Source organism: Camelus ferus, chromosome 8 (assembly GCF_009834535.1).
Source record: "Camelus ferus isolate YT-003-E chromosome 8, BCGSAC_Cfer_1.0, whole genome shotgun sequence".
In the NCBI taxonomy this organism is placed as follows: Eukaryota; Metazoa; Chordata; class Mammalia; order Artiodactyla; family Camelidae; genus Camelus; species Camelus ferus.
Window position 1 is genome coordinate 43021506 of NC_045703.1, and position 121896 is coordinate 43143401.

General features: G+C 36.4%; 3 protein-coding genes across 11 annotated transcripts; 2 read left to right on the top strand and 1 right to left on the bottom strand.

Moving 5' to 3' along the window:
• The first annotated feature begins 22042 nt into the window (after positions 1-22042).
• RNF146 (ring finger protein 146) lies at positions 22043-41064 on the top strand. 3 transcript variants are annotated; one of them, XM_032484846.1, is made up of 3 exons: positions 22043-22176; positions 30554-30658; positions 39296-41064. In XM_032484846.1, coding segments are annotated over exons 2-3 (1080 nt in total). In that variant the 5' UTR covers positions 22043-22176; positions 30554-30656; the 3' UTR covers positions 40374-41064. The 3 variants fall into 3 exon arrangements, with proteins under 3 accessions (XP_032340737.1, XP_032340736.1, XP_006192731.1); XM_032484845.1 differs by lacking the exon at positions 22043-22176 and adding an exon at positions 22226-22356; XM_006192669.3 differs by lacking the exon at positions 22043-22176 and adding an exon at positions 22413-22722.
• Positions 41065-41553: 489 nt separating this feature from the next.
• Positions 41554-90311, bottom strand: ECHDC1 (ethylmalonyl-CoA decarboxylase 1). Of its 3 annotated transcripts, none has more exons than XM_006192668.3 (6): positions 80495-80614; positions 72874-73095; positions 69972-70114; positions 63477-63529; positions 61020-61100; positions 41554-42896 (listed from the first exon to the last, which is right to left on the bottom strand). In XM_006192668.3, exons 2-6 carry the CDS (start codon positions 73091-73093, stop codon positions 42488-42490), a joined length of 906 nt encoding a protein of 301 aa, XP_006192730.1. In that variant the 5' UTR covers positions 73094-73095; positions 80495-80614; the 3' UTR covers positions 41554-42487. The 3 variants fall into 3 exon arrangements, with proteins under 3 accessions (XP_006192730.1, XP_014421491.1, XP_032340738.1); XM_014566005.2 differs by lacking the exon at positions 80495-80614 and adding an exon at positions 80073-80415; XM_032484847.1 differs by lacking the exon at positions 80495-80614 and adding an exon at positions 90163-90311 and having other exon boundaries at positions 41558-42896.
• LOC116665386 (sex comb on midleg-like protein 1) lies at positions 55617-120167 on the top strand. 5 transcript variants are annotated; one of them, XM_032484844.1, is made up of 4 exons: positions 55695-55710; positions 77989-78096; positions 81421-81446; positions 83644-87750. In XM_032484844.1, the coding sequence occupies exon 4, from the start codon at positions 83778-83780 to the stop codon at positions 84588-84590; it is 813 nt and encodes a 270-aa protein (XP_032340735.1). In that variant the 5' UTR covers positions 55695-55710; positions 77989-78096; positions 81421-81446; positions 83644-83777; the 3' UTR covers positions 84591-87750. The 5 variants fall into 5 exon arrangements, 3 of the variants coding, with proteins under 3 accessions (XP_032340734.1, XP_032340735.1, XP_032340733.1); XR_004321987.1 differs by lacking the exons at positions 55695-55710; positions 81421-81446; positions 83644-87750 and adding exons at positions 112658-112759; positions 119820-119915; positions 120043-120167; XR_004321986.1 differs by lacking the exons at positions 55695-55710; positions 77989-78096; positions 81421-81446; positions 83644-87750 and adding exons at positions 88676-89155; positions 112658-112759; positions 119820-119915; positions 120043-120167.
• Positions 120168-121896: the final 1729 nt, after the last annotated feature.

Consider the following 121896-nt stretch of genomic DNA (forward strand, 5'->3'; position numbering starts at 1 on the left):
TTAGAAGTATTGTTCATTCTATTGTAAATTTGATTTGACCCGTGTCTGATTTGACTAACTACCTATTTGCTAATCTGTTCATCAACATGAAAATTTAGAAGATATTATTGTTAATGGGAAATAAAAGATTTAAAAGTGACCTTTTTATGGCTGTAATAACTGCTTTGTGTTATTTCTTAACTATTCTTAGTATACTTAAAAGTAATACACTTGAAAAATGCACATAGTACCACAAAATAAAGTTCCCAATAGGTTAGTTGTCTTCTAGCATAGAAGAGAATTTATTTATTCACTTATTTATTTTATTTATTTATTTTTATTGAAGTATAAGTTACAATGTGTTAATTTCTGGTGTACAGCATAATACTTCAGTCATACATAGACATACAAATATTTCTTTTCATATTCTTTTTATTACAGGTTACTACAAGATACTGAGTATAGTTCCCTGTACTATACAGAAGACTTTTTTTTTTAATCTATTTTATATATAGAAGTTAATATTTGCAAGTCTCAAATTCCTACCCCTTTCCGCCCGGTAACCATAAGTTTGTTTACTATGTCTGTGAGTCTATTTTGTAGATGAGTTCATTAGTGTCTTCCTTTTTCTTTTAGATTCCACACATGAGTGATATCATACGGTATTTTTCTTTCTCTTTCTGGCTTACTAGAAGAGAATTTAAAATAGGTCCCCACATATATTTTATAGGTTCCCTTAGTCTAGCATTCTCCATTTTTAAATTTCCAGAATCTGATCACCAGGTCATAACATGTTACTTGTTTCCTCTCCTCTGTACACTCCAGTTAGACTTAATGTCTCCCTCACCCTCCCTTGTTTTTAAGGGGGTATGCTGTGGGGCTTTTTTAGGAACTATTTTAACATCTTTATTTGATGCTTTATTTAAAGTTGTTTGTGTTTATGCCAGCTTTCCCCACTTGACTATGAACACACGAAAGAGAGAAGACTCTGAATCTATGTTCAAAATACAAACTGAAATACAAGACTTCATACATAAAAGTTACTTAATAAAAGGATTAAATTTGTTAATGCACACACATAAACCAATCATGTACTTCATTAACCAACCAAAACCAGATAATATAAAAATTAAAACTACCTTTTATAGCAACAGAAATATTTTTTGTGAGCTATTTAAACACATTTCCTAACAACAGGTTTATACCGTATAGCACAGGGAACTATATTCAATATCTTATAGTAACTTATGGTTAAAAGAATATGAAAATGAATATATGTATGTTCCTATATAGCTGAAGTATTGTTCTGTACACCAAAAACTGACACAACATTGTAAACTGACTGTACTTCAATAAAAATATGTTTAAAAATAAAAATAAAAATAAAATAAAAGCCTTTGCAGAAGTAAATAAAGAAACAAACACATTTCTTTTTGGAATATTTCTGACTAGTTTTAATCCAAAAATATATCACCTAGTGTCTTGAAACAGAATTGCAATGAGCATAATCTCTAGAGTTCAGACTACCCCTACTCCAAGTGCAGTCTAAGGACCAACAATAGCATGATCACCCCAGAACTCGTCAGAAATGCAGCTTACCTGGATTCTGAATCTCTGGATCCAGGAATTAGGAATCTGTGTTTTTACAAGCTCACTGGGTGATTCTGATGCGTGCTAAAGTTGAGAGATACTGTTCTAAATATTTACTTGAAAACTCTAAACTAGAAAATAATGTGTCTTTTAGTCTAGCCCTTTACTTCTTTATTGGATGAGAAACTGAGGCCAAGAAGTGGCCTTACCTAAATGGCAGAACGAAGATGACAATCAGAACTTTTTATTCCAGATCAGTGTTTTGTTTTGTTTTTTTCACTTAAACTCCCCTAAAAATCATTTTCCCTTAAAATAAAATGAAACAAAATGGCTTCAGACTAATACTGGGTGGAATTTGATTAAGGGTAGGTAGAACTGGGGATCCAAAATACAGTTATCACTTGTTACAATTTGTCAAGCTAACCAAAAGTTATTAAATAAAAAGAAGTATGGAAAGGCTGTATTCTTTGGCAGCTGAGAAGGAGTTGTGTGGTGTATGACCTTTCTGTTCATTCTATCACTGAGCAATAAACACTTCAGCACTTGTATGTACACACACTCACTCCAGGTATGCAGTTCCGTCGTGATGCAGCTCTTCCTCCCAGTGATGGGTTTAGGAAGGACTGATGTTTATGTCTTGTTTCTGACCTTAGAGGGAAAACATTTTTTTTTTCACCATTGAGTATTATGTCAGCTGTAGGTTTTTACAGGTTTCCTTTTTTCAGGTTGTGGGAGTACGTTCGTATTCTTTCTTTGCTGAGTATTTTTATCAGAAATAAATGTAGAATTTTATCAAGTTCTTTTTCTGTTTGTTGTGATGTTTTCAATGTGATTTTCCTTTCTTAGCTTGTAATTTAGTGAGTACATTGATTTATTCTTTGTTAAACCAGCCTTATATTCCTGGGATAAAGCCCACTTGGTTATGCTGTATTATCCATTTAATATATTTGAAGGCTCAATTTGCTAAAATTTTATTTGGAATTTTTGTGTAGATGCTTATGCAACATATTGATCAGTAGTTTTTCTTATTTGTTTTGTTTTGTTTCTTGGAATGCCTTTGCCTGCTTTTGGTATTGCTTTAATGGTAGCTGTCTGGTTTTCTGTAACTTGATTATGCTTGCTTCCTGTGATTTTTATTGAGCTTCTTGGATTAGTGGGTTTATTGTTTTCATCAAATTTGGAAAATGTTTACTCATTATTTCTTCATATTTTTTGACACCCCCTCAACCTCATCCCTTTCCTCTGTAATTTCGATTACACATATATTAGACTACTAGATATTGTCCTACTGGACCATGATTCTTTGTTTTTTTTAATCAATTTTTTCCCTCTCTGCTTCATTGTGGATAGTTTATGTTGCTATGTCTTCAACTTCACTGATCTTTTCTTCTGCTGTGTCTAGTCTGTTCTTCATTCCATACAGTGCATTTTTCATCTCTGATATTGTATTTTTCATCTCTAGAAGTTCCATGTGGGATGCTTTTATATCTTCTACATATAAGAATATTTTCTTTTCATCATTTCATGTTTTGCTCTACCTTCTTCAACATGAGGGTTGTACTTATAAGAGACATTTATACCTCATTGCTGATTTCATCACCTCTGTTATTTCTGGCTTAATTTTTATGATTGAGTTTTCTAGCAGTTATGGGTCATATTTTTCTACTCATTTGCTGAAAAATTTTAATTTTAATATTGTTAATGGACATTGTGAATTTTGTGGTATCAGTTGCTATATTTTGTTATATTCCTTTAAATTGTGTTGAATTTTGTTCTGGTATATTAGTTGTAACATGTAAGTTACATAACAGTTAAGTTATTTATAATTAGATTACTTTGGGCCTTCTTTTAAACTTTATTATGATGTGTCTATAGTGTAAAAACTAAAATTTCAAGTGTTGCCTTAATATCTTTGAGCCTCTCAGGGCCTCAAAATCATAACTCTGGGTTCCCTGGCTCTCATCAGGTTCATCCTCCACCCACTGGGAAAGGCCACACATCTGGTTAGTTTTCTTATCATCTGGACCAGATACACTATTCAACCTAACATGCTTTACCTCATAAGATCATTCAGACAAGCCAATTACAACAGCTCATAAAAAGCAACGGATACCTCTTGTTACTACAAAGCCTGCTTCTCCTGGCCTTTTGGGGTTATTTTGCCCCCAAGTACAGCCCCCATGTGGCTTTGCATGGCATATGGCATCCACTCCCAAACTGTGAGTATATGTAGCAAATAGACCTCTGCCGTCTCCTCTGTCCATTATTGAGTGCCATATGTTTGGTCATCTCATACTATTTAGGGATGGGGACACCTTCCTTCATCAACAGGTTGAATAGGAGGTCATCAGAACAGTGTTGTGTCTGAAGCATCCTTCAGTCTAGGGCTAATGTGGTCCCACTAAGGTGATACTCTTCTGAGCATTCTATCTGATGAACTTTGTATTGTATGGTCTTTACACATTTGCTGGTAAGAACATGAACAATTCCCATCCCTGTGTGATTTTGAAGAATTATTCTGCCTACTCCTTCATGGTGGTTCTTTCTATGACCCTCAGGTAGTTTTTCTCTTATTTATATGTAGATTACTCCTAAGCTAAAGACTCAAAAGAAAGATCCCTTAAAAAAATCTCTGGAACTTTTTGTGCAGTTTCTTTTTTCTTTTCTTTTTTTTTCCCTTTCTCTCTAGTAATCTCACCAGCAAATTCTAGCCAGCTCAGCCTCCCCAAACAATGACTTTTTTTCTCTTCAATTTTGCAAGATTCTTGGTCTGTTGGGGTTCCTATAACTGTAGTGCAGCATGCAAACTGTCTCTAGGCAGTAAACTGGTAAAATCATATGTCTTGCACTGTTTATTTCCTTCTCTCAGGGGTCATAGTCCTGTGTTGTCTGCTATCCAGTATCTGAAAACTATTATTTCCCAAGTGTCTCTTTTTGTAGTTTTTTAAGACATTGGGTGTGGGTAAAATCTGGTCCCTATTAGTTCATCTTGACTGGAAGAGAAAGTTCTAGTTAAAAATTTTAAAGTATATTTTAAAAAAATTATGTGCTTATAAATTTTTTAAAATATAAATAAAAGCTAATTTTCCCTTTTAAATTTCTGAGAATTTATAGATATGTGAAGGACTTAATTTTTAAAGATTTAATTTGAAACTCTGTAAACTGCTGATTTTCATATTTTCACCAAGATGTATGTGTTATTCCTTGGCAGTGTTCCCCATTTTTTCCTCAATTCTGCCTTGCAGATCTGTTGTCATACAACTCTAGATTAAAATAAACTCAGATCTCTTGCCCATCAGCGCCAAATAGATTGTTCTCTACCACTATCTTTGCCATATTATCTTGCTCAAAACTGAAAGGTATCCTTCTAATGCTTATATAATTAAATTAAAACTTTTGAAATTTGAACTGCCTTATAAACTATACTACAAAACAAATGTTATTAATAGAACTATGTTCTGCCTAAATTTTAAAACCCTAACTTATTTCCACTAATAGTATGAATCACAGACTCAAAGGTATTAAACTGGAGTATATTTAGTTTCCTTTTTTTTTTTTTAATTTGTCAGTATTTGCTCTAGGAATAATTTTTCTCATTTTTTGATCTAACAGTTATTGCATGTTCACTATTTTCCAAGTGCTGTATTATATATTTTGATACATACATAGATAAAAGACAAGTAATATAAGGTTATATAATACAGTGGCTAAACACTTTACATATAATGTAGTGTTTAAATTTAATATAACTCTATAAAGTAGGTTCTACAAGTATCTTCATTTTACAGTGAGGAAAAAGACAAAGAGACACACAGTGAGTGTACCACAGATCTGAGATGTATATATGGTCTCTGTTTTCAGAACTGATTAACCTATATAAATACATATCATCTTATACAAACCACATATATAAATAAACAATGTAGAAAATATAAAGAACGAAAATTTTATTTATTTATGAAATTTTGAATGAACAAATTACAATTCGAACAAAAAATTATAAATAGGAAGTGATATATAGAGATAAAAAGTAAGTCACAATGGCTATTTAATAGCCACTGCAACTTTATATACTACTGCATCTTTTACATATCACACCACATTTTAAACTAATTTATTTAACTACCATTTGAATAAATACCAATTTTCTAGTTACCATTAAATATAACACAAAATAGTTAAATAAAAAATTTTCACAAGCACAAAAGGAGCAAATAAATGCACCATGTCATCCTCAGTCATGAATGGTCAAATAAATTAAAAAATTATAAATACATGGTATAACTGAATAATCTCATGAATAAGAATTTATAATGGCTATGTATCAACTCAATTCTGCAGAAATTAAGCAGGAAAAACAGAAAAAAAATTTTGATCAAAAAGTTTTGCACATGTAAACCTCAATAAATTTTTAAAATCAGATACAGAAGAACAAAGAACAATGCTACAAATACAAACTAAGAAAATGATATTCAATACATATTACCTCTCCTTAAAGAATTCTTCATAGAGAAATCAATAGTCTTGAGTGCTTTTACAAAATTAGTATAAAATAATGACAAGAAAATAAAGGGTCAAATCCAAGAGATTAGAAAAAAGAATATAGTAGACAAAAATAACAAAGACATAGATAAAAGGAATTAATAAACCTGAAAGTTGGAGTTTTTATCTTAGTTAAAATAAATTAATGGCAGAATTGGAAAATGGCAGAAGAGCATGAGAAACATGGCAAATTGAGCTGGTATACATGGCTCCCCTCTGACTGTAAAGAAGATTCTGAATGAAATATTTTTCAAATGGCTTAGTACAACTATCAGCTTGAGAGGAAGGCAGGAAAACTCCAGCATAAACCTAGAAATAAAGAAATAATAGAGAGGGAAGGTGAAACTGCATCTTGGCCCACAGTTTTCAACCAGCTATATCAGCAGGGGCTGGGATTCAAAGGCAAAGAGGAAGACTGAAGTGTGACAAAGTAGCTACACAGTGGAAAATTTTAACCCACTTCTCTCAGAAACTGACAGTTAATGCATAGTTACTGATAGTTAAGGTTAAAAAAAATTTTTTTTAATGGGAGCAACAAAATTAATAATTTAGAGAACAGTTAGGGAAAGCACATTCTTTTCAAGCTCAAATGAGACAGTTTCAAAAGTTGATTAGGTTCTGGACAACGAAGTGTTCTCAACAAATGCCCAAAAATGAATAACATGTACCACATTCAGTAACTTCGCTGCTACAAAATGAAAAACCAATAATGCATAGCCTAAAAAATAAACAAATAAATCAAAATCATAGTAACAAATGTCTGGACACTTAAAGAGCACAGTTCTGGATAAGTCATAAGTGAAAGATGATATCACAATGGGTAGTGTTTATTATTATATATTAAGTTATAAATTACAAGCAGACTCCCAGATAGCAAAACTTGTGGATTGCAATCGACACAGTTTTCAGAGGAAAAAGTATAGGCTTAAAATACATATATTACAAAACAAGAAAAACAGAATTTATGAGTCAGTCATCCATCCAAGAACTTAGAAAAATAGTAACAGGGTAAATCCTAGAAATAGACAAGGAGAATCATAATACTAAGATCAAATATCTGTTAATATAAGAAACAAAGATACAAGCCAGAGAATCAAATAAACCAAAAAAGTGTTTTTTTGAAAAAAAACTAATAAAGTAGGAAAACATATAACAAGATAGATGGAAGAGAGAGAAGATGAGAGGGAAAAAGGGGGAGAAGTGGGAAGGGAAAGAGAGAGAGAGAGAGGGAGTTAGGCTGGCAAATAGCTCTCTCTAGGGTGGAGGTAAGTCCCAGTTTGTAAGATTTCTGATTTCCGTAGTGTAAACATTCCCACTATTGCTGATTTTAATCTACCAACATGATGCTCTGCACACATATTGGGAAGAGATGCAGAGTTGGCTCTGGGCAGCTGGAACAAGCCAGCTCCAGCACATCACTAGAGAGAAGTCACAAACAGTAAGTTAGAATTGAAAAACAGAGCACAATCACTAAAGATTTAAAACATTATAAGAGAATATCCTGAATAATTTGTCAACACAAGTGAAAACGTGGACTATTTCTTAGAGAGCTTTAACTTACCAAATCTACCCAACAGGAAGGTAGACTAGAACTAGGTCATTAAGGTAGTGAATTAATAGTTTCAAATTCACCCATTAAACAAACAACTCGACCCATCAGATCTTACAAAGGAATTTTACAAAGTGTTTAAAATAGTAGTTCTTAAGGTTGAGCCCTTCAAACAAAAGCATCAGCATCACCTGGAAACTTGTTGGAACTGCACATTCTCAAGTTCCACTTCATATTTACTAAATTAGAAATTCGGGGTGTGGGGCCAATGAATCTGTATATGATGCATGCTGGAGTTTGAGAATTTCCTTTCAAGGAAAAGATCAACCTAAAATTATACAAACTATTTTAGAGGATAGTGAAAACAGAAATTCCTTTCCAGTGATTTCATTTTATAAAGCCAATAAAGCCTTCACTCCAAAATCAGACATAAATACTACAGGAAAGAAAAATTATGAGCTAATGTCACATGAGACAAAAACCTTCTAAACAAAACATGAAAAAATGGAATTCACCAAGGCTTGTGTGTGTTTGTCTCTGGGTGTGCCATGACTTAAGCTGCGACTACCAGGAAATCTGTTACTGTATTTACCACATTAACAAATTAAAAGGGAAAAGCCATATGATGATCTCTATAGGTACAAAAAGTATTTTTGAAAAGTGTAAATACCCATTCATGAAAATAATAATTAACCCTCAGTGAACTATAAATAGAAAAATTTTAATTTGATCAGAATTATCTATTGAAAACCTTCAATAAACATAACAGTTTGATAAAATTATTGTTTTTTGACTTAGGAAAAGACTAAGATACCTGTTATTACCACTTCTGTTCAGCGTTGTATTGGAGAGCCTATCTGTGCAGTAAAATAAGAAAAGAAATAAAAGGATATGGATTAGAAGGAGAGAACACTCATTCTTTTTAGTGATGTTATTCTAAATACAAAAATTCAAGCTGCTTTGTAGACAAAGTATTTAATAAAATTTAACAAGGCTGCTAAATATGAGATCACTATACAAAAATTGATAGGATTCCTCTGCAATAACAAGTTTTCTCATTTACTTAAAAATTTTTAAGTCGCTTAGGAATAAATCTAACAAAATCAGCAAGATATGCAACCTAATGATTTTATGATATAAATACTAAATGTCTGGAGAGGATAGAGTGTTTGTGAATAGAATGACAATATTTTAAATATGTCATTTCTTCCAAATTAGATTGCCAGAATTATTGAATAAAAACAGAAAATACTCAGTTAAACTTCAATTTTAAATAAATAATAAAACAACTTTTTTGTGTAACTATGTCCCAAATATTGTATGAGATACATTTATACTAAAAAATTATTGCATATATATGTGTATATATATATATGTTGTTTATTTCAAATTCAATTTTAACTTGGATTTTATTGGGTAACCCTATGCTAAATTTATCTATTGATCCAGCAGAATCCAAAATAATCCCAACAGGAATTACAGAATTTAGAAATAATCCTAAAAATCATGTGTAAGAGTAAAGCATGCAATATCTAAATATGAAAATGGCTTTTCCAAAAATGGGCAGTGTAAGGAAAACCTATACTAGTCCTATGTTTCTCCTTTCCTCTCTCACTACTGCCTCTCAATACTTCTGACACCAGATATGTGGGGGGTTTCCACACACCAAGCAATTCTGTGACACCAGCTGGATGTACTACAATTTTAACTCAATTCGGACACTATCGACTAGGAGATAGCATCATATCCCATGGGTTAAGGGCTGAGTCTCACAAGACTGCCCCTCATCCTCGAATGCCAGTAGCAAATCCAGGGTCAAGGTTGTTAACTATCAGCTACAAATCAGAGTTTCTATAACCTCCTCCTGGTTTCAGTTAATTTTCTAGAGCAGCTCATGGAACTTAGGAAAACAATTTACTTACTGTTTACCAGTTTATTATAAAAGAATATGGCAAAGAATACAGATGAACAACCAGATGGAGGAGATGCATAAGGAGAGTTATGTGGGCAGGAGAGTGGAGCCTCCAAGCTCTCTCCAGGCACACGACTTTCCCAGCACCTCCACTTTGTCCAGCAACCCAGAAGCTCCCTGAAACTGGTACAGTTGGGATTTTACAGAAGCTTCCGTGTAGGCATGATCATCACTGACTCGATTCCAGCACCTCTCCCCTTCCTGGAAGATAGGGGACGGGACTGAAAGTTCCAAGCTGCTAGTCATTTCTTAATCTTTCCAGTGACCAGCCCCTTCCCAGGAGCCCACCAAGAGTCACCTCATTAGAATAAAAGACACTGCTATCACCTAGGAAATTCCAAAGGATTTAGGAACTCTGTGTCAGGAACAGGGGTCAAACACCAAATATCAGAACAAAAGATGCTCCCAGTGCTCTTATCACTTAGGACATTTCAAGGATTTTAGGAGCTTTGTGCCAGGAACCCACGGCAGAGACAAGTTTTTTTTTTTCTTTTTTCTATTATCTGATTTTTGCTTTAGACCTGTGTTTAAAGAGATTTTAAAAATACATAAAGATACACTTTTTAAGAAGTCTGACACAAAACAAGAGAGTGTCTTTCCCAAAGATAAACTCAGTTTTTCATCCAGAACTCATAAAGCTTAGCCCTTATTATACCTGCATTAGCCTATTCATTTCTGCCAGGTGGCAATGACAACGAAAAGGAGATCCTCCACATCACTGGTCATTACTTTTATTCATTTTCTTCCCTTTCCATCAGAGACTCAAAAAGTTATTTTGATTTGAGGCAATAAAAAGCAAATATCAAAGTTCTGAGACAGGACAGAAGGGGGCAGGGCACAGCCACTCAAGGAATGAAAGCAATTTAACACCAAAATGGTAGAAGATTCAACTCCCATTTGGCCTTGAGGATTAAGTTGGTGGGAGGTTTGACTTCTAGTAGACCTTGAGCTTCATTATATGCTCATTGTAACAGCGTGATAAATAACATGCCCGCAGGCACCATGACAGCCCCAAGGCTAACAGCAAAAGGCCAAAGAATGGGCGGTGGGGAATCCCAGCCCCTTCCCCAGGGCAGTTGGAATGGTCCCACTTGTAGGCATGGGAAGCTACTGAGCCCACAAAAAATGGCAACACCACACCTAGCAGCCTTTTTTGTTCCCTCCTCTTTGGAGACGGCCAGCACTGTCTATGGAGTGTGTACCTACTTTTACTTTAACCTGAGCAACCAATTCCCACACCTCTTTCCTTGTCTTTCTCTTGCCTTACCTTCTATGCAGTGTGTATCTCTCTAAATTAAACTACCTTTACTCAACTGTAGCTTTCACTTGAATTTTTTCCTGCACAAAGCCAAGGACCCACATTTGGCAGGGCACGTCCCAGGGGCTCAGCAGAGACCTGGGACACAGCCCTCCTCATGCCCCACATCTGTTCTCCTGCATCAGTACTATAATTTGAGTCATGACAGTCGTTTTACCTTAATAACCACATTCCAGTAGTGATCTGATCTTAGCCTCAGCCTGTGGATACATTCAGCATCTCAACAGAGAAGTAGACCAGATGGGCAAAGGGTATTGATAAGATCAATGTAGAATTCTATCCTGGTAGATAAATGCAACTAAGTAACAGGAAACTTAAAGGGGAAAAAAAAAAAAGCGTACTTACATAAAAACACAACCATGAGTAGAATTTGTATCACTTACAATTCTTTGGGTACAAGAAACAAAAATCAACCCAGCCTAACAAGCAAAGAGGAGCATATTGGAGGATTGAAGAATATGGGACATCTTTATACAATCTCAGAATCAGTCTTGGAAAAGTCAAAAGCCAGAGTTTCTATGGGGAAAATAAAAAGGAATGGATAGTCACAGCCAGATGGAAATGATCCACTCCAACTGCTTTTTCCACCTTTTACCACATTCCACATGAGTTTCAAATTCCAAGGAGAGGAAAGGATCAGATTGGTATAGCTTGGGTCACATGTCCATCTCTTGGCCAGGGGAAATGGGGACATCTTCACTGATAGTTCCATGATTGCATCCAATAGTGAAGGAGTAGTTTTCCCAATGTAAATTCAGGGCACCATTTCAAAGGAAGGGGAAATGGATTTTTGGCAGCCTTAAATAACAGATGTCCAGTGCATGACTGAATAACCCAGATTTTGGGAATTGTACCAATGTAAAACAACATTGTGATTGCAAGTTGAACCTTGGTGCAAAACCATGATTTTTTTTTTTTTTTTAATAACAGAAAGGATATTCTCAAGATCAGACATTCTGGGAAGTGGTTAATACTAGAGTAGGAAATGAGATAAGCCTCCCTAGGAGAGGAAGGGTGTTTCTTCACTGCTTGGAGCTGGAGGCATTATGCTGACACCAAGATGTCATCCTAGAACGATTCCTGCTTGTGGTGGGGTGGCTGCTAGAAATTTCTGTTTGCTGTGTGACGTGCAACAGAAACAACAATGAGGAAAGATAAGCTCCTTTCTGGAGCTTCTTGTGTCCATGACAGAGGTTGTGGAATCCTTCCATGCCATGGAAAGTACCTCTCAGTGAGTAGTGGGAAATCCGGTGCATGGCGAAAAAACCAAAACAAACCAAACACAGGACAACCCCAGCCCCTAACAGCCCCCTCCAACAACAAAACAAAATAAAACAAAACACACCAGTCATCTGAACTGTAGGAGTTTTTTATTTGCTTAAGATCACGATAAGGTTTCCTCAGTGGTGACCAGTAGACAGTCTGTGGCCAGCAGGGTAACACTCAAGAGAATCAGCAGCAGTGAAGTAGCATAGAAGCCAGATGAGAATGCTGGAGTGAAAGAAATTGCTTAGTCCAAAGCAAGCATTTAGTGGAAAATCCATGTAACCATTCTTGTAAATGAGATACATTTAAAAAGACAAAGGGGAAAATAGAAACACACACACATATATAGATACAATCCATAAATGTGTACATTTATGTATATGTATATATAATAAACAGAACACATATTTCACTTAGGAAGTAATTGCTACTAATATTTTTAACAGTTTTTCACTCCCTTTTTAATTTAAGGTATTTTTGATATACAGAAGTTTGCCATTTTTATGCCACCAAACATTGTCCTTCTCTTCTTCTTCTTTTTTTTTTTTTTTTTTTTTTTTTTGTCCTTCTCTTCTGTAATTTCTTCCATTTCTTTTATGCTTGGAAAGTGCTTTCCTGCAAAAGACCAGGGTTGTGGTGTCTATAACTCACTGTAAAGAACCTGAGTATAGACAGTATACTATTATGTATGTGTTACTTGGCTAGAGCTACTAGTTATGTGTAGCTATTTGCCCTAGTTAGAATTTCCCATCCAAATACTGACCAGATAACACTCAGAAAGGCCACGCTCCAAAGACTCAGAGTGCTTCAGCTAGCTTGTCTCTGATCACCACCAGAACCTTTGCTGATTACTGTATGAATGGTAGAAAAGGATTCTGTTGGTAAGATGGGTTCTTATTAGTGAAATTAATGGCATTTGAGATATGCACATTGTATAAAAAGTTTCAGACATTCCTTCCCTTGCTTAAACAGTATATAGGAATTTAGGGAGCCCTATATCCTGTCCACTTAGGGATGACACCAAGACTTAATCCCTAATGAGATGTTTGCCTGCTTTCTGATAAAAACCGGATAAATGGTTGCTTATAGGGAAGAATCTGGTCTGAGAACTGCTTTCTCTATAATCTGATAGAGAGTTTGTGAGGAAGTAGTTAATCTTCAACCACCTCTAACCCTTGGAGGCTACAATTCATTAACAAAAATAACCTAAGAGCTGGATCAATTCACAAGAACCAGTTAAATATCCACCTGTGTTTTCTTCTAATTTATTTCGTGGTTTTATCTTTCATGTCAAACTCTTGGTCCATCTGGAGTTTTCAATCTTAAATGGCTACAGGACTGGAGCCACTCATAAATGCGTGAAGCAAGCTGGCATAAAACAGGAGGCAGGTAGAACTGTGCCAAACTACAGAGCACCAGGGGGCCGCCACTCCTCTGTTCATGCCAATTGCCACCATCTGCGAACGTGGGTCCAGTATTGCTGTATCTTCCAATTTACTTTTTCTTCCCAAGCTTTTTTTTTTTTTTTGAACATTTCTATTTTGATGAGAAATTTTCTGATTTTTAAAAATACAATGCAACAAACAGTATATACGTGTGGCCCATTTATGGCACAAGTGTGGTCAGTTTGCTTTACAGAATAAGAGGTAGATATAAGATTTTTTTTCTCCTGGTAGGCAATTTTCCCTGAAACTGTTGGAAATACAGCCTTTCTTGTTAAATCTTATTCTTTGTTAATCAAACATTACCCTCATTCACTAGTAGCTACCTATTATTTCCTGCAGCTTTGGGTCGATTTAAAAATAACTTGTCCATCTCCAACAACATCCTTTCAGATTTTAATTTGAAATTTTAATTTCAAAGTAAATCCTTATTAATTCAAAAATTTAAAAATCACTAAAATATTTAATAAACAATACTTACTTTACTATTTTAATGAAAATATTAAGGTTTTAAAATATTTCTTTTGTATCTAAATATTTGACTTGAGTTTTTTCTAGTTCTAAGAAGTTTACAACTTATTCTTTTGGGTTTTCTAAATGTATACCTGAATGAGTGATCATCATTTTCTGGGCTGGCAGACATTTTATATAACATGGAGAGGTTCTATTTGTTGAAAGCCTTAAAGGGCTCAACAGTAAAACTGTCATTCCTTGGAACTATTTTTTGAACTAATTCCATGATTATGGGGTATATGTTTGTGATTTTAGTCATTTTTATTTTCCTAAAAAATTATATTATTTATTTAAGACTTTTATTGATACCAACTGTATGCCTTTGGTCTGTAAGCTTTGAACAGTAAAGACATACATGGCTTCAAGTAACTTACATTCTCAGAAGCAAAATTAGATAATAAACCAAGAAATATATATTTTTTTAAAATATCAAATAATGCAAAATGCTTTGGTGTAATTAAGGATGTGATATGACAGGGAATGACAGGCTGAGGGATGCTGGAGAATTATGAGTAGTCAGAAAAAAACTTCCCTGAAGAAGTGACATTTCAGGCTGAAACATCACTGACAAGAAGGAACCACCAAAGATCCAGGGAAAGAAATTTGTCTTAGTGTATTTGGGCTGCTGTACCAAAATGCCACAAACTGCGTGGCTTACAAACAATGGAAACTTATTACTCACAGTTCTAGAGGCTGTTAAGTCCAAGGTCAAGGCCAACATGGTTGGGTGAGAGCCCTCTTCCAGGTTGTAGCCTTGTGATATGGAAGGGCTAGGGAGCTCTGAGGATATCTTTTATAAGAGCACTAATCCCATTCATAAGGACTTCACCCTCATAATCTAATCTCCTCCCAAAAACCCCACCTACTAATATTATCACCTTTGTGAATTTAGGATTTCAACAAGAATTTTGGGGGGATATAAACATTCAGAGCACAGCAAGATTTTATGCAACAGGCACAGTTAACACAAGAAGAAGGGAAAATTTCTGTGTGTACAAATAAGATAGGTACATTCCAAGTTACTCATGTCACTAGAATTTTCAAATTTATTAGTATAGTGTTATCCAGTAATGTTAACTTCCTCCATTATATATAGCCTTTTTTCTTGCTTATTCTTAGTAACACTGCTTATTTGTATTTTACATCTTAGTAAAATTTGCCCAAGATTTATCTATTATATTGTGCATTTATTTTTAAATCAAACAAAACTTTTAGATTACTGATCCTACTTTGATTTTTATATTTAGGATTTTGTTCCTGTATTCTTATGTCCTTTTAAAAATTATTGCCTTTGTTCTCTGTTTTTAGTAATAAAAAATTATATGACTCTAGAATTTTCTGAGGCTAGTCTTGCCCGTGTCCAAAAAAATGCTAATACATGTGTTCTTGTTATTCTTGTTTTAAAACTGTCTCAGATTATATTTATTTTATTGTTGGTCCAAGATTTAGAGGCTTCACCTCAAACTTTGAAATGATACAGAATTTTTTCTCATTTAATACTTTATTGTTAATAGCCAGGTCAGTTACCTTGTCATCAGAAAAATATGACCTGATGAATTTTTGATTTGAGAAATTCATTGAAATATTCTTTGTAGTCTAAGGATGTGAGTTTCCTTTTTTTCCCCTCCTCTTTCCCTGTTTGGTAATTATTACATGGACATTTAAATGTAAGTTATATATTCTCTTGTAGATACAAAGTGCATTGTGCATCCATAGATTCAGCCTTAAAATCTCATTCAATTTCTCCTTGTCATTATCATTTTTTAATCTATGTACTCTACGGAAGGTTGAGAGATGTATCAGTTGCGCAGAACAGTTTTTTTTTTCACATTTGCCTTATACTTCTTACAGTTTAGAAGGACTGTAAAAGTGTGAAAGCAAAAAAGAAGAAAGTTTGTAGCTAGAGTATGAGAATCATATAATGTATCAGGTTGTTTCTTGTTGCAAATACTACAGGAAAAGCAAACTCAAACTGACAAACAACATAGGGGCTATATATGAGCTCATACAGTTGTGAAGTTCAGAGAAAAGACAGCCTTTCAACGCGCTTCAATGAGGCGAGGCCCCTGCCATCCTCTCAGTCGGGCTGTCCTTCATCTATCAGTGTCATCTTCAGGCTGGATTTCCTCATGGTAATGATATGGAGGAGGCAGTTCGAGGGGTGACATCTGCAGTTGGTGCCATCCAAGGGAGGATCTGTCTGGATCCCAACACTTTCTGTAAAAATCCCAGAATTTCACATGATAGCACTGTCTGGCGTCAAGTGACCACATCTTACAGTCATTAGGTTGGGGTTGGTATGTACTCATTAACTTCATCCAGTTTCCATGCTCTGCTTACAGGCTAGAGTAGCATCTCCCCGAACCTCATGGAGCCCCTCTGGATATCAGGGACTGTGGGGAAGGACAAAAGGGGAAACTCATCTCTAGTCAGCAGCAAATTCCTTGTCTGCTGATGCTCGGCCTCACACTGGCACTTTTATACTCTGCTTTATATCTAAGGGAGCTGGAAAGGCCATTTTCCAGAATCCACTGACTACCAGTTTCCTGTGTTGTTCTACCAACGGAAGGCACTTATATGCAAATAGAAAGAGGGAGGGAGAACGTGATTCTTTTCCTGTTCCTGCCTTTGGCAGCTGTGGAGTATGTGACTGCTGGTGGCCATGAGTTTCTTGGTTCCTGCAGACTCAGGGAGCATACGGGGTCCTGCCTTCCTACTGTAGTCCATACAGAAGTGCTCCAGCAGCCTTGCGGAGCAGGTGAATATGCTCCTGAGAACATCAATAAACCCTCTGCTCCTCCATCCTTAGGAGAATTAGGGAGTTTCTGCAGTTACTGATTTCAGGGTATCCTGATCTTTTTTTGGGTCCTCCAGTTTTATAATACCTTTGCAGCCAATTCACTGCATTAAATTCCCTTTGTTTGAAATGCCTAAGCTGGTTTTTATTTTCCAAACTCGACCCTAACTGATACACCACTGTGAAAAATATCTCGTTTTTAGGATATAATTGTATTAAACTGATCATTGATATGCACATAAGTCCATAAATAAATAAATAAAGATTGAAATATGCATGATTATAAAACCATTTAATGTTGATTTCCTAAACCCTAACCATTTTGAGGAAAATGTGGCATTGCAAAACATATTTGCTGCCCGTATAACTGTAAGCTACTTCCTTTCCATAATAGGGTGCACTGCGTGTCAGTTTTACTAAAACAATAATCTAGCTTTAAAATAATAAACGATTCTGTCAATAAATAAAATAGAACATTTCTTCTTATCTTTTAATACTATGCTCAATGAGGTCATGTCTAATGAAACAAGCATGGTCTTTGGACATACTATAATAGCTAATATTGTCAATTGAAGACATCTAAAAATCAATACTCACATCATATACATGCACAATCAGGGTTAGGAAAGGCATGCTTGCCTTTATAGTCCAACTATAAAATCCTACTCAGTGACTATTTTGTATTGGGCCATTTCCCAGGCATACAACTTTCATAATTCAGTTGCAACTTCTGGGGCTGCAGGAGAAATACTAAGAACCAGTCACAGAGAACATTGACTATCACATTAGGTAAAGAAAAAACTTAAACAAAACTGTCTACTCTACTATTATTTATAACGGAATCCTGCTAGAAAAGTATATATTATTTGATTACTGTAAGTAGAACAACAGCAAATGGTAGGACAAAGACCAAGCTATGTATCAGCAACTGGAGCAAAATCTTCAACTGAAATGGAAAAGTTGAAGTTCTAAAACTTTCCCTTGGCTTTGTTTCTATTCATCTGCTAGCTATAATGTCGGGTGCATTCCTGAATCTGGTTTGTTCTGCTTCCAGACACATGAGAAAGTTGTGTGCACAGTTATCAGATGATTGCTGGCATGTGGGAAGAAATCTAGCTTAGGGCTGGTGCACGAAATACTCCCAGACTATTCTAGACTAAGCTGGAAATAATGTTCTCAAACTTTTTGGCCTCGGGATCCCTCTATACTCTTAAAAACTATAGCAGGCTCAAAAGAACTGTTGTTTATATATGTTAATCTATCAATACTTACCAAACTAAAACTGAGAACTGTTTAAAATATTTATTAATTCATTAAATTCACTAAAACAAATTCAATAATTAAAATCAATTTATTAAAAACAATAAGCCCATTAATGTTAACATAAGTACATAATTATTTTCTAAAAAATAACTATATACCCCAAAACAAAGTTAACTTAGTGTGAAGAGCAGTATTATTTTATGTTTCGCAAGTCTAATGCTTGGCCTAATTAATACAGCCAAATTCTAATATCCGCTTCTACATTCAATCTGTTGGTACATTATACATCATATAGCCTCTGGAAAACTCCACTGTACAAAAGAGAAAAAGGGAGAAAAAAGTGATAGAGAACGAGAAAGAGAGAGAAACAAGGCAGCTAGATTCTTTGTATGTATTATTGTCCAAGTAACTTTCATCTCTGGGACCCTCTGAAAGGATGTCAAGGACCCCCAGAGAACCCTAGAAAACACTTTGAAAACCACTGCCCTAGACTGGCTACATCCATGGTTTTCAACACATTTTTCACTATAACACGTGATTTTTCTCAAGCAGGTTTTCGTGGACATCTTCAGATACTAACTAAACAGAAAGAATATTTTGACCAGCAAATAACACCAAACATTTTCATGTGTTGGGAGGGCAGTATGGGGAGGAGTGGGTGCCTGGAGGAGATGTGGGGTATTCATGAACACATTTTATATACTGTGGGAAATAGAAGGATATGAAGAATGAGCAACCGCTAGCAGTCTTTCGCAACTCTCTTATCTTTGATTCAATGAAGCAAAATAGAATACCAATGATAATAACATTATTATAGAGATACCTTGAATCTGTTATGCTCTGGTTTATTTCTTTAAGTAAACCACTGGAAAGTTTAGGCATTTTAACAATGACTGGAAACCAATTATGTTTCAAACAATTCTGACAATATTGAGAGGTGCTGTCCTGTATTACTTAGAGATAGATACTCATATTATCTTTTAGGTGGCTGGTGGAGGTGACTGCATACTATTCCATACATTCAATTTTCTTCTCTATATACTATCGCTGATAAATAACAAGTTTTTATTCATTTCTATTTTATTTAGTATATAAATGTGTGCACACATATTCGCTCAATCATTCAACATATATTTACAGAGAGCCTCTCTGAATGTGTCAGGTACTATTCTTGGAAGTTGGAATATAAAATAGAACACCAATTCTTGACCTTGAGAGACACATGTTCCAGTGTGGAGAAACACAATAAATATAAATAAGCAAACTAAGTCATCCCTTACATTGTGGGAAGTATCAGAGAGAAATGGGGAGAGGAATAATAAATATTGGGAGTGGGAGAATGTCACAATTTAAAATGGGGTGGCAAGCAGAGGCCTGACTGAAAAGACAACATCTGAGCCCAGACAGAGGGAGGACGCCACTCGGGGAAAGAGCATTCCAAGGAGAGGAGACAGCAACTGCAGAGACTGAGGCTGAGAGATTGCATAGAGTGTTTTTGGACCACAAAGCTAAGCAAGCAGTTTGTGAGGTCAGGGAGTTAATGAGGGGAGAGTCTTAGTGCCATTGTTAAGGACTTTGGTTTTTACTTTGTTTTGGGAAGCCATGGGGAGACTCTGAACGGAGATGTGGTATGATCTGACTTCCTTTTTAATAAGTTTACTTTTGTCTCTGTGTTGAAAATAGACTCAAAGGAAAGCAAGGACAGAAGCAAGAAAATCAGTTCCTGGGCTACTGCAATAATCCAAACAGGAGACAGTAGGAGCAGTCAGTAGTTGGATTCTGAATGTGCTTCCTAGGAAGAGCCAACAGATTATTTGCAAATGGATATGGGACATAAGAGAAAGAGAGAAATCAAAGTTAGGTTTGGCCAAGGAAAGATGGAACTATTCACTGAATGACTAACATTATGGGTGTGGGTGAGAGACAGAGTCTGAGGCCTGGAAGGGCATTTAAGTGGGATTCCTGTTAACTGACTCTTGTTTTGCAGACAGATGTATAGATAGACAGATATAAATTCTAATATTCATTAGAAAACTTGTTCTAAGTATACGCCTAGAACAACTGAAGAGCTGTAAATTACTTTTCCTAAATTAAAAACATTGATGGATCAGGAAACACCTGTGTTCTGATTCCTGGCTTTATCTGGAACAAGAAAGTCTCTTAGCAAGTCATTTAACCATGTTACGTCTATTTCTTAATTGATAAAATGAAGAACTGTACTAGGTGAACTCTTACAGTCCCTGCCTGTTTCTGTAAAATGGGAATAACAATAGTACCTACCTCATAGTTTATTATAAGCTAATAAACGCACAGCACTTAGAACAATGTCTTGCAAAATGTAGTTAATGTTAGTATATCTTCAAGTTGGAATGAAGTATATACACATTTTTGCTATTATCTGTTCTTAGACTGTATAGGATTGAGGGGTAAAACTGGAAGGCTATGAGAGCATAAAGATAGGGGATTAAATTTAAATCTGTAGAACATACATCTCAGTATCACTACTTTTACAAAAGTTAGAAACAATTATATTGTTTTTGCTTATAGGAGTAAGCATCGTTGAGCTAGATGGCACTGTTCAAGATTGGTTACATATCCATATCTATGAATAAGGACATTAAAATAAATTGTCTACAGAGGAATAAAAGAAAATGCACATATTTCTATACATATAAAAACACTTAAAAATTTCCCACCTTGAATAAACAGTTTATGAGAGCTCAAAATGCCACAGCATCGCAAGTAAGATAATACTGGCAAGACAGAAACAGACTCAGACATAGGATACAAACTTGTGGCCAAGGCGAGGGGGGTTGGGGGGGTGGTGGGAAGGGACAGACTGGGAGTTCAAAATTTGTAGATATTGGCAGGCATATGTAGAATAGATAAACAAGATTATACGGTATAGCAAAGGGAAATATATACAAAATCCTGTGGTAACTCACGGAGGAAAAAAAGTGTGACAATGAATATATGTATGTTCATGTGTAACTGAAAAATTGTGCTCTACACTGGAATTTGACACAACATTGTAAAATGACTATAACTCAATAAAAGATGTTTAAAAAAAAAAAGAAAATACTGGCAAGGAATGTTAAAATATAAACTCTTTTAAAGACAAAAAGCATGCTCTTCCACTTCTTTATTTTACTACAAAATATGAAAATATAATCAGTTCCAAAAGTACAATGCAAGCACTGAAATGAAATGGAGGATATTGCCAGAATTTTGATGTTTAAAACCACACGCATTTAACCAAATCAAGCCATATCTTTAGTTTCAGATTGTTATGCTGATTAATCTCTTCCTCTAGCTTCCTACGCCCTAGTTAAAGTCTAAGAAAAATGGGCCCAAAAGGGAAGTAAGCAGCATTTTTTCCCGATTAAATTGCTCAATCATTCAGAAAGTGAATAAACTGGAACTGCCTAGTGGACTTTCTTTTCTTTTCTCTTCTTTTTGAAAAAGAACAAGCAGTTTTGCCAAGGGCTCTTCTCTCCAAAATCCAGCTAGGCACCCAAGGGCTTCCTCTGGGTCTCGAAGCTGGATTTCTGAGCAGCACCACCTACTGGTCATACAATCGTCTTACTTCTTCGGCCCCAAAACTCTCTCTGATGGACCTGCATTCTTTCAGAATTCTTCGGCACATAATTATAAGTAAGGCAAAATGTAAAGCAGTTAGAAGCACCCAAACAGCGAAACTGCACGTCCGCAAAGGTAGGAGAAGGCGGGTATCCAGCGGCGGGCTTCAAGGGCGGGGCCTGAGGAAGGAGGGCGGGCCAGCGCTGGACCAAGCTCCTGAGTGCGCGGCGCTGCTTCCGCCCCGCGCGGCCCCGCCCCCCGCGACGCGACCGGCGGTCACGTGACGGCCGCGCGCGTCCTCGGCCGCTGCGGGCTCCGAGGCCGAAGAGAAAAGACTGCGAGGCGGCCGAGACTGTGGCCGGAGAGGTGGGAGTCGGGGCGAAGCCCTGGCGGGGGGGCAGGGTGAAAGGCAGCCACTCTGGGGGCTCTAACTCGGGGAGACGAGTGATGGCCCGCGGTGTCACCTCCAGCCGCGACGCGCCCCGGGTCGGCCCTGGGCTCCGGGCCTGAGAGGGGCGGCGGCGGCGGCGGCGGGGTCAGGGGCCGGTACGTAGGTGGACGCCCTTGGGCCGGCGCTGCCGCGGCTGTCGCGCCCGGGCGGGATGGGATGGCTCAGCCCTTCCCGCCACCCCCAGCTTGGCTGCTGTTACGGGCAAGGAGACTGTGACTGTGACGGGCTCTGCGTTGCCCGCGGCCGCCGCAGCCCCTGCCCTGGGCGACGGCCTGGAGCTGGTCACGGTCGGGGTGCGAGAGGCGGAGCAGCGGCCATTACTGCGCAGCCTCTTCCGCCGGGGTCCTCGTCGCTGCTTTTGGTGGCAATCAGGTCCCTCTTTTCTCCTCTCAGCAGTGGTGCCAGATCTCTACCCGGAGACTTTATGGCCCCAAGATTTAGGGGCGGCGATGGCTTGAGAGGTATCCCACTGCCCATTTCCCGTGTGGAGGCCTCTAGGCGGACCTTGGGTCAGGGCGTACAGCTGCTGCATTTTGTCTTTTTCCGGAGTGTCTTTGGTTTCTTTCTCTTCCCTCTTTCCCTCTTCCTACTCCTGCTTAGTGTCTGGGTCTTGCCTGATAACGACGAGGAGCCCCTCGCCTTGTCCTCGTTAAGCCCAGCACTGTTATTAAAGCATCAGAACAATTAAGAGGTCTCTCCATACCCATTGAGCCTCCAAAACCTCAGTGCATCTTAGAAGCCGAGGCTGTTGCTTTGTTCTTCTGGGTGCGGAGTTCTCTCCCTAGCCCTCCATCCCGTCTGAAAGAGTACAGGTCTTCCATTGTCGCTGTTTTATTTACCGTGGTCGTCTAGAAGAAGACTGAAAAATTGTTTCAAGTTTACATACACATTTGTCAACTGGATCTTTTTTTCCTTGACATCTCTTTTAGTATATTTTTATTTCTTTTCCCTAAGTGCCATTTTAGTGAGCACTTATTTCTCAAGTTCTAAAGTATGTACATTTTGTTTGTTAAGTAGTATTTTTGTAATTTTTAAACTGTGGGGCTAAAGAGAGAAGAAAGCTAAGAAATGATAAAAAAAAAAAAACAACTCTTTATCTTTGTATGATTGACATTTCAGGTTCTGGGGCGCACTCCTCCCCTCCAAAGTGTGTATTTTAAAAATAGGATGTGAAAGTATGACCTTAGCATTGAAAGCAATGTATATCCACAGAAACTGGAAGACTTACACTTTTTTTAGTAACTGAATCTATATTTAGAGTTTTAGAAGACTGTTATATAGGATATAGGAAGAAAATGACCGGCACAAATAACAGGATTTATGATACTGACTTTGCTGTTTTTGTGACCAGCAAATACTGTTTGCGTTGAGTGTCTGGGTGCTCTAAAGACACATGAAAATAGGTCAAGTAAATCTAATTTTAAAGAGAAAACTGTAAGAGTGAAATCCACTTTAGAAGTAGATTTTGGATGTGTTTGCTTTAGCTTGTACATCTCAAATTGGAGCATTTTGTTAAGCCTGATATTTGATTTGGAACTTAAGTTTCAAATGGGCCAGTGGAAGTTGTGGGCAAAATGAAAATAATGGTTAACATTTGTAGGATTTTGTTATTTATTGATTCTTAAAAACCTGGTAGAATTATAGTCATCAGGAAAACTATTTTTCCAAATAGCTGGTCATTAGACAAGAGGAAGAAAAAAAAATGATGTTTTTTCTTTTAGAAGACATGTGTCAACTGGTAAAGTATTTTGTTTCATTTTCCATCAACTCTAAATGTCAGAAGGACGGGGCAGATTTTTTTTAAGAATCTAAAAATGATTTGCTGATTTAGTAGAAGAAAAAGATAGTATATTAAATCTTCTTTTCACAATATTGATATGGTTAGAGAATATTATTTTATATATTAGCAGTTTACTAGTATGAAACGCCTGGCACACTGTTAGTTGGGTGTTTGAATCCTTTTTTCGCCGCAGTGTTAGTAATAGAAGCTGCTGAAACTTTTCCATTCTCTTACCTGGTGCCTGTGCCTAAGGAACCTGAATTTGTGCAACTAGCTGGATTAGGAACAATCTTTGTGGGTATGGAATACATCTTATTTACATTCTCCTACAACCACCTTTGCTTATTTATGGACTGCTTAGTGTTCATGGCTTATTACCTTTTGGGTTAATTAAAACAAAACCTGTTGTTAAATGCCTGTTAAAAACTATTTGGAATTATGAAAGTGTAAGGGTGAAATAACTAAGACATGGGAGTTATGACTTGACCAAGGTCACACATAATTAGCAGTAGAGCCTTATTTACAAAATGGTTGCAGGATATGCAGTTCTTCTGTTTGATACAATTAAAAGACAGTATTTGTTCACATTCACATTTAATGTTTTGTTAAAATAAAATGCAAAGCCCTCATTTTAAGGAGGAAAATATAAAGGTTTAATGCTTGAGTATGAAGATTATGAAGCCCAGAGATTACCATACAGTTAAGTGTTTTATGGAAAGTATTAGGCAGTGGTGGAAATAAGCCTTTAAAATAGAGTAGTGTCAAGTATTGGACCCCATTTAGTTGAAATGAGTTCTGACTAAAGACTTGTTTCCCAGTATGGCCTGTGCTTTTTGTAAGCTGAGTTTTAACAGGAGATGAGAGAGAAAGCTAAAAATGGAAACATTAGGGCATTCAGTTAATCTCTCAGTTTAGGACTCTTTCTTAAGAAATATTAAGATCTGGCTGCTAAATTACACCCGATCTCTCTTTCCCTTCTTTTACTGGTCCTTTTTTTTTTTTTTTCTCCCCTTTTTTGACTTTGTATACCAAAGTTATAAAGTTTGTAGTATTTTTCCTTTCTGTCACTGGTATCTTTCATATAGAACATTTCCTGTTTTGTGTATCTTGAATAAAGGGTAAGAACTATTTTATTAAACATTTAATATTGGTAATTGGAAAAATACAGGAAATCTTTGAATCTTTATAATTTGATACTTTAACTGTTACATGCTTTATCTTTTTATTTAATTAGTTCTTTTAAAATGGTAATCATTTATTTGAATCTATTATCTGAGAAAAAGAACTTTTTTTTGACCCTGTGACTGACTTGAAAAGTGGAATTATAGTTAATCCTAGATATTTTCAGAGAAAATAACAGTAAAAGCAAATAATAGGGGTGTGAATTTGTTGAGTGGTCACAAGTTATAAATAGTACAATATTCATTTTCAGTTAAACTTGCTGGTTGAATGGGTAAATGATTTAAATTCACTGATAATCTCTAAATTCTTTTATATATTTTTAAATTTATTCTGCCACTTTTTTTTGTTTGTTTAGAATTGTTAAGGGACAGAAATATCTAATTTAGTTTCAAATCTTTTCTCTTTTTATGTTACTTTCTTAATAGTTCATTTCTGTATAAATTCGTACCCTAAGAAGGAACCTTATTTAACCCACTAACTAATTGCTATTTCCACGTCAAGACACTGTAAATTTTACTGTAATAATTCATAAATTGTATTGAATTTGGTGTATAATTTACAAATTTGTATAACTTACAAATCATTCATTGCAGCAAGAATTATGTATGTTTTAATTATTTATGTTTGCCAAATTAATTCTGGCCTGTAGTTAGAATTAACACTAGTGTGTCTTTTATCTTTGTTTGAAAGTAAAAGTCTCCCCCTCCCTCCATTAAAAAAAAAATCTTTGGTTTCAAGTATAGAAGTTTTCTGAGGGCTACTTCACATGACTCTTCTGCCCAATTGTTGTTATAATTCTCAGAGGCTATGGTTGATGGATCTGTTTGGTAGAATTAGGACTACCTAAACCAGTCAGTTTTGATCACAGTAGAATATGCAATTTTCTTGCTCACCTGTGCCAGCAAAGGTGTGAGTAAAGTAACATGGAGTTCATTTTCTTTATTTGCTGATTCTTATAGTAAATTGCTGGGTTTGTGTTGAAAAAAAAAACTGTTGGTATGCTAGACATTCTAAACCTGCATTGCCCAATATAGTAGCCACTAGCCACATGGAGCTATTGAGCAAGCTTATGTGGCTAGTCTGAATTGAGTTGTACTATAAATAAAATACACCAAATTTCAAGAAGTGTACACACGAGTGTAAAATATCACATTAGTTACATTAAATATGTGTGGAAGTAGTAATGTTTTGAATATACTGGGTTAAGTAAAATATATTCTTTAAATTTACCTATTTCTTTTTATTGTCATTAATGTGGCTAATAGAAAATTTGACATTACATATGTGGCTTGCATCATATTTCTCTTAGATAATGCTATTCTAGACTTTTTTTTTTTGAGATACAGCATATTGAGGAAAATACTATTTTAAAGATATACTTGAGTTTGAATTTCATCTCCCAATATTGATAGCTTTGTTAAATTCTTGAATTTCTTCACTTATAAAATGGGTATAGATGTATTTTATAGGGTTCTTTTGAGGAGTCAGGGATATAATGGGTCTGCTAGTGCTATCTGAACTTTAATATGCATACCTGGAGAAATACCTGGAGATCTGATTCTGTTGGTAGGGAGTGGGACTTCAGATATTTTGTTTGTAAGGAACTCCCAGGTAATGGTGATACAGCTCCTATGTAACTCCCATATAACAGTCGTTTGGTACCACAGTTATCATAGATAGGATCTAGATTACTACATAGATTTTAGTTCATTTTCCTTTCCCCAACTGTTACTATCCATTTAGAGTCAGCTTTGACATTTTCCATGGGATATAGGAATTGGAAAAGTTACCATAGCTTGCAAGGTTTACTGAAATTGGTTTTATTCTTGGATTTTTATCTGCATTGTGGAAACTCATTGCCAGTGACTAATAGCTGGCTAAATGATGTGCTTGTCAAAAGATACAAAGATGGCATGAATCTTACGTTTGTGAATGTAGTAACTCCCTCTGTTAGATTTTAAGTTATATAAAGAAAGGATTATAACTTAGATATCTTTATATCTTTTGTGGCTGGGTGCCTCTTCATAATTAGAAGTCAAATGTTTTGTTATGTGAGTAAATAAATTTAGTATTTCAGTATTTTATTTCTCTCTACAGTTATTTTAGGTTAGTTTTTCATTCATCCAAGAAATATCAGTTCAAGTCAGCAACAACAGAATGGCAGTTTACTAGCCACTTAAAGATACAAAGAGTCCTTATCTTCAGAGGTCTCATGGTTTACCAGAAGAGTCAGAAGCAAATAGATAATTGCAGTGCATATGATATATTCAGTATTAGAAGAATTACAAAATATAGCGAAGGGAACAATGTTTTGGAGGTAATCAGAGAAAGGTGGTAGCATTCATATGCTTTAAAAGAGAGAGACTGTACCAGGCAGGAGGAAATACAGAACTACAAAGAGAAGTTTGGAAAACTGAGTAATTTGATGTAACTAGAGTATTAATCTGTGAGAGTGGTTGTGGGAGATAAGCAAGGCTAGAGAATTACTTAGGTTTCAGGTTGTTAAGGCTTTTGAGTGTTGTCCTAAGGAGCTTTGCCTTTATTGTATAGGCTGGAGAGCTTTGTTTATGGAAGGTTCATTTTGCTTTTTAAGTATATCACTCAGAGACTTAGTGAATAAATTTAAGGGGTGATACTGAAGCAAGATAATCAGACTGTGAACAGTAATCCAGGAGAGAGAGGATATAAATCTAAACTAGGGCACTAGCAATGGCGGGAGAGTGGAGGATAGATTTCATAGGTGTTAGGGATAAAAGTTGACAGAATTTGGTATTGTGGGTTGGGAGGGGAGTAAGAAAAATAATTTTGTTTTTCTCTGTAAGCACTCATTGTTTAAGGCATGGAAGCTGAGATGTCGCATTGTGAGATACATGCCGAGGTGAGGGTGTGTAGAGTGTATGTAGATGAGGGACAGAGAGATGAAAGAGCCAAGCATTCTGTTAAGAAGTTAAAATGGTTGGGCTCCAGATTGGGCAGGAAAGGAAATGAGATCAGTAATGGGAATAAAGGAAAGGAGACGATCAGGAGACTGAAGTGCCGTGTGAAATTAAAAGAGTGGGTATGGGAATGAATGAGGAAGTGAGCTGGAAGGACCAGAGCTTGTGATCTGAGACTGAGATTAAGATTTTAGAGGGCAGCAGTTTTAGGTGGCATCTAGTTCCAAATGTGACCATCATATTTTGTTGGGGGAGTGGTGATGTTCATTGAATTTAGGATTTTAGGAATTGAAAAATGAGGACAGTGTTTCTCAGATTGTATTTGATGGACTACCTGCATCAGCATCACTTGAGGTGAGATTCCTGGGCTGAAACCTGTGTCTACTGCCGTACAGTATCTCACGTTACGGCCTGAGAATGTGAATTTTTAACAAGCAACCTCTGTGGAGCAAGTTTGAGAACCTCTGAGTTAGGTATTGGATGGTTTATTCTCAAGGATTTTTAAACAGATTTATAGTGATGTGTTGAGAGTTAAGATGAATAGGATGACCAGTAGTGAGTAGATTAAGTCAATATCTTAAGGGTTCAGAGAACAGCTATAGGGGATTATAGCCAATGGTAGAGACTTAAAAGAGTAAGGGGGGGCAGTTTGTTTGTTCTTAAGAGTAATGATGTTAGAATAGTAAGAGTATTTCCTACTGTCATGTGTGTGGAAAGGGACAGTTTCTGTTTTGAGTAGGCTGCAGGAGGGAGGTGAATGATGGAGTCTTCTTTCGTGTTATTGAAGTTGTAGGCACTTAGACGGTAAAGTGAAAGAGTTGTGGCGGAAAGTCAGGACAGTGGAGTCCTTACCATGCAAAGACTAAGTTCTAAAGTCAGAGTAAAGCAGTCAAGCTATGTAGAAACCCTTTCTAGTCAGTTATTTTTGAAAATTCTCCAGTTTTGAAACAGATTTTTATTGTTTGGTCTATTAAACATTTGGTAGGATAGGCTGGTTTATATTTAAAGACCATATATCATCTTAAATACCTGTAAACACTAAAATTCCAAATTTGTTAGGGAGATAGATTCCCACACTATGAGAGGCACATTAAACTGAAAAAATATTCAAGTCTATTATCTTGTGGTTACCGTGAAGCCTGTCATCTCTTTAGTTTTCAAGTATGCTTTATTCTAAGTTCTGTATAGTAGTATGTGCCTTGTGCAGTGGGCCTCGTGAAGTGGAAGGAGGAAATACTAAATGAGAAGAGAGGATTAATGGTTGAGATGATGTTTTGGTTGGTGGCTCTGGATTTCCTGGACAGTGGGCGTCTTGAGAGAAAGTTGGCTTAATGGTTATAAAATTGGACATAACGTATAAAACAGCAGTAGGTCCTAGTTAACGTGATGACATTGCCTTCCGACACACTACCTCCTTGTGTGACTGCTATGTTCTGTATGGGCTATTTTATCCATTTAGAACTTGTTTTACTTAAAAAAATTATTTTATTGTGGTAAAATATAATTAATTGGCCATAGATGTATGAGTTTATTTCTAGACTCACTTCTTTTGATCTATTTGTCTATCCTTATGCCAGTACCACATTGTCTTGATTACTGTAACTTTGTAGTAAGTTTTGAAATTGAGAATTTTGAGTTCACCAACTTTGTTCTTCTTTTTCAGGATTATCTGGGGCCTCTCACAATTCCTTATGAATTTAAGGATTGATTTCATTATTTCTGCAAAAAAGGCTGTTTGGGATTTTGATAAGAATTATGTTGAATCTGTAGATTAGTTTAGAGAGTACTGTCATCTTCATAGTCTTCCAGTCCATGAACACCAGTTGTCTTTCCATTATTTAGTTCTTTAATTTTTTTCAGCAGTGTTTTATAATTTTCAATGTACAAATTTTTCACCTCCTTGGTTAAATAGATTTTCAGGTATTTTATTTTTGTAGATGCTATTATTATAAATGGTATTGCTTCCTTGGTTTCCTGTTTGGGTTGTTGACTGCTAGATATAGAAAGAAAACTGACTTTTTTTTTTTGGTATATTGAACTTGTAACCTCCAACTTTGCTGAATTTATTAGCTTTAGTAGCTTTCTTGGGGATTCTTTGGTATTTTCTATATAAAGAATAGAGATATTTTTACTATCTCTGCAAATATATCTGTTTTTACTTCTTTACCAATTTGAATGCCTTTCATATCTTTTTCTAGACTAATTGCTTTGGCTAGAACTTTCAATAAAGTGTTGAATAGCGGTGATGAAAGCAGGCATTTTTGTCTTGAAAATTTTTTCCCATTTAAAATAAAATTTGCTACTGAGTTTTGTTAAATGAAAGAATCATACATAGTTTCCTAATTCTGTTAGTTAGTCTGTAGAGAAGTTAATGTTGAATTTTTTCTTTTGCAGCACAAGATGATCCAGCAATGGAAAAGAGAATACTGCAAACTGGCTGATTGCTGGTGAAGATGTTTTACTTTTGTGACAGACATCTGTAGGATCTGTAACAGAAATGTAAGTATGGCATCATGGTTTTTCCAAAGCTTTAGTAAATTAAGTAGACTGATATAAATGTAATAAATCAAGTATCTGTCTAATTGTATTGACTTTTAGCTCTAATTGAGCTAGCAGTTTTATTCACATTAAATTATTGTTAATGTAGATTTCCAAAAATCTCTTCATGGGGAGAGTCTCTATTAAAAGTGAAACTGAAGATAGAGGAAATTTGCTCATAGAAGTCTGAAAAACTGGAAGTCTCCTGGTCTTCTAGGCTCTACTTTGTCTTTACATAGTAACTTACTTAAATAATTAAGCTAAGCAGACAGTATCAGCTTTTATAAATAAGAGAGACTTATGGGTTATAAAACACTAGTTATTAAAAAGTTGTTTCACTAAATTAAATTGATTTTTTTAATTACTTGATTTTTTAAAATTTAGTACATTATTGAATTTTAATTCATACTGAATTCACTCTAGTCCCTATGTTTAACTAGTACTGTTTTCCTGTCAGTTAGTCTTTGTGAAATAGGCTTTAAAATGTTAACAGTTCCTTGACTTGCCCATATTGGATTTCCTTCTGTGATTGATGAAACTTTTTTACATTATAGACATCATATTTCCATCTTCCAAATTGATATGAACACTGCCCAGCTTGACATCATTCATGAAAAATGCAGTGAACATTTATTTTACGTTTACAGTCTTGGTGATACAGTGTTTAAAATACTTGACCAAAGATGACCCTTGTAGATACTATTTCACATATTCTCCCATTTTGACACATGACTGTTTGTTACCTACTGTTGCAATATGATGCTTTGATTATATACTCCCATTAAAAGTGTGACTGTATCATTCTTAGTCAATGTTGAGAATTTGACAGAAGAGTGAAACTGGTAAGCACTTTTCTTTCAAATCAGGGCAAATATGTATTTAACTTAATCCTATTCATATGTTACCAGTCTGTCTATATTTATATTTTATCTATCTATATACACATATATTTATTTTTTAATCCCAAAGGTCAGATAATCTAGGTGTTGGCCATCAAGGAACTAGACTATGATCTAGTAAGTAAGACACATATGTAATTAATAATTATATAGTGGAAGAAATACTATATGGAGGTAACAATAAAATGCTTTTGGAACTGAGAAGGTTTATTCTATCTGAAGGGTTCAGAGTGAACAGGAGAACTTTTGGTTTAGTCTTAAAGAATGAATAGACTTTTAACCATCTGAGAAAATTAGTAATTATTTTTCAAGCCAAGAGAATGGGGAGGGGCACAGCTTCCTCAATATTAAAGCATCTTAGAGGAATCAGGGAGCAGTCCTTCGTGGGAAAGCAGGTGGGATAAGGAGACTTCCAAGTTAGTAAAGAGAAAGAGTGTTTGTTTAGTGCCTGCTATGTTGCCATGTGCTTACTGGGTATTTCACTTGGATTAATGAATTTAATCACTATAAAATTTATTCACAAGATAATAGTAGCCTTATTCACTGATGAAGAAACAAAATTAAAGAAATGAAGTCACTTCTCCTGGGTCAGTGTTAACCAAATTTCTTTGAGAATAATCTACTAGGGCACTTGTTAAAAACAGATTTTTAGACTCTAACTCAGATGTGTCCAGATTTCCAGGGGAAAGCACACCAGCTAATTCTTGTCTTTAGAGAAGTCTGGGAAACACTGTTCTAGGTCAACATAGAATAAATGTTGGAGCCAAGAGTTTAACTAAGTTTGTTTTACTCTAAAGGCTATGTCAGTGTACTTGAAAGCCAATGCTTAGGAATTTGGATGAGATTGTGTAGGCAATAGAAAGCTTTTGAGTGGAGAGAAGACTAAATTAGACATGATTGAAGTGAGAAAAGATGAGAAGAAACTGCTCAAGTCAGAAGGGCCACTTGGGAGGTCAGTATTTTGTATAAGAATGTGTCCAAGAGACCAGAGTTAAGGTCCCAGGCTTTTGGAACCAAGGGTGCACATTCTAAAGAAGTTTCTGTTGCAGAAAAGCAAAGTGACCGAGAAATAGGGGAGCACTGAGGAAGTCTCCAAATTTTAGCCAAGATAGAGACCAGAGGAAGAGGTTGCAGGTTTAGGGGAGGAGATAATTTTGGTTTTAGTCATGTTTGATGTCAGGTGACTGGAGAATATTGAGGTAGACTTTTTGAATACAGAATTGGAAACACAGGTCTTACATATTCAGAACGGTCCTGGATATTAGATTTGGGAGTCATGGAGGGTGTGTGTGTGTGTGTGTGTGTATTTGTTTGGAATATTTAGTAGGTTTTCTAGGCATAGAATATAGTATGAAAATAGCCCTTATGAGGAATTCTGGTATTTAAGGGAAGCTAGAGAAGATAGAAAAAGTGAAACAGAAAGAATTGGGAGAGAGTACTCATGGAAATGAAGAACATAAAGGTGTAGAAAAAGAGTCAGTGGTTAATAATATCATTCAGTGCAATGGGATCAAATAATTAGACTGAAAGAGGTCATTAGGCTTCGCATGTTAGTTGATCTTGAAATGTAGGGATAGAGAATGTTGATCAAAATCTTGGAGGAATTGGGATGGTACTGGCACCAGAAATTGAGGGGTTAGCTTTGAAAAAACTAGCAGTACCCCATCCTGAGCCAAGAGGAATGATGAAAGGGTACAGATAAATTTTGAGTCATCATATGTTAATTTTTAATGATAAAGGAGTCTAGGACATCTCTTAACTAAGAGGTTGGAGAAGTTCTGTAATAGTCTTTGGGGGAATAGGGAAAGAAAGATGTCTTGGCTGAGTAAAAAGTAGTTGATAGTGGGCTTGATGGGTTGTGGGAAATCAAAACAGCTAATCAGTGTATGGTGCTCACAACTTTTGTACCTTGTATTTCACTACAAATGTGGAAATTTTCATGAGTTGAAAAGTAACTATTATAAGTTTTCTCCTTACTGGATTCTTCTTTTTTGCAAGTATCTCTCCTTGTGGCTTTTTGAGAGGGTAGTCTAACTTTACTTCCCATTCCTCTCTGACCATTCCTCCCATCCTTTGCAGGCTGTTTTGCCTCACTTAGAAATGTTGGAGTAATCCAGGGTTCTGTGGTAGGCCGTTTTGTATGCTCTCGCCACAGGTTTAATTTGAGCATTCATCCATTTCATGTCCCCAAGAACCGTGTATGTGTTGGTGACTCATCAGACTTCTTTCTGCTTTAATTTTTTTTTCAGAGTACTAATGTAGTAAACTCAACTGTCACATACCTATCTTCATCTGAAGACCTTATAAATATCTCAAAGTCATGATGTCAGAACTCGCCTCAGATTCTGAATCATGATGAATATGCCATCATCCATCAGTAACCAAATGCTTTCATTTCTGTTTCCTTAGTCTTTCTTATAATCACTGTTGGAACCTTACATCTGCTGCCTCCCTCCTATTATCATATCTGGATTACTATGAATTCTTTGTGCCTTTTGGCTCATGTCAGCAAATCTTCCTCCAGACTACTGTCCAAATGATCTTGAAAAACTATTAAACTGACTGTCACTTCCTAACATAAAACCTTTCAGTGAATTCCTGTTGCCTTGTTATGGGTTCATATATGAGATCCTTGAACCCCTTGAAGTATATGTAAGATTTAATTAAGTTCTTAATAAGGCTGTGACCTAAAAATGTTTAAGAACCATTTGCATTTTAAATTAGTGTTTAAACTTAGTAAGATAGTACAGTGTACAAGATCTTTGCAGAACTTCTTGCAAAGTACATTTCATCCATTCAGAATGTATCTGTCCCCTCCCTGCTGGTTACCCTTCCTTCCTTTATGATCCCTGGTATCTGTGGTATCTGTTACACTTATCATAAAACCAGTAAGTAATGCAGTGTATATTAACTTAACTTCAATGGCGAGTGTTATTATGTATTTCCCTCCTAGTGCCATGGGCATGGTAGATGCTCAGATACTTTCCCTCTTCAAAACTGAATGGGAATAAAGGGAAATACTGAAAATGACAGACAGCCCTTGAGGCAGGTGATACAAATTCCATTCCTTTTATCCATTTGTGAAATTTCTTAGTAACTTATTGAAGTCTTAATCTTTCCTAGAATTATTGATGGTGATTCTGTATCTGGATAGCCATAGGTATTTTAGAGGCAGTCTGCAGCAGATAAGAGTACAGACTCTGAAGTTAGATCACCTGGATCTGAAACCTAGATTTGAGGCTGACTCAGTCACTTATGAATGTCTGTGGCTTTGGGCATATCACCTGAGCTTTCTGTACCTCAGTTTCCTCATCTGTAAAATAAGGAAAGCAATAGACTTACTTGAAGGGGTGATATGGGGATTAGATATAAAGTACTTCACAAAATGTCTGGCACATATTATGTGATGAATAAATGTTAGTTCTTATATTTTAATGTGATAAAAATTTATATCAAGACACCCAGCAGAGATTATAAACACCCACCAGTTACAAGACACTGTACAATATGAAAAGTTAAGAATTTTGTCTTAAAGACTTAGGAATTGTGTTAAAATTTAAATTTTAAAGTTAAATTTTTAACTTATATTAAACTTCAAACTTTATATATTCCAGCAGAACTAAAGTTTTGAAGAATTTTTTTCTTTTAAAATACAGTTTTGAGAAGGAAGATGACATTCTTTTTTGATAGGTCTGTACTTATTAAAAGGTGATATGGTACCTTATTCTTTGTTCCCTTTTCTATGTTTGTAATTATATTCCAGACTCTTAAAAATCTGATTTTTAATATTTGTAATTTTTGTTGCTGGCAAAAAAGTTCTTCAGTACTGTGTAAGCTAAAGATCTTTTTGATTTTTGGTAATTTCACCTTTCTTTTGACTAGATGTCTTTAAGAAGATTAAGCAAAGCCTCAATACTTGGAAATTTCCGTTAAATCTGCCCATATCCTTCTATACTTTGTTTCTTGAAGAGAAGGCTTACTAGCATTAATAGGCATTTATTTGTCTTCCAGAAATATTTTACATAGTTTATCTATGAGTAGAAGAATGGGATTTATGCTTAAAAGTTATAATATCACATTAAGAATTCAGTTAGTGAAAAAGTCTTTGAAAATGAGTGATATATTTATTACTTTCTTTTTATACAGTATTTTATAAAAAAAAATTTGGGGGTATAATTAGGTTTATTTATTTATTTACTTTTAGAGGAGGTACTGGGAATTGAACGTAGGACCTTGTGTATGCTAAGCATGTACTCTACCACATGAGCTATACCCTCCCCCCATTATGTTCTTCAGCAGAGTTGGACTAACTTCACTTCAAATTTCTACATACTAAATTATTCTTGATTTAGCAACCAGGAAATAAATTCTCAGTTTCATAACGATCTCTGGAGTTTCCTAAGACATTTATTAGGGAATACTTCTCCTTGATTAGCGTTGTCTTTATCCAATCTTTGCTCTACAAAAAGGGAAGAAAAAAAAACATTTCTGATTTACATACTGACATGATCCTCTGCACACATTTAAGTCTCCAGCCTAGTTGAAGATCACTGAAACTATGGAAAAAGAACCTATTTTGTAGGATAGATTAAAATGGTAATAAAAATAACTTTGAAGTGTGTCTTATAGGCAGGCTAGTGGTTTGGGTTGCTTTGTCTTTATCTTGTTATATATCTTAGTGGTATCTATTCACTGTATGTGCCTCATCCAGAATTATGTAAGAAGTATTTACTAAGTTTTTCTCCCCATATCTTAGTTGGTGATAGACTAAGAGTATACATGGTGGACTAAACAGAATCAGAATTTGAAATTTGCTATGGCAAGTTGATGGTTGAAAGTGCTTCAGGTAAAATAACCAAGCTTTAACTATCTAGTGTCTTTTTTTGATGAAGTTTATTCAACTTTACTTCATTCTAATGAGTGATTAAATTCTAAATATTCTACATTTAAAATGGTAGAGTCAGCTAGTACAGAGGCTGCTACTCATTTTAAGCAGCAGTTAATTAATGGTTTCCAATCTCTGAGATCTTCACCTACATTTTTTAGTCTTTACTTATCACTGGTCTACTTCCTCTATCATTTTCTCCTCCTTTAAAATATCTGTGGTTTCATATTACTATGGGGTAAAACCAAATCAGAATTTTCTTTAGCAGGGCACAAGGCTTTCATGATTTGGCATTTGGTTACCGTTTTCAGCTTTATCTCCTGCTGTTCCATTACTTATATGATTCAGCACTTTGCACATATCTCTGCCTTGAATTTCCTCTACTCCCCAGCCTCCTCTGCACTGCAGATTTTCTAACTTTATATCCAGATTCTCATCTCTTTTCTCATTGTTACTTTTAATAAGTATCCTAACACGTTTCAATTATTGCAGGAATCAGGTCACATTGTGCTTATCTGCTTGCTTGTGTGTATGTTTCCTTATTTAATAAAGTAGGTACATATCTTATTCATCCTTACATCCATAAATACTCAGCATTGTATATGTAGTAGTAAGTTTAATGTTTATCTGAATCATAAGGCAGAAGATCCAAATTTATGCCAGGGTTTAAGCTCCATACATCCAGTTTGACAAGTCTTGTCTTTTTTCCCTCTCTCCTTCCTCTTCAGGGCATCTTCAGCCAGTATTCATGTCATTTTCTCCCTTCTTATGTGATTGTAACATTTTTTGAGCTTTAGTGATTACAAAACTTTTTTGAGGAGGTGAGGGGAGAGGTTGGCTATTCCCACCTTAGTTTTATTAACTCTGATTTGCAGGTAAGGTAATTTAGACTAAAGGTTTAACTGAGTGCCTAAGACTACATAAGTAAAAAGTGAGACTAAGACTCAGGTTTTTGGATCTCTTGTCTAGGACTGATTTCATTGTTTAACAGCTGTCTTAGTTCAGTTTGCTCTCCCTTGGCCATCTGCAGTTTGTCGTCAAGTAGTCTTCAGTATATGCTTCAGGGCTGATCGTTAGGTACACTGACAGAATTCTTAGGTACTCCCAAGGTATGTACAAGTAATTGCTCAAAAAATTATTTATCAGGCTAGTTTAACTTGATATTACTTAAAATAAAGCCCAAAAAGTCTATTTTATAATGTGATGTATTCATATTCTTCTTTGAAAAATCATATTCATTTTCTTAGCAAACATGTGAGTGTTCTCTATTTGCCAGGTCCTGTATAGGAATATAGAGATGAGCCAAAAGTAACCTATTCCTGCCCTTATAAAGCCTGTTTATGAGGAAGACTGATACTAACAAAATAATCACACAAATAAGTATAACTACGATTCTGATAAGTGCTTGGAATGAGAAGTGCATGGTAGTAAGAAGATGGGGAGAAGAAAGGGATGATTTAACCTAGTCATGGAGGCTTTCTCAAGAGCTTTGAGATGGGTAGGAGTTTGCCCATGGGGTGCGTGGGAAGCAGCAAGTGAAGAAATGTTCCGTGTAGAGAAAGCCTGTTATTGGAGGGAGTAGTCAGTGTGGCTGGAAGCCTGATCAATGGGAAGTTTGGTGTGAGATGAGGCTGGCATGGGAGGTGAGGTCCAGACTATGCAGGGCATATAGATCCTGGTCTTTAACCTAAAATCAACTTTTTAAGCAAGGGGTAAGACTGGACCAATTAAAAGGTATGTACAGTAATTTAATAAACAGTGTTTAGTTGGTAACTAGGGAAGGGTAGAGATGGAGAGTAGATGGATTCAAGGGATATTTAGAAGATAAATTTTTAAGACTTACTTATGTTTTGGTTGGGGAGGGTTTAGGAGAAGAAGTTTCAGTAATGGATTTCTGGCTTGAAAAAGATGAATGGTGGTGTCTCCAGGGGGGCATTTAGGGAGTAAATAAGGAGGAAACAGATCATGAATTCAGTTTTGTGCCTGCAAGACATTCAAGAAGAGATCTAAAATATGCAGTTAGATGTATAGGTCTAGGGCTGAGAGGAGAGAGCTGGGCTGGTCTGTAGGTAACAACTGAAGCCGTAAGTATAGATGAAGTCGTCTTGAAGAGTACAGCAAGAAGAGCATACATGTGGCTTAGGAAAAGGCAGCAATAGCAACAAAAGAGGCTATTAGAAGAGAGTGTTTCAAAGAGGGGGAATGAAATGAGTAGTTTAACCAGTGTTTTTAGATTATACAGAAGGGAAAGGGAACTTCTAGGATTTCAACTTGAGTCTTGATTTTATATGGTCTACTTGTCAAGTAATGTATCAAAAGAACATTCATACATGGCAGTATTTACAGAATTGCTCTTAGTAATATCCTAAAAGGCTACAAAATTTGTCACTTTCTGCAGTTGTAATCTGAATTACTTTTAGCCAGTTTCTGTTTCTCTACTTTCCAAACTGATTGTAAAAGTCAGTCTAGATAGATTGTACGTTTAAAAATTTTTGCATTTAGTTCAGTAAGTTCTGTGAATGAATAGAAATGGTATATTTATTTCAAATCAACACTTTGGTTGTATCTTTTTATTTTTGGATTAACATTTGTGTGCCTCACTGCCCCCCCCCCGAGTAAAAATTAATACAAATCAAAAATATTTTTCTACACAGGTTAGTTTTTTCTCTACTTTCAGTTTTGTATCCCCATTGTCTTGGATGTGGCTTGCATAGAATAGGTGCTTAGTAGGTGTTTTTTGAATTGTTGAATTAAAATAAGGAAAGAGTTAAAGTCAGATTTTAATATTATGTGTATTTTCTCTCATTTTCTCAGGATGGCTGGCTGTGGTGAAATTGATCACTCAATAAACATGCTTCCTACGAACAGGAAAGCAAATGAGTCCTGTTCTAATACTGCACCTTCTCTAACTGTCCCTGAATGTGCCATTTGTCTGCAAACGTGTGTTCACCCAGTCAGTCTGCCTTGTAAGCATGTTTTCTGCTATCTGTGTGTGAAGGGAGCGTCGTGGCTTGGAAAGCGATGTGCCCTCTGTCGACAAGAAATTCCCGAGGATTTCCTTGATAAGCCAACCTTATTGTCACCAGAAGAACTCAAGGCAGCAAGTAGAGGAAATGGTGAATATGCGTGGTATTATGAAGGAAGAAATGGGTGGTGGCAGTATGATGAGCGCACTAGTAGAGAGTTGGAAGATGCTTTTTCCAAAGGTAAAAAGAGCACTGAAATGTTAATTGCTGGGTTTCTGTATGTTGCCGATCTTGAAAATATGGTTCAATATAGGAGAAATGAACATGGACGTCGCAGGAAGATTAAGCGGGATATAATAGATATACCAAAGAAGGGAGTGGCCGGACTTAGGCTGGACTGTGATGCTAATACCGTAAACCTAGCAAGAGAGAGCTCTGCTGACGGAGCGGACAGTGTATCAGCACAGAGTGGAGCTTCTGTTCAGCCTCTAGTGTCTTCTGTAAGGCCCCTGACGTCAGTAGATGGTCAGTTAACAAGCCCTGCAACACCATCCCCTGATGCAAGCACTTCTCTGGAAGACTCTTTTGCTCATTTACAACTCAGTGGAGACAGCATAGCTGAAAGGAGTCATAGGGGGGAAGGAGAAGAAGATCATGAATCACCATCTTCAGGCAGGGTACCAGCACCAGACACTTCCATTGAGGAAACCGAGTCAGATGCGAGTAGTGATAGTGAGGATGTATCTGCGCTTGTTGCACAACACTCCTTGACTCAGCAGAGACTTTTGGTTCCTAATGCAAACCAGACAGTATCTGATCGATCTGATCGATCAGCTCCTGATCGATCAGTGGCAGGGGGTGGGACAGTGAGTGTCAGTGTCAGATCTAGAAGGCCTGATGGACAGTGCACAGTAACTGAAGTTTAAATAAAACAGTCTTCAGATCCATGCTCAAGGTTAAAATGGTTATCTGTAAATTTCTGCCCACGTAACATTATACTCATCCCTAGTAGTGCATTTTGGGAGTTGGGGTGGGAAGGGGTTTGGGAAGAATAGACCTGTAATTAAAATGTCTAACATGTCTCTGTTGAGAAATTTATTTAATATAAGGAACTTGGGTGTTAATAGTTGAGAGCTGTTCAGTAATAACCCAGTTTTCTTGAGATCTGTTTATTTTATAGTTTTTTTTAAAACATCTTCAGTTCTTTTGGCCAGCCTGTGTGTATTATCTGTGCATTAACAGTCCTCATCCAACTCTTCTTTCATTGTGTCATATTTTTCTGCATGGATTGACATAAAACCATTACTAAAAATTGGCACCGATGAGATGTCCAGTATCAGTATGAACAGGAAGCTGAATTAATGTGAGAATAGATGTGAATTTGGGATTTTTAAATAGATGAATAACAACTATTTAATAGTAAAGTTACTGAAATGGAAATGTAAAAAAAGAAAAACAGCTTATAACTTATGTTTGAGAATCTTGTCTGTAACACACTTCATGGCATTCCCATAGGCTTTGCTGTCTAGTCCTTGTAGTTTGAGATTTCTCTTGATCCACATTTTTCTTTTTGATTACAGACTTTATAATTTAATAAATACTAGAGTTTATCAAAAATAGTCTGTCTCTTGTTTGAGTCTGGAAGGGGATGGAAACATTTTGACGTCTGTGGCCAAAAGGTCACTAAATAGGTGATTGTTTGAATTGGTATATTCAGCTTAAGTAGTTACCTGCTTAGAAAACTTTGATTTCTTCATAGAGAATATTTAAACAAGAGTCTGCAGGCAATGTGCATGGAATAAATATGTATAGAAATAAGCCTAAAGCCAGTGAGACTTAAATTTCTTAAATAACTGATGGTAGAGACCATATATATTTTAGATTTTCCTTGCCAGTCTTCATTAATGGCCTAACACTAATCTGAATTAAATGTTAGGCTTATTTCTAAACAGCATTAGTAGGCACAAATTGACTTGACACAAAATGGTGTAGAATCTATGACAAGGTAGGAAGTGTTGGGTTAACTTGGTAATACAGAATTTGGTTCTGAAGAAAAGTAATATGAGTTTGTCTTACTATATTTTCCCAAGTCAGGACAGGATCATGTTGATGAAGCATATGCAAATTATTTTTAATATGATTTTCAAATCTGAATTGTTACAATAGCAAAAGCTTTCTACTTTAAAAATTAATTTTTTACTTCTTGTGATACATTAGAAGTAGGACTTAATTCTTTGACTTACTTTTATAAAGCCTGTATTACTGAGGTGATCATAAAAGTTTCAGTTGTGTATTTTTATTAAATTTACTTTTAAAAGATAGCTAGTTACAAAAGAAGAAAAGTTAGCTAGTTTTCCAGAAACAAAAGTAGAAATTTGGTATAAAATGCAAAAGTATATTAGTTTGGGAATTCTGGAGTACACAAAGGGACTGGCCAATTTTGTAGAGTTAGTAGACTTTCCATATGGCGGCTTTCATTGTTTAGTAGATAATTTAAAGTAAGGTTGAAATTTGTCGGGGAGTGAGGTCAAGAGCATCTTTATTTAAAAGAAGAGCCAATTCCCCATGACTTCTTTACTCCAAGTGTTTGGAGCAGAAGAAAAGGATTGCTGATACCTTTGCATATCTTCCTGTCCCCTGACCTCTCCACTTGTGTTCTGTAAGTTTCATTAAGTTATTTTTGTAAATTATCTCCTAAGACAAAAACAGAGACTTTATGATAAGTAACACCAGAAATAGTAGTTTTTCCTTTCAAAAATCGGTCTTTGGTTAGAGCCTAAGGGCTATTTTGGGAATCTGGGAATTGATTATAATTTTCAAGCCAAAAGTGGTGTATATTTTAGCCACATGTTCCAGATTACTTGATAAATACCCAGATATACTGAAAACTAGACCAGTGAGTGCAGGTACTCACTTATTAAAATACAAACCCAAATACAAACAGCCTTCAAAGTACTTCTGACATTGATATTTAGTATCATTTAACTTTTGTACATATTAATCTGGGAGTTTTACTTGTAGTACATCATTTTTTAAAAAGCTATTTATTAAATTTTTCTTTCCTAGCAATAGCCTCTAAATTTGCAGGTCCACCCCAAACTGTTCCTAAGAGATCTCTTTCAGTCTGTAATGCCTCCTTGAAACAAAGCTCTTTGACTGAAGAAACAGATTTTTTCAAAGCTCTGATTACTTCTGGTGGCCCGTTGGTAAACTGCTGTAGCCATTCTCGTGCCTCTTTGAGACATTCAGTTTCATCTGAAGACTGCAAGATCTCTTCAACCATTCCTATGTGTAAAGCTTTTTTTGAATCCAGTTTAAGGGCCCCACTTAACACTCTGAGAGCCTGTCTACTGCCGATTATTTCAACCAGCCGGGTTGCACCGCCCCAGCTTGGTATTATACCCATCTCCTTGTGGACAAATCTGATCTCACTCTGTGCAGTCATTAACCTGCAAAAGAGAAAAGAAACTTCTGAAACAACATATGCTTTAGTCATAAAGTACTACCTATTCATAATCTGATCTGACATCTCTATTATAGATAGGTATATGTTCTATTAAAAACTGAACGTTCAAAAAATCTAAGTGTAGAATTCAGTTTACCACACAGTACTTAGCACCTCCCTTTGAAAACAAGGTTAACATTTTTGTTGTGCTTGCTTATCTTTTACTTTGCATATAAGAGTCTAGTCTGTATTTTATGTTTTTGTTTACTTCTAAAAGCCCAAAGTATATCTTTCTAAAATGAGTTGTAGCCTAATGAGAAAATCTGGATTAAAGTGAAATGTGAGAGTAGGAAATGTTAGGCGCATACCATGAAAAAAAATGCATAGTAAGTTAAGGTCAGTAGTCCTTAGCCAGGGGGGGAGTGGCAGTTTTTTTTAACTCAGGATAGATTGGTCCAGTCTTCCAACAGACAGTTATTAAGCACTACCAATGCCAGGTGGTCTAGGTGTGGGACTACAGGAATGACCAAAATAAAATCCCTCCCTCAGTTTACATGCCGGTTAGGACAGAAAGACACTAAACAATATAATGTCAGTGGTGATAAATGCTATAAAGAAAATGGGGCAAGGGACTAGAGAATGAGGGTATGTGTGTTGGGGGTGTGCTATTTTAGATGCAGAAGGCTTCTGTGTATTTGAGCAGCTACCCAAGTGAATGATGCAAAAAACTGAAGGAATTCCAGGAAGAGGGAATTACAAGTGCAAAAGCCTTGAAGTACAACTGCTTAGTATCTCTGGGGAACAGGCTAATGTAGCTGGAATATAGTCAGCAGAGAGTGATGGGAGATGAAATCAGAGGTCAGCTAACAGGTCCTTAGGAGGTGGATTTCATTTTTTAAGTGTGAAGCTTTTCAGGAGGAGTTTGATCAAAGCCCATGTTGCTGTGTTAAGACTTTAGCATTTAATAGCACACCAACTGTTCAACTGTGAACTTTATGTTAAATAATCATCAGAACAACTATATGAGGTGCAGTAACACGCTCATTTCACAGAGGGGGAATCCGAGGCAAAAGAGATTAAATAGCTCACCCAAAGGCCGTGCAGCTATAGCAGGGCCAGAATTTTAAACCCAGGCAAGTTAGCTTCATTATGTGTGCTCTTCACCTTATGGTAAACGTCAGCAGTCAGCTAGACACAGGGATACCATTAAGAAAGTTGATAATGGCTTGGGTTGGACTTGAAAGGATTAATTTCCTATAGCAGGGATTCATTTCCCCAAATCTTAGGACTTTTATGAGTAGGGTGATTAATAAGCAAAGGGGAACAATAAAAGGGAATAAACACAGATTAGTGGGCACCGCAATCACATCTGCCAATTAAATACGTGTATACTATTAACACACTGCATAAAGCTATACTGTTTAGGAAACACAACCTGAATTGTGTTTTGACTGCATGCTTCAAATGAAAAGCATTCACTATGTTAAAACCTCTCATTTAGACCAAAGTTCGTATCTGAATTTTAATTTTTAAGAGATGTTATTGCTTTGAAACTTATTACAAAAATGAAGACATTACGTTCAGTATTCCAAAGTGTTCAATGCTCAGCTGCAGGTGGTTTGGTTGCTTTAGAACCAAGAACAACAGACTCTCAGTCTTTGACCCTTAAATCAAGAGAAGTATTCCAATAGAGAATTCTCACAAAAGCCTATTTATTAACCCACTGGGAAAGAGAACTTTCTCTTCACAGCTGTGAATTTTTGTAAGGGAAAAAATCTGCCTCAATTATGGACAACTGCTTTTAAAAGCAAATAGCCATGAAAATAGTAGTTTTCAATAAATAATTTTTAAATGGTAGGGAAGAAAGAACAAGTGTTTTAAGAATCTGAATCTAGCCTCAAATTGGAGGAGTATTGCCTTGTTATAATAAACAGGGTCAGAAATTAGGAACGTAACAGAGATTACAGTAAACTCTAATAGATTAGAAATAGGAATATTTATATTGAACACAATCCTTTTCACAGAATAAATTAAATGTGTTACCATTCCTACTTATATCCTGGAATTGACACTGATGTTGGCTATGCCTACAATACAGAAAAGAATTATGTCAGGAAAAAACTCATTTAAAATAAGCTGAACATAAAAACTGGTTAAAGTCCTAGATGCTGGGATAATGTAGATGAGCTTATGACACAAAAGTCATCTATGTAATAAGCACATTTTATTTGGAATTATTTTCTTCTAAAGAAGAATGTTTAATACCATCTTTATACCGTGTGTTTTTTTCCCCTTTGCCATATTTTATAAGGTGAGGTATGACTTCTTGAATCATATTTTACAACTCTTAACAAAATCCTGAGGTAATCTTTGTAAAAATATCTGTTGTGATCAAACTCTAACATCCAATCTTTATATGTCACATGCCCCGGGTGTCTTGTGTACTCATATACATATTACATCAGTAAATATGACCCCAAAAGTTAATAGTGACAAAAGAACACCAGGTAGTTTAAAATGAGAGAAATATGAAACATTCAGATGGTACCCTTTCACAGGACTCTTTGTTAATCTAAAGGCTAAAGTTTAAATATAAAATTTTCAGTAGTGATAGCCAGAATTTATGAAGAAAATAACGTATCAGTAAGATATATCCAAAAATAGAAACTGCTTCCTGATAAGCCTTACAGGATTACACACTAGTTACTGAGAGTTTAGATACAGTTAACTGTGATGTAATTTATTGCGAGGTATAATCTATTAATCTATGTAGAAAACAAGATTCTTAATCCTTATATGCAGACTCATTTATAAAACCATATTAAATTCTCTTATTTTAACAAGTAAAAGAATTATAAGTATATTCTGACTGTTAATTAGTGTAATTATTATTGGCAAGGTTTAAAATTTCCTGTGACACCTTGGGAGAGGGGAGATGAGGAAATTAATCAGATGTGGATACACTTATCATCATAGTACACATGCATCAATGTTACAGGAAAAACTACCCATACCTTGGGGAAGAGGATCACCTTTGAAGGTGATGCAAAGTCAATGCTGATACCTGAGAGGATTGTTCACTGTGCTACTGCTCTTTGGTGAGTTAGCTATAAGTTGCAGGACTTTGAACAAATGTACTCAAGAAAATTAATTTTAAGACAATTACGAAATTTCACTAAAATAGGAAGTTTAGTAAAAGGTATGAAAGAAAAAGGTTTTTTTAAACATTTATTATTAGAAGTACTTTTAATGGACTCTGGTAAAGATAGAAACAAATAATTGCATTGGGAAGAGTGCAGCTTTGATGTCAAGTACACAGTCATATACCAGACTGCCTAGCTTGGCCATCAGACTGGTTGCATGTAGCACCTTGTAAAATATAGCAAAGAAAAAAAGACACATGGTATAAAGAGGATGAAGAGTAAATTATTTAACATCTCTGGGCCTCAGCATGCTTGTTTATAAAATAGATACAACAGTAGTACTTATGCCATAGAGTTATCACGAGTATTGAATGAGTTAATATATGAAACTCACTTGGAACACACACACACACACACACACACACACACACACACATATATATATATATATATACATGCACTATAATTCTTTTAAACAGAATCTTAGAGGAATTGTGTTTATGGAAAAAATCAGTGTGAAATCTGCCTCAGCCACATCTACAGAGCACAGTATTATTTATACTTCTCTTTGGCATATAAAAGTTGTATGTATTTTGTAGCCTCACACTGCCTGACACATATTAAACTCTGTGTGTACTGGCATCTATTATTACCAAGTTGGCTGCATTAGCAGGTAAGTCACTACAAATAACAGTAGTGTTTCTCCTAGAAAGGCATTATAAAGTTGTTCCCTGGGCTAAAGTCACTCAGTCCCTAAAACTGAATGTAAAAGAGCTACGCTCACACTGAAAACCCAGCAAATAATAGTATACCATCCTTCCTCAATATCTGTTAATGGTGACTACAAAATATATACAATTTTAGGTTTCCACATAAAGGTAGAAATAATACTGTGTTCTGTTATTGACACGGCTGAAGAAGATTCCAAATTGATTGAAAAAAAAAAAGACCACATATATCTAAGACTAACTTAAGAAATATTGTGCAATATAAGTAAAAGCATAAATATTTAAAAAAATTTTAAAGCAAGCATTCCTGTTACAAAATTAAATAACATGATGTGATAAATTTTAAGTCTAGCCATTGGTTAAGTAAACTTTAGGGCCAGAAATTGCTGGTCCTTTTGCATGGCATATTAAGAGCAAACCAAACACAGTAACGCAAACTATGGTGACATAGGGAAGCACATTACATAAAATTATATAATAGCAACAGCCATCTCTGACCACAAACAGTACTTTAAAATCATGCCTTCAACATAAGCACTTATTTGTTTGCACATGCGCCTTCCTGCTGCTCTCTATCTGCCGCCATCACAAGATGATTATGGAAAATGGAAGGAAAGAACCCAAAGATTCTCCCCATATTTCACCTTTCTCATTTCCTACTCTAAGATGATTACCCTCATGAGACTCCATGTATTTTATGCAAAGAAACTGCCTGAGTAAGAGAGTAGGCGGCTGAATGAGTGTGTGTGTGTGTGTGTGTGTGTGTGGTAGTGGTGGTACAGTGAGGGGGAAACAGACAGGAAAACGTTTGGGGAATATCAAGTCTGATTATAACATTCAGTTAGTAATCCTAGCATGCTCAGAGGTGGATTTTCTTGATATCAAAGTAAGAATTTCCAGATAATACAGTGATTACTACAAAACAGAGCAACATGGGCAACGTGACTGCTTCCTGAGGTGGACATATATTCAGAGTACAGGCACTGACACAGCAAAAATGGAATTTGTTTTTTAATGACTCTGGGATTTGTTGGTTGGGGGGGTGTGTGTGTGTGTGTGTGCACGCGCACACATGAGCACATATGTCTATTATGTCTATATATTTTGTGTTTTATTCATTAAGTTAGTATTTTAGAAAAGGGCTCCCCTCCGTGCTCCCTTGGGACAGCATGTCTCCAGCTCCCTTTCTTTGTAATATACTTTGCACTAACGGGTAGCAGCTGGAAATGCTAATACCTTTGGCTGGGGTTATTTATATTCATGAAAACAATGTTAGAGATTGGAGACAAATTAGATGGGCAGGCTCTAAATTGCATAGTTGAGAATTTTATTTCTCTAGAGAGAGGGGAATAAAATGTGTTTTTCATTCAGTGTATAAACAGCTAAAATCTTGATACTCCAAAGAAAAACAAAAAGAAAATGTAGACAATTCACACACACACATCAATGAATGTACGAAAATTTATGCCTCACTAAAAACCTTTAAAAATGCAAATTAAAATTTAATTTTTGATTATCAAAATTAGAAAAGATCTTTTTAAGAGTATAATCATTATAAGAAAGGATGCTCTCAAACAGACACTCAAATGCTGCTAGTGGTAGTATAAATTGGCAGAATCTTTCCTGGAGGGTAACTTGGCACTATATATCAAAAACCTTGAAAATTTTCATATCCTTTGATTAAGTACTGAATTATATAATTAGTACTAGGATTTATTCTAAGCTAATAATCCAAAAGGACAAAGCCTATGTATAAGGTAGTTATCACAGCATTAATCATAATAGAGAAAAATTAGAAACAAAGGATATTTTAGTACATCCATACTGATAGAATATTTTAAGCTTACTAAATTCGTGTTTTCCAAGTACACTTAAGGATATGGAAACACTGTCATTATAAACTATATGATATATAATCTTAATTTTTTTAAAATAAAAAGTTATATATATGTCTTTTTATAAAGACATGAAGAAAGCACACCATAATGCTAATGCTAGCTATCTTTTGATGGTAGCAACTTTTTTACTCTATACCTAACTGTATATTTTTTTATTCTTTTTTTAATTGAAGTATAGTCAGTTTACAATGTTGTGTCAATTTCTGGTGTACCGTGTTACGTCTGAGTCACACATATACATACATATATTCCTTTTCATATTCTTTTCCATTATAGGTTACTACAAGATATTGAATATAGTTCTCTGTGCTATACAGTAGAAACTTGTTGTTTATCTATTTTATATACAGTCTAACTGTATATTTTAAAATTTTTGTTAATAAAAACAGATACCTAGACATAATTTATTATTCTTGGATCACCCAATAAGGGATTTAAAAAATTTTTTTAATATGCAGTAAGGTATATTGTACTTCCAAAATACTTAAAATATTTTTAAAATCAGTATTTTCAAAATAATCATTATTCAGTGTGTGGTCTGTGGACTAGCAACCTTGGCATTACCTCAGTCCTCACCCCAGATCTATGAAATTAGAACTGTATTTTAATAAAATCCCCAGGTGATTCATATTCACCAGAATGAGCACATAGCTTTTTATAATCAGAAAGCACAATAAACATTTAAAAAATATTATGACCTGTACTATTTGCTATTAATTCTATAACCCAAATTTAGTGGCTTAGAAAACATTCACTCTGAACGTCAGAAGTCTGGGTACACCCTGGCTCAGCCAGGCCCTCTGCTTAGTCTCCCTAGGCTGAATCAGGGTGGTGGCAGCACTGCCTTCCTCTCTGGAGTCCCTGGAATGAATGCACTTCCACTCATTCAGGTTGTCAGCAGACCTGAGTTTCACGCAACTTGAGGACTGAGGTCCCTGTCTGTTTGCTGGCTTTCAGCTAGGGATTGTTTTTCTCTAGAGGCCAGCTGCGGTCCTGGCTCGTGGTCCCCTTCTCCATCTTCAAGCCTTCCCATGCTTCTCATCTCTCAGACTTCCCATTCTGCCTCATGTCTTTATTTTTAAAGGTTCATGTGAATTGGCTCCATCTGGATAATCCAGGATAATCTCCGTTTTAAAATCCAGAACCTTAATTGCACTGGCAATGTCCCTTCTGCCAAATGTTAATAACAAGTTCTGGGGAGTAACAGAGTGTGGGCAGGCATCTTTGGGGGCCACTACTCTGTCTGGGTGGTGGAAGCACTTAAGCCTGATTTCCCTTCCATTCTGTTGTGCTGTTAACTTTCCTGCCCTCACACATTCCTCCCACGGCACCACCACAACTAGCGCCCACCACCACCATCACCCCTTCTCATCTTTCACCTTCTGGAAAACTTAACTATTCAAGGATTCTTTTTGTTCCATTCCTTTAGTTGTTAGTGTAAAGACTCAGTGGGGAAAACAATCTCCATTAAAAAGAAAAAAAAAAACAAGGATTTGCTGGACCTATAACATGTTACTTTTAGGTGAATGTTAAAAGCGCTGTAACACTCGTTGAGGAATGCAGATTTCCTAAGTGTGGACACCAGACCTGCGCAATTTCCGAAGCCCAAACAAGATTCTTTTTTTCCTCCAATATTAACTTAGTAAAATCAGAATATAAAAGCATGATTGGTCCCCTGCTGGCACTTTAAAGAACACTGAGGGCTAGAAATCTAATTAAGGTCTGACTGAAGGTGGAAAACCGGGTATGTATCACACATAGTTAGTAGAATTAATGTATGCTATTAAGAACTTTTTCTAATTACAAAATATTTCAAAAATACAAAAATAATAACATATTCATGTACTCATCACTCAGATGTTACAGATACGAACTTTTTGCCACATTTATTTCTGAGCTCTATTCTCATCTCTTTCCCTTCTTTTTCCCACTTCCTTCTCTCTCCACTGGCAACAAATATCCTGAAGTTGGTGAGAGTCATTTCCATGCATGTTTTAACTTTTACCAAATATTCTACTTACTAACCAAATGGTAAACGTCTGCATGAATTCTAGAAAAGAGATCGCTAAGTAATAGTATTTCAGTGTTATGCCCAGCATCTCAAAAGACAGTGTACCCTGACCAGCCAGCATTGGTCCTAAGTTGGTCAATATTAAGTTAGCAGGTTATTTCTACATTGGAAGTGAATGCATCAGACTATCATCGTTTGATGACATGAGCCATTAAAATCATTCAACTAACTTTGTCTACTCTGATTTATCCCTCCCACTGTTGATGGACATTTAGGGTTGTTTCCAGTCTTTAGCTAATATGAATGGTGCTGCTATGAATATTGTAGGACATATCTTTAGGTGACCATTTGTATGCATTTCTCCTGGATTTATACTGTCTTACTTTTCTACTGCTGCTGTAACAAATTACTGTAACTTTGGTGGCTTGAAACAACACAACTTTATTATCTTATAGATCTATAGGTTAAAAGTCCAACATGAGTCTCACTGGTTTAAAAATCAAGATTTTGGTAGGGATGCATTCTTTTCTACAGGCTCCAAGGGAGAGTCCATTTCTTTGCCTTTTCTAGCTTCTAGAGGCTGTCCACATTTCTAACCGCATTCCTCCATCTTCAAAGCCTGCAGAGGTGGGTTGAGTCCTCACACTGCATTCCTCTTACCTTGCACCTGTTACTGTACTTCCTTTTCTGACCCTAAACTCTTCAGCCTCCCTCCTCCACTTCAACAACACTTGTAATCACACTAGGCCCACCCACCAGGAGAATCTCTACTTTAAATTCAGCAGATAAGCAACCTTCTTTCCAACTGCAACCTAATTGCCCTTTCCTATATATCATAACATAGTCATTGGCTCCAGGGTTAAGCTAAAGACATTTTTGGAAGACCATTATTCTACCCACTGCATATACCTAGGAGTAAAATGACTGTGTCACGGGGCATATGGCATTATTCAACTTTAGTAGATACTGGCCTTTTCCAAAATTTTGTACCAATTTACACTCCCATCAGTAGTTTGTGAGAGTTGCACTTGCTCCACACCCTACTAACACTCGATCTATTCCGTCTTTTTCATCTCAGGTAGTTCTTCTGGTGGGTACAGAGTAGAAAGGAACTGTCATTTTAATTTGCATTTCCTTAATAACTAATGAGTACTTTTTAACCTACCTTTTGGCCATTCAGATATCCTCTGTGGAAAGTCAGTTCAAGTTGTCTGCCCACTTGTTTTAATTGGGTTGCCTATCTTATAGCTTTGAAGGAGTTCTTTATATATTCTAGATATGTCTTTTATGGATTCAAAATACTGAGATAACCGTCTCTTACTCTGTGGGTTGCATTTTTATTCTTCTAGTTTTGTTTCTGATAGAAATGATTAATCTTAACAATCTAATTTATCAATGTTTTTCTTTATGGTTAGTGATTATTGTGTCCTATTTAAGAAATCTTTGACCACTTCAAGATCACGGAGATATTGTCCTGCTTTCTTTCAAAAAGTTTACTGTTTTACCTTTCACTTTTAGATTTGCAATTCATCTGGAATTGATTTTTACACATACACATGCATTTACTAAAGAGACCATCCTTTCCCCACTGCACTACAGTGTCATGTCTGTCTTAAATGACCATACCATTTGGATCTGTTTCTGGATCTCTACTGGCCAGATTTTCTATCTTTGTGCAAAGAGCACACTGTTCTAAATTACTACAGTTTTATAATAGGCTTCCTATATGTAATACAGACCTTCCAATTCTGTTCTTCATAATTACCTTATTTTTTCTTGGTACCCTGCATTTTCATATGAATTTTAGAGACTCAGTTCACACACACACACACACACACACACACACACACACACACAGAAACTTGCTGGATTGTTACTGCGATTACATGAAATCTGGAGATTATTTTGGAGGAGAAGTGAATTTTTGTAATATTGAGTCTTTTATTCCTCAGATGTGGTATATTTCATTATTTATTTAGGTCTTCCTTAATTTCTTTTAGTAATGTTTTCTAGTTTTCAGTGTAGAAGTCAGATGCTTCTTGTTAGATTTGTTTCTAGGTTTTTTTTTTTTTAATGCTACTGTAAATGTTATTGTTTTTAAAATTTTTGTTGTCTGCTGCTGGCATACAGAATGCTACTGATTTTTATTGGCCTCACAGCCAACAAACTTATAAAATTAACTTATTCTAGTAGATTAGTTATATATTCTCTTGGGTATATATTCTTTTGGGTAATATATAGTTACATATTCTTTCTATATACACAATCATATCATTTGTGAATAATAAGGTTTTATTTCTTATAATCCAATCCTTATAACTTCTTTAATCTTGCCTCACTGAACTGTTTGGGATTTCTAGCACAATGATGACCAGAAGTGGTGACAGTACCCACTTTGTTCCTGATGTCAGAGGGAAAGCTTTCAATATTTTTATCATTATGAGATGTCTGCTGTAAGATTTTTATAAATGTTCTTTATTAGACTAAGAAAGTTCTTTCCTAGTTTGCTAAGAGTTTTTATCATGAATAGATGTTGAATTTTGTCAAATGCTTTTTCTGCATCTATCAAGATTGTAATATGATTTTTCTCCGTTTTTTTGTTAATGTGGTATATTATACCAATTCATTTTGTAATGTTAAACCAACCTTGCATTTCTGGAATAAGACACTCTTGGTCATGATGTATTATCCTTTTTATCATTAGATTTAATTTATTAATATCTTGTTAAGGATCTTTACATTTATGTTCATGAGAGTGATTGGTCTATAGTTTTCTTTCTTATAATGTCATTTTTAGGTTTGGGAATAAATATTATACTCATTAAAAGAGCTGGAAGTATAACTTCTTTTTCTATTCAATGAAAGGGTGTTACTGTAAGATTGCAATGAATGTGAGGATGTAATGTAAGATTGGTGTTACTTCTTCTTAAATGTTTGGAAAATTTCACTGATAAATCTACTGTATTTGTAAAAAGTAAAATTTCAGGGGTTGGTCTCAAAATAATGACTCCTGATTAATTCCTAACATCCCCACACAACCTCCCCAAAGTTAAAAAATTAGCAATGAGCAAAAGAAAGCCAGACATGATCCATACCCACAAGACTATGCAGAGGCAGAGAATACTACATCTTTAAAATGATTTGTAAGTAGAGGAATGAACACCAAATTAAAAAAAAAAAGATTTCACTTTTGAAAATGAGTAAGGCTGAAAGTTACAGTTTTAAGTAAGCACCATTTCTGAAGCAGACCCAGGTAAGTAGAAAAGGGGTGGTTTCCTTGGAGAAATACAAGAGAAAAAACGTAAGAGGGGGGAAAAATAAGGATTCTGTAAAAACAAGAGATACAAAAGTCATGCCAGCTCCTCTCCCATTTCCACTGTTATCACCATTACCAATGTCATCCATCCAAAAACTAAACTGTTAGATGATGGCATTCTCAACCAAGGAATCCTAGCCACAAAATACTTAGGAATAGAAAACATCAAGCCAGTTCTATAAAAAAAAAAACTACTGTAAGAATAAAGCAAAACATGTAAAATTCAAACATTTCATTTGATGAAAAGTGCCTCCCTTCCCAAGCAGAAAAATGTGAAATTAAAGAAAAAAACTGTAATGATCACTCCAAACTGAAAAATATCTTCAAATAGCATAGTTATATGGAAAAAGAAAATTCCTGAATCAGAATTTTTTAAATCAGGGATAGAAATGTACAAAAAAAAAAAAAGTGTAGTGGGTGGAGACATAAAATGAGTAAGAGCTGACTGACTCAAGAAATAGAAGAAAAAAGACAAGAACAGGTTTGAATAAAAATTGAGGAAGGGTCACTGAAGACAAAGAGGGAAACAACCAAGAGACTAAGAACTGGCTAAAAAAAGAAAACAGAAACAGACAAAGAACATGTAATATATGTAAATATATGTACAACTAAAACAACTGAAACAACAGTGACAAGCTGGGCAAACACATAAAAATATATCATTGAGAATAACAAATGTCCCTAATATTTAAAGAATTTATAAAAACTAAGGGAAATAAGCCAAATATCCTATAGAGAAATAACCAAAACATGAATAGATAATTCACAAAAAAGGTACAAAAATTGTTCTTAACCATATGAAAATGTGATCAATTTCACTTACTTAAAGGAAAATGCACATTAAAACTATGCTGAAATACTATTTCTCACTTATCAGATTGGCAAAAAAAAAAGTTTAAGTTAAGTAGCCTTTTTTGGCAAAGGAAAGTGAAACAGACTAGAGAAAATGGAAGAATGGTCTATTCCCTAGAGAATTTAGCAAAATCTAATAAAACTAAATATCCATTTAACCTGTGATTCAGCAATCTTATTTGTAGAATTTAACCTTACGAGATAACATTAATACTATCAAAAAAGTCCACACACACAGTTACTCACTGGAACAGTGTACATATTCAAAACATAAAATTCAATTAACAAGAATGGGAGGAAAGAAAAATTAAAACTGAATACAAAAACTAACTGAACCAAAGTATTTCAAATAAATAATACACTGAAGACAGAAAAATTACCTTTGACTATTTACCCTTGGTCTGGGAGAAAAACAAACCTGCAAAACTTGAACTCTTTTTAATAGTTTCACTTTTCATAATGATATAGGGACAATAATTTTAAAATTACCTTATATGCTTTGTAAGATTAAGTAAATGAATAAATATGCTGGTGTTATTGGGAGCTGGGGTCATGGCTGTTGCAGGAGATACAATAAGAAATGGGAAAAGACAAGAACAAACTTTGTAGGAACAGACTGGGCTTGGAGATATCAATATAAACTCATGACCTCTAATTAATTAATGCATGATCTAGCTTTGTTTGCTCAGAGTCTAGAAACAAAGATGCCAGGAGCAATGAGAACACCCAGCATCTAGATCTTGGTTTTTAAATATTACCCACCTCCCCTCTGCCTTAAAGGAACTAGTGCTCCCATGAGAAATGCCAGAGACCAGGGCCAAGAAGAGGAAGACATAAGATGAGTCTGGACTATCTTATTATACTCAGAAAGTAAGTAAGTGCTCAAATGAATGAATGGATGAATGAATGGTGGAGCATTTCAAAAAAGACACAGGAGCCAGATTGAAAGGCTTCCCATTGGCCAAATCTGGGACAATTTATGCATCAAAATAATCAAGGATAGTAATGAACCATAAACCACTAAAAAATAAGAATCCATTAGTTCACACTGATGATAAATACACACATGCACACATACACACACAAGAAACAGGTAAAGGAGGGCTTGTCGTCAGAGCAGAATGACAACTGATATACATGCAGGAAATGGTGAAGTTAGAGAAATAAAAATTTGCGATCATCTTAGCAAAGATGGTTTGGGCAATAATAATCAGGAATGCTCAACACAGTGGAGAAAGTTCGGCAAAAAGAAGAATATTACTAGTTGCAAGGAGGAAAAAAGCAACCACAGTGGAGAAACCAAACACTTCGACAGGGTGATCAAATTTAGCATCACCAATGACAGGCGGAAAGACATTGTGTGTGTTCAGATGTGATACTCTTTGACAATACAATATCCCTTTTGTAGGGGTATTATCCAGAGATACATAACCTGAATGAAATCATCAGAAGACACCAAAGCGATGAACAATCTATTGAAAAACAAAAAACAAAACATGGCCTGTTTTCTTTAAAAATGTCAAGTCATGAAAGACAAGGGTTGGCCGAAGAATCCTTTCAGACTAAAAGAGAGAAAAGGGCTCTGACAACTAAGTGCAGTACACAGTCCTGCAGTGGAGGGAAACACTGCTATACTGGGAGTTAGTGCCGAGCTGACACACCTGGAATATGGACAGTATATTAGATAAAAGCACTGCATTAATGTAAAGCTTCCTACATTCAACAATTGTGCTGGGACTATGTAAGAGAATATTCTAGTTCTTAAAAAAGAATATACATATTTGTGTGTATGTATTTAAAGGAGTAAAAGAGCAAGATGTTTGCAACCTACTCCTAAATTTCTCAGGAAAAATTATTATATGTATTATACATAAAAAAATACACACACACACACGAAGTGAAAAACAAAACCAAAACAGCAAAATGTTAAAAACTAGTGAGTCTAAGTGAGTAGGGAAACTCTGTCCATTCCAAGATTGGTTCCAGACCCTCTGCAGATACCAAATCCTCGGATGCTCAATTCCCTTATGTAAAATGGTGCAGTATTTGTATATAACTCACTCACATCCTCCCATATACTTTAAGTCATCTCTGGATCACTTATAATACCTAATACAATGTAAATGCTATGTACATAGTTGCCAGCACCTAGCAAATTCAAGTTCTGAATATTTAAATATTTTGAAACTTTCTGGAAAATTTTTTCCCAACTATTTTCCATCCTTGGTTGGTTGAATCCTCAGATGTGGAATCCACAGACACAGAGGGCCTATATTTCCAAACAAAAAATACAATTCCAATTTCTCTCTTATACCAAATTCAGTGGCAAAAAAAATTCAGACATGTAATTAAACTGTTTTTGTGCTTTTGATTGCCAAAAATTGATGCTGAAAAGTCAAGCAGGCTGAGTTTGTCATTTTCTATTTTCATGGGTAGTTTTGAGATATTTTTATCAGTGAACCTTTATAAATTTGGTGTATACAGGAACTTTGACTAATGTTTTCTAAAAGGTATCTAAACAAAAATTTAAAAAGATACAGTTTATGAGGGTAACAGAATAACAAAGTCACCAGTTTTCACTGGTGATCAGAAAGGAATATAAAAGTTAGCAAAAAAATCTGGCAACTGTATTCTCTATGCCAAGCCCATATGTTGTAGGTAGAATGGCCCCACAAAGATGTCCATGCCCTAATTCCTGGAGTTGTGCGTATGTTACTTCACACAGCAAAAGGGACTGCACAGATGTAATTAAGGTTACATATAGCAAAATAGGGGGATTATCCTGGATTACCTGAGTGGGCCCACGTGAGCTCTTAAAAGCAGGAAACTTTCTCCAGCTACAGTCAGAGCTGCAGCAGAAGGGTAAATGAGAAAGGTTCAGTATGTGAAAGGAACTTAACTGACCATTGCTGAAGGAGGCCCACATGGAAAACAGGAGCAGGAATGCAGGCATCCTTTAGGGGCAAAACTGGCCTCTGGCGGATAGTCAGCAAGAAAAATAGGGACCTCAGTCCTACTTGTGCATGGGGCTCAATTCTGCCAGCTGTAACCTGGGTGAGCCTGGAAGCAGATGCTCCCTCAGAGTCCTCAGAACCCAATCCAGCCAACATGCAGATGTGCCCTTATGTGGCCAAGTCTGCAGAAACCAGCTGGGTCCCATCAGACTTCAGTACCTACCTATCTGTGAGATAATTAAACTGATGCTGTTTTAAGTCACCAAATTTGTGGTAATCTGTTATGGCTGCAGCAAGAAACTAATACTCAAATAAATATTTTCTTAATTTATATTTCATTCTAGATATTTTAATTAATCAAGACAAATTTTAAAAATTAGAGGCAAATTTATTTTATCACAGTTCTAGATTTTTATTTTCTCATCCATTTGTCACTAAAGGGAAACATAATGTTGGAGTGACTAGATTCTGAGCACTATGGAATGCCACTTTTCAATTCATAGGTTAATGTTTCGTTTTAGAAAATGTTTTTAAAAAGCCATTTTCTATAAGAATGTTTCACATGAAATTTATGACTCAGTTGAAAGCAGTTTAGTATGAAGGTCTGTATTTGCCAAGTAGTCCTGAGTGTTTCTAACATATTCATTCATTACATGTATAATCAGCTGGTGCTTAAAGGGTTTGGGAACAGGGAGAGGGGCAATGCCAGAATGTTGTATGAATTCACTTCTTTGGAATATTTGTATTAAGAATATCTCACATCTTCTGAAATAGTTTCCATTTGTAATAAAAGAACAGCAGGAATGAAAGTGTCAGTTGAGTGGATTCCAGGCATTCTCTAAGTTAGAAAGTCAAACAAGCTAAAAAGAACCAAAATATATGCCTAAGGAAAGAACTTACCTTTTTAGCAGAATGCTATGAAATCTTTTGGTGTTTTTTTTTTTTTTGGAACAAGCAGATCTTTTTAGAATACAGCTAAAGCAGTTTGTCGCAGAAGATAACTGACACGGTGTTGATAAAGTTGGGAGGGGGTGGAATCAGCTAGAGAACTTGTATTGATTTATTGCTTCCTTGCAGCTGTGACTAGGAATATAGTTTGGTATATAATCTTCTCTGTTAGCCTTTAAGTTTTAAGAACTTTTGCATTTAGTGTGTCAATTTAAAAGGGCCAAACAATTCTAGGACTGTGCTTTTCACACTTTTGTTATGAAGGATCAGTTTCTATTTTTTTAGTTTCATGTCAGTGGACCAATAATTTTATAAGATGTAATAAAACTATATTACAAGAATAATTAAACAAAAACCAAGACATAAAAGTTTCTTGAATGGCAGTTCCTAGCATAAATGGGTGCTAAACACATGTTTAATGAATCTACTGAACTCAATTTAATATGAGTGTCCTGTATATGCCAAATAGTTGGCCCACAAATGAATATGTCTTCATTGGAAAAATGAATGTATCTGGTATGTTACTGAATATGCCTGATGAGGGCAGTACCCTCAGACACCTCCTGACCAAAAAAATAAATATTTCATGAGGTTCTAGGACACATGATACTTCCTTCATTTAGAGGAGAACAACACAGCAAGGTAAATTAGCAGTGGCAAAGGAGTAAACAATCTCTGATTATTTTTCCCTGTGATTTTGCCTTTTGCCTTAAACCCTAACTACACCCAAACATAGATCAGGAATAAATATAAACGTTGATGCAAAAGTCTAATAAATACTTAAAGATGAACACCAGACTCTATTTTAGAGGGTATACTTTCTCCAAAGTACACCTGTAAAGTTTTAATTTGCACTTACTTTTATGTAGGTGATTTTTAAGTGTAGTAATGTACTTTCACACATGGCTTAGAATTCTTTAAATATATTAAATTATGTATTTAACTATATACTTTATATGTTATATGTTATATAATTATACATTTATATTATATATTCTATAAGTATCTGTATTTCAGGGTGAAGTGAGAAAAGCATTTAATCCTTTTTCACACAGAGCATTTTATGTTTAGCCCCACATTGTCTCACAGAACGAAATGTAGCATCCTGATGCACTCTACGTTGATGACAGCAGAGGGCACTGTCATGAAATGGCCATTTTCATCATGTACAAGAATCCTTTCCAATTAGGAAGTATTAGTTTTCAAAGAGGCTGAGATCTTTGTAAATTGTCTTACATACCAAAACTATTTTAAAGTCTCTATTTATGTGAATACAAAGTGATATATTTCAACTTATAAATTGAAAACCGAGTCATAGATTTAAAAAAGAAGAAAAATTAATATAAAATGTTACTACTCTGCATGAATTAGCTTACTGAATCTTTCCTCATAGTCTTTCTATTAGTATATGTTGCCATTTATATAACGTTAAAAAAGAAAAAATAGACTCTATTGGTTACAGAATAGTTAGCATACAAAACTATAAAAGAAAGTAAGAAAGTAACTATCATGAAACTCAAGGTAAGTTTCCTGTAGATAGAAATGAGGGGGATAAGACTTAGGAGGGGCATGTGGGGGTGGGGGGGTTGGAGTGCTGGTAATGTTCCAATTCTTGACCTACAACATGGTTACATAGGTTCTCACTTTGTAGCAAGTCATTAAAGTCTACATTTATGTTTTATACACACAAAACCAAAACAAAAAAGACCTTACCAAAATTGCATCATTCCTATAAAGTACTGCAATTTAATACTGCAGTAAAATTGAAGGTTTGTTGGTCCCAAATAACCTTCTCTAAGTTTATTCCCTAATCAGCCCCAAATCACAAAGTTACTACAAATCACAGTAAAGATAGCAAATGGATTTCAGAAAACTTTTTATTAATAAGGAGACAACTACAGCAGACTTTTTCTCCATTCTCTTTTTTTCCTTTAGATTTTTTTTGGGGGGGGGGAAGGGTTCTTTTCTTTGTATAATTCTTTTAAATCTTAAAGTTTCATATATTTCCTTGGTTTCCCTCTCCAGGGACTTTGCTAATACGGATTTGATTAAAACATTTTGTTTTGTTAACTGCTTGAAATGCATAGTAACAAAGTAATGATGGAGTTATATTAGACTGACCAAAATTATCTCCTCTAACGATTGGCAAAAAGGAAATATCTGCTAATTGATTATCCTGTGTAAGAATATATACACTATTTATATTCAGGCAAAAAAATAAATTTGAGCATGTGTTAGTTACATTTATGCCAAGAGTAATACAATTTTTAATCCTACCTGAAATCACATGCTGTAGTAAGTTCTGCTCCTCCGCCCAATGCCCGACCTTGAACAAGTGCAACACTTATTAAAGGAAGTCTGTATATTGGAGGAAAAAGGAAAAATGGATGTTACTATTTTAAATTTCAATATTAATTTATAAATGTTATTAAAAATTTTAAGATGCAGTAGAAACAAAATTACTGAACTACATTTATAATAATAAACACACCTCAAAGGACAGTAGAACCACATGCTTGTATATCATAAGCAGCAAATCCAGTGTAATACTGAAGATACAACAATTCATACTACAGTGGTGCCTGCAAATGTAACTGACTTGCTACAATCTCATTATAAAACTTCAACAGATGAGGAGCTGTTTCTTATGGATGAACAAAGAAAATGGTTTCTTGAAATGGAATTTACTCCTGGTAAAGATGCTGTGAATATTGTTAAAATAACAACAAAGGATTTAAAATATTCCATAAAACTTATTTGATAAATCAGGCAAGGTTTGAGAGGATTGACTCCAATTTTGAATGACCTTCTACCATGGGTAAAATGCTACTGCAGACAAATTGTTTGTGAAAGAAAGTCAGTCAATGCAGCAAACTTCATAGTCTTATTTTAAGAAATAGCCACAGCCACCCCAATGTTCAGCAATGACCACCCTGATCAGTCAGCAGCCTTCAGCTTCGAGGTAAGATTCTCCACCAGCAAAAGATTACAATTCGCTGATGGCTCTGATGATGGTTAGCATTTTTAAGCAACAAAGTAGTATTTAATTAAGGTATATACATTGCTTTTTTTAGATATAATGTTATTGCATACTTAATAGACTAAAGTATAGTGTAAACATAACTTTTATATGCACCGGGAAGCCAAAAAATTTGTGTGACTTGCTCTATTTTGATACTGCTTTATGGGGGCAATCTGGAATCCAACCCACAATATCTGCCCTGTATACAGCTCCTGGAACCTCTCTGCAACTGCAAATCAGAATATTTCAATGTAATATTGCCTTAGTCCATTTTACTGATATCAGGTAATAAATGGGAAATTTGAGGCTGTATCCAAAGGGAAGAAATGTGATATAGAAGACTGAGCTCCAAAACCGTGTTATTATGAAGGTTCCTATCAAAAATTTGTTCATTACTCAACTGAAGTGATCCAGAGACTGATCCTGTATAAATCTGGTTCTGTAGTCATGGTTCTGAAGTAAAAACATACCTTCACCTTTCTTGTTTGTAAAGACCCACTTTGCAGAGGAGGTGCGTGAATATTAAAAGATAAATCTGAAATGTTTCGAAGTATAGAATTTTTTGTAGGTTCTCACCAAAATGAAAAGGTGCAGGTCTAAAGTAATTAAAAATTTCTTAACACACACTGCTTCCAAATAAAAGGGATTTTTTAAATCAAAAACTTAAGATTTATTTAGGAAAAAGTCAAATGTAATAGGGAGAGGTAGGTGAACAGGAGCTAAGACAATGAAAAAGTATTTTAGAATAGTAATGTTGATTCCATTTTTCTTTCTAGACTCTTACATACAGAGAATACCAAAAAAAAAAAAAAAAAAGAAAGAAAGAAAGAAAAGAAAAAGAAAAAAAAACAGTGATGTATAATTAACAAGTATATTAAATAAATATGAATTTCTTTATTTTTCACAATGTTTAAATTGTTTACATTCAGAATATGGAAGTAGAAAGCTAATCGGCCCTGTAACCTCAAATGCATCATGACAGGCCAAGAAGAATATCCTCCTTTTCTTCCTCATCTAGGTGCAAGGTGAATTCATCTTCCTTGGAAATCTGTAAAAGGCTTTCCAATTGGTAATTCTTTTCCTCTCTCCTTGAGATAGAGACCACTTCACTACATATTCCACTAAATTTGAATGTAGGTCATCTTTAGATGTCATCTCTTGACCAGTGTCTATTCTGCTCTAATACCAGTATTTAACTTTCCCATGTCTATAAATATAGCTGGTAATATAAAGCTCTTTAGAGGAAAGTACTATGTCTTAAATTCTTTTTATCTCTCATGTCTCTTACTTTCTAAATACTTGTGTGTACTTCACTAACATTTAATTAAATGACTACCCTTGATGGCACAAATAGATATTTTATCACTAGAATAAATATAATTAGAAAATCAATGACTATTTTTTAACTATTGCAAAACACAGAATAATAAACAGCTATTTCTGGATTTTTGGAAATTGTTTTTATTTTTATTTGTGTGTGTGTTTTTCTTTCTTCTTTTTTTTAACTTTTTTATTGAGGTATAGCTGACTTACAACGTTGTATAAGTTTCAGATATACAGCGAAGTGATTCAGTTATACATATATATACATTATTTTTCAGGTTCTTTTCCATTATAGGTTATTACAAGATGTTGAGTATAGTTTCCTGTGCTATATGGTAGGTCCTTGTTGGTTAGAAATTGTATTTAAAAAAAAAAAAAAGATACATTACCTCACAAATCTTGTTAAGGTGTTTTGCATGAACATGCATAAGGCCATTCCATCCTTTAAATAAGAATAAACACAAAGGTATAACACAAACGTATTATAGAAGAAAATTTTTAAAAACATTTTCACATTTTCAGTATTTAGAAAGTAATAAAAACAAAAATATACCAAACTTTTTAAAATGAGATTTTCATTTAAAACTCTTTGATGCTATCTGACATGCAAATGATGCAGTGTTCGACTGTGTTGATCTTCTAGGGTTCCTTGGTCTCAGCCTTGCATGCTACTGCAAAGACTTAGCAAAGACTTAGCTGTGACGGTCAGATCACACACTCCAGAAAAGTGTAGAGATCTACTCAGGGAAATTAGGGGGGAAGAGGCATAAGACATACCCACCTATTATCCCAAACTCTGATCCCTTAAGAATATAAATATGTAAAAAACAATTTTCTTAACTGTAGTGTAACTTCACTGCCTCTTTTTTTTTTCCTCATATACTTTCTTCAACCTGGTATAATCTGGGCTTCAGCCTTCTCTCAAAAGACTCTCCTCAAAAGTTTCTAATAATCTCCTATTTGTTAAATTAGGCTTTAAATTAAATAAAGACTTTTCCTTATTATCATCTTCCTCTGTCTCTCCAGAGACCAAACATATATATCTTGCCTTGACCAGTTTCTTCACTTTGATATTCTGAGTTTCCAGCCACATTTTCCACTCCTGATCCTCTTCCTATGTCTTTGATTGCTCTTTTCTAGTTTTCCTCTTTGTCTCTCCTTATTCAGCTAACTGCTGTATTACCAAAAATCCAATCCATGATTCTCTTTCTCTCCTTTACCTACAATTTCTTCCTTCGAAGTCTCAGCCATTCCCATTGCTTCAACTGTTGTTTTCATGTAGAATCCCCAAACCTGCTAGAAATTTCACATTCTGCCAATACTTAAAGTTCAGCATAGCAAAACCAATTGGGAGTGAAAAAGCTGTTTTAATCCTAATGTTACCTCTTAATAAGAAAATAAACTTGAGCAAGTCACAACTATACTTCAGTTTCCTCATCCACAAGGAAGGAATGAAGAATAAAAAATACCTGTTATATCTGACTTAAAGCATAGCTGAGAAGATGAAAATGTACCTAAACATTCTGTAAAAGACCACAGAGAGAGTTTTGAGTTAGCAGAAAAAAGTTTTGTGGTCAAACAAGGCTCAGAATTTTGGTATTATCTCTGACTCTTCCATTTCACAGTTTTCCCACACTCAGTTGGTTACCAAGCACATCCCCTCAGTTCTTCCTTTGAATATTTCCAATGTAAATCCCTTTTCTATTCTCACTGCCTCTACACCAGTTCAGACTTGTGTTACTCATCCTTAGATTATTACAACAGCCTTGATTCCGAACAGGTCTCTCTGCATTTAATTTCTTATTCCTTTGTAATATATCTTTAATACAGCCATCTGATAAACCTTCCTAAACGATGATAACTTCATATTACCAATAGAAAAAAGTCTAAATTCCTTGGGAAAGACTGATCCCAAACCATTTTACCAACTGTATTGACCCCCTCATCCAAGAACCCTAACTTCTGCCACATCAAACTGTGTGCCATTCCTTTCATGCTTTACACTTATTGTTGTTCCTGTGTCTCTGCTCATACCATTCCCACTATTTGGAACAGGCTGTCCTTTTCTCTACCTGTTTCAAGGAATGCTCAGATGAAATATTTTTTTATCAAGATTTACTAAATCCCACACTAACAGCTTTCTCCTTTGTGTTTCTGCAGTATTTTTATGTTTGTAATTTAATTACAGAATTTATAGATTGTCTTGTATGCATTGTGTTTGGATTTATTATCAGACACATCACCTACACAAGATAAGGTAAGGGCACAGAATCAGTAGAATGTGGTCCCAGCTCCCAGTCCTCAAAAATCTTATGAGGCATAGAGAAATGCAACATGCGTCAAGGCATAGGATGATAAGTAATTTAAGAAACGCCTTAACAAGCCGATAACAGTAGCCAGCATGAAATTCATTTCAACTGGGTTGCAGTAGTTGAAAAGGCTTTACAGAGGAGAAAGGCAGAAGGCATTTGCTAGGCCTAGACAATAAGGTCTTTGAGGCTGACAAAATGCCTTCTTTACCCTCAAAAGCTAGTATAATGTTTTGCATACAGTACATGCTTGTTGAAGTTAACTGAATCAGATGAATTTTAGATGGAGAATTATGTTGAATAATAAAACAAAGGCAGTTAAAGTTGTAAAGACCAAAATAATACAAATTTCCTAATTGAAAGCCTTTATCAGGAAGGTCAGTCTATACTATAAACTGATGAGAAAATTAATACAAGAACAAAAAGTGAGAAGGTTTAAAACTAGACCGATTTATATTATTTTAAAAACTTGTCCTGTAAAGTCTGTTAAATTATCTCAGTAAATCATTTCAATAGGCCTATTTTCTATTCCTAGATTTTAGAGTACTTAAAATACTGATGGAAATATCTAGAATTGGCAAAAATTAAAGTGAAGCGGGTATTAAGCTATATACTATAATTTGCATTCAAAAGATAAAAAGCCACATTAAAATATATGAAAGCAGTATGGAATGATGATTAACAACACAGACTCAAGCTAAACTGCCTAGGTTTGACTCTGGGTTCTACCACCTACTAGCTGGTTTGAATTTGGGCAAGATATTTAACCTCTCTGTGCCTCAGTCCCCTTACCTGTAAAATGGTGCTAGTAATAGTACCTGTATCTCATTAGGGGAGTTAGTAATAAATAAGTTATAGCATGGAAGAGGTTAGAACAGTGCCTGATGTATAGTAATAGAACAATGTTATCTATCATTGCTATCACTAGTATGTGTTAATTGCACTGGCAATCAGATAATAAGTATGTTTTGGCTTTAAATGTATCATAAAGCGGAGATTACTTTGTACCAACCAACATGATCTAGGAAGAAGAAAGATTTAATTTATTAAATTTGTTTTCCAAAGCCACTTAGCCAACAATGGTTAACTGCTCAGGTCTCTTCCTGGGCTACAGGGCGAAAATGAGTCAGTGACAGAGAAACCTTCACTTGTGATAGAATGACCTGAGGGAAGGGAACCAGTGAAAATCTAGACCTACTCTGATGAATGAAAGCTGGGAGCTGGGAAGTCCTTTAAAAGGGTTTGCGAGTTGCTGCAGATGGGGATACTTCCACCTTATGTGGTGCTACCCTGACACCCATGCTGCCTCCTCCAGCTCCCCCTAGTGCAGCAGAGATGAGATGCCCAGTGCCCAGCCCCAGCACCAAAGGGAGCTGTCAATATCACATTTACTCTAAGCCACATTTATCCTGAGTGGGAAAACGCCCAGCCTGTGACAGTCTCTTATCCTAGAATCACAAATGGGCCTCTATTTTTTTTTTTTTTTAGCTAAGTGCTTGTTGTATGGATTTATTAATTTCCTCAAAATACATAGAAAGGTTTAGAGAAAATTATAATCGCTTGTCTATAAATTCATACAGTTAAAATGGAACTACACAATAGTAGTAGAAAAAGGCAAAGAAGTTAAACAAGAACTTTGAGGTTACCGTGGAAATTCAGGCGACAGAGAAACTGGGGGCAAGAGATTCGCAGAAAAGTTACAGGGGAGGCCACGGGACAAAGAAGGAGGTTATCTTCAAGCTAGATTAAGAATATAAAGGTTTCTAAAATGCCAGACTTTTCCTTGAGGCATTAAACACATTCAATACAGAACAGGCGGGTTTTTATTTCCCCGTATCTTGAAGCTTATAAGCGGATTTTTATCATTTCTGCCCTCCGAGAAAAGACTTCTTGTCTACAGAACATCTGTGGCATCCAGCCTGAATCTTACAAATCTTACAAAAAAAAAAAAAACAAAACTAGATTTGTTTCCCTATTTTATTCTTTCTTCTGTCCTATAACTTCTCAGGGTTAATGCTTGTGTTACGCTAATTCATCTCCCTCCCTGGACCTTCTCAGCCAAAGATTAACTGCCTAATAGGAACAGTTGGAGCTCTTTTCCTGCTCATTAAACAAACGACACCAAAATCAAACCAACCTCTTAAGAGACCAGACGCAGAAAGAAAAAAAAACAGTGGAATGATGGATAACCAAATATGATGTTGATGTTTGTTGATACTATGAGTACCTGAAGTTTACCGTATTAGTCTCTCTACTTTTGATTATATTTGGTCATTTTCATTAGTAAAATATTTTTTAAAACTTTGAAAAAATAGTGGCAAAAACATCAACATAATTATCTTTTTTTTTTTTTAAAAAGCACCATTTGATAGTCACTTTCAAGTATCTTATTATTATCAGAAAGGAATGTAATCCGATTAGTAAAAACACCGACTATTCTAGTTATCTCATCATCCTCAGAAAAGCAAATTCACCAAATAAGCAGGTGCTATGAGGTATCTGCAACAACGAACAGTGAGTATATTAGATAAAGAAGAGCCTCATTGAGAGAAAGGCTGTTTATAACTTAAAGTCATGATAAGTGTCTCCAAATAGCTCAGCTGTGAGGGACAGATGTGCTTTTCGTGCAGCTATGACTCATACACATGTATGAGCCTCCGAAGTCCTGAGGCCATTTTAAATTTCAGTTTTAGGCACACGTATAGCTATTTCTCAGGCATACAGGAATATGCTCTATATGCGAAATGGAAATAGTTTTCAGGAGCTTTCTGTTAACTATTTCTAGTTCTTGTTAATTTTAAAATCATCATATGACAAACATACCCCATACTTTATACATATTACTGTGTTTCTTACTAGTATCCATGAAGAGAATTTACTCAAATTGTTTATTGCTATGCTATATGTTTCCTATACTATGTCTAGGGAGGTTTCTTAAAAGTACAATAAAGAATTCATCTACCCAGGAAAGCGTTTTAAATAAAATAAGGTATTTTAAGTACCAGTCTGGGTTCTAAACACACACTCCGTAAGCAGAATCACAACTTTTGATTTTTTTTAATGAGACTGGCAGATGTGCATAACTACAAGTGATGGACGCCTGCAGTGCTGTTTAAGCATTGGGACCACACCATCTGAGTTATCAGGTGGTGATCAAAAGTCAGTCTTACTCTCCTGCAGTCATTCAACACAGCAGATTACTTGGTGAATGTCCATTCTGGAAAGAATAAACTTAATTAAGTGACCCCTTATCTGAAGTCTGAATAAAAATGACATGTATTTTCCTACATGATTTGCGTCAGACCCATAATATACATAAGAAACAATGAACATGTTTCCACTTCTAGCTTCTACTTATATAGGGGGAAAAGTTATGGGCACATAATCTAAAGAGACAGAAACAACCTTCTAACTAGAAGAAAGTAAAATAACCTTTCACATTTTTAGGGATGGTTTCCTACCTGACTTCTGGCAGACCCACAATAATCTATTATCTCATACTATCTTTACAGTGTCTTTTGTGAACAAAGTAAGATACCAAGCAATACATCATTTTAGAGACGAAAAAAAATTATCATCAAATGACTTGCAGGTCATGCAATTAATAGTAAAGCTTGGGCAAGAATTTGTATGTTCTAATCTCCGACTTACTACTCGAACCATTCAGATTCATTACAAACTCAAGTCCAGTGGTGCCACAAATTATGATCATCATAGACAATGTTTATTAATATCAAGATCTTTGAAAGAAAAATAACAGCTACCTTTTTCAGACACCATGCTAGTACGAACTTTATGTCATCTTGAATCCTCACAACAGCTCTGTGAAATGTACAATTCTTATTTATAAATTAGGAAAATAAGACTTAAAAAGAATAAGTGATTTGTCCAATCCCTTAGCCAGAAGATGTTGAAACTAGAATTCAAATACAAATCTATCAAAATTACCAAAAAAGAGGTCTTTCCTCATATATTCTACAAATAGAGATCAAATTATTTTATAGAGTGGTATAACATTAAAACATGACTCCCTACCTACAGCCCACATCTATAATTAAATGGCAACAAATACTTTTTTTTTTTTTTTCACTTTTTTTCTTTCTCTTCCCCCCTTCCCAGAGGCTGTTGGTGGAGGGCTGAGTTCAAGAAAAACAGGTTCCTTGGAGGAATGATAATAATGGAAGATGATTAGGATTTCTTTTCTATCATCAAAATCCAGAGGCAAAGTCTTTGACTGTTACCATTTATTGAAGTCTGCTATGTGCCTAAGCTCTGCCGGGCACGTTACACATGTACCGCATTTTTTCCTTATCATGAGATTCTTAGGGACTTCCACTTAGAAAATTCAGATTCTTGCTGACTTTGGTCATTGCTATTCTTCTCCCTGTCCTTCATTTTTCTCCCAATTACTTCACACTATTGCAAACTAATCTTAGCAAAACAAAAACTCTGGTCCTTGTAAAGCTATTAAAGAATAGCTGTCCTCATAATAACCATGTAAGTAGAATGTAAGTATCTCAGTCACAGATGTCTGATAAACATGTAGAGTCTATTGATTACTCATGCAGTACTTGCCTCTGGAGTTCCCAGTGCTTTCACAGCATTTAGATCAGATCCTGAGGAGAAAGTATTTTTTGCCCCGCGGACAATGAGACCTTTCCCCTCTGTCCAATTTTCCAATTCAATCACTTTTTCCAAAAGTTGTAGCATCATAACGCCTGCCAGAGACAGGAGGGGAAAATTACAAACACAGAAAATACCAGAAAAATAGAAATAATTTAGAAACCATAAGGTATCAAACAGGACTCTTAAATCATAAATTTTACAAATATGTTCTGAATGTCTATCAAACGCCTATCATGTTCGGACTGAGGAGTACATACAAGAGAGGTACCCATGACAACCTCTGCTTTAAAAACTTACAATTTGTTAGTGATCTCTCTCTCTCTTTCTCTCTCTTAATTAAGAAATCACATAAATAGATGGCTAGGTAGAAAAAATGAGAATATATCATGAGTATCCTAGGACTAGGAAACTTGGAATGAATAATACGGGATATGATGGTAAGAAAAAATTATCCCCTAGGGTAAAAATGAAATGTAGACCTGACCTCATAGCCATACACTTTAAGTGTCTTAGTCAACAAGCTCAGAATAAGAGTTATGCCTGTATTCCTAACTCAAATACAGCACTGTCTCCCAGAATACTATGAGATCTTATGATACATTGGGCACATGGCATACAAAACAAAGGTGAAATTCCTACCCTACTCACTTCAGACCTATTGTAACAGGATGTTAGTTCAAGAAAGTACCAGTAAATATCATTTTGTTCCACGGTTAATAAACTGTGTTCTAGGAAGCCCAAGGCATACTATGGGACAGCTTCACAGGCTGCCACTTAGATGTCTACCAACCACCAATTCTGTGATTTATAGATTAGACTGTTACCTTAATATCATAACAAAATTCTACTGGGGCTTCTCTATAATGGGCTAATTTAACATGGAAACAGCAAAGACTATCATTCTTTCAGATGCATTTATCTGAGTGACCTTCCAAGTTCATAATGCTCTCAGTATGATTAACTGTACTCTTTCTTCTGCTTAAGAAAATGCTTTAGAAGCCAACATAAAGATCATAACAGAAGATTAAAACTGGCAAAGAATCTGTACCATGAGGTTCCAAAATGTACTATTTAGGCCCTATGAAACTATGTACACTTATTTGGAATATAAACTCCATGATGCCAAGAACTATTCTTTTCTTTGCCATCGTCTGAGCTAATTAGTAGTGAAGTGGTTCCACAATAAAAGTTAAAATTAATGTTATTAATTCACAAATGACTAATGCAGCTATTCTTTCTAATTGCTAATTATGACTTTGTTAAAACAGCAGCCCTTCCCAAGGACATCCTAGATGCTTTAGAAATCTGGTTCTTGCTCTCAAAAGATTCACAGTCTAGTAGTTTTTGACCAAAAACCCCACTCATTTAGGGTAAGAATACATCTATGTAGATAAATATGAACCTTCAATCATCCCTAATATTTAAGCTACTAAAAAAATAATGCTGGCCTTGAGTATGAGAAATCTATACCAATAGTTAATCTTAAACTAATCTTTTTGTAAAATAAATGCAAGAGTTGAAATGGACCTTAAAGAGTATCTGGTGGGGCCTTGGGGGCTGTGTGTTGTGGGGCTCACTCATCTCCTCTGAACCCAACCAAACACCATTACCCAAATCAAGCAGCTCTGCTTGTATTAGCTTCAAAAATTAGGCATCAGAATTAATATTTGTTCCCACTTGAATAAAAAGTTTTACTAATAAATTATAAATTATAGCTCTTCAGTAGCAAGTTAAAACCAGTATTAACCTAGTCAAAGCCTCTAGAGCAGTCTTACCTTTCTAATTTTATTTTTCCTAGGCTAACATAAAAACTGGCTTTTACTCTCTGAACCAACTGCAAGTATGGGGCTGCTCTGACAGAGCAGCCACCACCCACGTGTCGCTACTGAGCACTTGAGACAGGGCCAGTCCAAATCGCGACGCGTGTTAGTGCAAAATACACACCAGGTTTCAAAGACATGGCCAATACCTCAGTAACTCTGTATGTGCCACATGTTGAAATATTTTGAATATATTGGGTTAAATAAAAATTTATTTAAAAATTTATTTTACGTTTCTTTTTAAAAAAAATATGTCTACTAGAAAATTTTAAATATGTATGGCTGACACACTTGTGTCTTGCTTTTTTTTTTTTACTGACAAACAGAATGCCAAAATCACCTCGAAACACAAGTGCTGGGTAGTCAGCAAGGTTACTCATTAACTCTTGTCTAAAATCATGGTAGCATAATTCAAATTTGAGCTTTGGTAAAAAATTACAAATTATCACATGTCCTAGACCTTGAGATCTCTTAAATATAAAATTCTTATATGCCAATGTGCTGTCTAGCAAATAGAAGGTATTTACCTGTATCTAAGAATTAGAAAAGGAGCAAATAGGCAAATGAGTGTCTTCACTGATTATTGGAACTGCATGGTTAAAATGACAGTCTTAGCTCAGTTCATAAAAAAAACATTTAAGCTGAATAAATTTTTTTTTCATTTTAGGCTTTTGTCTTTAGTTTTTAAAATCTCTGAAACATCCAATTGTCTCCCAATGACATTAGCTGAACACAAAGTTATTAAGCAGTTAAAATTTCAGTAGAAAAAATAATCAAGATTAATCTGATGGTTTCCTTTTTATCAACATCTAAATTCATGGATTAAAAAAAAACATTAAAATATTCATAATTAGGAAAGAAAAATGTTCCTGGTGCACGTGATAGTTGGTTGTTTAGTTTTGTTTTTTTCATGTTCTACAGAGAGTACCATGACTTTCAAGAATTCTGTCAACAGACTAAGGATAAAAATCAAGTGATAGCAGGTTAGATTCAGTGCCATTCTTCAACTAGCAAAAGGAGGATCTCTATACCTGAGAAGGCATTCATTTTACTTGGGTTGTTCAGAGTAAGAATGCCAATGCCATTGTCTTCCTTCTGAAGGTCAACGGATCCACCACTAAACTGCTGAAGTTTTTTTTTCACCTCTTCCTCATTGAAGCCATGAGAGGTATTATAAAGTGACAATCCTACATGATGTAGCAATTTTGTCCTTACAGGCATAGGTGGTGTCTTCAAGAGACTTTGTGCCATTTCTGGAAAAGAGAGACAAGTATTCAGTAGTCCAGATGAACAGACGTTTTTCTAATATTATACATGAATACACTGTAGTGAGAGACCTTTCTGTTTAACTGCGAGTACCTCCCTCCCCACTTTCAAATGCACTCTTGAGAAGATGCTCAGTATGGAATTCCTTCCCTTTCCCCTCTTCTCAAACCACGTAATTCACAAATTATATCATTTCAGTATATCATTGTGAGATGATGATGTGGTTACAGTGCACTTACTGAGAGATCCAACACACTAGGAGGGTTTAGAAAAATGTTGCTGTTCTGCAGTTAGCACCATCTCCTGCCTTCAGGTAGTCTCCTCATGACAGTAGTTCTTCCTCCAGCTCTAAATCTAAGAATAAATTCAGTCCAAAGGTCCCCTTGGAAACAGTCTCTAAGCAGAAATGCTACAGAGAGGTCCTACTCTCTAAAAGAAAGTTCTTAGCATTATCCTTACCTTATGCAATGCTTTCATAGAAAAAGCAGGAAGGGGCCAGAAGAAAACAATGAAAGAAATAGGAACAAAGTCTGTGTTCCCCAAAGTTCTGTCACTCTTCTCTTTTCACTTTATTTTTTTTTTAATTTTTTTGGGAGGGGAGAGATAATTCAGTTTGTATATTTGTTTGTTTTTAATGGAAGTACTAGGGATTGAACCCAAGACCTTGTGCATGCTAAGCATGAACTCTACTACTGAGCTACACCCTCCCCCATCTTCTCACTTTATATATCTCATCTCTGGGTAATCTCCTCTCTGCCCATATGCTTTTTTGCCCTATGTAAATATTTTTGTTGACATAAAACCTACATTCAGACAAATATACAAATCATAAGTTACAGTTTATATAAATCATAAGTTACAGTTCAATGAATTTTCAAAAGGTAAATCATTTAAAATAGTACCTAGATCAAGAAACACAACACGAACCCTAGAAGGCCCACCTTTCACTGTGTTACTTTTCAGTCATGATTCCAAATAAGGATAACAATTATCTTGACTTCTAATACACAAGATTAGTTTGCCTGCAATTGAACTTTATATAAATTGAAAAATATACATTCTTTTTTGTCTGGTTTCAACTATGTTTGTAGCACCCATTACTATTAATGTGTAATTGGATTCTAAATAGTCCATTCCTTATTGTTGTATTTTATTATCTGACTATATTACAATTCATATTCTAATATAAATAGATATTTGGGTTGTTTCTGGTTTTTACCATCCATTACAAGTAGAGTTGCTGTGAACATTTTAGTATGTGTCTTATGCACCGACATGTATGCATTTCTGTTGGCTATGTCTAGAAATGGAATTACTAGGTTGGGCAGCAGCTGTCTAGTTACTGACAAACATTGAAGGATTTTGCAAGTTGGTTTTTTAAACCATTTGTAGCTTGAAATTAACCATGGTGAAAGGATTAGCAAACTACATATCAATCTCTCTCCTTCTTTCCTCTCTCTTCTCTCTCTTTCTCGCACACACACACACACACATAGCCATTTTCCAAGTATACTGCTGGTGATAATGATCCCATCTGTTCATTTGTTCAACTTTAAAAGATACTGTCAAAGAGTTTTCTAGAATGGTTGTACCAATATAAACTAGTACTTCTACAGCTAGTGAATGTTCCAGTTGCCACCACCCTTGTTATCACTTGTTAGTGTCTTTTTTCCTTTCTTTCCATTTTAGGCATTCTAGAAAGTCCTATTACTTTGCATTTCTGTCAGGTCTAATGAAGTCAAGCTACATTTTCATATGCTTAGTTGTCATTTGCATACCATCTTTTATAAAGTTCCTATTCAAGTTTTTTGCCCATTTTTTTCTATTTATTTGCTTTTTTAGTTGGAGTTCTTTTATTCGTTTGCATGTAGTTTTAATTAAAATCTGTAAGACAACAAATCCTACATTTCCATCTTCAGCTGAGACCTTATGCCTGTGTACTTGTAACTCAAAACAAAAATCTACTTCCTTATTCTAAAAATTAAAGAAGAAAACATATGGGCAAAATGGAAAGGATGCCAAGTTCTCCCAGATGCACAGTGCAAGTGGACAAGTGTTTGTTTATAACAGAACATGTCCATCCTTCTCTCTCCTTTCCTCCCCATAAAAGAGTCACCAATGGCCTATAGCAATGGTCACTGAGCTTATCCATCAGTAAAGAATATAAGCACCAGGGACCAACCTATGGGCTGTAATTAATACTGGCTGGGTCGGAGTGATAAACAGAACTAATGAGCAACCAAGGAAATGAGTCAAATGTTAAAAGCTGCAAAATAAAATATCTTTGTAATTTGTTACCTTTAATATCTTCATCCAATGCCAATTCCATACCCCTTTTCTAAAACTCATGGAGTGTCCTTACTTGTATACCATAATCCAATTAGAAGATAGAGATGTATAATGACACAGTAAAGGCAGAACAAATTTACATTACAGGTGTTCCCATCCCTTAAATTAGTGCAATGAAAGGTACCTTATAAAATTATTGGGCAGATGGGAGAATTATAAGATACTGTGAAACTGAACAATAAGAGGGAATCTCTAAATGTCAATAATTATTACCACCTACATGAGTAATAAACTATTTAATTTAAAACAAATGAATCATTTGAAGTAAATAATTTTCCTGCAAATTCTACTGCATATTATTTCCCATATTTATCTTATTTCTTTCCCTTGCATAGCCCCAGTTCTCAAAATATCACCCTGGTTCAAAGATGTAGTTCCCTGCTTTCCCAGAGGAGAGTCAAAGGTCTGTCTATGGGAAGGAAGCATTTCTGAGATTATGATCATATGATATCTAGCATCACTAGAAAATGAGCTATTCTCATCAAATAAACTACCTCTAACTGAAACCAAATTGTCCTGGACAAGGACAAATCCTTTGGTTGAAAGTTTTCTTGCTCTCAAGCACACAGAACTATAAAGTTAAATATTTCAATTAAATTTAAGATATTTCAATTAATTTTTAGATATGGCACATTCCTAACCATACATCTCAAATATATGCCCCTAGAAGTACAAATCTGCATACACATTTTCAAAGTTGAAAAGACTTAAAATAAGGTGGCTTCTCAGGACTTAAGCATGAACCTAAAAAATGGACCTGAAGAAGAAATAAAGTGATAAAGGTAGAAAATTTAGGTCTATGGGAAATGGAAGGGGGAGAAATCTTCAATATAAAACGTTTTTACTACTTAAGAAGTATGAAATGGTTATAGAAAAAAACACAAGGATTTTGGAGGTTTCCTCAATTATCAATCAAATGTAAACATCAAGTTGCCTCAAGATTCTCTTAGCTAGCAGGGGAAACCTACACTAATTTCAGCAGTTACTGAGAAATGGTAAGAAATGGGGCTAGAAACAAATTAAATCAGCAAACAAAACCTATAGTCTCATGACAAGATGTATATATGTTCATAAGCTCCAGCCATGTGCATAAGAAACCCTCTAATCCTCAGCCACTGTTCTGTTCCACCTCCCCTTTCACTATCCCTAGACCCAGGTTCAGTGATCAAAGTCTGTGGGGAAAATAAAGAAATATATCAAAATATGTCATTGAAAATGAGTGCAGAGCCTTCTTTTCTTTTTTAAAGACAAGTTTTGAGAAATATAATGACTAGATTAGCAATGAAGATAAAAATTTTAAAACAGGACAGTATTCTTCATTGGATTATTTAAAGTAAATAAGAGCTGCACTCTCAAAATAAAAAATGGTTGAATAGTTCCTTTGCATAAGGGTCATTAAGGAAATTACACTGCATGTAGGTTTTTATGGCTAAGAAATTCATACATTGGGATCTTAGTATATAAACACATATGTATATGATAAGAGCCTTAGGTAAGATGTGATGGGTAACATTCAGTGGGTATTTATTGAGTTCCTGTCAGTGATTTCCCCTTTGCCAACTAGCTTTTTCAGAGAGAACAAAAGCATTTTTGCCTTCAATAAATTTTCTGTTTTATCAAGGAAACACGTACAAGTTAAGCAAAAATAATTCAACTCTCTAATTGAAAATAGAACAAAGTCCCTCTTGTATTAAGCTCTATTAGATATTTGCATCAAATTTAAAATATAGTCTTAACTTCATAAAGGGCTTTTTTTTTCTTCACCAGTAAACTTCCATCAATAAGTCTAAAGATTTTCTATAGGCAGAAATGGACCCAAAGACATTAAATCAGTGCATAGGATTATGATACTTTATTTCCCTTCATTCTTTCCAAGTTTTAAAATTCTACGCCGAAGTAGAACAAAAATCAAGCAATAGCCTCGTTCTGCGGGAGAGTAACAAAAGCAAGAAGTAAACTCAGATCAGCTTTTCTTTAGTTTCTTGTGGCCAGAATATTGGCTGAGAGAGCTACCCTTAAAATACTCTCATCTTACATATTTTCACTGTATCAGTTCTTCACATGATTCTGTTAGCACTAGGCTATGAGCATGAAAATTATACACTCCCACTACCCTCCCAAAACAAAAACAGAATTAAAAAAAAAGCAGAAAGTAGGGTCCACACTTCCATTTCACAAGTAATGAGAGCTAACCTTTGTGTGAAGCTTTCCTCTAGAGAGTGACCTTCTTATGGCCAAATTTTGAAACAGGAAAGCTCTCAAAGTTCTCAGTCTGCTTTTTCTTCAAATAAATACATACATTTTGTAAAACTAATTGTCAATTTATTAAAATATTTAAAACTTGAGACACTATTTCAGGTAACTGAATAGCTGCCTAGAATCACAAGCCTTTTGAACAGAAAAGAACATACTCTATATAGACTATCTGATTTAATCAAAATATATTTATGAGATGGTTACAAAATTCAGCAATACTATTATTCAAATATTACTTCTATAAAAGATTGTTTTTTTACTTATTTTGAAATTAGGTTATATTACAGTTGGCCAGAATGAAAATAAATGCAGACTTGAAGAATGAAGAAAGCTAACCGAACACAAACTTCTGAAAAAGTTAGACCAAGATAATGGATACACAGGTATTTACTTTTATTGCTGTTGTTCTTTAAACTCTTCTTATGCTTTTTTCACTAAATGCATGTATAGTACATCTCTCATTAAACTTTTTTTTAATTGCAGGATATCACCACAAATTTCGGTCGGGTGGGGAGGTGGGAGGTTCTCTGCCTTTACCAGTAATCCCTTCCAACCTTCTAAATTGCCAATTTCAAAACTAGTTTCCCAAGGAGTACTCTACTTCTTTATATAGAAGATATTTAATAAAGAACATAATTATTGCCATTGGTGACCACATAGGTGTCTGGAGCTTCTGTCAGGTCTGACAGCTAAGCAAGTGTCCTTACTAAAGGTAATGATACTTCTTAAAAATTGGTCTGCCATAAAGAATTAGAGAGGAATTCTCTCCTCTCCCTCAGCTTATGTGGAACCTGGGGCGGCCTTGGCCTTGGGATGTGTCCCGTTTGAAGAAGGTCAAAGAGAGCAGGGCTCAGGGTTCCTAAGGCCTGCGTCTAGTCTAGGGAAAACAAGCTGCACTTATCAGATCAGCTCACAAAACTGGGAGGCCTACAAAGAGAGTCAGAGCCAAAAGCAATGTGTCCAAGCTTGCTTTTGCCTACAGTATGCTCTGAGTGTGTTCTGTCCCCACGGATAAGTCATATATAGAAGAGAGAGGAGCTCAATGGAAAATTCTGTTGTGGCAGAGTTCTTTCCCACATCGACTATGACTTCAGTATAAAAGAAATGTGCCAGAGAAACTTGATAATGACTTAGACGGCTATTTAAAAAAACTAAATTTACCTGTGTTTTCTGCTTAGGGAAAAGAACAAAGAGTTAAACTAGAAAAGAAGAAGGGGTAAGGCTTATAAAATCACTGGCATTTCAAATTATTATTGAGAGAGATCAGAATCAATAAACAACATATCTGCTTTCATTGTAAGGAGTCTGTCGGTTCTGTCTTCACACATTTCCCTTCCTTTCAATATCCAAAACAAGGAAATTAGTAGAGATATCATCAGATCTATATCTCCTCATACTTAAATCATTATAAATTTATCTATTTTTGTAATTAATATTTTGCCTTATTAGACATCCTTGATATGCTGATTTTTCCACGGAAACCTTATAATAATAACTTCATATTTCCTTTTCTATATCAATTTCATTTTTTTTCTTTTCCCCCTCACTCCTGGCCCCACTTCACTGACTCTCTTTTCACCTCATATTCCTTTGTTTGTGCCACAAAATTGTCCCAGAGAAACTCAAGGGCACTGCTTAAGCCTACTAAGTTTGCTGACTTCAAGTTTAGGAATCTAATTCTTGAAATCTGATAATAGCCTATTATGTATACTTTCACCTCAATTCTAAATTCAGAGATTAAATTAGACAGTAGTTCAGTGCTTAGCGATGACAAGATTTAAGTCACTCTGAAACTACAATATTATCTGAAAGTACAAGTGAACGAACAAGGCTGGAGATTCAGGGATTTTTAAGCTTGTAGTTAAGCAATCGGCATTTTGGATTTGTTCCTGAGTCACAGACAATAAAAAAGTTCCTGGGCATTTACAATTTTATAAATTTTCTCCAGAGCAAAACAATAATATGGTTAAAACCTGTCCTGCAGGATGCCTTGCTGTCCAGCCACAAGCAGCTTCAGCCCAGCTGCACAAGTTCACAACAATGCCAGGGGAAAATGAGTAGAGGTGTCAAGGTTTCACTTTCTCCATTTTTTTTAAGTTCTTCAAAGGTGATCAAATAGTTCCCTTCCCTGCACGAGGACTAAGCTAGCTGTTCTCTTAGAAGCCATAAGCTGTTTTACCGGATGCTGGAAATAAATGCTAAATCCAGAAAATTAACACAAACGCATACTTAGGAAGACAATAATTAGCTTAACACCGATAGCAAACAACAAAAAATCAGAACTATTCTTTTAGACTGTCAGTATATGACCTGTTTTTCATATTTTAATTTGGTATTAGGTTGTCATTAATTGACCTACTGTTCAAGTTTCGTTTCGTGCCACACACACCCCCCTCTTCCTGCCAGCAGAAATGAACTTCTTTCAGGTTTTCAAATCCTTCAGGTTTTCTCTTCATTCCAGGACTTTACACACGAGATCACCCACCCACGATGCTCTTCTCTTCCTCGGAGTAGCTCCAAGACATTGCCCTTTATACTCTAGACTTTACAAAATGCTCACTGTCTGTTCTCACATTTCTATCCTTTATTAACCCTTACTCACACTTTCCTGTAATTACTTCTTTAATCAATCTGCCCACTAGATTTAGCTGCAAGAGGGCATCTGCAGCACCCAGAACATTACTTGACAAATAACATTTGCCAATAATAATTAAGGCCATACGAGGCTTAAGAATCTATCCACAAACTCAACCTACTCTGTTAATTATTCCCACTACTCACTCTGTTTCAATTCAATTCCTGTTTGCAAGCTGGTCTCTTACTGGAATGGTGACCACTGTCTGTGCCCTGACCAATTTATATCTGCTCACCCTGCAGGTCAGGCCAATAAAATACCAGAAAGGATCAGCCGTTTTATTACCATGCTCCACCCCAACCCACCCACCAGGAGATTTCACAATTATATCTTCCTGGAATCTTATTTTTCTCAAGAGAGTACTGGGTCTTCACAGAAGGAATCTTCTCTTATTCCTGCCCACATCCTGTTTATCTCTAGACCTCCAGCACCTACAGCAAGAGGTGGTAAACAGTAGACTCTCAGATGTGGAAGTGAAGAAAGAAGTGGGGAACTGATGTAGATTTTTTCCTGTTAGGGAAGGAAAAAGCTTTCCTCTACCTTTCTGTGTTCTCCTGGCAGGTCAAAGAATTAAATTGGTCTAAGTCAGATTAACAGTTGGAAATAAGTTTAAGTACATATTTATGGAGGCCTCATAAGGAAAACGAGACCCAAGGACAACTTAGGCAATTGTTTGTTAAGCAAACGCTTCCCTTGCCATGCAGACATTGGGTCACAGAGGAGACTTTGGTCTCTGGGTCATGCTGAGAACGCCTCACCACACTTAGCCCAGATTCTTGTAGGTATCTCCGTTGATAGTGCTCTCCCGGACCAGGCCCTTTATCTAAATTTTCTCAGGCAGGTAACGTAAATTTTCTCAGGGAGAGGGTAAAAAGAAAGTCGTCCTGAAGTGGGGAGGGTCTAGCTCAGTGGTAGAGTGCAGCATGCAGGAGGTCCTGGGTTCAATCACCAGTCCCTCCATTTAAAAAAAAATTAAAAATAAATAAATAAGATTGCTTACTATGTCTGTGAGCCTTTCTGTTTTGTAGATGCATTCATTAGTGTTCTCTTTTTTCTTTTCTTTTTTTTTTAGATTCCACATATGAGTGATATCATACGGTATTTTTCTTTCTCTTTCTGGCTTACTTCACTTAGAATGATGATCTCTAGGTCCATCCATGTTGCTACAAATGGCATTATTTTATTCTTTTTCATCACTGAGTAGTATTCCACTATATATATATGTATATATACATGTATATATGTGTGTGTGTGTGTGTGTGTGTATATATATATATATATGTATATATATATATATATACACCACAACTTCTTTATCCAGTCATCTGTCAATGAACATTTAGGTTGCAATTTTATGGTTACCAGGGGAAAGGAAGTGAGAAGGGATAAATTTGGGAGTTTGAGATATGCAAATATTAACCACTATATATAAAAATAGATAAAAAACAAATTTCTTCTGTCTAGCACAGTGAACTATGTTCAATATCTTGTAATAACCTTTAATGAAAAAGAATAAGAAAACAAGTATATGTATATATATGCATGACTGGGACATTATGCTGTATACCAGAAATTGACACATTATAATTGACTATACTTCAATAACAAACAAATAAATAAACAAACTTAATTACCTACCCCCCCAAAGAAAAACAAAGGAGGAAAAAAAAAAAAAGGAAGCTTTTCTGAATCTTCTGTTTCTTATAAATAATCAGACTAAAATAATCCTCATGCCAAAGAGACACATTTTGGGGTAGCAAATGTTGCTCCCCCACTCTCAAGATCCTTAAAGTCTTTTTTCAACATGAATGTAATTTAAGTAATCTGTGATTTTAATCCCCTACATCTGTAACCCTTATATGTATGTGTAGCATAAAAAGAATTATTGAGGCTCAGAAAAATTCTAGAATGAAAGAACACACACCAAAAATGAATTGGTCATTTCTGTTGTTGTTCAAACTTGCCCATGTGAAACAAATGATGTAAATTTTATTCAGGCAAGATAATTTAATACAGGTAGTGAGAAGAACAATTATAGAGTTCCCAGGGAACATTACCTACTGCTCAAAAAAATTTCTAGACCCAAAATGGAGTTGCTCCTGCCAGGGGTGCCACATCAGCAAACCAAAACTTAGATAAGCTCCATTAGATAACTTTCTGTATAAAGGTTTTGTCCCTTCTGTGAGTACTCGGGGTTTGGCCAAACTCCATTGGTTTCAGTTTTGGTTTTGTTTTGGGGGAGGAGGTAATTAGGTTTATTCATTTATTTATTATTTAATGGAGGTACTGGGGATTGAACCCAGGACCTTGTGCATGCTAAGCACTCACTCTACCGCTGAGCTGTACCCTCCCACCTCCTTCACTCCCCCCAGCTCCTCCCAGCTCCTTTGGAATCCAGCTGTTCCTATTGGAACTGCACTAGCACTTGTCCCAACTCCTTTGAAATCGAGCTATTCTTCTTGCATGTGTGCTGGTATTTGACTTGCAGACTGTTCAGAAATGTTTTTCCTTTGCTCAAAGAAAAAAGACCTCAGAGAAATAAGATCCTAGTAATCTAAATGTTGGAGCCCCACCTCCCCCTTCAGGGACCCTGAACAGTGTTAAACTTAAAAACTGCGTCCCTCCTCAAGCTCATTTCAAGCAAACAATTAAAGAACGACAGAATGTCTCCTGAGGTCTCTCTTTCCAGCCGTTTTCTTGGTCTCAGGCCCTGCCTCCAGTGCCACCTTCCTCCTTCCCTTCTCCAAGACGGGTACGAACATGTTTCTCATAGAGCGAGCCTCTGCCATGGGTTCTGCCTCTGAACCTATTCTTTTTTAGGCCCTTGGGAGATACCTACCCTTGTCTCTTTAGTTTCCTCTGCCTCTATTCATTTATTAAGCCAAGACCTCTTAGAAGTGCTAGAATTTCTTTCTTCCGGTGCGAGGACTCGAGCAGCCCTAACGGTTTTACCGGTCGCCGCTCCGGGAGGCAGGCCACCGCTAGCCGGTTCCCGCGCCCTCCGGAGGTCGGTGTGGCAGGCTCTGGCGCCGGAAAAGGAATAAAAGGTTTACCAGTCCTAGGTGACCAAGAGCTTTCACAGATAAACCCTCCAGCAAGTTTATAACTAATTAGGCCCAACTCAGAGGAAGCGGAGCTGCTCCTGTTGCATAAAAAAAGATGTCAAGCGGCTCCAGTGAAATTAATGTGATAAGAACACAAATCTCTGCTTATGATGATGATAACACTGTTCTTTACGCATATGAACCAAATACGGCATTTTTCAATAATCAGGAAAATATTGTGTCTGACACAGCCTACAACGAAGAGCAACAAAAAACAGTTCTGGATGTCCTTACTCACTGCCAGGTCATCTATGATGCTATTCAAAACCTGGATAAGAAGTTTGATGTTATTCATGGAAAGGTTACAAAAATCCACCGTTTTCGTATGAAGTCATTGTGGCAAACTCGTAAGCCACTTGGATACGCATATAAAAATTATAATTACCTGCTTTCTAAAAAGGTCAGATCCCAGAAACTGCGGAAAAAGGAACCTCCCGCTACATTCTCCTACCCTGAAAGTTATAGCCCAACTACACCAGTAGGAAGGCGGGACATTGATTCCTATAGCAACCTCGGAGGCAGGTCTTTTCACTCGGACCAGTCCCTGGATCAGGAGCCAGAGTCCCACGACCAGGAGCAGGAGCTGGGCCTCTGCCAGAGCCCGCCACTTTCCCCAGACGCCTACCAGCCGTGCTACACGCCCGATGAGCCCACGCAGGGCTCCTCTGTGCCCGGCAGCCCGGGGGCCCGCAGTACCAGCAGTCTCTACTCCTTGGCCCTACCCACCTCGGCCATGGCCCGGCGCGAGACCAGTCCGGGACACAACCTGGAGATGACGGCCTACCCACCTCTCATGGAAAACAGGAGCCTTGGTCAGACCACCTCATCTCTTGGCATGCCGGGCGGCTTCGCTCCCCCTTCACCAGTTGGAAATGACCCGGGTATCCTAAAACAGACCTTCTCTGATGACCCTTCAACCTGGTCCGTGGATGAAGTGATCCTGTTTTTGAAACATGTAGATCCTCAGACACTCACCCCCCTCGCTGACCTCTTTAGGCAACATGACATTGATGGGAAGGCTCTGCTGCTTCTCAAGAGCGACATGATGATGAAGTGTATGGGGCTTAAGCTGGGGGCAACCGTGAAACTGTGCCACTACATTGAAAGGCTTAAAGAGAAAAAGAAATTTGTCAATTGAAAAAATGCTTGTAGGTTAGATTGAACTTAATTCTGGGGAGACCAATGCTGTCTTTTTTTCTGCCCTTAGACGTTTTGTTCTGGAGAAGGTTCCTCTAAAATATGTTTTATACCCAGAAGTGCAGAACCACATTACAGTCCTGTCTGCTTCCTGAGAAGCCATTTAACATGTTAGGATGAGCAGTGTCACACTGGTGGTCTTTCTATCTTTGCATTATTTTCATTGCATAGTTGACAGATATATTTCATGCAGGAAACAGAGAAATACTTTGTTTTTGGCTAATGTTTATATGTAAAACCAAAACTGCTCAATCCCAGGGGAAAGTATCAGGGACTGACAGGTTCTCTAATGAAACCCATGAGAAGTTTTCTTTAGCAGAGAATTTAAAGATGTAGATAGCTCTTTCTCACATATTTTATGTCTGTTACTGCAATGTTCTGCTCACGTTCTAACAGTTTTTGGAATGGGAATAGCCATATAAAGTATCTTCCTTTCTGTTATTATTTCTCCCTATGTTGTATCTGTTCCTATTCAAAGAAAAATAAAAGCAATCCTACAAGCTTTCAAGAAGTGTTATTATCAGTTTTTTTAATTATAAGGTAGATAAAATAGTCACTTTATGCAGAAGATATTAAACTACTGGGGTGGTTTGGCTAGAGTGATTATATTCTTTTTAATCAAATACCTATTATTTTAAAGCTTCCATATTTTGCCTAAGTTTGGACATTTAACTAGGCATTCATTGCTCACATCTCTCCATGAAGATGCCTATGTCCAAATTTTTAAAAGAAAGAATTTTTAACAGACTTTATTGTCTGTTTATTCCTCATGGATACATTAAGTAGGCCATTTCTTATCCAGCCTGGATATGTGACATTCCTCACAGCTTGTTTATCAGTTCAACCCATGGCTTATTCTCTTGAGCCTTCAGATGGGGGCCTACACAGGAGCCTAAAGTAAATATTTAATAATTCTAGAATTTGACAGTAAACAAGCCTTCAAAGCAATAGACCCATTCTCTGTAATATCCTATTTTACCTGTGAGAAAACCCAGGAATGGAAGTGTGTCCAGAAACTCTGAGCAAGAATTAACAGTTATCCCTCCACACCCCACTGATCCTGACCCCTACACACTACTGACATCCTCTCCTACCCAGAGCAAATCTTTCTGTAAAGTTTTCTGTTTTCTACTTTGTTAAAATATGCAGATAATCTGTTTCTCTGTTCCCCTTCTCAAACCTCTTCACAGGAAGACAGCATCCATCCACCTATTAAAACGTTTGGTCCTAAGGGGATATAAAGTCTCCAAAGAAAGTGTAATTTGCTCAAACTCAGGTTCACTATTTAGGGCACCTGATCTCAAAGACAATGGAATGCATCCTTCGATACGCAGAAATTTCTAAAAAAGGCAAAATGACCCTGAAAAGACGGCTCTAAAAGGATCCTTACAGCATGCAACTAAACAGGTAGCCTTAACTTAGTCCATCTGCCAGAAATACAATTTGGATCCAATTATTTTTGAGTTTTGTACCAGGCTATCAGCATCTCTGTGTCTGTCTGTATGTTATATGCACGTATGTATGTTCTACATATGTGTTATTTTTCTCCCTCCAAGTGGTATTGTCAAAATTAACTTATAAAAAGAACTCTATTGAATTGGCCTAAAGAAAATTAAGCAACTTATATAAATTAAATTACAGGAAATATAAAAGAAACTCATCCAAAGGCTTTCAAGATCACGTGATCTGGGAAAACATTTGGAATTAAAGCTAATCTAAATTTGTTAGTTTAATTGAAACAGGCATGTCTTTAGAGTTACTAGCATTAAATATAATACTTTTATTTTACTTGGGTTTTATTAGTCAAATAAGTTCATGTTACCTCTGCTGCAAATTTGTCAGAAAGAAAAATTTGCTTGAGATTGATGGCTGACTTTGTCTAATGTTTCATGAAGTTTCTGTGAATAATCTAAACATAAATGTTGGAAACAAAAAATTTAGACAGATGAAAATGGGATAAGAGTTTTCAGGTGAACAATTATGTCTTATGATATATGTGCTTAAAAAAATAGCATACCCAAGTCTTTTGGGGTAATTTAAAACTTTAGAGTTTTTGCTAAGATAAATTAAATGACAGAATTCCACTGAATATTTGGATCATTTCCCAAACATGATAAACTACTAAGACATTAATTACCAAATATAGGTCTATCTACTTTTGGCTTTATATTGTTGAGAGACCGAAGACAAACCTTGGTCTTCTAGTAACCATGTCTTGTGTCATACTGAAAGACTGTACTATTTAAAAGGGCATATTTCTTTTGGAAACTAGACAATATATTTATAAATTTGCTAGTCTAAAATTGCTTACCTCTTAGTTTACACTAGAAATCAAGGATTCTAAGGGCTGTGTATTCTCGTTAATATATGTGATTAAAGCTATTAGAAATGATAAGGGAAACATCTCCATATTCAAAGAAAGTAGTTTCGTCCTAAAGCAAAATAGCTGCCAGATAAGAAGGAAAGGATAGGATAAAATCTGAATGTAAAAAGAAAGTTATAGAAGGATTTATGAAACAGGAATCTTTTCAAAGAAGTTTTATATGATAAACTGGATGATTAAATACAGTTGCTATAAGGATTTTAAAATAAGCTTTAGTATCAATAGTGTACTCATGTAAAACTAGAACTTAATTTTCCTTCATCTGCTCTAAGGACAAAGTTTGCTTGGGCGACTGGTCTGCTCCTGATAAGAGACTGTGAAAGGTTACCTTTGTGTGTTTTATCAAAACTGTTTCTCTGCTTTATGTTAAAAGCTGAGTCTTTTTTACTAAGAGGAATTAAGAGGGGTTTTTTTCTCCAGCTATGTGAACTTCTCTATTTGTCTTTTGAAATCTTGTCATTTTGACTAAATAGATATGTTTCATAATCTCCTGTAATCCTATTTGTTGAAATGCCCAAAACCTTTTGATACTTTTGACACACTTCCCCCAAATCAAACTCTAAATAAAGCCTTTCTGACCTGATAATAACTTGGGGAATCTCCTGAGGGCCCCTGAGGCTTCTCAAAGGACTTGTTCTCTCTTCTTATAAAAAGAGAGATATTAAGCTAATTACGTTTATTTGATATGTCAAATTATATATATGGGAAGCATTGTGAAATAAATGACGATAGACTTTCTTAGGTTATGTTGTATATGTGAATGTTACTAAAATAAATGTTTGAGATTGTATGAAAATTTCTACATTTCTAATGTGTCCTTATAATGTTATCAGTCATGATTTTAAAAATGTAGTAACAGAAATGACCAAATTGACTTATCAATTGATAACTTTCTTTTTACAATAAACCTCCATCAGATCTTTAATTATTATTATTTTTAAATCTTTTGTCATTTACAGACAGTTATGTTTTTACTCTGGCACTTTGTAAATATGTTTTACCTTCAAAGAAATTCATGGAAAAGATTCTGACAAATACTCTAGAATGCAGCTAAAGAAGGCTCCAGCTGACATCTGGTCCTGTACAAATACAGGAAACCTCCAAATTAAATTGACTAGGAAGAGAAGCAGCTGACATCTGAGAGAGACAGCTTTCCCAAGATGGCGTGATCAGGCCTGCTTACCCTTTTTTCTCATTGTTGCTTTCTGTCTCTCTCTTTCATAGAAAAATAATGCCCATGTCTGCATTTCCCAAACCCCTGCAAAAGGGGGAAAACTCTTCTTCTGATATGGCCTTTCAGAAACAGGCTCATCATGATCCCATGACAAATTAATCCTTTCACTTGCTTTTTTTTTTTTTTTTCAAGAGTTAGGAGGTTCAGAATTCACTGAAGTCTTTCATTTGGACTATAAACTGTCTCTGGAATCTTACCTAAATTCATGGTCTTTGAATGTGCAGCCTTACAGGCTACATGTACTATTGGATAACACATTTGGATTTCATTCTAAACAGTTCTTTTGGGATGACAATACTATTTTACTGTGTCTTTGAAGTTTTGCTGTTTAGCTCAAGGGCTATTTTTACACTGTCTTCCCAACATGCTCAGTTAGTTCTTTCAGTTTGAGAGTGCTGTTTCTGTATTCACTGTTGTTTTCTCTTCAACACAAAATGGAAGCCTCCCATTAATCCACTTTACTAAACCTGCTTGGCCACCTTGAGTGGGAACTTCCGGGAGGCAAAATGAATCCACGTTTGTCTCCACAGGGAGAGCCTTTTTCCCTTGGCTTCGAGTAATGCCAATGAAAACATGATTAGAAAACCAGAAACTCAATTGCATAGAACTTGGGGGCAGGAGCACTGATTGCAACAAGTCTCAGCTGACTCTCCAGGATTTGTTCAGTTGGCTAACCTCAGGCTTAAGTCCTAATTTAGAACCATCATACAATTTAGAATTATTACATTACCTTTAATTCTGTTTTGTATAACTATTCTAAGTTCTGCATTTTGTTGGGTGTGAAGCCTTTGTAAAAATGATGTATCTAACAAGATGATGCTGGCTCAACACTTCAGAATGATCAAAATCGTCTCCAATGCATGTGACCTTAAGATACAGACTTTAAATGGTAAGTGCCTGAGATTTCTCCCTCCTACCCCTCCTTGTTACTTGAATGTGACCCCAATAGGTTTCCAATCTGTGCACTTTCCCTCCAAAATGGGACATAACACCCAGGAAAGGTCATTCCCAGCACGACGAGACAAAGGCCACTGAAACTGTAAAACCTGACTCTTGATCAGCAATGCTTTCAGAGAAAGATCCTGATCAAAAGCAGAAAATGTGAAGCCAAATAAAGGAAACCTCATTTAAAATAGAACTGGGAGGTCAGGAGGAGGGACCCTCACACACTACCACAGGAAGCATCGGTTACTCCATGTCAGTTACAGGCCCTAACAGGAAAGATTTCTTGTTTGCCCAGCAACTTAACCAATGAGAAACCATCACCACCTGAACTATCACTTTCCACCAATGGACTTTCTTCAAAACAACCCCTACTAACTTCTTCTTCCTTTTTCCTCTATTATATAATGGTCTTCTCCTTTGTTGGACTTACCTATGGCTTTTGCTATGCTCGCCTATCTAGAATTGCAAATTCCTCTGCTTTTCCCACATAAGCCCACTTTGCTGGTAAAATGACTGGCCGTTTTGAATTTAAGGTGGACAATTCTTTACCCTAAAAGCTTCCTGCCTCCCACCCCATTTTACAGTTTTCCAAAAGGAGATTTCCCACTTCATGACAGCCTGAAAATAAATTTGTATCATCTAAATTATTTTCCTTAGTCATTTTTAACACTACGGGCACAAGGCCTGGAAAGTATGCATAACTTAAATTCGTGCATTGAAATCATGCCTCTCTGTTCTTTTGAAAATGTTACTGTCAGCTACTTGTCTGCTTTCACAGGAAAGCTGGACTCCTCTTTTCCTACCACCCTTCCTCGCTGGCGAAGGCCTCCGCGCCCGCCCTGCACCGCGTCCCCACGCCCAGCAGAGGGCAGTGGGCCTGCGCGCGGCGCGGGGCCTCCGCGGGTCGCCGTTTGGAATACGTGTGGAGAAGCACTAAGATGCGTTACTTACCGACACGCTTGGGTTCTCTCCCAGATTATACTCTAAGAGCAGCTCCTACGGTCACTCTGTCCCGGAGGCCGCAGTGGCGCCGACTTCCCCTTCCGCTCCCCCGGATCCTCTTCCGCTTCCCGCCCTGGCCGCCCAGCTGCCCTCTGCTGTCGGGTGTGCCCCTTTCCCCCTTCCGCGTCCACTTTCTCTCCTCGGCGCCCTTATTTCGCCGCCAGGCAGGCACCCCCGGCCCAGAAACCCCGCCCCGCCGTCTAGCATCCTCTCTCTCCAGACGGCGGCCCTCCAGTCCTGAGCGAGCCCGGAGGGCCGGCTCCTATTGCAGGATTCTTCCGGTTTCTGTTCTGCCACGCAGGGACAGGGCTGGTACCCGGAAGCCCTGAAATCCTGCTTATTTTCGTCTCCCATGGAAACGTGGAAATAGTGGAGGAGAATGAAGCCCGTTTAGGAAAATTTCAAAAGGGGAAAGGACAGAAGGTTACTTGATTGGCAGCAGGCAGCCTGTTTCCGTGCTGAGTTCCCTCAGGGCTTACCTTTGGGGACTGCTGCAATGTGATGGCTTGATGGTTGCAACATCCTTGGTTTACTGATATGGCAGGCAATATTTTTCATCCACTTATTTAATTACTATTTAATATGAAATGAGTGACTTAAGCCATTAGACTCTGTTGAGTAAGATATTCACTTGATTAAATAGTGATTTAGGAGAGCGAGTGAGAGTAACTGGCTGTTTTAATTGTGCCATAAACTTGTATATGAACACGTGGTTCTGCACAAGCTCTGGTTATGGAGTGGGATACGATACTACAGCCTTCCGAGGCTGGCAGCTGCGGCAGCTTGTGTGGGTCCCCGAGAGTACCTTTCTTAAAGTATGTCATTCAGGGATGAGTCTATCAGGCCTTTTCTCCGAGTATTTGGTTACTTGCCAGTTCTCAGAGACTTAGCAACAGATTTGGGAAATAAAATGTGTTAAGCTATATATACACATATACATGTATTATAAAATTATATACATAATGAAATGAGGTCCAAAGCACTCAGGAGTTTGGAGGAAGGGGGAAAAGTTTGGCAACTAGTGAAGATTCATGAAAGGTAGCACAAAAGATGACAGTCATGCATTTCAGTACTGTGACTGTAAGATGCCAATAGATAAAACAGCGTTTCTCTTCTCCCACAGAAGTGCCTCTTCATCCACAGCTGTGGGCATTCAGTTGGAGATGGAAATCTGCACTGATATGTTCAGCAGTGTTAGGCAGTGGGCTTAAATGACAAATTTTATTAGTGTTTACTTGAATCTCATATTAAAATTCCCTCATGTACTCTCCCCCGCCCCCAACACACACACACACACACACACACACACACACACACACACACACACACACACACACGTGTACATTTGTCATTAGCCCTGACCAATTGGAATCTACTCTGAGGCTAAACCGTGAAAAAAATTTATTCAGTGTCCTGAGAGGACAGGAAGGCAGGAGCGGGGAGGGCTGAGACCAAGATATCTCATACTTGCTTCCCATATCCTGCAAAAGGAGGAAAACTTTTCTATCCCAAGACGTAGACTTTCTCACTTTTTCCTTTCCAGTAGTGTTCTGGTTGCTCATCTGTATGGATAGCATGTCAGTGTGCATTCACATACAACTTAGTGTAAAAATAGCTTTTACTATTAAAGTTAATGCACTGTAATATTAGCATGTCAGGGCCTAGTCCACCTTTAACTGCTGACTCAATCAATGAATATTGGACAACCATTTCTTTAATCATTTGAGTTTTCATAAAATATATATTCAGTTATTCTTCCCCTTCTTCACTCACTGTCAAACTGCTTTTCCTTCTTTTACTCCATATCATGTTCTGCAGTCAACGTTTCTGTAAGTACTCTTCGAGAGAGATTGACTCAAAATACCTTTCAATCTTGAGGCACATAAAATTTTCTTTTCTATATCATACTTAATGATTTTTTTTCGGATTTTTCTAACAATTCCAAAAGACTTTTTGGACCTTAAAGAGTATTTTGACCCAACTTTATATCTGGTTAGGTCACTATTCATCCCTTCCTAAAGAGCTGAATGTCCAAGGAAAACCCAATTATAAAAATGGATATTTTTATTAAATACCAAAGGCAACACGTGACTGTACTTCTGTCCCTTTGTGATTTTCTGCACTCCTCTGTCTCTTCTGTGCCTTTCCCTACTCCCTCTCTCTCTTTCTGACACTTTCTCACTTTCTCACTAGTAAGAGATTTTCCCTGGTAGCCTCCCATCTATTTCTAAAAGAAGGTGTAATTCTCTGTTGGCATTAGAAAAACATAATTTTTTTCTGTTTAGGAATATAACGTTCCTGTGCAAATAAGAAAATTTTAAAAAAACAACAAACCTTCCCTATTCCTATCCTACAGAGATAACTTCTAATATTTGAGTATATTTTAAAAATATAAACTGACATATTCTATCTATAGCAACATCTAAATCTGATGTCCTGATAGGTATCATTCATCCCTAAGAAAGAAGCTCTGCCATTTGCTAACATGTGGATGGACCTTGGGGGCATTATCCTAAGTAAATAATTCAGACAGAGAAAGATAAATGCTGTATGATATCACTTATTTGTGGAATCTAAAAAAGCCAAACTCACAGAAATCAAGACTAGAAAGGTGGTTACTAGGGGATGGGGGATGGAAAAAATAGGGAGATGTTGGGCTAAAGGTACAAAATTTCAGTTACATAGGATAAATAAATCCTGAAGACCTAATGTACAGCGTGATGACTGTAGTTAATAATTCTGTAGTATATACTTGAGTAGATTGTAAGTGTTCTCACCACACACACAAAAGTTAACTGTGAGGTGATGGATATGTTAATTAGCTCCGTTGTGGAGTCATTTCACAACATATATGTATACCAAAGCATCACATTGTATACCTTAAATGTATGCAATTTTATTTGTCAGTGATATCTCCATGACGCTGGGGTTAAAAAAGAGGGTGGGATAATAATGTCTTCAACTTTTACAGTTGAATTTGTGTTTCTCTAAATCTATTTCTCCCTTCAATTTTGTTAAATTTTTCTTCCTGTATTTTGTTGCTCTAATTTTAGGTGAATATGTGATACAAATGTTTTATCTTCCTAAAGATAATACCATTTTTAAAAGTTCTTCTTTGTCTCTTGTAACATCATTTAAAAGTCCCATTTGCCTTATATTAGCATAGGCGTTCCAGCTTTCTTATTGTTACTGTTTCCATGATATATCTTTTCCATCTTTTTACCTTCAACCTATTTCTATCTATAAATCTAAAGTTTGTCCACTCTAGACAGCATATAGTTGGTTCTTGTTTTTTTAATCCAATGTGACAATCTCTGCCTTTTTATTGGATTGTTTAATTCATTCAGATTTAATGTTATTATTGATATAGTTGATTTACATCTGCCATTTTACCTTTTATTTTCTGTCTCATGTCTTTTTTTCCTTTATTTTCCCTTCACTTATTAGTTTTGCATTAATGAATGTTTTCTCCTGTTATGTTTTTATTCCTTTTACATTTTTTCATTATTTGGGGGTTATTTTCTTAGTGTTTGTCCTGGGGTTTGCCATATACATCTTACCTGATCAGAGTCTACTTCAGATTTATACTAATTTAATTCCAGTAACATAAAGAAATGTTACTCCTAAATAGTTCTTTTTTGTGCCTTTTGGGGCCAATATTAGTATACATATTGCTTCTATAAATGTTACAAACCCAATACATTGTTATAAGTGTTAATTTATATAATGTATGTCTTTTAAAGAAGCTGAGAGAAGAAAAGAGAGCAAATATATATATATATAGCATTTATTATATTAACCTTCTTACTTATCATTACGGTTCTCTTCATTTCTGTAGATTTGAGTTACCATCTAGTGTCGTATCCTTACTCCAATACAGCTTTGCTCCCACCAATCTCCTCTCCCAGCATATGTATTACATTTCACCTGTTATAGGCCTACCAATGCACTTATGTACACATTGCTTTGTGTAATTGCTTTTTAAATCAACTGAGAGAAGACAGAAGTAATACACATTCAATATTTTATAATTACATAATTATCTTTATTCATATCTTTTCTTTTTTTCATTTGGTTTCCAATTACTATCTGAGGTCACTTGCTTTCAGCCTGATGAAGTTCTCTTGGTATTTCTTGTTAGTTGGGTTCACTTACTATGAATTTTTTTCAGTTTTTGTTTATCTGATATTGTCTTTATTTTAGCTTCATTGTGCCGTTTTCACGCTTTTCCTCTTTAGATAAAGATATCTCTAGACAAAAATATCTTTGAACATCTGACTGTCATGTTTCTTGGTGGCTCTCTTCGCGTTTTTCCTACGTGTAGTTTGTTGAGCCTCTTGGATGTGTAGATTAATGTTTTTCATCAAATATGGTAAATTTTCATTATTTCTTTGAATAAGTTTTTGCTGTTTTGATTGGTTTTTGTTTTTGTTTTTGTTTTGCTTCTTTCTCTCCTTTCTTTGCTCTGGTAACCCTGTTACATGAATTTTGGTGAACTTAATGATGTTATACATTTCTCTGAGGTGCTGTTCATTTTTTCTTCATTCTTTTTCTCCTTTCTGTTTTTTGGTTTGTATAATCTCTATCTACCTTTTTTTATATTTGCTGATTCATTCTTCTGTCAGTTCTAATTCTGTGGTTGAACTCTGTAGTGATTTTTTGTTGTTGTTGTTATTGTATTTTCAACTTTAGAATTTCCATTTGTTTCTTTTTTATAATTTCTCCTTTTTGATATTCTCTCTTTGTTGAGACATTATCAATCATTATACTTTCCTTTAATTCTTAAAGCATACTTCCTTTGGATTCATTGAAGATATCTGTGATAGCTGCTTTGAAGTCTTTACTATGGTCAACACCTGGGGTCCCTCAAATAAAGTTTCTATTGCCTGTTTTTTTCTTTTTTTCTAACTTTTTTTTATTGAGTTATAGTCATTTTACAATGTTGTGTCAAATTCCAGTGTAGAGCACAGTTTTTCAGTTATATGAACATACATATATTCATTGTCACATCTTTTTTCGCTGTGAGCTACTGTAAGATCTTGTATATATTTCCCTGTGCTATACAGTATAATCTTGTTTATCTATTCTACAGTTTTGAAATCCCAGTCTGTCCCTTCCCACCCCCGGCCCCCTTGGCAACCACAAGTTTGTATTCTATGTCTATGAGTCTGTTTCTGTTTTGTATTTATGTTTTGTTCATTTGTTTTTTTCTTTTTTTTTTTTTTTTTTTAGATTTCACATATAAGCGATCTCATATGGTATTTTTCTTTCTCTTTCTGGCTTACTTCACTTAGAATGACATTCTCCGGGAATATCCATGTTGCTGCAAATGGGGTTATGTTGTCAGTTTTTATGGCTGAATAGTATTCCATTGTATAAATATACCACTTCTTCTTTATCCAGTCATCCATTGATGGACATTTAGTCTGTTTCTATGTCTTGGCTATTGTAAATAGTGCTGCTGTGAACATTGGGGTGCAGGTGTCATTTTGAAGTAGGGTTCCTTCTGGATATATGTCCAGGAGCAGGATTCCTGGATCATATGGTAAGTCTATTCCTAGTCTTTTGAGGATTGTCCATATTGTTTTCCACAGTGGCTGCATGCCTTTTTTTTTTTTTTTAACTGTTTATGCCTCACACTTTCCAATTCTTTGCATATCTCATTTTTTTTAACTTTGCATTATAGATAAGACATTGTAGCAAATCTGGATGTGATGATCCCCACCATTTGTTGCTTATTATTGTTTGCCTGTTTATTTGTTTAGCTACTAGTGGTGCTATTTTAGTTTGAAGCCTCTGGTGTCACACCTGAGAGGGTACTTTCTTCTGCAAACAGTCACCTGGAATTAATGCAGGAAAAACTGATGTGGGGCATGAGGAGGGCCATGCCTCAGGCTTCGGCTGAGCCCCTGGGATGTGACCTGCCAAGTGTGGGTCCTTGGCTTCACACAGGGAAGAATTCAAGAGCGAGCCACAGTTGAGTAAAGGTAGATTTGTTCAGAGAGATACATTGAAAGGCAAGAGAAAGGCCATGAGGTGTGGAGGTTGGGTGCTCAGATTAAAAGTAGGTACACATTTGATAGACAGAGTGTGGGCCATCTCTGAAGAGGGAGAGAGAGAGAGGGCAGTGGCCACGAGGCACCGTGTTGTGTTTTTATGGGCTCAGTGGCTTCATACGCTAATAAGTGGAAGGGCCAGTCTAACTAGCCCGGGGAAGGGGCTGGAATTCCTAGGAAGTTGGCCATTTCCCCCTCTGACCTTTTGTGGCTAGCCTTGGAATTGTCATGGCATCTGTGGGCATGTTACTCACCATGTTAATATATTACAATGGGCGTATAATGAAGCTCAAGATCTGCTAGAAGTCAAATCTCCCACCATTTTGAACCTCAAGGCCTATTGGGGGTTGAATCTTTCACCATTTTGATGTTAATTGATGTCATTCCTTGAATGACTGTGCCCTGCCCCGTTTCTATCTCAGAATGATGGTGGTTTTAGCAAGGCTCTCTTTGACTGTCTCTTTCCTTGATCATACCCAAATGTTAGACTCTTTTCATTGCTGGCTGATCTGCTCTATTGTTTTACAGTGCCCTTGGGCATAAACTCCTCCACAATTTAACCCAATTAAATTTGGGTCTCATTTTAGGGGTAGTTTCTGAAGTCAGCATATGAAGATTTCTCTGATCCCAGGAGTGATTTTCTTAGGTATCCTTTCCCCTGTTTCTCTCTGGCAAACTTGCTGGCCAACCTTCTGCCTTGTTACTCTCACCCACGACTAACACCTCCATTGTTGCTAAGATCGCCTTAGGATTGGCCTTTCCCACACTCTGTTTCATAGAAAGTCCATTCATTTGGTAGAGCTTCAGAACTCTGTGCTAAAGACTTACCTTTCCCCCTGAGAAGAAATCTCTGAGCCATGGAACTGGGAGTAGGGTTGTCCCTATGTATGGTACCCTTCCTTTAGAAGGAGGGTCCTGGGTGTAGACTGTAGCCTCTGTTCCTCTCAGTTTGCCTCTCCCACAGTGAAAACTTCATCTCCAAATGAGCTAGGGTGAGAGAAGGCACGATCCCAGTCTTCTCAGCCTACCACACTTGTGGTATGAGGGAAGTCTCGGTGAAAACAGGGAGACTTTGACCTCTCACATCACCTGGAATTTGGCCTCTGTAAAACGTAGCTGGGGTATTTAATAAGAACTGGCATCCTGTCTTTTGCATAGCACTTAAGAGGAAGGAAGCCAAGTTCTTGGTTGTACCTGCCTGGAATGAAGTTTCTTTCATGCTAGGCTGGAACAAGGTAGGACAGCAACAGGGTGTGATTCAGATGGCTCAGATTCTCACTGTTTTTCCTGAAATTTAGTAGATTTTATTAAGCAAATGTTACTTTATTTATCATATGCACTTATGCCAATTTCCAAATACATAAATGCTTGTGTGTTTTTTTTTTTTAATAATTTTTACCAGTTATGCTTATTTGGCTGGGGAACGGGTCCATGGAACTGCCCATGCTGTGGTTCCAGAAGTGACTCCCGAAATGGGTTACTTTTGAGAGAGCAGCTTTAATTAAGGTGAGAATAAACAATACAAATAATTAAAAACTCAAAGAATGGTAATGAAGTGGAAACAAAGACTATCCACTATTCTTGTAGATGTTTTGATGCAAGGTAGGGTAGTTATAAAATCATGGACAAGATATACAAGGATGGAGAGATTGTTTTTTAAATAAAGGCAATCTCTTAATAGTCAATGGATTTTAGTGTTGAAAGTAGGTAAGAAAGTAACAAGGCTTGACAAGGAGAAGAGATAGCTTTCCTCCCAAGTAAACAAGTATAGAAGAATTAATTGGGGAGAACACTGAATGTTTTTTGATTAGGAGGAAGGTATGGCAATGTGTCTTGAGATGAAAAACAGGAAAAATAAAATAAATTATGAGAGCTGGCTTTGATTTTCCTGCTAAAGCATTGATTCTCAAAAATGTATACACATTAGAAATTCCCAGTGCCTTTTTTTGCCTCCTCTAGAAGCAGACCTTAACCCAAGGGTTCATGTACAAGCAGTTTGTTGAAAGTAGCTGGGAACACAAGTGAGGTGATAACAGAGACTTAAAGGAGGTATACTTAAGCTTGATACCACAGTAGGGAAATGGAGTCTAATTCCTCAAGAAGCTCTGGAAGACAGTGTAAAACACATGAGCAAGAATCGTCCCCTCCAGGGAATGATGAGAGCTGGAGTATATATACTCCTGCACCAGTGAGTCAGTTTCATGGCATTTCTGGCCCGCTCTCATCTCCAGCAAAGTGAGTTCAGGCAGCCCGATGGTAGCTCTCTGACAAAGAAGGGAAAACTAGGTATTGGAAGCCATCGTGGTATGTGTGGAAATTATGGATAGTGACAGGGCCTCCTACACTGAAGAGCCGTTCAAAGCCAGCCAGCCTGTGCCCTTCTTTTCCCTTCACTCACTACCTTGAATTCTGGTTACTTTTGTATATGGCACAATTGGAATAGGTGCATATAGACATGTCTCCATAAAGATGCTCCAGTGATTAATAGCCTCAATGTATTGGTTAAATATCACAGACGTTAAATCAGAAAAAGTTTCCATTTGGACTGAACAAGGCCATGGTGAGACTGAGAGACTAGGGAGGGAAAGAAAAATACTCTTTTAAGATCTTCTTGGGAAATATGATTCTGAGTCCACAAGAAATGAATGAAAAGTTGCCTGGAAATAAGGTGAAATATTCCAGAATTTAAATGCAAATCAAAACTACAATGAGGTATCACCTAACACCAGTCAGAATGGCCATCATTCAAAAATCCACAAATGACAAATGCTGGAGAGGCTGTGGAGAAAGGGGAACCCTCCTACCCTGCTGGTGGGAATGCAGTTTGGTGCAGCCACTGTGGAAAACAGTATGGAGATTCCTCAAAAGACTAGGAATAGACTTACCATATGACCCAGGAATCCTGCTCCTGGGCATATATCTGGAAGGAATCCTACTTCAAAAAGACACCTGCACCCCAATGTTCAAAGCAGCACTATTTACAATAGCCAAGACATGGAAACAGCCTAAATGTCCATCAACAGATGACTTGATAAAGGAGAAGTGGTATAGTTATACAATGGAATACTATTCAGCCATAAAAACCGACAACATAACCCCATTTGCAGTAACATGGATGCCCCTAGAGAATGTCACTCCAAGTGAAGTAAGCCAGAAAGAGAAAGGAAAGTACCATATGAGATCGCTCATATGTGTAATCTAAAAAAAATGAAGAAGAAGAAGAACATAAATACAAAACAGAAACAGACTCATAGACATAGAATACAAACTTGTTGTTGCCAAGGGGGCAGGCGGTGGGAAGGGACAGAATGGGATTTCAAAATCTGTAGATACTGACAGGCATATGTAGAATAAATAAACAAGATTATACTGTATAACACAGGGAAATATATACAAGATCTTGTGGTAGCTGACAGTGAAAAAAAATATGACAATGAATATATGTATGTTCACGTATAACTGAAAAATTGTGCTCTACACTGGGATTTGACACAACATTGTAAAATGACTATAACTCAATAAAAATATTAAATAAAATAAAATAAAAAGCTTTTGTTAAAAAATACAGATTCAGAAAATGATGCATCATGTATCAAAATTATTTTGATATTTGACACAAAGATACAATCTGTCTTATTTAGTATTACCCACAATTTTAGTCTGTCTGCTTCACACAGAAGAAATTCAACCAAGAATAAATTCTTCTTTAGTACCAATTATTATTTTACGATTTGCTTATGGGAATAATAACTTTTTGAATTTTAGAGTAGGCTCCCACAAAGCATTTGCTCCAATGTGGAAATAGTAGGTTTAATCTTTCAACTCTGAAGGTACATTGGGAAGCAATCTTTAAATTCCAAACTATGGCTGTCAACAGCTTAATAATTTCAGAATTACCAGTTAAGCAATCAGTCACTAAAGTGGAACCTGCATATCATCATGATTTCAGGAGCTTTTATGTCCTAAGAGGCCCTGCTCTGGGCACTGATGATCAAAGACAGATGTGGTTGCAGATGTATAGGAGGAGGAGGCGATGACAAACATTGAACAAATAGTCAAAAATGTGATTTCTGTTGAGAAAGAAGAAACAGAGATGATTTGTTCCTATGTAAACTTTTTAGTTTATTGAAAATGGCTGTAAACAGATGAACGTAAAGATTGGGATGACCAAACACAAGTTTTCCTTTCAACACCTGCCAGAATTCCAAATAAGTAAACTACATACAAAGTTTTAACTTAACGATTTGTAAACATAATGAAAGTAATTTTTTATTGAGCTCCTACTGTGTATCCAAGTGGTTAACATGCATTAACTCCAGCTGGTGGCGGTGCCAAAGTGGGTGATTGCTGTTTTCTGTCCAAACGTGAGTTTAAGTCCTCACTTTCCCACCCCAATCAGCTTGCCACCCCTAAGTCTCTGATAAGTAGACATCCTCGTAGCATCAAGATAGGTATGATTAACCTCATTCTGTAAGTGGATAAACTGAGGTCAGTTTGATTAAATAAACTGCCAACAGTCTCATAGCTCATAAATGCACAATATATAATTTGAACCCAAATCTTGTGGGCGTTTTTCTTTATTGTGCTTCAACAATGACTACGTTTCTCCTTTGTATATCCACTGAGCTATATAAAAGATGTTCACCCTCCATTTGGTTTCTTACACCATTTTTAGAGCTTCCTCCACCCCATTTTTCTTCTTTACTCAGATACATGTCTGACTATAAAGAAGGAAGAGTATTTTAACACTGGCAGCTAACATTTCTGACTCTGTGGCTACATAGCTGGGCTGATGTAGAGGTAGGAAGCGGGTAGAAGGTTCAAAGCTATTGTTCTGTACTGGCTGGCACTTCCTAATGTCATTCAAGCACCAAGAAAAGTCAACTCACACACAAAAATCAAGTCACATCTACCCAAATAATTAAAATAAGGGTGGAATATTTAAGGAAAAGGAAAAAGAAAAACTTTATAAAACTCACTTGAGTTGCTGATAGGAAACTTAACGTGATTGTAGGACCAGAGGAAAACCAAGTGAACACTGAACTAATTACATTTTAACATGAAACTTGTTCTTCCCTGTCATTTTTATCTGTTAAATGATTTTAATTTGAATGAGTCATACCAGTAACTTAAACAGTTTGTAATGGCATTACTATTTACCAAATTCAGTAGGTAAGAGGGGAGAATTTATTTTGAAACTTCAGAAGTTCTAAAAGATGTATTACTTAGTCAGAGTGCCTAGACATGTGTGCTCTCTCCAGAAGTCACAATTTGGGCAGTGTTTGGAGATTTTTCCAGACCGGTTTTCATCACGGTAGAGCTCACTATGTATCCCCCTGTTGTCTTTGGAGGACTTTCTACCCTTCCTTCTTTCCCTTCTTTATGGGGGCAGAAGGAGGGCATTATAGTGGCAGAAGGAACGGAGTTGCCAGTCAGTCTTCTGCTTGCCATGATTTTTAGAACATAGCCCAGTAACTGCAAAAATTAAGTGGAAGAAAGTGAAGCAATACTCAAAGTAGACAAGAATCCTTTAGTCAGCATCAAAAAGCAATGAGCTGAAAATGATCTGTGTGTGTAAAGAAATTGCACAACATTAAGTATTCCTAGGGGATCCAAATTCTCTTATGTCAGTAATATATCTGAAATGCTAATCTGGGGGGTTCTTATGCACAGTTTGTATAAGGGAAAAAGAACTTCCAGTTGTTGTCTAAATGTTAAGTACAGGCATACCTCTGAGATGAAAAACTGTTGCCTGCCACATCAGTAAACACAGGATGCTACTGCCATCTGGCCACTACAGCTGCCTCCGAGATGAGCCCTGAGGGAACTCAGGATGGAGATAAACAAGCTGCCCACTGCCAAGCCCTCAGCCACTGCACCACCCACAATGGTGTACCCACAAGGGACTCAGGATGGGAAAGAGCAGGATACTGGCCCTAGACAGCTAAGGTGTATTTCGAAGGAATGATTTCAGTGAGCCCAGACCCTTGCATCTTCCCCTGTGCTAAATTCCTTAACTTGAGATATCTGGTTTCCTTTAATTAGCAGTAATCTTTTGATGTTCTGACTACCTGGTCTTTGTTGCAAAAACTCTTGTCTTTCGGGGCCCCTTCTTTACCTCTTGAGAGGGACACTCAGAGCTATTCTGAGAGGCTGCCTCCTGGACTCGAAGTCCTTAGACAGTCTGCCAAATAAAACACAATTCTCAACTTTTAGGTCATGCATTCTTATTCAGTCAACACCTTGCTTTATTGATCTTCATTTTGTTGCACTTCAAAAATACTATCTTTTTTACAAATTGAAAGGTTGTGGCATCCCTGTGTCAAGCAAGTTTATTGGTGACATTTTTCCAACAGCATTTGCTCACTTGGTGTCTCTGTGTCACATGTTAGTAATTCTTACAACATCTCAAACTTTTTCATTATTATTCTATTTTTATGGTGATCTGTAATAAGGGATCTTATCTAGTGTACAGCTACACTGGATCCACTTAGAAAAGGGGAGAGGAGGCAATTGAAGGGCTGTCAAAAATAAATTATTTAATATTGTATTTTATCATTTAAGTTGCAATTTTTAAACACTGTCCACTACATATTTATCATAATATAACTCAAGCAGACAAACATGCACAGATTTAAAGAACGTTTCAAAGTAAAGTAATAACTGCTGGCTCTGTAAGCAGCTCCTTGCAGGAAACCACTCTCAGTAGGAAACCCCTTTTGCTTTGTCACTTTAGCAAAAACTACATAGTAACTAAGTTTTAAATCAGGCGCCCCCACGCTCTACCCATCTCTGGCCCTAGACACCTTTCAAGTCTTCTGATTACACAGTAACTTGCTAACCTGTTTCCATAAATCAAAGAAGTAGAAGCAGAGAATAAGTAATTAACAGCTGACTAGACCTCTTCCCTAGCTTCTCCTTCAGTAACCTTGCGAGCAAATTGTGTGAACAAGATAGCATCTAAAGAAAAAGCAGAGTCAGCGAGCCTGCACAACAAGCCTGCATGCAGTGGGGGATGGCGATGACTCTGATCCCCTATCTCAATGATAAACTGAGACTACGTCTCTTTTTCCCTTTAAAACTTTCATGGCTGAGTAGAATCTTCCGAGATGGTTTTTGGGGGAAGCTGGGTCCACTGTCTCCCCAGATTGCTGGTATTCTGATTAAAAGCAACTTTTTTTTTCTACCAACATTGGCCTCTCTCTTAGGTGTTGTTTTTCATGCAGTGAGCAGTTGTGACACAGGAAAATGGAGCCCGAGTGAATGGCCACGTCCCAGGTCCCAGGCAAGTCTCTGGGGCCTGCCCCATCAAGTGAAGGTCTTGGCTTCCTGCAGGAAAGAATTCAGGAGCAAGCCACAGTGGAGTAAAAGTAGACTTATTCAGAGAGATACATACGCCATAGACCCTGAGTATAGGCCATCTCAGAAAGCCAGAGGCCACGGGATGTGGGGTTGGGTATTTAGTTTAAAGTAAAAGTAGATATGCACTCTATAGACAGAATGCAGTCCATCTTACTCAGAAGGGAGAGCAGCCACGAGGTGTGGGGGCGGTTGAAGCAAAAGTAGATTTACACACTCCCTAGACAGTATGGGCTGTCTCCAAAGGCGAGGGAGAGTAGCCGCAAGGTGTCAGGTTGTTAGCTTTTATGGGCTCAGTAACTTCATATGCTAACAGGTGGGATGATTATTACTACTTTGGGGGAAGAGGTGGGGATTCCCAGGAACTGGGCCACTACTTAATTTTTGGAAGCACCATGGTGCCTGTAGGAGTGCCACTTACCATGCTAATATATTACAGTGAGTGTATAATGAAGCTGGAGGTCTACTAGAAGTCAAATCTCCCACCATCTTGGGCCTCAAGGTCTACTGGGAGTTGAATCTTTCACTAACTTGGTGTTAATTACTATGTCATTCCTTTAATGACTGTGCCCTGCCTCCTGCCTACCTATCTAGTCAGATCTTAGTTTTGTAACAGCTCTGCTTTGACGTCCAAAGTAATCAAATGACTTTCGAATACCTAGAGTATGGTAGGTGATGGCAATTTAGGTTTTTAGCATATGTATACACATATCACAGGGGAAAGGTTTAAAAGATGAGTATCTTATAGATGAGGGCAAGTAGTTAAGTTACAGGATAAATTCAAATGACAGCAGAATCAAAGATGTTGGGGTCTTTGCCATCCTTTTCACCTTCAAGACTTTCCCACTAAGTGGTTGTGGGGATCAAATAAAATCATGTCTGTTAAAAATACCTTGTGAACTGGAGTTTCCTTCCAGGTGTTACAAGGCCTGAGAGATAAAGGGAGGCCAGGCCCCATACTGTCCTTCAGAATGGGTGTCCTTTGTGCTCTAGGATTTGGACTTGTTTGAATAGTTTAACCTCTTCGTTCCTGAATCTGAGTGGGTGCAGCATATTTCTGCTCCTTGGACCATGAATAGCTCTGGAAAGAGAGGAGGAAGGATGTGATGTGTGTGGGTGAGTGATAGTAGAAGGGTAGAGTAGAAAAGAGGGAGAAGGAATAAGATTTTACTTTTAAATGGTGACTTAACATTTCTCCTCAACCCATGATGCAGTGGGATGGTCCCTTCTCTGAGTTCATGCAGCATTTTGTCCATGCCTTTCTTCAAGTCCACATAGTATCCTAACGTATGTTTCTCCCATCAGATCTCGGTATCTTGAGGGTTCAATAAATATTTCTCACATAAATTAAGAGGCTGTTTCAAATTCAATAGTTTTAGGACTAAACTTTGATACCCAGGGCCAAAATGAATAGCAGAATATAATGCACAGCTAATTACTTCAAAAACTCTGATTAAACATTTTATTCTCTTTAGAAACGGCACTATGTTAGATACAAGCCACAACATGATTTATTTGTATAGTCCTTGGCCTTGAGGAACTACAAAGGTAGAAAAGGAAACTGATTTATAATGACAAATTATACCAAGATAGAAAATTATGGAAAACTTAAAATTGGAGGTGTCGTGTGAACTGAGTCTTGAAAAATTAGTAGTATTTTACTGGGCTAAAGCATGGAGGGAAAGGCTTTTTTGATAGGGAACAGCATTTACGAAGATACAGAAGTATGCAACAGTATAGTTCGTGCACAGAACTGGAAACAAAGCTCTATAGCTAAAGTGGAGATATTAACAGACACCGCAGTGCCTACTAAGCTGCCTCCATTTCTCTATTTCTCTTGAGTACAATTGTTGAGGTTTTAGACTGTGGTAGATTGAATTACTGACCGTATTCTCCATATCTCCTTGGACCCAACCCTTTGTCATTTCCTCTTTCTAAAGCAGAGTATCTTTCCCAGCTGCTTTGCTTTGGCTGATGGGATGTGAGTAAATATAAGGCCGGCAGGAATTTGAAATGCACTTGAGGAGGAGAGTTTGATCTCTTGCATTTCTGCTCTTCTGCTTTTATTATTCAGAGAGCCTCCCTTGGTGAGCTGCTGCCTCTTTTGCCTGCACCCCAGAATGGACACACAAGGAACAGAACCACACCATCTGACCAGTGGCTCTAGGAGCAAAGTAAATGTTTACTGCAATATGTCACTGAGATTTTTTTGTTTCTTTTTTATGCAGTATTGTTACAATGGTTACCCGACACATAGGATCTCAACCTATAACAGTGCTTTTTGCAGCCTAATTTCAGAATCAATTGAGGGAGAGAGAGAGAGAGAGAAGGGAGGAAATCAGGCAAATAGACCCTCTTTAGAAGATGAGGCTTGGGTGTATTTGAACCCTGTCTCCATAAAACTGACTCCTAAAACACACAGTGCTCCTGACTGACCTATAGCAGATTTGGCACGCAGAGGCTGAGCCTGTTCCCTTGAAACTGCCAGGAGGAGGAGCCCAGAATGGCTACATTTGGAGGCAGATCCCAAAGACAGAGGGCTAGGATGGAGTGAGATACACATCTCTAGATCCCACTCTCAGGTTTACCCAGAAGATAATTTCCATCTTTAAAAGAGACCAATTAATGTCTAGTTTTCAGAATTCTATAAGGATTAAAATAAAATATAAATAAAGCATCAGTACAGTGCTTGGTATAGACTGTGCTCAACAAACATCCTTGCCCTCTTTCTTTCCCTCCCCAACCCTGCCTCTGTTTTGTGTCTTTGTCTGTTATTCGCTTCTTCTCTCCTCATCCTTTGGATTTTCTTCCTGTCCCTCCAACTTCCTAATTCAACTCCAAATTAATGATAATAAATACTGCATTGTATTTTACCAACTTTATGCTCCTTTTCTTAATTTACAAAGCCAATGTATGGGACATTGACTCCCTTCTATAAACATAAATCAAAATAACTTAAATTCCTTTCAAAAAATTGATTGGCTGTTCAATTGATTTTTCACCTTTTGGGTCATTGGCTCTTACCTGTAAAACCTTCCATCCCCTTAGAATGTTACTGTCAAATTTTTCATAGGTTTTCTATTTCCACTGGTGATTTTCTGTAGAGGACATAACCCATCCTAATTTAATATGTTTTTGAGCTTATCATAATTTTGGTTTCAAATCATTTTAGATACTTATATATCAGAGCAATATGTAGCTCACTAAACAATACAGTTGTGTCTCCATTTTCAATGTTTATCTTTTCTGGTGGAATTTAAAAATCAGTGTTAAGGAGGGGGAGGGTATAGCTCAATGGTAGAGGGTGTGATTAGCATGCATGAGGTTCTAGGTTCAATCCCCAGTATCTCCATTAAATAAATAAGTAAACTTAATTTCCTGCCTCCCCCCACCCCTTCTTCTGCCAAAACAAACACACAAAAAAAAAAAATGCTAAGGGACTAAGAAAAGAGAGAAAAATATACAAAAATTCCTTACAGGGCTTAGGTGAAGTAGTTAATGGATGGAAGGAAGGAAGGGAGGGAGGGAGGGAAGGAAGAGAGAAGGGGAGAAAGGGAGGGAGGAAGGAAGGTGAGGAGCGGGAGCGGGAGAGGAACAGAGAAAGAAAGAAAAGGAATAAATTCAGGAGCTGTTACTTGTCGGGGTGATATAAACATGAAAGGAGTGAATAAAGACTACCTGTTATGAGAAAGCAAAGAAGCCATCAGTGCCATTTGGCTTCGAACCCTGTGAAACTTGCACAGAGACAAGGGCGGCCTGCAACGTGACGGGGGGTGGGCACCCAAAGAGCATTTGGGTCCACCGACTAGACAGAGAATTGGTGAATATGATAAATATAAAACTTCTGAATCCATCTACCCTCGTCATTTACAGCTTATGTATGGCTTTTGAACATGAAAGACAATGATGCAAAGAAAAACCTAAATAACTTAAAATATTTAAACACCAAAATGGTTTAGGAAGACAAAATAATTTTCATAGTTGAACAGTATGAAAATTTCAGCCCACCATCAACACATACTCTGAAAGCCCTTTATTGGGGTAAAATGTTTTCTAAGACTTTGGGAAAGTATATTTTTGTTCTATAGATCATTTTTTTGAGCATTCAATTGACCGCTCGCTCTCTCTCTTTAATTTTTTTCTCCCAAGTCTTCTATGGGAGGCCTGCTGTGCATTAGGAAAGGGAAAGGCAGAACTGTTCATCCCTCAACAGCAATAACATTTGCTTCTTTTAAGGACCTGCTTCTCTGATCTTCCCATATTTAGTAAAGCAAAGAATAACAGAGTGAGATACATTAATAACACTGGCAGGTTTATGAAGCAAAGCCTGAAGGTGTAAAGGAAGAAAAACTTGGATACAGTGTGCATTTTAAAGGAAACTTTTGAAACTGTTTATCTGAAATATTGTGACAGTTTTAGGGAAACATACTCCTGGAAGAAGCAAATATTAATTTCCATTGTATGGGGCTTGTACTTGATCTCCGGTCTTTGTGGCAGGCTTGGGTTTAATCTGGTATCCTCAACTGGCCTAGGATTATGGAGTAAACATCTTCCTTGCCCCTCCTTTGAGCACAGTAGATGGAGGGAGCTGTGCTCTGCTTTATTTCAGTGAAGTACAAGCCTTGCATTTCCTCTTGTCTGAGTAAGAAACTGTGTGGCCATCATGCAGCGTATCCACGCGGGTGGCATAGAGAAGCAAACTCAAATGAGTTTACCCTACAGCCCGGAGCCAACTCACTCAGCAATATCGTAGTGCATGTCTGAGCATTTTATATTTTTATCCAGCTTTTCTAGTCACTCTTGATAAGAGAGCTAGTCTACAATATAGTACCTTGTTAATACCAGAAGTGAGAACACTATACAAATATTCACGTGTGGAGAAAATATCTTTTTTTATTCTTTCAGAAGGTGTTTTGAACTTTACTGAATTTTGTTGTGGCTTCTAATGAGATAATGATACAAATCTGGCTTTGATTTATTGATTGAATTAATTACATGTATAAACTCTAATATTAAACCATTCTAGTATTTCTTGATTAGAGTGTATTACTTTTAGCATATGACAATTCATTTTGCTTAATTTTTATTTAGAGGTTTAAGAATGTATGTTTATAAGGAAATTGCTGGTATAATTTTTAGGTAAAATTACAGTTTAAATAAAATACAGGTTTAATTTCTTCTTGTAGTGATGAAACCTTTGAGTTTTAAATTTTTAAGTGATTGGGTTTTTTTTTGTTTATGCAGTCGAACTGTAATAATTCTACCTAATAAAACTGAAAAAAGAAAAAAAAAAAGAGCAAAGCAGCTTCAGCCAGTCACACACACACAAAAAGACTTCCTTTGTGGCCCAACAAATACTCAATTTTTAGAAATTTTCCATGGTTATTAAGAAATAAGTTGTATTGTTTGTAGGGTATAAGTTTGAAAAAAATAATAAATCTTATTAATTATATTACCAGATTACCTTCATTATAATTTCTGTGCACTTTATCAAGGACTGAGAGGTATGTTTATATTTTCTATTACAATTACATTTTGGGTCATTTTTTCCTTTTAATTAAAATAGTTTTGATATTATATATTTTGATGTAACGTTTTTAGTACACATAAATTTCTCCATAAACACACACAGAGTTTATTGTGAATTTTATCAATATAAAATGACTGTCTTAATCTCATTAAATGCAATTTCCTTAAATTCCTTTCTCCTTGCTAATTGTTATATCACTTCTGTTTTAAAAATTATATTCATCTATTATATTGTTTATGAAAAACACATCTGTTGGGGGTGTTTATAAGTTTAAATTCATAGCACATTTTCTGCTGGGGAAAAGCTTAATGTATTGACATTTACGGTTATTGCTGGGGTTTGATTTTATTTATTTTATTTTATAATTTCTTATCAGTTTTATGTTCTTCACTTTCTTTTACTTGGTGCTCATTCCTTTATATTTTTTCCCTAGAATATATTTTCAAGAAATATTCATTCTTTCATAGGATTTCATTAATATTGCTACTGAAAGAATCAAAACTCCGTGTAAGTGAATAACTTTTTTGCCATAATTATCCACACATTATGAAGGATTCAGAATCTGAAAATAACATCATTCACAAATGATCAGATGAATCTTTAAATCACTGTATCAACCTATTACCTGGCACTTTAAGCTGAATATTTTACCAGTATCTCATTTCTATAATACTGAGGCAAATGGGAGCTGATAAGAATAATCCCAGTTTTGCTATTTCCAAATATCATGCCTCTATTTCATCAACCAAAATTTGTGATAATTAGGGGGTATGTAAATATATTTAAGTAGTATTGAAATATAGCATATTTTTATTTAAACATTATTTTAACATTCTGTATATGCTTAAGTATAAAAATAGTATTAAGACTCTTTAATTTCTCAGAGAGATATACTGAAATGTTTATATATGAAATCATACATGTGGAATTTATTTTGAAATATGAAGGAAAGTTAAGTGGCTGAGAGTACACAGTATTATGAAATAGCAGTGGAAAAACTAAACTTTGCTGTTTATTTGGTTGTCTTAAATTTTTAAGCAATCTCTATTTCAAAAGAGTAGATGAGCGTATAATGAAGCTCAAGGTCTACTGGGAGTCAAATCTTCTACTGCTGTGTCATTCTTTTAAAGGTTGTGCCTTGCCCCCTTCTCTCCTGTCTCAGTAGGAAAACATTTTATATTTTAAGTATTAACCATTTTCAATTATGTAGTGTCAGGAGCTCAGCAGAGCTGGGAGAGAGGGTAAGCTGAGCTGTCACGGGTCTGAGTAGCCCATTAGAGCAACAAACCAAAAATGGAAGTCAGGCCATGGTGTAAGGGAAAGGCTAAAACTGGGGAAAGCACCACCTCCCTGCCTCCCTTCCATTTTTCCCAGTGGAGGTGCACTGGGGGAGGATCAGGTAGATCGTCCTGGATGTGGGGGTTGTCTTATTGTAGAAGAAGCCTCCAACAAAAAGCTCTGGCAGTTTCATGAACCTTGGGATGAGGAGCAGGCAAGGGGGAAGGACTGCAAGTGCAAAAGTACAAGGACTGAGGCAGGCTGGGGAAAAGTGTTCAAGGGTACCCCTTCTTCTCCCTGATAAGGAGGTCCCAGCAGAAGTGCCAAAGACCTCCCAAAGCTTCAGAGAAAGAGATGTAGGAATGAAGGCAAAAATGCAGAGAGCACAAGTCCTGGGCTGCAGCTCCCTTCAGAAGCTGCAAAGGGAGGGCTGGGCACCGAATCTGGTATGCAGAGGGCAGTTGCTGTTCTCCATGAGGCCTGTCAGGTAGAGCCTTTGTAATTACAGGCCTAAACAAGCACACCTAGGGTTTTAACCAGGAGCCAGACTCCTCTCATGCTGCAAGTCTTCCTCTTGTATTAGATTTATGTTTTAACTGCTTAAATAAGTTACACTGCTTTATTATTCTTGTCTGCTTGTTCCAAAGGCATAAAGTACTCTCTTATCATTCCTAAAAGTCTTATGCTTTTGCTTTTCAGATTTAGAACTTTGATATAGATTTCTGTGCATGGTGTGACTGCATAGATATAATTTTTACCCATGTTTATAACCAATTATTAAGCACCAATTATTGAATTGTCTATATTTTCACTACTGATTAGTGATGCCATTTGTCATCTATGAAGTTTGGTCTTTTATTTACTTCTGAGCCAGCATAATATTGTCCCAGTTATCACTGCTTTGTAGTAAGCATTGGTGTGTAACTGGGCAAATCCTTCTATCTTGTTCTTCTTCTTCAAAATCGTCTTGGCTGTTCTTGACAATTAGCTCATATATATGCATTAAGTTTGTCAAATTGTATAAAAAACTTGGGCGGGATCTTGAAAGGAATTCACATAAGTTTATAGGTTAGAATAGGATAATAAACATCTTTAGTATACAGGGGTCCTTTCCTGCATGTATTTGATTTACCTCTTTAATATCTTCCAGTAAAATCTTCATACTTTCTCCACTAAGGTTATACATTCATTTTATGAGGTTTATTCTTCCTTGCTATTTTTCATTTTTTGCTGCTATTATGAGTACTACCTTTAAAAGTATCTTTTCTAATTGTCTTTTTTTTTGAAAAAATATATCTTTACATTCTTATATCCAGTTACTGGCTTTTTTTTTTATCTTATTAAATCAAATAATTTTCTATACTTTTTTTATACAAACACATTTTAAAATAATGATTCTTTGGTTAGTTTGTCTTTATTTTTTTTACTTGTCTCACTGCACTGCTACAGCTTTCTTTATCATATTCAATATGCTGATGATAGTGAGCATTGTTGTATCCATTTTTATGTGCATTAACCTGACATTTCACCATCAGGTGTGGTAAGTTTCTGTGAGTGTATGATAGGTTTTGTTTATCAGTAAAAAAAGTTTTGTTCTATTCCTAATTTGCTATGAATTGCCATGATAGGAATTCTGAATTTTATTAATGCTTTTTCTCCATTTAATGAGATAATCAGATCATTTTTTTGCTTCCATATATTAATGTAGTGAACTCTAAACTTTCTGATGTTAAAATATCCTTTCACTCTTGCTTGGGATTAATTCAAATTGATCATAATATATTATTTTTAAATATACTGTTAGTTGCTTGACTTTTGAGCTTCTGAGAATCCAAAGTTTAATGCATAAATTTGCATTAAATGTATGCCCTCTGAGGAGAATGTTCTGCCAGACTCCCGGGGCTCCGCCAACGAGAACAGTGCAGGTATATTTCTCAGCTTGACACTTAACCACCAAAGTGGTTTAAGGTAAATCCCCAAGACTGCCTGAAGCATGCCTGTGATTACAGATTCTCAAGGGAGTTTTTCCCTCCCACTCATAGCTCAAATTAAGACAGACACATTCTCTGGCTGTAAAGATTTTACCCCATTTATCACTTTTCAGAAGGCTTAGACCTTCAAAGATAACAACTTTGCACAGAGGTAGGAGGGCAGGGCTCAGTTTAACTCTCCACCTTGAATGGTCTCAAGGTCTTATTTCTTTTTTGTCTTTTGTCCTCAGAACACAAACCTCTAGAAAACCCAGATCAGCAAACATTCTGAACGCTACTTCAGCTCACCATTGTAAAGCACCTGGAACAGTATCCAGCAGATAGAAAGCACTGTATGTAAATTCAATTAAATGAATAAACAGAAAAATGTCACATAGAAAGTGATTGATGTTTCAGGAATGTTTACCTTGGAGAAGTTGTGACATTTTGTTACGACTGGGAATGAGTAGACAGATCATCTGATAGCTCTTTCTACCCAGTTTGAAATATGTGAAAGGTGAAGAAGTTGATAGAGATTTGCCTGATGTAACCTAAATGAGCAAGATTAAGATTAATCTACTAACAATAAGTTTTGCAGCTGTTGTTGTCTGCCAGTGGAAACTATAAAGAACTGAAATAGCATCGTTTGGTTTATTTTCTTTTTTAAAAACTTTGATGATCACATATGTAAAATTTTACTCACATTGCAAAAGTTTAACATTAAATCGTAAACTCTTAAAACGAATACTACATTTTCGAAACATGGTTATAGCGTCCACAGTATTTCCTAATGTGGAAATGGTAGGATTTATTTAACCCCTCCTTTGTCATAGAGTTAATTTTTGCTCTTAAGAAGAGTACTGTGAAAAACATCCATATTCGTTTTAAAATATCTCTGATTAAATTCCTTAGGTAGATTGCTAGAAGTGTTAAAAAATTATGAATACGTTTGAAACGCATTTGATATTTGTTTCCATTTTTTTTTTTTCTTGAAAGTTTAGACCAAATTTACACTTTCATCAGCAGGACATGATCACGTTTGTCTCATTTTTGTAATTTCCTTTCTGGGTATATTTAGTTTTGAAAACAGAAACTCATGTTTGCAGTCTGTAATACTTAAAGTACAGGTGTTGCTCACAAAATATACACCAGATATGTCTTATAACATTGATACTTAGATAGTTACCAAATTGATGAAGTGTGACTGTTATAAAAATTTGTTATGTCCTCCTTCTGCTGCTTCTGTTTACTTGTCCCTGTATTTGTTTTGGCTAGAGGAGACTACTCACAGTTTCATTTGGAATCTGTTTGAAATCTGGTTTTAGATGCTGACTGCAACTGCCTTTTGCATCAATAGACATAGCATCTAAAAGTAAATCCATTTTAGACTCCTTCTTATATAACATTTTCTCCTCCTACAATAGCATGAAGTATTTGATATCTAAGAAATGGTGCTTATTAAAGATTAGAGACAATACTCTTTGGAACTTGGAATTTTTTTATATATGAAGGCATTGGGGTTACAATTTAAATTTTCCTAGAAGCATAAATTATGTTGTTAAGGGTGATGGGAAAAACTGAAGTTGCATTTGCTAATATATTTCAAGAGGTTATTTAAATAAGAAGTCAGTGATCCAAAGTATTTATTGACATTCCACACTGAGATATATTATGCAGACTTACCCTGGGCAAGCAGACTTGTGATAAAGGATCAAGTTATCTCATTAGATCAAGAGTATTCTACTGGCATGAATGAATCAAACTTATTCATTTGTATCTTGAAGTAAATTTAAACCAACTCCTTATGTCCCACAGAGTATCTTCACTTAAAAGTTCTCTTTTTAGAGAAAATGTAAAAACATCAGAAGTAAATCTTCAGGGGAGTTATTTTGTGTGACAGACACCCTTCTTGTTATCCCTACAGGAACACAGGCAGCCACTGATTCTTCAGATAAGTAAGGCTGGCTTTGACCTCATGGCCTCTTGACCATATGGCCCTGTCATATTTGGACACACAAGCCATAACCAGCTAGAGCTCATTTGCTCTTACTGTTGAACTCAGTCATCAATATGCTTTTTTTTTCCTCTGCTGCAGTCATCATTTATATTTCAGAAGTAATTCCTTTGAGATCTTTAAAAATTGAATACCAGGAAAGAAGACATCATAACTGGAAAAAAGCCATGTGTAGGGGAAAATATGCCTGTGCTGTCTGTCTTTAAATTAATCATCAACTGTTTTTGTCCAGGTGAATGTTGCAACTTATATTTTAAAAGACAGTGGGACACAACAGAAGATATAACTATCAGCTACTTTGAAAATTAAGTGAAACATTATCCATTATGATCCTTCAGAAGCGTCAGCATTACGTTTAAAGTCCTCTGTTCATCCGGCTCTGGGACTTTGTCTCAAGTTACATGGTTATAGAGCTGGGGCTCCTGACCACCGCGCGGTGTTGCTGTCCACTCTCCCTCCTGCCTGCCTGGGTTACAGTGGCTCATGAGTCCTCGTTCCCTGATGTACTTCTCAGAGACCACGCTCCTTCTTCTCTCTCCACTGCACATTCTCTGTTCATCCTGTTCTCCCACCCAGAGAAGTCTGCCGTCTTTTCACTGTCAATTGAAATGCTACACTGACTAACGTCAAGTTACATATCAATATTTTACTTACTATGTGTATGGAAATGTACCTCTCTATCTTGCCTGTATCACATAGCTTCACCTTTAGAATTATATTCAGGTTATTTATCTTTGTATATTTCTTATCTTTGTAGTTTTAAACCTGTTTATTAATTGCTTTATTAAATTTCATAATCTCTAGTACTAATTTGGACATAATAGACCTTTAACATACTTTTGTTTTAGAAACTAATAATTTTAGTTCATTCTAAACTATGTACATTTTGCAATGATGAAAGAGTTGAAGTGTTATCAAGATAAAAGATTACAAATGGGATACTAATAACAATAACAAAAAACATAATTTTCTCTCTTGGCTGTTGGCAACCTTTGATAATAGATTTTCAAGAAAGACTAAATAAAAGATGGTAATGCACACCCTTTGGGCTAATTTTCCAAGGGTGGATACATGTGGAAATACAAGTAGGGGTGGTAGGCAGTGAAAAGAAAGTCTCTTGCTACCTATAGTGTTTTAATAAATGAGCCTAAGAAAAACAAAACAAACCACACCTCTATTGGAAAGTAAGTTGACCATATAAGGTGTCTGCAAACTCCTCAGAGACTGAAACAATAAAATAATTAATTTTCATTGAACTGAACTGAACTCACCATTAGTGTTGAGGCAACAACTATTTTTTATATCTAGCACATTAATTTGAGTTTTTAAGACATAACTTGTCAACTTTATAAAAATGTTTGAAACTCTTTAAATATAAAATATAAAAGTAAAAGAATTAAAGCAGTGCAGAAACACTTGACAAAAGCAAATCAATATTTATTACCAGGCATCTGATTATAGTTAATTATTGCAGATGGATATTCTATTTTACTTTAAGTTTTCTGACAAACGAGGTACAGAGGAAATCACATGAGGTGTTATATACTCCTCATGATCTTACCACAGAAAGCGTGTAATTTGGGTTACGGTGGCAATCTTTTTCTGACACTGCATTTAAGGAGGAATTTTTCACCTCAGTTCTTATGTAAGGGAAATTAGGTACTATGGTGGTAAATAATTTCATGCATTGTTCAAGCGCTTTTGGAATTGGAGTTGAACAGTCCTGAATTTGAATCCTGGGTCTTGCTAGTTGTATAATTGTTACACACATTGTTTGAGTTTTCTCACATGTAAAATGAGGATAATACAATGCCTAGGTTGTAAAATTGTTTTGAATCAACAATGGGATGTAGAAGTGGTCTATAAATGACAGTTGACAGTGTCAAGCCCATTAACCCTTTCACTCAGTAATACTGGCACAACTATGAAATGTCAGGCCCTGTGTTAAGTTCATGGGAGTCACTGGTGTACAGATCACTAATATTCCCCTCCTCCATGAAGTTTAGAGTCTAGTGGGGGATCTGACAATGAAACAGACAATCAAAATATAGTGTGTAGTTAGGTGCTCCAGTTTTAAGAGCGTTCATTAAATTCTTTTGACTGGGAGCAGTAGGAACCAATTCAGACTAGCATAAGCAAAACCAGAAAATCTGTTGGAAGACTATGGACATAGCTCACAAAATCATAACAAAAAAATGAGGATGCAAGAAAGAAAGGAAGAAGGCCAATTCAGAAACCCATTAACAGGGAGACTGAACTCAGCTCAATGTACTCCCAGGACCCCTATTCTTTGCTCTGATTGGCCAGTTGTTTTGTGCCAGTCCCAGCCTATCAATAACCAAAGTTGTGGCTGGACCAGCCCTGTGGTTCTTGCTATGATTGCAAGATTCAAGCACAGGGCACACCTGGGGCATGCAGTGAGGTCATGGTGGGGGTTGGAGGGAAACAGGCCTGGAGCTCTGATTTTCCTGGGGTCAAGGATAGGGGCTTAGGGTTTCAGGGGTGCACTCTTTATTCGTGAATTTAAACACAGGAGCAGGGATTTAAAGTTTGGAAAGAGAAAAAGTAAATGGTCCAATTGGTCAGTTATTGAACTCAACCAAGATCTCTAAAACAAGGGGGTCTCAGTGGGAGGAGGTGGCCTGGCTTCTTCCCAGTCCTGAGGCTGGCAATGTGTTGACTCTAGATAGCCAGCTTTGAAGTAGATGTCTCTTTGAAGTGGGTGTCTCAGCAATCAGAGCTCAAGTCAAGCACTTCCACTAAAAACGAAAAAATAAAAGCTGTCAGGGTTTACAGGATATTAGTTTGGTCCTAGGATTCACCCTTGGGTCAAATAGCTATGGCTATGTTGACAGTGACATTTTCTACAGATATGGCCTTTAGGAACCCTTTCTTCCTGGTGTTAGAGTAGAAGGGTGGGTCTGGTAATAACCACAGAAGGTGCCCAAAGTACCAAAGCTATCAAATATGCAGGTACCGAAGAGGCAGATGAGCGGATGAGCTAGTAAGGGCTGAAGCAGTCCGTGTGAGTGCAAAGGACTCCATGATTACCACTCTCACTCCTGATCCACCCAGAAGGGTCTGTGAATTAGCCACACGCAAGGACTTTGCCATTCGGGCCTTACTTACCTTGTGTAAAACACAGAGTATTAGACTGAGTGGACCCTGGGTTGTGAATGTTTTGAATCTGCTGGAAGGTCTTTGCAAGCGCTGTCGCAGTGCAGTGGGCCATCTGGTGACCACTCAGCTAATAGCGAATATGACTTTCCTCTGCATTGTGTGTAGGGTCAGGAATTTCACAGACAATCAGGGGTAAATCTTTATCAGGTAAATCTTTATCAGGTAAAACTTTATCTCTCCTTCCTTTCAGACCTCCTTACCTCCGAATATTCCCTACATTCTTCCAGTGGAAGTTGGGTTCCATTCTCTCCATTGTGAAACTGTCCTTGCTCATTGCTTAATTTCTTTTGGGTGCAACTCTGCTGCAAGTCTCCATTATCAGTTTCCATCCCCACCCCCCTCCACCACCTTCACCCTGCTCCCTTTTTTTTTAAATACCAACCATTTCTAGGAAGTTTTGTCTGTAACAATTTATTTTCAACATTTATGGATTATTTATAAATATTCTCACATCTATACCTGTAGTTTAGACATCTCACCTTGAGACAGGAAGGAAGCGGGCAGGCACAACCATTTAAAAAGAATGACACAGCAATTGAGGGTAGGTTAACTGGTTGAAGCCCAACGAGGCCCAAGATGGCAAGAGAGTCAACCCCCAGTAGACCTTGAACTTGAACTTCATTGTAATATATTAACTTGCAAAATGGCACCCCCACGGGTGCCATGACAGTTCCAAAGCTGGCCATGAAAGAGCAAAAAAAAGGTGTTGGCCCAATTCCTCCCTGCTCCTTACCCAAAGTAGTTGGAACAATCCTCCCACTTGTTAGCACATGGAGTTACCAAGCCCATAAAAACTAATTACCCCCACACCTCATGGCTACCTCACTTTTCTAGACAACCCCATGCTCAGAGGCCCCCACTCACCTGCTGTCTCTATCTCTTGCCTTTTGAGATGGTCGGCACTCTGTCTATGGAGTGTGTATCTCCCTGAATAAACCTGCTTTCCCTTTACAATGGCTCAATCTTAAATTCTTTCCGGCATGAAGCCAAAGACCCCCACCTGATGGGGCTTGTCCCAGGGACTCGCCCAAGACTTGGGACACGGCCATCCTCTCATGTCCCATTTTCCTGCAACAATCTTAGCTCCAAAAAGCCTATTCAATATGTCTTCCTGTGTATTTTCCCTAACATTTACATTCAATATTTCCAGATCAAATTTAATCTTCCCTTTAAAACCCACTTCACCTATTTTCTTCTCCAAATCTGCTATTGAGTGGAAGTTCATCATCTGTGGTTGTCCAACTCCTTTAAATACCTCTCTTTATATTTGTAATTGTTCGCACTATGAGTCCTGCCTCCCGAAGGTAGAAGCCAGAAAATTCACACCCACAAACTTCTTTGCATCTACAGTATAAGCATAAGAACTAGGTTTGACCAATCAGATTTTATGTGCTATTTATAATAATAACAGAAACTTTAGGGATGTCTACAGCACTGATTGTTCTTTGTTGAAATGGTCAGACATCAGATCTGAAGATGGTGTCAGATCTACACTGTGACATTTAGTTGGGTCTCCAAAGGCTCCCTGTTTCCCTCAGGATACTGTAGTGTCACTAACATGGTCCTACTAGCTTATATACTGGTCCCTACTAGCCTATATAACTCAGTTCCCTTACCTAAGAGCAAGGAACTATTACCTTGCATATAATGCTCACATTTTAAACAACATCTCAAGATACATCACTCAAAGGCAAGAAACCTTTCCAACCTTTTACCTTCATTAAATTAAATATAAATAATTACCTTGATTTGTTAGCATGTCCTACCCCTTGAGTACAGGTTAGTCATGATTTGACAGAAAACTGGAACTACTTATTTCTATATATGTTTTATATCACATATGCATATTTTGATTTACAGGATTTTACTTTCTATGCTCATTCAATGGATATAGATATAGTCTAAAGAGAATTTAGTTAAGAGTCAAGTTAGAGCTCCCTCTGTTGCTTAGGAGACAATCAGAATGTTTGGGAGTTTCATAGTTGTGACGTCCAGTGAGAGCTCTTGCCTCCTGGACTGACTTGAATTGCCACATAAGCTGGGCCTGCCTTGCTCTCTGCTTGCATTAAGAATAGTGGTAACAGCAGAAGAAGTAGTAATAGTCTCTACCTACTGCTTCCTACACACAGTGGTTGAATGGTCACTAACTAGTCTTTCCCTGTAGAGCTGAGTGTACTGTTTGGACAAATAATATACCCTTCATATCCTATCTTCCCTAGGTTAAAACTGGATGGAGGGCAAACTTGTAGAAAGAACACATTGCATGGAAGGCTGAATGAACAGCTTCTGAAACAGATTCTCGCTTAATAAGATAAGTAAGTAATAAGAAACTGGGTTCACAGAGCCCTTGGCCAGAAACCATAACAACAATTTTTTAGGGAAGCCTCCGAGAACTTTCCAGTAGAGAGATCCTAACTCATTCTCATTCCTCTTATTGTACAGCTGCACCTCAGGACTGTGCCAGTGTAAGAACCGCCAGCTTCATTTCCATTTGTGAACTGGTACAGGGCAAGTCCTCCACAGAATGGCGACCCAGTGTTCTCCGGGCTCGACTGCTTGGCAACTGCTCCAAACCAGTTTCTTTTGTGAAGCACTTTGGATCTGAATAAAATAATGGCTGAAGCCTGGAAACAAGTATTATTCTACCAGATGTGGAAATTAAAAGGGACAGAGAGATTTTTTTCAACAAAATCTAAGGTTCCTAAGAAGGGAGGAGGAGTAGATGGGGAACGAATCTTTACTGATGCCTAGTGTGGGGCTCACTGCACTAGGACTAGGACAGTTTATCACCTTAAATTTTTAAAAATAAATTTCCCCTACATAGTATTTTCCTATTTCAAAGATGATGAAACAAAGATTCACAGAAGTCGAGTCATTTTTCTCATCGCACAGAGCTAGTAAGGAGCAAACTTAGAGTTCAAAGCCAGAGATGTCTGGTTGTAAAACTCATGCTCTTTTGTGGGGAGGGTATAGCTCAGTGGTAGCGTGTGTACCTAGCATGCATGAGGTCCTGGGGTCAATCCCCAGTACCTCCATCAAATAAATAAATAGATGAGCCTAATCACCACCTCCACCTCCAAAAATCATACTTTCTACCATGTGCTTTTTCTTACAAGATTTCTGTCTTAGTTTGGGTTTTAATTTCTTTCAAAAGCTGAAAAACACTTAAAATGAATCCCCAGGGTTCACCTGATCACTAGTAATTCCCTATATGAGTCAAATGCAAATTAATAAAACAATATTTTTAAGAGCTGCATTCAGATGTCCTCAGTGGCATAAATTATTAAAATGAAGAGAAAAACTTAAAGATGCTAGTTTTTTTTAATGGTGAAGAAAGAGATATATGGCAGAACATCTTCCTGACTTATTTCCAATGTATAAAAATGGACTAGTAACCCTTCCCTTAGAATTTAATTCAGCATATCAGACAGACTTTGATATCCTATTCTCTGTTAGAACTAATAAAATAAATGAACTCATAATGCCATTTGTGAAAAGAGGACAGAGACAAGCCAGAAATTGTCTTTGAATGAGAACACACACTTTATAGGGCCAAGAAATCTCCAGACACTTCATCGTGACTGAATAAGGTGCAGAAGGCACTAACTATAATGTGGGGTAGAGAGCAGCATGCATTTTGCAATGCTGTCGCTATTTCCATGGCTAAGAATATAATGCCTTGGAGTCATCGTGCAGCCAGGAGCTCCTCACGCACAGACACGCTGGCAGGACAAGTGTGTGCTGCGTTGCGGTGACTGCCTGCCAGTACGCTAAGTGGAAACTTCACAGCAGTAGAGTATACATGGACATTGCAACCCAGCTTCCAGCCAACCCATTCACCACCCTGTCTCCAAAGCTCATAATTTTGTATGAGAGGTTCACCTCTGACAAAGCGTCAGGTCACATCTGTGTAATGTCAGGAGTGATCTATGTGGGTGTGTAACATTCCATCAGATTACAAGCTATTTTGCCTGCATAACATCAAGTCGGTCAGGCATTCATTCATGTTCCCATTCATTTATTACATAAAGATTTCTTTTCTCATTTGGATGCTTGATATTGTTTAAATATGATCCAGAACTTACTCAAAAATTAAAAACACTCCTTACTTATGCAGCTCAAATTACCAGTGTGATATCACCGCCTGGCTATAAATAACAGGCGTATCAATTACCTTGCTGCCTCCCTCGCACAAGACGGATGACAAACTCCTACTCCTTCTCCCCGGGGGAAGCTTGTGTTTTGGTATTTCCAGTTTAAAGTTTATAAAAGACCTAATCCACAATGTTCTTCTAT

Excerpts from the sequence above, each read along its gene's own strand:
- ECHDC1 (XM_014566005.2), bottom strand. The coding sequence starts at position 80,169 with ATGAAGAGAAAACCTGAAGGATTTGAAAACCTGAAAGAAGTTCATTTC. Across the intron at positions 70,115-72,873 it reads TAAAATGAATGCCTTCTCAG|GCGTTATGATGCTACAACTT; the intron begins GTATAGAGATCC and ends TGTCTCTGGCAG. Across the intron at positions 63,530-69,971 it reads AAGCACTGGGAACTCCAGAG|GATGGAATGGCCTTATGCAT; the intron begins GCAAGTACTGCA and ends TCTTATTTAAAG.
- LOC116665386 (XM_032484842.1), top strand. The coding sequence starts at position 83,508 with ATGTCAAGCGGCTCCAGTGAAATTAATGTGATAAGAACACAAATCTCT.